General features: G+C 42.4%; 1 protein-coding gene across 9 annotated transcripts; it reads left to right on the forward strand.

Moving 5' to 3' along the window:
* Positions 1-1,333: 1,333 nt before the first annotated feature.
* Positions 1,334-111,740, forward strand: FAM120B (family with sequence similarity 120 member B). 9 transcript variants are annotated; one of them, XR_012902777.1, is made up of 12 exons: positions 6,529-9,079; positions 9,859-10,905; positions 14,095-14,275; positions 18,593-18,694; positions 26,334-26,506; positions 32,703-32,795; positions 65,650-65,856; positions 73,670-73,778; positions 75,122-75,262; positions 83,062-83,266; positions 88,374-88,431; positions 98,078-100,318. XR_012902777.1 is itself a non-coding variant. In XM_075924696.1 (11 exons), the coding sequence occupies exons 2-11, from the start codon at positions 9,895-9,897 to the stop codon at positions 88,900-88,902; spliced, it is 2,469 nt and encodes an 822-aa protein (XP_075780811.1). In that variant the 5' UTR covers positions 1,334-1,385; positions 9,859-9,894; the 3' UTR covers positions 88,903-98,055. The 9 variants fall into 9 exon arrangements, 8 of the variants coding, with proteins under 8 accessions (XP_075780811.1, XP_075780809.1, XP_075780810.1 ...); XM_075924696.1 differs by lacking the exons at positions 6,529-9,079; positions 83,062-83,266; positions 98,078-100,318 and adding exons at positions 1,334-1,385; positions 88,509-98,055; XM_075924694.1 differs by lacking the exons at positions 6,529-9,079; positions 83,062-83,266; positions 98,078-100,318 and adding exons at positions 1,392-1,546; positions 88,509-98,055.
* Positions 111,741-144,179: the final 32,439 nt, after the last annotated feature.

Raw genomic sequence — 144,179 nt, forward strand, 5'->3', positions numbered from 1 at the left:
CTTGTTACCCCTGGAAAATATGTGAAGTTATTTAAGCTTCCACCTGTTGCCTATGGGTTGGAGTAGGTTATGTGAGCATCTTGTGGGTTGAGAGAGGAGAGTGTCAGTGTTAGTATGCTGTTTGCACATACAAAGAGGGCCACAGCATTTTTATAATGGTGATATAATGTGCCACTGCAAGAATAATCTGATAGAAACAAATGATATGTGGAATGTGTATGTACAATGTATGCAAGCACTAAACAACTATTCAATAAAACCAACACTCCCCCCCCCCCGACCATTTTTAATCAGTGCCTTTAAAAATGGCATGTGAAGTTCCCATGTATCGCTTTGTTTATTAAACTCTAGTGGTTATTATAAACATCGGTCAATAGGCCATGCAGCCAAAAGGTAACATAAATCTCAGATCCAAGACTTCGATTTTTTGAACAATTTTGTTGCATGACTCTTTTATCCTATCATCTCTTATTCTATTTTGATTTGTTTGCGACCACAATGAGTCCTTTAGTTCCATTGTTGCCAGCACAATATACATGGACATCAGGCTGTGAATGAAGACAGAAGCAGTTTAAACAAACCAGGCTCTTTCTTTCCTCTCTGCCTATTGTAATATGAATGAACCTTCTGCATTCTGCTGCTAGGAAACGCTTCTTTTAAAGCCCAGGTCCAATAAATGGACATAGAGAAAGTGACCAAATACAAACCTAAAAGTATTAGAAAAGTGGGGAGACATGTGTAAGCAATTTCTTTTCACATTAGCCAACTGTGGAATCCTAAAATGTCCAAGAAAACAAATCACTCTTTTATAATGTTACTCCCCCCCCCCCCCCATGTGCAGAGTACAGCCAGCAAACAGGATCACTAGTAAGAACTGCTTTGAAACACAGCGCTGCCTTTCAAAAGAGAGGCGTGCGCACTGAGGTGTCATCACTCGGGGATGACACCAGCAAGGCATATTTTAATGGGGGTGGGGGGGAGGCAACAGCAGGACAATAAAAATAAGACAGCTTGACGCTAGCGTTGCCACGGAAGGTGGGGTACCGACCTGGGCACTAGATATGCTGTCAGCAGCGGGGCGCAGTGCACTACACTGGGGATACGGGGAGATGTAATGGGGGGGGGCTAAGAGGCAGGACATTGCCTTGGAATAGCACGTGCCTATGAACTAGCCGGGCGCTCTGCTCCGAACGGCTCCAGGTGCACTGATGCGCTACGGGCACAAACAGTGATGTCACGCGGGATTGACGCAGGACGAGGAGGAGGCGGTGCCTCGTAGTTTACAGTGCGCATGCCTGGCTGTTTCTCCTGGCCCCTCCCCCGGCCGCAAAGGCAAAGCGCTGAGGTCCCGCGCGGCTCTGGGCAGGCGGGGGGCCGAGCACCTGGTGAGAGGGTCACGTGCTTCCCCCGCAGAACTTTCTTCTGTCAATCAGCGACAGCGGCGCGCAGCGGGGCGCGTAGTCCCGCCTTCCTTCTCCCCTCCCTCCCAGTGGCCGGAAGCGGAAGCTCGAGTTACGGCGCGCGGCGGGGGTGCCGGTGTTGCTAGGTAGGGCCCTGGCTGCTGCTGGGTTGGCGCCGGGCGCAGCAGGTGTCGCCCCCGTTCTGCACGGGCTGCGAGTCCCTCTTGCCGCCCAGGGAGCAGGCACCCAACCGTTGGCGGGGGGAGGGGTGGTCTCTCCTCTCGGCGAGCCAGAAACTCCTCCCCTTCCCCCCCCCCCCCACACACCCTTGTGGCCTGGGCGGCGCCGTAACTAGGTATTTTTTGCGCTGGGGCCAAATGTTAAAGATGCGCCCCCTCTCCTTAAGTTAGCACGCGTCCCGCTCTTCTCTTGTGCAGCTTTTTACCTCCTGTGTCTTTCGCCCCTGACTATGGTGCGAGCGCCCCGCTTGCCCTGCCCTTGTTACGGCCCTGGGCCTGTGCCCCAGCCGCCCCTCGCCGCAGGGAGGGCAGGCAGCCTTTCCGCTGCCGCATCGTTACCCGCCTGCAGGGAGCGGCCCAGGAGAGGGAGGGGACAGAGAAACGCTCCCTGCGTATGTCCCCTGGCAGCTGTGCCAGGAAGAGGGCTTCACGGGGCCGTGCGACAGAGATGCGTTTCTGCACGTAGGCGCTCTCATTTCAGGGGTTCATTGTCGTTTGGCTTTAGCTGGAACAAGACTGTCTACATGTCATACAGAATAGTGATAGAAATGTAGCCGTGTTAGTCTGGGGTAGTTGAAGCAAAATGCAGGACAATGTAGCACTTTAAAGACTAAGAAGATGGTTTATTAGATGATGAGCTTTCGTGGGCCAGACCCACTTCCTCAGTTTCTTGCCACTTTAACCAGAAAGGACACTCTCTAAATGACTTAGCCACCTGCATTCTGCTACAAAGACCTTTTACATCTGCACTTGAAAGGGTATCCTCTGAACTGTCATTCATGTTAAAATTCGACACTTGCCAACAAGGACTTAACAAGTCTTTGAACTTTCTCACCCATTACCAAGACAGTTTCCCCAATTATCACCTGTAATACCATTAACTCACAAACATCCCACTCTCCCTACCTTTAATATCAGCAATTCAGACACTTACCTTCCTTCCTCCCCCTTCCCACCCCCCCCCCCCCCCGCATCCCCCTTCTGTTCTGCAATGTGATTTGTCCTTTTCATATTTGTTCATTTTTTTAAATTGTATCCTTTGGTATATATGGTTGTGACTACTTTCTTCCACTATTTGATCTGAGGAAGTGGGTCTGGCCCACGAAAGCTCATCATCTAATAAACCATCTTGTTAGTCTTTAAAGTGCTACATTGTCCTGCATTTTGCTTCTACATGTCATACAGACTTACCTGGCTCAGCTAAACTGGTATAAACCCCATACTTTTAGTGATGTCAGTGCCAGGATGAGCACTGTTGAGACCACTGAGTTTATGGAACAAAAAGAAACACTTGGGGCCTGATTTTATGTTACAGCACCCTATGGCCATGATTTATATCTAACTTTTGCTAGGATAAATGACCACACAAAGTGCAGGACAGTGTAGACTCTGGCTGTCTGTTCCCTCAGGCTTGGTGTGCACTTGACATTTAGATATGCCTAGGTATGTTATTCTTGGGGTAGGAAAGATTCATGCCCTTGAGTGCTGTAGCTATCCAAACTGTTGATGAAAGAATGCTGCTTCTATCAGTTTAGCTGCTGTCACTCAGAGCCATGTCTACGGGAGTGGTTCTTAACTTTTCCAAATGACTTTACCCCTTTCAGGAGTCTGATTTGTCCTGCATACTCTAAGCTTCACCTCATTTGAAAACTTGAGCTTTGGCTTCAGCCCTGGGCAGCAGGACTTGAGATTTGGCTTTCTGTCTTGGGCTCCAGTGAGGCTAATGCTGGCATTGGCAACCCCTTTAAAATGAACTTGCCTATGCTATTGTTGTGAGAACTGCTGATATACTATATACAATATTATAAATAAATCATTTTCTGCATGAAATTTTAGTTGACCTGAGTTTTCTAGTGGTTTTTATGTAGCCTGTTGTAAAACTAGACAAATATCTAGATGAGATGTTGTACCCCCAGAAGTTGAAAACTACTGGCCTATAGTAGTCGGAAAGCCTCTTTACTATAAGAAGAGTCTATATTATGGCTACTATGGTAGCTAAGTCATTCTGTGTGCCTTGGATGAAGTCTGTCGGGGGCTTGAAATATTTATTGTAAATATTTTTGCCACCTAGCAGCATAGTGTCTAGTTGTTGAATGGCAGGCTTTCTCAGCTACTGATAGATTCATAGCTAAAGTGAAGTCTAACAAAATTTGCATAATAGGATGGCTCTTTGTTGCTGATATACAGGTAGGCTGCATCTGACCACTGTTTTGCCACCATGTCAAAATAAGGGGGTGAACCATGTATACTTGTATCTATATACCAAATTTGTAGCAAACAATAGTTCTGATTATGTATTTCCATAGAGAATACACCATGCAGGTATACGCACTAGAGACTTTAGTAATCAGGCCACCATGGTAAGTTGAAAATTTGTTAGCAGTTATTTTGTTAGTTACGTGAGGGAATAATGATACAAAATAAAGCTAAATGTTTATTTTTATTAGGTGTAAACCAATAATATCTGTGTATATTTAAGCATGAAAGGGTTGTTGGAAATTTTGCCAGAATTTTAAAACAAAGCATTTTCAGTGCTGATTCTGCTATCCTTATTCAGGTTAAGTGGTCTGGAAATCAGCGAGTCTGCTTGTGTAAAAATTTACTGCTGAACCTGAATAACTGTCAAATTTGGGATCTGTTTTCTTTTTCTTTTTCTTTTTTTTAAGCTAGCAAGTATTGGGAATAGAATATGGAAGCCTTAATCTCTTAGTTGTGAATTCCAGTTAGCTTAAGTCCTTAATGATCAAAAATGATTTAAAAATAAGAGCTAGCTGACCAGCATAAAGTAACTTAGTGGTCTCAGCCCACGTCCCACAATCCATAGGGGAAAAAAGTCATATTTGGCACTCAGTTTTTGTCTGCATTGAAAAATATTATATTTAAACGTGATTGAGTTGGATTTTAACTATAATTTAGTTTTTAGCCCAGGACAAAATGTATTGCGTATCCTGTTGTTTGATGTAAAGCGGAACAAGATTTTATTCTGGTCTATACTGGTGACTAAGTCATGGTCATAATAAGGTAATCTTGTTTTATTGTTCAGTCGTGTTCTAACATGATCATATTTTGTTATGTAGATCAGTAGTTCTCAACCAGGGATCTGAGAGGCTACAGAACTGAATCCTGGAGTCTAGTGCCCTGTTGTACTCTCCCCCTCCACCTACTGAGTCTGAAGCCTGGAGCCATGGGACTGAAACCCAGAGTCCCAAGCCTAGAATTTCCACTCCCCTCCCTGCCATCTGGGGCTGAAAGCTGGGAGCTCTGAGCCTCACTCACCGCACAGGGCTGATGCTTAGAACTGCAGTGCTGAAACCCAGAGGCAGAAGCTCTGAATCCCCATCCAATGGGGTTAAATCCAGGAGTCTGTCTGAGTCACAAGCTGCAGTGTCCTACAGGGTAGAAGCCCTGAGCCTTTGTGGCTGGAGGCCCCAACCCCCGCATCGTTCAAGCCCCAAGTTTTCCCACACCTGGTGTCTAGAGTCCTGAGGTCATCCCACTCTCTGTGGTTAAAGCCCTGGCCTTACAGAGCTAAAGCTGAAGCGGGGAGACATAAGCTACCTGTTTTGGTGACTGAAGCCCAGAAGGGCCCTCCACTGAGCCCTGGAGTTTTAGCATGTTGTGTGCGTAAGGGGGACTCAGGAAAAAAAGAAAGGTTGAGATTCTCTGATGCAGACAATCCCAAATTGGTACCCTTGTGAGTCTCAGCAGGAAGTCTGAGGACTAAATGCACCTAGAAACTGAATTGTATCTCCTAGAAGTGATCTGTTAAGTCATGGTTAAGGCCTGTTGGAGAGGAGGGCCAGTATAGGAAGCTTGTACTGCTGCTATTGCTCTGCCTGTAGTTGTGTGGTTAAAAAGAAATTAGTGCACAAAAAGTAGCATTGTGTTGATTACATCTGATTTTCATATGGATAAAGGATAGTGATGAAAATGCTGATCGCAGCCAGCAGTTTGCCTATGCTGGGTTCCCCAGTGTTGCTGTTATTCATAGAATACTAGCCCTGGAAGGGACATTGAGAGGTCATCCAGTCCATTCCCCTGCCCTCACAGCAGACCAAATACCAGCTAGATCATCCTGGATATATTTCGAGATTAACCACATTTTTACCATCTCTAATGCATCCCAGAATGACTGTTGCACCAAAAATAAAAAAGCGAATGCGTCGTACTGTTGACTCATATTTAGCTTGTGGTCCGCTACGACCGTTAGATCCTTTTCTTCAGTACTCTTTCCTGGACCGTCATTTCTTCTTTTAGATATGTGCAACTGATTGTTCCTTCCTAAGTGGAGTACTTTGCATTTGTCCTTATCGAACTTCATTCTGTTTACTTCAGACCATTTCTCCAGTTTGTCCAGATCATTTTGATTTATAATCCTATCCTCCAAAGCACTTGCAACCCCACCGAGCTTGGTATCATCCACAAACTTTATAAGTGTATTCTCTATGGGTATGTCTACACTGCCACCCTAGTTCGAACTAGGGTGGCTAATGTAGGCATTCAAACTTGCAAATGAAGCCCGGGATTTAAATATCCTGGGCTTCATTTGCATGTTCCCGGGCGGGTGCCATTTTTAAATGCCCGTAGTTCGAACTACCTGCCCACGGCTACATGTGGCACAGACTGGGTAGTTTGAATTAAAGCTCCTAATTCGAACTACCGTTAAACCTCTTTGCAGGAGGAATAACGGTAGTTCGAATTAGGAGCTTTAATTCGAACTACCTAGTCTGTGTCGCGTGTAGCCGCGGGCAGGTAGGTCGAACTGTGGGCATTTAAAAATGGCGCCCACCTGGAAACATGCAAATGCAGCCCGGGATATTTAAATCCCGGGCTTCATATGCAAGTTCGAATGCCTACATTAGCCAATCTAGTTTGAACTAGGGTGGCAGTGTAGACATACCCTATGCGATTATCTACATTGTTGAACAGAACTAGTCCCAAAACTGATCCCTGCAGAACCCCACTTGTTATGCCCTTCCAGCATGACTGTGAACCATTGAGAATTACTTTCCGTTACTGTTGTTGATGTTTCTGATGTTACTAGTACTGGCAATATTGGGAAGTTTTTTGAAAATGTTCCTAGCGTAGATTGGCCGTAGTTGTTGGTTGAGTGAATGTTTCAGATATTGACATAGCTATGAATGCAGGAGAATGTTTGCTACTTTTCAGTAGCTCTGCTTCTAAATTATTTAATGCAGTAGTTTCTTCCTTCAGAACCTGGAAGAGTGTCTCCTTTTCCTGTTGCTTGAACCCAGTTCATTTCTGCAGAAATAATATGGACTTCTTTCAAAAACCCAGAAGCAGTGTACTTACTACATGTGCAAAGACCTTACTACATCACTTGGTGTGATTGCATACACCGCTAATGGGTGGTGGAGGGATTCCCTTTGGTCACAGGTCTAGTTCTTGCCAATACTCCATGGAAATGTGCTAACTTCCTTTTAAGGAACTCTTTATGGTGTGATTGCATACACCAGTAATCAAACTAAAGAAATGTGTGACTCCTCTCATGATCACAGATGCAGCTGCTAGTGAAAACTTCTGTTTGACACAAACAGCTGGAATTTGAAGGATACTCATGTGGCCCTAGTGCTTGGGAAATCAATACTGTATTTTGTACATCTGTGCAGTAGTGATGAGGATAAATATTTCTGTTTTTACAAAAGGTAATATTAACAGTGCAGTTCTAGATTGCTTTAAACATTTTATCTCACTTCATACCGAAGAGGGTGTTTGAAAACTGAATGTGAAGGGTGTTACAACTCTGAGGAAGAAAGACTTATAGGCACCTTTCACAGTTGTAAATTCATGATACTTTTCGTATTCAGTTTCTTTTTTTATATGCTCCTGAGGTAGTTTGTAATTCAAAATGTGAGAGATCAGCAGTGTGAAAGACAGGAATGCTTGTACCTGCTTAATTAAAACATGTAGTTAATTTCCTTAGTGTGAGAGAAAAGAGAAAACAATTTTCGAATAAAGTCAAAGGAAAAGGAAAAATGAACTTGTCTTGCTGCATAACAATTCTGTATTGTCACCAACAGTATTTGGTAGAAAGTCCGTTTGAAATAAAAAGCGTTTGCATTAGTAGAAAAAGGCTGCTATCATTAAAGCTATGTATATAATTTAATATGAGCAAGAATTTCTATAAACAAAAATGAGTTGGTTGAAAGTTTTTAAGTTTAACCCTGTTCCCATATTTGTTTGTGCAATATATAAACCGGGTTTCTTTGCATGTTTTTAACACAGAAAATTATGGGGGGAAAGCCATATTTCTGTTTGGCAATTTTTTTTAATACAGAAAAATCTGATTTCGTCCTTTCCTTGTATTAAGATTGTAGTCCATATGTATAATTTTTTTCCATTCAGATTAGTTGATTCAAAATTAACATGCATTATAGTGACCACTTTAAAGTGTTAATCCTTTTAATGGTCAAGTTGTTATAAATTTACCGCATATAGAGACTTAATTATTTAAAAGTTCTGAATTTTTAGCTTTTGAGTCTTTAAACTACATTATATAGGTTGGACCTCCCTGGTCTGGCACCCTCGGGAGCTGAGCCATCTCGGACTAGGGAGTTCGCTGGACCAGGGGAGAGGTCATTGCTCCCCTGTTGGCTGCTCCGCTGCTGGCTCCTCTCCCTGGGGCTCCCTGCTCTTCTGTGCTCCTCCTCCCCCACCCCCTGGCTGCTGTAGTGCTGGTAGTTCCCAGGGGGTCCCCAGCCAGGGCCACCTGGCCACTGCCAGCCCTGCTACCTAAGAGGGTTCCTTGGGGTTTCCCAGCCCCAGGCCACCCAGCCACCACTGTCCCTACTGTAACCAGGAGTTCCTGGGGTTTTTTGCTTAGGGCTGCCAAGCCATCCCCGTTGCTACTGGAGATTCCCCTGCTAGGGCCTAGACTCCCCAGCCTCTGCCTGGTCCTGCCATCGGGGTTCCTCAGCCAGATCTCCTGAGACACTGCATGGCCCCACTGTCACCAGGGGTTTCCCTGGTCAGGGCGGCCTGGCCATATGAACCCCACTGCCGCAGGGCAGTTCCCGGGGTTCCCTAGCCCCGCTGCCAGGGGCTCTCCAGACACCAGACCCCATTGACATTGGGGGTTTTTCACCTAGAGCGGGAGCTCCCTGATGATGTCTGGCCCCGCTGGCACTGGGGTTCCCCTGCCTAGCCACTGCTGACCCAGCTGGGACCCTGCAGACCCTGTGTTCTCCCGGCTGGCTCCCGCTCCTGGGGCTCTTTGGTCCAGCAACATCTGTGGCCTTATCGGACCATGGATGTTGCCGGACCAGAAAGTCCCGGTTTAGGGAGGTTCAACCTGTAGTAAAATGCATAAGATTGTAAAATCAAAATACAATTGAAACAGCTAATAGTATGCAGAAATATGAATCTCGGAATTGCAGTCGGATTCGTGAGGATGGACCATTGATGATACTGAAGCTTCAGGTAGGCATGGAGGTCTGCCTGCATGGATCCAGTTGCAAGGTCAAATAGGGATGTGAATGGTTAACCAGTAAGCATCACCCTTTCCAGGCGATACTTACCAGTTATGTTTAACTGGCAGGGGCTGCTGCAGCCTGGCAGGGCCCACCATAATGAGGAGGAGGAAAGGAGCAGCTCCCCACCCACTCATTTTAAGTGGTTAACCAGTTCAGTATAACATTTAACCAGTTAACTGATTAAACAGGATTTTACATTTCTAAGATCAAAGCTCTGGGCTGATTCTATAGTTTTTAGCCCCTGTTTCCACTGACTTCAGTTGAAATTGTGGGAGCTAAGAGCCTCTGAAAGTCAAGCTAGTATTCTGTATGTTGTAAAACCCCTTGGAAAAGGAAAAGCTGCATACTTTTTAATCATGATATCTGCATGAATCCTAATAAATAAGCACTGAATTTTTAAATTAAACTTCATGATTTTGTATTCAAAGGAATCTGTTTATTTGAGCTTTGTTCATCTTGATTTTTTTCAGTAATATTTTTAGCATAATTATAGTGAGAACTAGAGATGGAAGGCAAAGTGCATCACAAAGGTAGGTTTGGTTGCCCAGTTTAGAGATGGGAAAAACAAGTTTAGAGCATTAAAACCTAAAATAGAAAAGGACTCATTAGCAAAACTAGAAACAGAATCCTGTTCTTTCTTTGGACTCTTGGTATCCTTGCCTAACAGTTGAACATTGCTTCTGTTAATACTGTGATTTAGAATTTGTTTTCCTTTTCCTTTTTCAGATTGCTGAGAAAATTTGTCTTAAAAAGAGATCAACTATGGGCGTGAAAGGTTTGCAGTGGTTTGTGGCAAATGCATGTCCTAATGCATGTACGATGGTAAATCTTAAAGAAATGGCAGAAAAACATCACATCGATCATCCTGACTCTCCTCCTGTAATTGTGGTAGATGCTATGGGTTGTATTCGACAGTGGTACACCTCAGAATCCTGGGTCTGTGGTGGCCAGTGGCAAGAGTACCTCGCTAACTTGCAGCATTTTATTAAAACTTTTATGGCAGCTGGTATCAAGCTGGTGTTCTATTTTGATGGTGTGGTAGAGCAGAAAAAGAGAAATGAGTGGGTCAAACGAAGATTGAAGAACAACAAAGAAATAACCAGAATCTTTCAGTTCCTCAAATCTAATAGACAACAACCAGGGAGAGGGATGTTCTTTATTCCTTCAGGATTGGCAACTTTTACACGCTTTGCCTTAAAGTCACTTGGTCAAGAAACGATATGTTCATTGCAAGAAGCAGATTATGAAGTGGCTTCTTTTGGACTGCAGAATAATTGCATGGGAATTCTTGGACAAGATACTGACTACCTAATCTATAACACTTCTCCCTATTTTTCCATTAGTAAGCTCTGCTTGGATAGGATGGTTACTGTTATGTACTCCAGAGAGATCCTCTGCCACACATTAGGCCTCAACATAATGGACCTTCCTCTTTTTGCTTGCCTTCTTGGGAATGATATACTTCCAGAAGACATTTTGGAGGGTTTCTGGCAGAAATGTGTAGCTTCATGTCCTCCAAAGAGCCAGAACTATGATAAAAAGACAAACATAATTCTAGCTGTAGCAAATTACATATCAAAACTTCCATGCTCATATGATAGCCTGAAAGACTTGAAAGAAATGCTTCCTTTGGCATCAGACAAATTACTTTACAGGGGAGTGGAATCCTATCTCTTGCCTGGCCAACAGTCTCCATGGCTTCCTCCCAATGATTCTCAAATGCATCTGGTCAAGCAAGAAATAGCCACATGTGCAGATCAGGACATCTTTCAGGTATCTCACCTCTTATAGCTTTGCCATCACTTTATTCCTATAAACATTTACTGACAATTGATAAGTGAATATGTGCGTGATATATATTTTAGTTTTTTTTTTTCCTGAGCAAAATATTCTTTTCCTAAGCTAATGCTATGGCTGATCCTGAAAGGGTTGGGAGTTTTACTGATATGGGTACTTAGAATCAAGCTAAGAATAGTCATTTTCCTTGAATGAACTAAGTTTTGATAACTAGAAACACAGAAATTTGTTAATTCTCTAATATATTTTGAGAGACTTTTAGTTTATGTGACGGTGTTAAATCCATGAGTTTATTAAGAGAAACTTTGAGAATTCAAGAAAATGCCCTTATAAAATTGTGTGTAATTAAGAGCCATATTTTGTTAGATATCCAGAAGCTTTGAACATAGGAGCTTTCTTTCCTCCTCTTAGTTATCTTGATCATTTTGTAAAAATAATCATCAACTCTGTATTGAGTATAATTTGAAAGTTTATTTTATATTTGTTATTTCTGTTCCAAAAGCTTCCAGCTTAAAACTTACAATAAAAACTATACAGTGTGCACTTAGTCCATCTCTAAAATGTAACCATCACTATGATAAAATATAGCAACTGTTTAAACATCCATATCCACGCATAACTGATTGTTAGAGTTGTGAGGCCAAAATGAAGAAGAATATTGTTTCTGATTGAATATGCGAGGGAAATGTAGATAGGAAAAATGTACTTATCTAGAGCTATATCTGCACTACAGCCTATGACAACACATTCCTCATGAGTGTGATTTTCACCCCCTTAAGCAACATAGCTTACACCGACATAAACATTTGTGTGGGTGAGAGACGCGCTTTCCCACTTGCAAAGGTGTTTTTTTATGCCAAGGGGAGAGTTTCCGTCAGCATTTCTTCACCAGATGCATACAGCAACACAGCTGCATTGATACAGTTGTGCCTCTGTTGCACTGTACACGTAAACATACTCTTTGGAATATGCCCAGGACTAGAGCTCTGCAAATCTGCAGATATCTGCTTTATGTCTGTAGGTATCTGCATCCGTGGATACGGATACAGAGCCGACACAAGGCTCTACCCAGGACATCAAGGTTACTATCCCTTCTCTTCTGGAATGTAGGATAGGAAGGGACCTTGAGGTCGTCATGATCATTAGCTTGGTTTGATCTTTAATCTGAAAGAATGCAGTTTTCTAAGATGACGTATTCGTGTAATAAAATCAGTCAATTAATGAAAGCTATCCGGAAGGTCCAATTAAGATTTTGGCCCTGTTCTACTTTTTTCTTTATAAACCCTAAGTAAAGATTTCCCTGACCCAAAAAACTTAGTCTAATTAGTAGATGTACAATTTCTTTTACGCATTGACAAAGCAAACAACAGTTCACATTTTGGAAGACATATACAGCTCTCTAACTTAAATGCAAACAAGTCCACATACATACTTGACCTCTGTTTCAGCCTTGGATATGCTGGCTTGCAGTACTGCTTGTCTTGAAAAGTCTGCATCTCTAGTTGCCTGCCTGTTTGTTTACAGTAGAAATGTTTTTCAAGATTCACGGCTCATCTAGACTACAGGGAAGATTTGAAAGAGGATATGCAAATTCCATGGGAAAGCAAAGCTTTCGAAAGTGAAAGTAGTCTAGATGTGTGTTGTTGTTTTTTTCCCAGCAACCCCCCCTTTTTCGAAAAGCTGCTTTTCCTCTAAAAAATGAGGTTTACTTGGCTTTTCGAAGAAGGGGTTGCCGGAAAAAAACACGTCTAGACTACTTTCACTTTTAAAAGTGAGATCAGAAGAAGATATGCAAATTCACCAGGAATTTGCCTATACTTTTTCGAACCTTCCCCATAGTCTCGACATAGCTTTCATGTCAATCATACTTGTATGTGTGGTCAGTATGGGCTCAGCTTGTGATTTTACATTTCAAGTTACTGTAAATCATGGATTTGTGGTACATTTGTGGCAACCAAATCTGTAATTTCACAAAGTTTGTGAATTCATGCCTTTGTAAGCTATATGTCTAAAATAAAATGAAGCATTATAGTGTGGTGTATCTTGCTACAAAATTAGATTAGAATTTGATGCATCTAAAATGGGCTATTGGAATAACATTTATTATTTCATTGAGGCTCTAAGTTTGGTAAAATAGCTATAAGTACCTCATCTGCAGCAGCCATCAACACTGCTAAAGCAATGAGTACTATAGAAAGCCTAAGATACAAGTCTCCTTCATTTATTGATTCATTGAGTTGATTTTATAAACTGAAGTCCTGCTTACTTTGTTTTGAAAATAAAGATTTTGATGTCCTTTCATGTTTATCTACAAATTTCCCTCCCCACTCCCTGTAGTCGTGCAGTGTGCTGTGCACTAATTGGTTGCCAGTGTGTGTCCTTTTCAGTCTTTGTATGTGGATCCTTCAGGATGAAAGATGCTGTATAAAAAGTTTCACTATAGTGTCTATGGCCTTGTAATATACATAGCTATTTTCTTAGTGTACCTATCGGAGGAAAATCGCGAATGATTTTTTGGACAGAAAAAAAAAAAGCCGTGCTGGTCACCTCGTCTAGCATTGCTTGCTTCCAAGCGCGGGCTCCTGAGCTCCTAGGCTTGTAGACTGTAAGTGTTGGAGAAATAAGTTTGGCCCTTGAAATACGTTGCTTTCCAGTGACCATCTTTAGGCCTTGTCATCTTTGCTAAAAATGGTTAGGTCAGCACTTTACCCTTGCCTGTGCCTGCCCTCACTCAGTTTACTGCATTGTACAGTAAAACTAAAGGGCTTTGTCTCCAGCCACTATATTTTTTTATCTTGAAATAGCTAACATGCACGAGCTACACCAAGTTAAAAAACACACCATTTTTTAAGCAATTAAGACAAGGCCTCAGCTGACAGAAGCACTGCTTTTTCTCTTCTGGGAGTTATTGGTAGCAAAAGAGAATGGTGGAATGATAATAGGAAGAGAATGACAGGGTTCCCAGGGACTCTTCCTCTCCACAAAAATGACATGCCAGTGAGATTTTATTAAATCACTAGTCTTTGAAGCAGAACTGGATTCTGATCATTTAAAAATCAGTTGTTTCATTGGCATTTTTTCACTTAGATCAGAGGAAATATTTACTTTGCCCCTTTTTGTTAATTTTAAAATAGAAAATCAATTATTTTTATCCCATTTGAACAGCTAGCTAAAGAACAGCACATCAGGGCTGAAAATTATATGGTGTACAATGTCCTAAGTAAAGGAGAAGTGGAATGCAGCAATACATTGGAAGATGAATTTGATACAGAACTTCCTGGACAGGCTCTTATTTACCGTCTGGTTCGGCAACACATTTATTCTGTTTTACTGGAGTCCAGAAAAGGTAAGTGTCCCTGAATTCACTGTGCATGCAGTGTTAGAGACAAGTAGTCTTAGCACATACAAATTGGATTATATATTTTAATTATTTAAGAGACAAAGTGGGTGAGGTTATTTTTTAATTGGAGTAACTTCTGTTGGTGAGAGGGAAAAGCTTTTGAACCATACATTTTTCTTCAGCCTGGGAATGGTGTTTCCAATAGGGCTCTTAAGAAGTGTATAATTCGTTAATCATGTAGCTGACAAATTTTGTTGACTACACAATTGATAAGCATTTGCTACCACTCAATCCTGGCTCCTGCCAGGTCCGGCAATGACTCCCGCTGCTGCTCTGCACTACAAGCACTAAGAGCCATCATGGGGGTTGATGCCGCAGCTTGCCTGTGCGCTGGCTCTTAGTGCAGAGCCAGAGCCGGGGTTGATGCCAGGTCCCAGCACTACGAGCCGGTGTGTGGATGGGCTGGCTCAGTCCTGGCTTGTGCTGGGACCCTGCATCAACCCCTGCTGTGGCTCTGCACTACAAGCACTAAGAGCCAGCGCTGAGTTGATGCGGGGTCCCGGCACAAGCTGGGACTGGATCAGCCTGTCAGCCAGCCTGCTAAAAAATTTACGGGAGGGAGAGGGGAGTGTTGCCTGAAGTCGATAATGTCGATAAGCAATAAACACCTGCATATGGGTTGATTGTTTAGTTGACTATACTATTACAGTCTCTCAAAAATGCAAGGTGGAACAGATTGTTTAGCATAAGCAGTAATCACACATTGTAAGGGACCATTCAAGGTAGAGTGACCCGTTCATACCTCTGCAGTCATAGGACAAAAAGAGGAAGCTGGAGGGTTGAAAATTATTGTAATAAGTCATAAATAGTACTACAATTATGTCACCTCTCTGATTCCTTGACTTCCACTGACCTTGACACATTTTGTGCCCTGGCGCTGGAGCTTCCACTTGCAGGGGGGAATGTGGGGGTCAGAGGAGGGCCCCGGAGCCCTTAGTGAAAATCACGGACAGGCTTCTGTGAATTTATTTTATTGCCCATGACCTGTCCATTGTTGCCATCTCCACTTTGTTATTGTGGCAGTCTGCAAGCTATGCACCACATTGTTGTGGAATGTCCAACACAAAAATTTACAATCTAAATTTAAAATCCACAATCTATCCACCGACACTGCTCGCTAGCTGCAGAGTTTAGACGTCCAACTTTGACAAAGAAATACAGTGTTGAATACAACATTCGAAAGAAGAAAACCTGTCCATGACGTTTACTAAAAATATCCTTGACAAAAATTTAGCCTTAGTCATAAATCCAGTAGCTTCAGAGGGGTAACTGAGTTAGTTCTTAACAGGAAAAACTTAAAAAACAACAAATAGTCTAGGAGCACCTTAAAGACTAACAAAATATGTAGATGGTGGTATGAGCTTTCGTGGGCACAGCCCACTTCTTCAGATGGCACTTCATAATCCATTGTCACAGTTCAACTATGATTGTTGGTGCATAGCAAAGGGATGAAGTAAATGCCTGCCATACTGACCCGCACTTTGTCACTGCCAAAAAAATCCCATTTGGAGGATTCTATACTAGTTGTCACCATTGTGCATTCAGTAGGGCGGAAGTGTTTACAGATGTGGAGTATACCTTACATAATTTTTTTTATGTTGCACATAGGGTTCCTGTTCAGTTTGGAACTTCCTTTATACTAATAGGCAACAGTAATTCACAGATCATTTAGAAAAAATATAGCTGCCCTTTTCCACTCCAGATGTGTCTGGATCAGGTGGTGATTTTGTACATACAGTACAGAAGTGCTTTGAAAATTTAGCTAGGGATTATCAGAAGTTTCTAAGGGAGTTAGCAATGTAATGGGATCCTTCAGGATTGAAGGTACAGGCATTTAAGATTATGGTGTAAGATTTTGAGGTGAATGTGAGGTCATTCAGTCTTCACATTGAGATCTTCCATGAAAATCTCTTTATTAATTCTTAACTTGGTATATTTTGGAATCATATAGCACACTTTAAGGGATGTTTTACTTGATCAAGGAGAAATCAGTAGGGTGTCTTTCTCCCTTTCCTTTCAAATGTCACTAAGGTGTTACATTTTGATCTTTGAATAGTAAATAATTTAAAATATATTTCTTTGAATGAGACACTTCCTGGCACCATGGGATTTGTCATCAATGTTTTGCTAGGATATGTAATAGAGGTGAATAAAGGTAATAGAAATGTCTTGTTGGTGGGCAGAGGCAAATTTCAGTCTAATTTGTACAACCTGAGCAGTTGACAATCTGGATCCTTGTTTCCAGTATTGGGGCTGGGGGGAGGAGAAATGAATTTGGCATTTACATCATTGTCCAGCTTTTGTTTCATTTATATGTTGTCAGTTGTGTAGAATCATAGTTTTAAGAGTGGTTTGTCTGTGTTTGGCTACTTCATTTGAATAGTGTATTTATATTATTAATGGATTGTCATCACCAAGATGTTAAGTTTTTGTAAAAATATATGTAATATTTAATGAAAGGTTTACTATGATTACCCTCTCCCTTTTGGTATGTTAATGTTCTAGTAGCGTGAATATAAGAAAAATGATCAATGTAAAAGTACTTTATTTCACCAAAACTTAGAACCTGATGGCACATCATAGTCTCAATTGTAACTTTTTTAACCCAGCACCTCAGTTTTTAAGTTTCCTGACTTGCCTTTTTTTTTTTTTTTTTTTTTTTTAAGGAAATACAAATTTCAGAACTTTTTTTCCAAAAGTGACAATAGAATAATTGAACATTCCAGTAAATGAAGGATTATCACTCAAACATTATTATTCCAAAACAGGATGTTAGACTGTTTAGCAATTCAGTTGCTATACAATTTCAAGGTACTTTTTCATATAGATTTTTTTTTTCCTGTCCCCTAGTATCTACTTGGAGATTGACAAATCTGTTTTCTTCATATTGCATATTGGAACACAGAAGTGAAAATTCAGGGCATGCTCCACAAAACTGTGAGAGAGAAATGTTATTTAAGCAAATTTTGGACCAAAAAGGAGAGCACCATGTATGGGGAATAATGATGATTACAGTATTTTTGCAGTGATAGGGAGGTGATCTGGAAAAGTTTCTATAAATCAACTTACAACATGAAGATGATGTGCTGAATACTCCAGATAGAATTAGGATACATTTCAGAATACTTAATTATTGTATTTTTTTAAAAAAATTAAGTAGTTAGAACATGAAAATAGCAAATTAAAATATTTAAATAAATTTAGGGCAAACATGGTTACAAGTATTTTCATATGGGGGGGGGGGGTAGTAACCAGTAAATCTAGTTAAATATGTAAGATTGTGTGTTACAAAGAAGCTTCTGGGACCTCTAACAACATCAGGAAAGCACAGACATTCCCAATACTGTACTAAGGTACAAATAAGCAGTAAAAAAACCTTTATTTTTGGGAGGCCAGGATAATTTTCACTCCTTTATGCAGCATCATTTGAAGATGTCAAATGGCCATTTCCCCCTTCTCCTCACAAATAATTTGCCTTTAAACTAGGATTTTTCAAAGGATCCTGAGGGAATTAAGTACCCAGCATGCCCATAAGATTTCAATATGAGTTGGATAATAGTGGCCACTCTGGCTGGATGCGTCCGAGGCTAGGATCCCTCCTGTGGGCTGGTGTGGGGCTCCCAGGGTTGGGGTCCCACCAGTGCTCGGGGGCCAAGGCTGGAGTGCTGCTGGCCTAGCCCACCGACAAAACCAGGACTGGGGTGCTGCTGGCCTGGTGCGGTTGGCCAGGGTTAATGATTAAGGATTGGTTAACATTATGCCTAATGCTTTCCTGTTAACTGTTGATCCTTTTACATTTCTAGTATGGGCTGCCCTGTAATGATCCCTTTCAAGCCCTGACATAGCATGTCTGCCAGGGTCAAAGCTGGGAGCAGGCAGTGAAATTTTAGGGGCACAGCTGGAGTTTGTGGCTCTGTTCAGCCCAATCAGGTAGCCTCAAGAGGCTGGCATAACATAGGTTCCCAGGCTGGCTAAGTTATACCAAAGGGCAATCCAGGATGAGAAGGACACAAAAAGCTAACAGCTGAGACTCTTCCCCTGAAACATCAGTTGCAGTTCCAACTCTAAACTCTTGTCATAGTGTATAACTAAACCCGATCACTTGTGAAAAGATGCTCTGTTTCTTCTATTTACAATTGATCAGATATTGTAAAATGTTGTGATTACTAATGCTTTAGCAATCCTCTCCCACCACTCTTCTCAACTCTTATGTGAGCATCAACATTTGTACTTGATTTATTGATCAAATTGTTTGTTCTTTAGACAGCTGTGGAGCTTATCCTGTAGTAAAGGAATGGTTTGTGTACTTCGGGAATCCAATGCAGCAACCAGACCTCGTACAGCCTGTACAGCTTGACATCCCAGGTAGAATAAAATCTCATCTTAATATTTTACTCTGAACTGATTGATTAATATTTGGTTACTAATCGGTTTAGAAAATCTTTTATTAGATATTTGGTTGTGCAGTCAAAGAGGACTGTGAAAGACCAGTTGTTAAAATGTTAGTGCTGTTTGTCCATAATTGCTTGGGCTTGTCCTATGTGTTTAATGGTTTTAATTTCAGAACTTCATATTAATACTATATTAAATTAAAATCTCACACAATACTTGAGAAATTCACATTTAAAGCAGATAAGAACAATTATTTAATATTTGAAAGGTATATTGTATTTGAGGACAAGGAAGTCAAACGTGGCTGTTATACCAAACCATGTGTAAATTTAAAAACTAGTTCATTTTAAAAAAGTAATTGGACCTCCTATGGGGTGCCTCTGAGTTCTTTTCTACTATTTGTGGCCAATGCACTGTCTGTTTTCAATGTTTGCACTGCATTGTTCTTCTTTGTCTTTATTTTACTTTAAGGAACACACGCACTAATGCTATTTCAGCTATCTCACTGTGATTGTAATACTAAGAGGACTGTTTTACATTTATAGAACATTTTTCATTCAAATGTTTTTTATACATTTTTAACTACATGATTGGTCACAGTGTATATGAATTGCCTGTCTTCCACCACACTGCAATCACCCCTTTTTAATAGCACACAGCTGTGCTATAGTAGTTTAGGAGCAAACAATACCATATCCTGTTGCACTTTCAGAGGGAATTCAGATAGGTAACTGCTTTTGGTCTATCTGAAATATGTCCAGCATATTTTGCGTAACACGTTTACCTTTTATAAAAAGCATTGTGGGCATTTTTCAGTAACAAATATTAGTTCAGTTTTATCTGTCACTCAAAATGTGGTATCTTAGCACAGCAACCCCTAATAAAATATCATACTTTGGTTTTAGCCTCCATGTACAAAGGGACCCCTGCAGAGCTCATTACCTGACTGGGGCTTATGTTGTAACAATAAAGCTGAGACAAAAAAAGACTCTTATGCTAGTAGGTTGGCCCTTTGGTCCAATTTCAGACCTGGAATGAGCAGGTGCAATTCCCATTGGCTTTAATGGGAGTTTACCTGCTTACCTCAGATAATTTGGTCCTTCATTCTTAATTCACATAATGAAAGGAAAATGCACATCCATCATGAAGAGGGGTTCTGAGTCACTGACTAACCTGTGATTGTTTTTCTATTTGTGCTATTTTAAAACATAGCTATTTATTATAGCTATTCTGCCAGCCTTTCTGGAATTAGCAAGTAGTCCCATGACTTGATTGGCACAACATATTGCTGTTACTTTTTCTGTTGCTTTTATGTAATTGTCTGTGTTTGTCTTTCTACTTTTGGTTCTTTTTAAAATAGGATATAGAAATGTGCCTTTGTATTTACTTAACTAGCACACAGTTTGTAAAGGAAATAACAGCTAAGACTACCTTCTCCCCTGATCCCTTAAGTCCTTTAAGATGATATAAGAAAATGCCCATTAAATCTGGTGACCTTTCTATTTGTTCCAAAACCTATACTCCCAAATTAATTTTCCCTGCTGTCAGTGCACTCCTAAACATGCAGGTTTTGTGCTACTTACACATGTGCTGCGTACATGTCCTTCTGCTTCACAGTATTATAAGCAGCTCAAAATCATGAATGTATTTTACTCTTACAACACATCTGTGAGATGGCAAAGTATACCTGTTTTCCTGGAGAGTAACTGAGGCAAACATAAAATTACTTTCCCCAATACACTAAAAGTCTGTAGCTGAACTATGAACCCAAACCCAGGTTTCCTGAGTCCAATCCAGTATTTTGTCCTGGAGACTGCCCTTCCTGCTCTAGGAATCTAGTGAAGTAATGATTGCATATTCAGACACAGATGATAGGGTAATCCAGGAGAAGGACAGAAGGCTGAGGTGTGTAATGGATCCAGAGCTACTTATGATCATTTGAAGCCATAATTTGAAACCCAGATGTTCTGTCTTATACAGGCTTTCAGTTTATTCCATTGTGCAATTCTTCAGCTAAATAGGAGTATGCATTTACACAGCACCACACCTTTGCATGTTGTTGTTGTTGTTGTTGTTGTTGTTTTTTAAGGGAGTAAAATCTGTCCTGAATGCTCAGGCTGAGAACTGTGTTGAAATCTCCTCTTCCAGGTGGTAGAGTGGTCTCTTCCTTTGTGGGGGAAGGACCTACATAAAATGGCAGATGTTCTGGCTCCACTGTTCCAAACTCACCAGAAAAAATCACCTTCATGTTTATTCCCAACATGAAGAACTTAAATCCAAAATACAGTCTTAAAAGTATATGTAACTTAAAAATGGGACTTGATTATAAAAGTGCATTTCACCCTAATAATTACCACCTCAGTAATAAAAAGCAGACTGTTACAGAAAAGGAAGCTGACTTCTGCTGTTTATTTTTAGTGCTCTGTTTTCATTCCTTCAGAGAATAAATATTTTTCTAAATTTTTTGCAGTCCATATTTGTATGACTTACATTCTCTCATGCAGCTTTTTTCCCCCTCCACTGTATGACTTTAATTCACCAAATAAGGATATCAGCAGCACAACCCAGTTTTCAAATGAGATTTTTATTTGCAGTTACATTTAAAAATCTTATTATAATAAGTTAGAATTCAAATGTCAGTCGAAGTCAGACCAACAAAAAAAGAGGATAGAATCTATTATTTGAACCACAGGCATGTATAGTATGTGAGGGGTTTTGTTTTTGTTTGGCCTTGGTTCTGTTAAAATATGTATGTATCTTTTTGGAAATTGTTATATTATATAAACATTTCACTTCCCTTTCTCTGAAATAATAAGAAATTATGGATGAAATCCTGGGCCTGTTGAAGTCAGTTTGAATTTTGCTATTGACTTCGCAAGGGCTCAGTTTTCATCTATGCCTTTTCAAGTTTCTTAATTTGTTGAAGTGGCTGAAAGAAAAAGCTTCCATTTTGATATATATTTTAAACATTAATTTGAATCATTTCAGATATCAGAACTCTTAAAAAACCAGGAAAACACTACTGAAATATACTTGTTATGGGGCATAAAGCTGCCTTAAAAATCTGGAAATCTTACAGCTGATGGAATATGGAATATTAGGTTATACAAGAACTAATGTTAAGGTTCCAAGGACAATAATTTAAGATAGTGTTTGTGTGCATGTATACAAACATATCCTTATATACCCAGGCCTCTGAAAGAGTCCCATCTGACATTTGAGTGTCCCCTTCCATTTGAATGACTAGGTGATGGATTTTTCCCTTCTCTTTCAGTCATCTTAAAAGACCAAAATTAAATGTTAAGCTTAGATGACTGTTTTGTTTTCTTTAAATGAATGGTTGATCAAAGATGGCAATTAGCTTAATAAGTATTAATTCTATCTTGTGCATTTCATATGCTATTGATGATGATCTATATAAGGGAATACATATATGTTTCATTTTATATGTTCTGGCTTCTAGAAGTAATCTAGCAAACAAGAAGCTGATGAAGCTTTTCTAAAGGAGATTAATGGTCTGTAGTTTGCTACTGATTTTAAAAGATACTTTGCAGTCTCAGCTGTCACAAATATTCTGATGCTGCTTTTCACTTTGTTGACAAAAGTGTTTCAGATACTGTTGGTGAATTTAAATCAAAGGCACTTCATATTGGAGGAGTCTGGTTGTACTTTCAAAAATTAGTTAATACAAATGTATGTAATGGATATACTTGGCTTTAGAAGAAGGCAACTCACTTATTCTGAAGAGTCAAATTTAACCACTATTCTGGCTTGCAGTAGTAAACCTTTTAAAAGTAGCCAAAATGATTGATATGTTAATGTTAAACATTCTTGATAAGCTGAGTCTTCTAAAACCCTTTTTGTCGTTTTTTTCATATACATGCAAAATAGTTACAAGCATTTGTTTTATCATTTGCTCATTCACACATTTCAACTCATTATTTATTGCTTCTGGTTGAGAGGCTGTATGTTTTTTTATTGTAAACTGTGCTGCTTTTATGTCACACAAGCAGTGCATGTACCATGTGGTGACGTGACTTAGGTTGGTGCAAATTTATACAACACCTTTGTGTAAACCTAAAGCTTAATGACACTGAGGTGTTAATACATTCCACCAGTTTGTATCTGAATGCATTGCTTGCTTGTTATAAATCAATTATTGAAACTCAGCCAACCAAAATAAAGACTTGCCATGTATGTGATGTTTTCTTGGTTTTTAGGAATACTGTACTTCATACACCGTCAAATTTTAGAGAGAACATTTATTCTAGCACGTAAATTTGATTAGTGACCTTTTCACTTGTTGACTAGAAAGTATCTTTGTTAGAAAAGTATCAATTTGTATACCTGTGGTGACCAGGCCGCTCATCTTGGTCATATTCTCACTCTAAGAATGCATAAAGATTATAAGCATGAGTACTCCTGAAGTCAGTCCTTCACACATATATTGCATAATAGAGGAAAACTGAAAGCGACAAAAGTAATATAAAATTATAGGGCACCATTCTTGGATTCACATACATTTGTAGTAGTTAAATTTCAGGACAGTTAATTTTCCCTTGAATAATCCTTCTAGTATCAACTGGGCAGGCAGCAATTATGAATTTTATTCCATTTTGTTTTTTTAACTTTTTGAAAAGTGAATCAAAGGATTTTTCTACATAGCACTGCAGTCTAAATGACAGGAGTATGAATTGTAGAGCTTCTAATATGTTGAACTCTAATTATCCAATTTGGATCCTGTTGATGCAAACTAAAAGTTACGAAGCTTGTATTGATGTAGTCCTATTTCTAATATGTTGTGCTCTAAGGGTATGTCTACATTGCAATACTATTTTGGGATACTGGAGGTATCCCGAAATAACTACTCTGCGTCTTTTGAATGCATCCGCTATTCTACGAGGAATAAGGGATAGCTCAAAACAGTGCTTTATTTCAAAATTTGGCGCTGTGTAGACAGCACCAAATTTTGAAATAGCCTATTTAAAAATAGACTTGAAATAAACGATGCAATTTGCGTAGCACAAATTTTATATCTTATTTTGAATTTCAGGTACTGTGTAGACGCACCGTAAGTGCTCTGGGTAGATCCTGGTGGGTCAGACTAAAAGGTACCTCATGCACATTAATGTAGTCTTTTTTGAAACAAGACTACATCACAACAAATTAGGTACCTTTTAGTTCTCACTAGCACAGTCTACATGGGGCAGTTGGATTACAGTATATAATAGTGCACTTCAGTTAATACTTGTAGTTCAGACTATGGCACTGTGTAGATAAGCCTTAAGAACATACAGAAGCATTAGAAGAAATATTTTTTTCCATATACAAGTAAATCTCTCCTCTCAATGTATAATAATTACTGTAAAATCTAGCAGAGGCGCAATATAATCCAGTGGTTAGAACAAAGAACTGGAAATCATGACTTCTTCTAATCTTGGATTTGCCATAAACTGTTGGATAGTTTATTAAGTTAAACTCTTAGGCAAGTCATTAAATTTTGCTTCATTTCAGTTTACCTGTGTATCAGATGAGGGTTATATAATTAACTACTTTGAGTGTTTAATTGCTTGTAAAATGTTTGGATATCCTTGAATGGAAGTATTGTTGGTTGGTAAGTTCAATTAAGAGATATAATTGTTTCCTTTACAAGTACAGATAACTTAACTCACAAGTCCCTCTTCTTCCCACTGCGCAAGTGCATTTTGTTAGTGAAAGACTGCTGATTTTTCTGCTGAGATTTTCAGTATATTTGCACACTGTACTTGTTCAAGGGGTGAATTGTGGAGGAGTCAGTCCTTGAATCTTCATTTCAGTCTCACATGATTTCCATTATTACTTCAGTTATTAAGCAATATTGTTTTGAATATAGAGAAATTATCTACACTCTTGAAATAAAATTTACTTATAAAATCTTAGAAATTAAAGATGAAAGAAATTACTTTCTATTAACTGACTCTTGGAGTTTAGTGTATCTGCCTATCTAGAGGGCAGGTGCATAACTATTTCATCTTAATCCCCCCCCCCCCCACCTGTCAGTTTCTCTGGTTGCTCTTCTGAATTCTCTCCAATTTGTCATTTTTTTCTAATGTAGCAATTCCCAGAATTTAAGTCAATATTCTAGGTCCCAGCAGTAGTGTATAGAGTGACACTATCACTTTTGTTGTCTGCAGTAGTATTAGTCTGTAATTTTAGCATAAATAAGTGATGTCAAACTATTAATATTTTCCTGAAGAATATACATAATTTTTTTTCTATAAAGTGATAGATTGAAAATCACTATTTATTTGGTGCAGTAAAAGCAAAGAGCTTTGTCAGGATTGTATGAACAATTCTTGTTCCTGTGATTGACCCCTGTTGAGAACCATAGTTTTGAGAATATTAAAATAAACATTCTAAAGGGTGAGAAAGGAAAATATTTAAGAATTTGCTTTTTAGCTTCTTTCTCTTCTCTCCCCTCTCTGTCCCCCAACCCCTAGGCACAGTACCATTTGGTTAATGGCTTTCTTTTCTAAATAAACATGTCAGCCATCTAGATCTCAGCACCTTGACACTTTAATCACTTATTGTTGCCAAGTGGCCCTAATTGTAGAATGCAGCTGCTGCTCATCATAAAGGAAGATGAGTTACCAAATGTAGCTTTATCTGTCCAGTCTTAAAACTAGCACCTCTCTGTTGATGAATAAACAAAAGCAAAATTGCTTTACAGTAGGTGTGTATCTTTAATTGGGATTCTTTGGTGCAGCTGTCTACATATCCACCTGGTATTTTGCTTCCAAGATTATTTATTTGGACAGCGGGTTAAATGTAATGTAAGTGCGGAGCTCCAAAGTTCTATTTAAAATAATAGGAGTTAGGTCCCTAACTAACTTTGTGAATCTCCCAAGTTACCATACTGAAGAGTCCACTAAAAATACTGACATTAGTATAACATGATATATAATTGGTCTCATAACACATGTTTTATTAATAGTGACATTATCATACAGTAGTCTAGGAATAAATAAACAAACCTCGGTGGATTTGATTTAGCTCTGGACTATGCCACTGGACCTAATACAGGGGGCTGATGATAGTGGAATGCTCAAGAGTAGTTGCCATGGCAGAAGTTACCTGCAACCAGGGGAATCCCAGTGTCATTCCTAAAAGTAGGTACTGACCCAGGGAGGGGTATATTCATGATTCCTAAGGATGCACTGATTTACCTCCTGGGGGATATGTGATTCCTATCATACACATGTTCAAAGCAAGGTCAGCATTAACTTGAAACATGGGTTTGATAGGAATCACATTTGTGTACAAATGTGAATTAAGCTATTTTTCACATTTTTGTCCTTGCAAACTTAAAGAGCAAGAACAGGTGTTTCCTTTTAAAGTTTAATTCAGTGGTTCTCAGCCCATGGGCTGCTTTGTGTTCCAATCAGCAAACAGCTGCAGCCTATGTGACATTTTCAGGACCATATGGGTAGTATGTATATTGTGTGAATGTGGCCCACATAACATAGAGATGTATAATGTGTCTAAATAGATTGACAACCACTGGTATGGTTTAATAGACAAAGCTTGTCTTATATCCCTATTGCAAAGATAAAATAATAGATTTCTTTTGTAGGTGGAACACCTAGTTTGAGAACATTGTGGCTCACGAAAGGATCAGAGGTGAAAACATTACAGTATAACACGTTTCTGGCATGCTTTCATCTTCAGGACATGGTGGAGGAGTTCCAGTTGCTGGATGCACCTGTTGCAGCTGTCTGCTGCCTACTGATTTACCTTACCCTGCAGGTAAAGTGAATGGTTGCTCTGTAGCCAGCTCTTGCAGCTCACACCTGGAATTGATTTTCAGTGGCTCTTTACTAAAAATCAGTCATGGTTTATCTCTTGATCTTTAGCACAAGTATAATTGATAACATCAACAGTACTATATTAAACTATTTTTTATTATTCCAGTTAACTCCTATCTGAGGAAATATTAAGTTTCCTAAATTTTTCATCTGAGTTTTTGAACACCTCTGGCAAAAGACCTTTGCTCATCCTAACGAAAAATAACGAACTAAAATGGTAATCTTGCGATTTTTTTTTTTCCTCCTATGCCTGACGCTACTGGTACTGGCCACTGTTGGAAGACAGGATACTGGGCTCGATGAACCTTTGGTTTCACCTAGTATGTCTGTTCTAATGTAACAGGACTGTTTGACCAGGCTCCTAGGGGAAACACATGGGCTTATTTCTCAGATGGTGTGTCTGCCATTACCTTGCCTAATTCAGTTTTTCAACTATTCATATAATTAACAAACTAGTATACATTCATAAATCTATAAACTCATTTAACAGTCTTAACATCTACTGACTTTCTTTGGAAGCTAGGAGGCGGTTGTGTAGGTGGAACTCACACACCTTTTTACCTCTGTTACCCCAAAACCTTTGGGTGTGGTCACGAGACCTGGTCCTCTCACTGCCACCTCCTCTCTGGTTTCTAGCGAGTGCATGTGATGACCCTTTGTCCCTCTAAGGGTAGAACAAAAGTGGCTGACCTGGTGGTGGATGGAAGTTCTCCTTCCCCCTTTGTAGTATTCCAGGACACAGCTCGTTGGATAAATGGGAGAAATAAAACAGGACTGGCTCCCAGTGAAGCAGCTCTCAACTAAGCACTGTTTTTAACAGCTGAGAGTTCACTCAGGCAAGTGAGATTTTTCAGACATTCCCCCTTTCCATGCTTCACCTCCTCGGAGGACAAGACCTGGGAATTCCTTTGGCCTAATCTCAGCTGCTAGGAGAAGAAAGAAATAATATTGATGTCCCACCTAGTTGCATTGACCTTTAGATCCTCACACACTGAGTCAAGATGGACAGCGGTTTCCCCCTACCCCTTCCAGCCCCACACCAGATTCTGTATTCTTTACATTTTCACATACCATCAGGCAGTCATAGATTGCACACTTCTCCTGGCTGTAGTTAGTTTTACCATTTCCTAAGTTCACTTTACGTGGGTATTTTACACCACTGGATGGGTATAATAGATTTTGCAGTGCACTGCATTTGCCTCTGTGGTCTCACTTTTAGCCAGAGACCTTCTGCATGCTGCGTGTTGCCTTTAGTTCATTGATAAGGGTGAGCAGAGAGTACAGGATCTTTTGAAAAAGGCTTTTCTTTTTGAAAGAACTGCGTCTACACCGCGGTTTCACTTTTGAAATAGCATTTTTTGAAAAAAGCCGTGACGTGATTATGCAAATGAAGCGTAGGAAATTCAAATCCCAGCTTCATTTGCAATTTTGATATGTCTAATTTACATCTCTCTTTCGAAAGAGGGATGTAGTCTATGCATAGCCATAGTGCAGAGTTTTCCTTCAAGTCCAGGATTCCTTGCTCCTCTGGAGGAAGAGGTTTTCTAAATTCCTCCCTTCCTTCCTACACCTCCAGGTATATGGTGGCATATGCTGGAGAGGTATCTGCATCTTCAGTGTTTCCTCTGATACTAGGTGGAGGATACAAACCCCTTCTCCCTGCCAGCTATTCCATTTGCATTTTGGCTAACACCAGCGGTGATACAACTAACATCATTTCTTATAGGCAGTGCCAGATTCGGTGATGGGCTAGCCGGGCAGCTGCCCAGGGCACCAACCTATGGGGGGTGCCTGGCTCCCGTCGGGCTGCAGCGGCCGCCCAGGGTGGGAGCCGTGTTAACCCCCGCAACACCAGTCAGCAGCGCCCTTCCCCCCACGGTCGCAGGGCCCTGCATGGCCAGGCGCAGCCTTCCCCGGGCGGCCCCGGGCTGCGTGCCATCGGCGGTGTCCGGGCCGACTGGGCAGTGCATGCGCCGTGCGTCTGCCCATGCACCCCGGGGGCGGGCATGCGCCATGCGCCCAGAGGTGGGGCCGTGTGCCCCGGAGGCGGGCCCGTGCATGCGCCGTGTGCCCGGAGGCAGGGCCGTGCGCCCTTGGAGAGGCGCTGCGTGCTTGGGGCCTGGGGCACCAAAATGGCTCGGGCCGGCCTTGCTTACAGGTACTGTCCTATTTCAGCCTGATTCCCTGCCATATTTTAAACAGCTCCCTGCTGGCTTTTGCCACAGTTCAGCTAGCTCTTGCCAGAGCTACACACCAGGGCGCAGCTGCTTACTTTCACCTCTAACGCAGTCCCTTGGATGTTTGGAGCTAAGTGAGTCTGATTCACTCCTGCTTTTAAATCTAAAATATCCTTCCCAAAATCAAAGAAGTGGAATGTCTGCTAAAACATGTACAACCAACATTTGTGATTCTTCCAGGTCTGTTCAGCAATCTGTGCTGCAGGTAGCATGACTTTTATACTGGGAACTTTCACCCAAATTTGGCACCCTGTAAGCCTTTGATGGAGTTTCACAATGTGGAATTTAGCTATAGTGTTAACGGCCCTGGTATCTCTCCATCCAGTGAAAGTTTTGCCATTATCTATCGCCTTCTGCTCTCACTGGGATAACATGGATCTGCATCTAGAAGGTTTCAGCCTAATACCCTGACCTATATGTTCTATATGATTTAAAGCATACACTGCTTAGCAGTTTTTTAAGTTTATATTTGAAAGTTAATTTTAATGAGACAAAGACACCGGTTTCCCAACTATATTTCTCCAGTACTTGCAGCAAGAAAGGCAACAGAAGGAAATTGTTAATGGTCACGTGTGCTTTTGTGCTTGTAACTAACTTTTCTAAGAACCAGCATATAAATTGGCTGGCTGGCTTTCTTAATAAATATTTGTCATATATTTAATGAAAACTTTAAGAAGGCTGTTTTAAAGAATGATAAATTCTTTTTCTTAAAATTGAAGCTTCTCTACGTAAATCAACAGTTTAATGGTTCAGTCAAATACCACAAGAGAGCTTTCTTCAGTATAGGAAGGGAGCCCTCTGACTGAATGCCCCTTGTTGTCCCTTATCTCCTCACATTGGAACTTATATGGAGTATCATTAAATGGTTAATACCCATGCTCTGTGGGAACCACATACTGAATTTTTTTTCTCAAATCTCCTCCTTTAGCTTTCAAACAGCCCCTGACCTTTCCATATTCATCAGAAAAAAAGCTCTCCACAGACCAAACCACATCAACCCAAGGTTCTTATGTTCTAGCATATGGTGAACCTTATCCAGTGCATTTAATGCCCCAGTGACAATTGTGAGGGTGAAATGAGATGACCATTATGGTCTCAAATGAAGTCACTCCCATAGAAACATGAGAAGACAAAAATACTAATACCATATAACTTGTGGGAAAATCCAGTTTTCAGAGTATTATCAGAGTATTATCAGCTTTTAGCAGCCAATCAATAACTTAAGCTTGTAAAGAGTTAATGAATGGCAGGAATATTTTTCAGTGTTACACTAGGCTGGTATCTATTAAACTGTCCTGTTTCCTCGTGCAAGGTTTAAAAGGCCTTCCAATCAATGGGGGTTTTTCACTGGGGGAAGGAGGGTTCAGCAGAAATTCCTAGCACTGTTTCAGATGTATCGTGGTGTCATTTTTATCTAGTGTGGGTGGATGAAATGTTTTTTATCCTCTGGGAATAGTAAAGGAAGTTACAGTAGATGGCTTCTCTCTGTGTTTCTCCTGCTTTCTGGTTCTTTCCTATTGACCTACTCTACCTTTTTTCCCCTCTTCCACTTTTCTCTGAAATTTAATAAAAGTGTTAATTCCATAAACAAACTCTGTATAAAAGGATCATTGTATAAAAGGGATCATTGTTGGATAAGTGTAATATCCCCCACTTCCACAAAAGAAAACTCCTAAAAGCAAGGACATGCTAAATTATGGCACAGCTCTTAACTGTACCTGATTGTTACTTCTACAAAGCACATTTTCACTGACAGTGCAGATTCCATATGTTCATAAAAAAACTTCCTTCTATGTCCAGCTGGTAAGCACATATACTCTGAAGGAAAATCATGTGCTATGTACGGTGTAACTCAAAACATTAATACAACCTGAGCTATATGAGTAAATATTAACATTGTCATATATGCACAGATTAAGTGTGCAGTCTTTTGAGGGGGGAAGTAGGAGATCATAAGTTAGTTGGCTCCATGCTACAGAAAAAGCAAAGGGAGAGCACTTGCTGGCCCTTTGTCTCTCTCAGATCCCAGAGACCCATGGATTTCAGGGAGTCAGACCATCTCCTTCCTCTCCTCTGCTTATAGAAATATCTTAAGACGACAACTTGACAAAACTCAGTTTTCCTCTGTCACTTGGGTTGCTCTTTACTCCTCAATCGTTCTCACCCATGAACCCACCCCTGCAATAAACTCAGGTGCCAATTCTGTCTAGACATCTACACAAGTGACGACATTTCAGGACCAAACCACATAACCTCATACAACTGCACATCCACTAATGTGATATATGACATCCAGTTCCAGCCATGCCCCTCTACCATGTATATTAGCCAAACTGGACCAATACAAAGTCTCTACTACAAAGGATGAATGGACATAAATCAGATACTCAAAATGGTATCACATTAAAAACCTGTTGGGAAACATTTTAACTTGCCCAGGCACTTATTAATGGTTTTAAAAGGGCTACTCTCTTACAAAGTAATTTCAGGAATCATCTATAGAAAGTCTGGAATTGGCCTTCATATGCAAATTTGACACATTCACCCAAGGATTGAACAAAGACATCAAAAGCTAAGTATTGGGCACTTATTAGCCTCATTCAGCATGGGCACTTTGATTAACAGGGTTTCTCCTCCCCCCCCCATCTCCTCTTTTCTGTGATATTTGTACCCCTGAACCTCTTACTCCATTCATCTGAAGAAGTGGGCAAGGCCCACGAAAGCTCATGATGCCATCTATATTTTTTGGTTAGTCTCTAAGGTTCATTGTTTTTTGTCTTCATAAAAGAGTGTGATTTTTTTTTCCTCCCAATTTTCTTCAAGTTTAAATTCCTTCCTCAAAATAAGTAAATACATTAAAAAAATCCAACCCTGCCCTCCCTTCCCCACATAAAACAACAAACAAAATCCAACCAACCAAGAATTAATCCAATCTGAAAAATTACTTTAAGAAATTTGTGTTCTCATTTGTACTGATGCACCCCTTTTTTGATTGTGTAGCTACAATTGTATATCTTTCTACTGAGGTTCAGTAGGGATGTTAAGCGTGTAATTCGCTAATTGTGTAGTTGACAAATTTTGTAGTTTGATTAATCGTTAAGGGGAATCATTGCTACCACTCAGTCCTGGCTCCTGATGGGTTTAGCAACTACCCCCACTGTGGCTCTGCACTACATGTACTTGTACTGCAGAGCTGCAGCAAGGGTTGATGCTTGGTCCTGGCACTAAGAATCAGTGCGTGGGTGGGCTGGCCAACAACTATCCCCACTGCGACTCTGCACTACAAACAGTAAGAGCCAATACAGGGGTTGATGCTGGGTCCTGGCGCGTGTCGGGACTGACCCAGCCTGTCAGCCAGCCCACTAACATGCATGGAGGGTGGAGGAGTGTTACATATAGTTGATAACGTTAATGGATAAGCACCCGTGTATCAGCTAATCATTTAGTTGACTACACTGTTACATCCCTAATGGTTAGTAGAGCATTTGTACTAGAGATAAATCATAGTATCCATCAACTATGGCTAGCTTAATTAGTCTTCATTTTGGGATCCTAGTGGTAGAGTGATTTTTTTTTTTTAAATGTAAAAATATTTTATACTTCTGGTAAGTGTCCTGTCCTATTAGTTACAAAGGTCCTAAAAGAAAAAGAAGAGCAATAATGTAAATGCTAACTGTTGGGTAAAGTTGGTAAAAATGGAATTAATACAAAGCTACACACATGGAGTTGTGAATTTAACTGTATATTCTTTTTCATTATCTACATTCATAGTTTACTACTTTACTTTACTACTACCCTACTCATTTTGCTTGTGTGTGTTTACACTGCTGATAAAGGCAAATTTGCAGAAAGGTTTTTGTTCCATAGCTCAGATTTTTTTTTTTTTTAAATCTGTTTCAGGTGGACAGTCTCTCTCTGGAGGACTTGAATGCGTTTGTGGCTCATACTCTGTGCCTTCAGGGGAAGTCTGTTGCTCAGCTAGCAGGTTTTCAGGTACAGACATGACTGAGTTCCTAACATGATAATGCTGATAACTAGGGTAAACGAAGTGCAGCTTTCTTTTTGAATATTCTTTTCTATTTTATAATTATTGAGGAGTTGGGAATGAAGCATCAGTATACGTTTACAGGCATTTCATTTTCTATGATTTGGTTCATTTGTCTGCATTAATGACATACAATATTAAATGTTAAAGAGGGTATTTTTCTAAAGATTTGAAATCAGACTTGGTATCTGAAGAACTAAATTTTGTGCCTGCCTTTGCTTCTGTTTTGCCATGTGACCTTAGATAACTGACTTAACCTCTTTTAGGCTGTTGTATACACTGAGGTTTGGTGACAAAGGTGCTGTTGACATGCAAAAATCGCCAAAAATGAAAACCGGTCAAACAAATTTTTTTTTTTGCCTGCTATTGTTGACGTTTCATGGCTGCATTGCTAGAACCCTGATAACAGATAAACGCAAAGCAATATGTGTAAGCATCCCACAGTGCAGTTTTATGAGAAGTCAAGAGGGGTTTTCTGTGCTTCTTGGGATTCCTTCCTAGCTCCGTGAGCTTTCCATGTTGAGGAATGTCAAAGCAGCAGCACAGCAGTCTCTCCAGCTCTCTCCCTGTAGCAGCGGTCTGCCTGCCACTATGTTTCTAGTGCAGGGCAGAACAGAAGCATTCTAATGATTTGTTCTTTTCCCCCCCCCAAACCAAGCAGCTCACTCAGCTGTTAGACACTTCCTGGAGCTTTGAAAGGGGAGGGGAACATTCCTGCATGGCAACAGAAATCACAAAACACTGAACAGAGCCATAGGGGCAGACATAGTGGGATACTGGTGGAAGCCATTTCTCTCGACCAAACAAACAAGAGTCCAGAGTGGCTCTTTGTCGACAATAAAGGGAGAGAAAAAGAGGTGGAAGTTTTTTGTTGCCAAAACTGGGTGTTTTTCTTGACAAAAGTTTCATGTAGTGTGTAAGCTGTCTCTATTTTGACAACAAAAGGCAGTTTTTGGTGACAAATTGTGCCAGTGTAGGCAAGGCTTTTTTTTACCCATCTAAAAGATAGCACTAATAGGGTATGCCTACACTACAGCATTATTTCGAATTAACTTATTTCGAATTAGTTAATTTGTAATAAATTAATTCGAAATAACGTATCTAGACCCAAAAACTAATTTGAATTAGCATTTCGCTAATTCGAATTAGCGCGTCCACACTGATTGGATGCTGGGTTGCATTTAAGGCCAGCTGAAACCGGTTCCCGCAGGGCATCAGGTCAGTAGTTGCTTTGTGTGGATGCTATCTGAGGCTCGTGCTTAAAGGGACCCCCCTGAAAGCTTTTCTGCTTGCTTGCCTACCTCGCTGAGGGACAGCAAAGCGTTTTCCTCTCTGCCTGCCTGTTTGGTTGTTTTCATTGGGGATACCGCAGCAGGTGGCACCATGGAGCCAGAGCTGCCCCTGGGCATTCTGGAGCAGTTTTTGGATTTGTTGCTGCAAGCCTGGCAGCAATGGCTGGAGGCTGCCTGGCACCATCTGGTGCACATCAGCCCCCTGCCCTTCCCCCTGGCCTCCCTGGGGGCCATGGAGGTGCCGCAGCAGTGCCCGGATACCAGCGTGCCCCGCCGCATCTGGACACCAGCAGCGACTGGTGGGACCGCATCGTCCTGGAGCTCTGGGGAGAACAACAGTGGACCCAGAACTTCAGGATGAAGGACACCTTCCTGGAGCTCTGTGAGTGGCTCGCCCCTGCTCTGTGGCAACGGGACACTTGCATGAGGCCCACCATTCCCCTCCACAAGCAGGTGGCCATCACCCTATGAAAGCTCTCTACACCGGACAGCTACCAATTCGTCGGGAACCAGTTCAGCGTGGGGAAATCCACCGTCGGAGCCGTGCTCAGGCAGGTATGGCACTCACCGGCCACTGGGCCGGTGGTGGAAAGGGGGGCTGCAAGGAGGGAATGGGCTGCCCCAGGGAAAACGGGGGAGGAGGCAAAAGTGCCCTGCATGGGAGGGTTTGGTCTGTTCCGGCTGTACTACACACTGCCCGCAGTGGCCAGGATTGCAGCGGGGGTTGCTTCTGGGAGTGGGGCGTAGGGCAGTGCCAGGGAATGAACACTCCCAGCCACCCAAGCACCCCAGTGATTCTTGGTTTTGTGTCTCTCCCTGCAGGTAGTCAAGGCCATCAACAGAGTGCTGCTCCACAGGGTTGTCCGCCTCACTGACCTGGACGTGGTTATCCAGGGGTTCAGCGCCCTCGGCTTCCCCAGCTGAGGGGGAGGAGCGATCGAAGGGACGCACATCCCCATCCATGCCCCGGAACACCAAGCCTCTCTGTATATCAACAGGAAGGGCTACTTCTCTGAGCTCCTGCAGGCTGTGTCTGACCGCCGAGTCCAGTTCACGGACATCAATGTGGGTTGGTCCGGCAAGGCACACGACGCACGGGTGTTCTGTAACTCCTCCGTGTGCCAGAGGCTGCACGCCGGGACCTTCTTCCTCAACTGCCACATCAGGGTTGGGGACGTGGACATGCCAGTGTGCCTGGTGGGGGACGCGCCTACCCCCTGGCTGATGAAGCCATACACAGGACACCACAACCCTTCCCAGTAGGCCTTCAATGCCAGGCTCACCAGGGCCTGCATTGTGGTGGAGGGGGCCTTCGGATGCCTGAAAGCCCGCTTCAGATGCCTCCTCACCCGCCTCGACCTTGCCGAGCACAATATTCCTCCTGTGGTGGCAGCATGTTGTGTGCTGCACAATTTATGTGAGAGGAAGGGGGAGGTTTCCTGCCAGCCTGGATGTCTGAGGCGGAACACTTGGCTAGCCTGTACACGCAGCACCGCACCGATGCTGACTAGGAGGCCCAGCGAGTGGCCATCCAGATCTGGGAAGCCCTGCAGGAGAGCTTCCAGGTGGATGAGGACTGAACTCTCCCTGGCAAGCCCCACTGGGGCCTTCTTACACCTTCACCTCCTTCCCCTTTCCCCTCCTTAACCCCCTTCCTAATGTAAAATAAAAACACCTGTTTTGCCAACAAATATGTCTGTTTATTTCACAGAATTGAGGTGGAGGGAGGGGGGAATGAGGGTGGGAGAGGGGAGGGGGAAAACCTGGGAGGAGGGAGCTGGAAGGGAGAGGCAAGGGGGGGGGAAGGGAAAGCTCAGGGTTCAGGGTCTTGTTGGCTCTCCCGTCTTGCAGCACTCCGGGTGTGGGGGCGTTGGGGGGGAGTAGGTGTGGAGGGTGGGACAGGAGGGGAGGGGGAGTAAGAGTGGGAGGGAGAGTGAGAGCTGGGGCAGCTGCAGGGGCTGGAGCAGGATGAGGCAGGAACCTTTCCGCCAGGGTCTGGAGGTGGCCTCAGAGGGCACGGCCTTGCTCCTCCAGCGCCTGCAAGCTCTGCTGCCGCAGGTCCTCACAGACCCAGTGCTCCTGGTTGTGGAGCTGCTTCCCTAGTAGCCACAGGTGCCGCCATTGGTGGTACTCCTAGTTCCGGGTGCACCTGCTGGCCCGGGTGTGGGTGGCTGGTCCAGGCGAGGTGGTGTGCCCTGCACTCGCAGGTGGTACGCCCTGCACTCACAGGTGCTGCATCTGTGGTGAAACGAGCAGTGGTCAGTTCTCCCTGGGGACACGGTGGGTGAAACCCAGCCCCCCTCTGCAAGGCGAAGGGAGATTGGCGTGTGGGGAACGAGCCAGGGCCCCTGCATGACACCCAGCTGCTGCTCTATAGTGGGCAAGACCCAGGTGCATGGTCCCTGGGCTCCCTTTCCTCCCCTCTCCCCCCAAAAGGGGACCATGATGGCACTCACATGTGGAGCCTTCCTCGGCCTCAGATGACACAGCTGATGGGCTCTGAGGGATGACTTGGGGGTCCTGGGTGCTGGGCAGGCTCCCTGCAGGCTCCTGTGGCTCCTGGCTGTCGTGATCCTCGTCTTCCTCCTCTTCCCCTGTTTCAGGGGCTGGGCCCTCTGCTCCGGGGTCGATCACCACCCGGGGAGCATGGACTGTGTGAGCCCCCAGGATGCGGTCCAGGGCCTCATAATGAGGGCAGGTGTCTGGGTCAGCCCCTGGTTGGGAGCCCTTGGCAGAGGCTTTAATTTTGCAGTGCACCTGCTCTTGGCTGCGCAGGTGGCCTCTGGTGGCCAGGCTCGCAGCCATGCGGCTGTAGACGGCTGCATTCCTGTGCCTAGTGCGGAGATCGTGGACATTAGAGGCCTCCCCCCAAACCTCAATGAGGTCCATGATCTCTGCACTAGACCAGGCGGGCGCCCGTCTTTTTCGGCCCCTGGCAGGCTCCTGAGAGCCACCAGCCTGGTCCTGAGAAGAGGTGGAAGGCTGGGTGGCAGCTGGTGGCTGGCTCATGGTTTGCCAGGTGCAGGGACTGCTGGCTGGATGCTGGCAGGCTGGCAACTGGTACAGGCACTGTGGCCAGAATCTGCCCCTTTAAGGGCTCCGGGGCTGGGAGCGGGGCAGAAGAGTTTTCCTGGGTTGGCCCAGAGTGGTCACCAGGGGAACCTGGGAAGGGCTAGCCTCCAGCTAGTTCGAATTAAGTGGCTACACAGTACTTAATTCAAACTACTTAATTTGAATTAGGCGTTACTCCTTGTAGAAGGAGGTTTACCAAGTTCGAATTAAGTGCTCCACTAGTTTGATTTATATTCGAACAAGCGGTTTGTATGTGTAGCTGCTATTAAAGTTAATTCAAACTAACAGCTGTTAGTTCGAATTAACTTTGTAGTGTAGACATACCCATATATATGTTTCACGTGGATGTTGCAAGCGTGCTGTAATTAAATAACATTGGTAAAATAGTTGGAGATTATCGGATTACAGGTACTAGAAAGTGCCAACTATCATCATAGCTACTGTTTCAGTTAAGATTGAATTTTATCCATAATAGGCCCACTTTTCTACTTGCTCATAACTTTCTCAAAAAAGTTTTCAGGATGAAAGTTTCCAGGCCTGATCTCAGTATAAACATAAATTTGGTTGTCTGGGAGGAGGGATGAACACATGGGCTATGTCTACACTACAGGCTGTTTGCGCAAGAACAGCTGTTCTTGTGCAAAAACTTTCCGGTGTCTACACTGCACGCGCGTTCTTGCACAAGTAAATGTACAGTACAGTGCTGGAAAACAGGGCTTCTTCCAGAAGAGTTATTCCTCTCCCCACGAGGAATAAGCCTTCTTGCGCAAGAGCTCTTTCACAAAAAGGCAGTGTAGACAGGCAACATGATTTTCTTGCGCAAGAAACCCCTACGTTTAAAATGGCCATCAGAGCTTTCTTGCACAAGGGAGTGTCCAAACTGCCATGGACGCTTTTGCACAAAAACACGTCTCTTGAGCAAAAGCACATGGCAGTGTGGACGCGCTCTTGTGGAAGACCTTTTGCATAAGAACTCTTGCGCAAAACAGTTCTTGCACAAGAAGCCTGCAGTGTAGATGTAGCCTTGCAGTCAGTTGCAGGATTGGGGACCTTAGTAATGGAATTTTGAAAAAAAAATCAGTGAAACCTTTATGAGATACTTGAGATGAAAAATAAAATCTTCCTTCCCATAAATTCAAGTCAGAAATAGGTGAGTTCCCTTTGTTTACTTTAAATTACTGCAATATCCTTGGGGCAAAGGACAGAGTTATGGAATCTTTTAGATACAAGTTCTGTTTTTGTGATTTGTGGACAAGACCTTTCTGTAATCAGAGCCACAGAAGTGATTTTCAGTACTTGTTTGACTTTATTAATTAAGATTTGGAAGAGAGAATGAAAGTATGAACTATATAACTCGGAAAATGTTCTGCACTGATGTAATTAGGCTGAGATGTGGAAAGTGTCTATATGGTATGGAACCAATGTTAGATGAAGATACTGATGTAATTAGGCTGAGATGTGGAAAGTGTCTATATGGTATGGAACCAATGTTAGATGAAGATACTGATGTAATTAGGCTATGTGGAAAGTGTCTATATGGTATGGAACCAATGTTAGATGAAGGTACCGAGTCTACTATAGCAGAGCAATTCCTATAGTTAAGATTTCCTAATATTTGTAGAGGTGATAGAATCAGATCCCTGTTACGCTAGGCACTCACTCTCTCTCTAAATATAAAAAAAGTTTTTCCTGCCGTGTGACAGAATGATGTCATCAGGCGTAGTGAGCAGGGGGGTTTTGCAGCCAGAGAGTGGGGAGTGGTGAGTGTAGCAAGCAGGGGGCAGTCCCCTAGTAAACATATATGAACATTTTGGGTTGAAAAAATGGTTTGGTATCCTGTGGTAGGGTGAACACAGGAAAAATAACCAGTCATACACAGTATATATTGCAAAAGATTGAGTGGTAAATGTATGCATTTTCAGGTTTCTTTCTCAACTATTCAACTGATTATTTGCGCCATTTAAGTACCGTATCAATCATGACTTGTCTTCACTTTCTAGGCCCGTGATAGCCTGTCCCCACGCCACCTATTATCTCTCATTTAATAGTGAAAGGTTGATATCTACAAAAAAATTGACAGCAGTTAGGCTGCTGCTCTGCTAAGACCACAGCTTATTTTACTGACCAACACTATCTCATTTCCTTGTACTCCCCTGTCAATCTGTCTGTCCAATCATCTGTTGTTTCTTATACTTTACATTAATTGTAAGCTTTTTGGTGCTGGGACCATCATTTTGTTCTATGTTTGAAAAGCATGCATGAGGCCCTATGGGAACAGAAATAGTGAATAATAATTTTGCACAAGTCATTTAATCTCTTCATGCCTCTGCTTCCGTGCAAAATGATTGTCATAATATTTAATTAACTCACATGAGTATTGTTGGATATAATTCATAAATGTGTGTAAAGTGCTTTGAGATCGTTGGGTAAAAGGTATATGGTAGTGCAAAGCATATGGCACAAGAACTTTGTGAATAACTGAGGCTTGATTATTCTAATAAGTTAAGAATCAGATCGATAACATTTTTTAAACCCGTAACTTGGCTTCACTATGATATTCTATATAAAAGCAAATATGTAACTTTTAGTCTTTCTCATTTTTGGAACAACATCTATAAAACCAGTTTACCAGAAGTTAACCTTTGATATATTGTAATACAGTAGCATGAATTATGCCTCTTTCATGTATGATACAAGGTGGGTGAGGTAAAATCTTTTGTGGGACCAGTTTCTGTTAGTGAGCTGAGATATATGCTTGAGCTGCTTACAACTCTTCTTCAGGTCTCTTCCAAATGTGATGATAATGTAAGAACTTGCTTTAAAGCTAATTACAAAGAATTTAAAAGGTACTTGATTTTGTAACGTGCCCTGTGGCATATAGAGTATTTGTGTTTTAGTAATTTTCTAATTACTCTGGATTTTGGTTTTATTTAGAGGTAAACAGGGTGTGTCTTGGGTCTGCCTATTTAAGAGATTTGGACACACATAAAATGCAAGGTGAGGAGGCAAGGGAGTGGGTGGAGTCTTGGTCCAGGCCCTGGCAATCTGTTCATACACCTGTGGAATGCTTTGTTACTTTGAACAGGCTAGGACACACTTTTGAAAATGCCTTTTCTTGATAACAAAGTAAATGAGCCACTTGTCTGTCTTGTGCCTTGTCACCGCCCCATTGTTCACTGGTATATTTGAGCTGGAATTCCAAAAATGTTCAGTTTGCCCTCTTATCATGTCATTTCTTGTTTTGTCCTAATTGCTGAAATCCAAACTTTACAAATGTATTTCTGCTGAAGTCACCAAGGAATTGTTGTCTTGTAGGGTAAACATTAAATATTCATAAGAGAGGAAGTGTACATTGCGTTGAAGGCAGTGTGTTTGTCCCCTAGCAAAAATAAATATTTATTCCCATGCTGAAATCCTGTTATATACAATGTAGTACTTAACATTCGGAATTTTGTTGTGCTCTGAAGCCTGATATTATCTATCAAAGTAATTAAATAAAACTATAAAGTAAATGAAGCATGAACATAAAGTGTTGACTTTTATATGTTTATAGACATGCTTAGGAGAACTTTTAGGAACTTCTGTTGTAAACTGCTCTCACATTACTTCTGTTTGAACTAGATGTTGCTTTGTGTGAGCAGTTTAATCTCTTGGGACAAATACTGCTCTTGGATGCTAGATATGACTCCCATTGTAGTCAGGATATAGGGAATAATTTTGTCTTTTTGCTATGAAACCATATGGTGCAGCTGCACAGTTCTACCCTGATGTTTGAGTCACGACTGACACAATTTAATTACTACAGAGATTGACCATTGGGTGAGCTTATAAATATATTTTCTTGTGCTTCTACAAGTGTAATTAAAAATATATACCTTATCAGTAACAAGTTAACACTTTGTCCCAATTCCTTTTTTCTTTCCCTTTCCCCATCTTCATATAGGAGAATGGTGTATTGTTACAGACATTGATTGCTCCAACTGTGTGAAGCAACCTCTGCTCAAAATAATAGGAACCTGGAATTTTCATTGAAACTTGATTATGGAAGAGTTTTGGAAGTGGTTTTTTTTCTGTTTGAAACTGCAGAGCTGAACAGAATTCTGCAAATTCTGAGGTCTGCTCTACACTAGGAAATTAGATTAGTATAACTACAACACTCAAGGTATGAAAAATCCAATTACACTGAAGTAACTCCCAGTGTAAACAAAGCTAGGTGGATACCTACTGCCCCTCCCTCAGCACTCTTCCTCTTCACTGAAGCACTGAGTAGAGCAGCACAGATACAGTGTTGTTGCTGTTCCAATGCTTTTTGTAGGTCGGCCCTGAGCAATTCTCATTGTAACCTTGACATTAAATTTTTCTTCTACATATGAATCTTCTGCCAGTTGTATTACCACAAGGCTATTGGTTAAACAAATGGCAGAAGTCATGAACACTAATGGTATACAGTCCTCCTTTATTAGCAGCTACCAAGTACTGATATGTTGCTTTACATGTTTAAATTCTTGCCAGATGGCCAACCAATTAATAAAGCTCATGTAGCATTTAAAAACAATGTTATTGGGTCCTAGACTTGTGCTGGACTTTTCCTAAAGAGGAAGCTGCTGGAGTGTTCCATTTTTTTTCTAGCATCCTTAGGTTCTGCATATTCTTGCTTTTGGGATCCCCCAACCAGTGTGGCTCAAATGATTTGACTTTCTCATAGCAGTGCCTGTTAGAGTGTTTAGTTATTCTTCCTATCCCTGCCATCTGTATTCCTGAGTGTTCTGAGGGTCAGATTATAAAGGGAGGCAGGGTGCCACTGCTGTTCCTTCCAATCATAGCAGCAGCTGGGTCTAAATCTCTTTGAGTCTCTGGTACTTCCCTTTTTCATTTAATACTATCTTCCCCTTACAGGCTGTAACTCTCTTCATCAATCACAAACCTCTAACAAGAAAAATAACTCATGTTATGAATAATTGTCACATTTTACTAGATGAGTGTGGTCTTTGTGGTTAGAGCTGTAGTGGCTATTGCTATAGCAAACTAGGCAAAGTCAATTGGCTAAATAGCCACGTTGTTCAATCCACCTACCCACACTCAACTGGCCAAATAGCCACATGAGGCTAGCATGTTGGACACCATGGTTTTAGAGGCCAGAACTGCTTAGCCTTGCATCAGTACATTTTCTATTTAAAATGCTTATGAGGTAACATTTTTTACTCATGTGGACTACAGCTATAGGAGCTAAATAGCACAAAGTATTTAATGAGAGCAGTAATGCCACGTAGACTAGGGATGTTAAATATCGGTTAATTGAATAGTCGATTAACATCATGAATTCTTATCGGTTAGTTAACTATTCTATAGTCCTTGGCAATCCCTGTCTCGGGAGGAGGGGTGTGAGCTCCCAGACTTGGCATGAGCTGGAATTGAGCCAGGTTGCCTGCCTGCCTGCCCACCTGGCTCCTTAAATGCAGAGCTACAGCGGGGGTAGTTCCAGGACTCAGTGCAAGCCTGGTCTGAGCTGGACTGCTGGCCAGCCTGCTAAAAAATGTACTGGCAAGTGGTGGGGAGAAAATGCGTATAGTCTCTAGCATTAACCTATAAGCTTTTGCTTATCGGTTAATCGACTATAGTGTTACATCCCTACTGTAGACCAGGGGTGGACAAAAGGGCCTCCGCCATGGATCCAGCCTGCCAAGTGAATTGATCTGGCCTGTGGAGGCCCTGCTGCTCCGTCCACCCCTAGGCCAGTCAGAGCCTGGGGGTGGGAGAAAGCATGAGAAATCTCCTCCCACCCTGCCCTTGCCCTGCAAGGAGTATGTGGTGCTTAGAAGCACTCTACGCTCCTAGGAGGGTTAGAGGAGACTTCACGTGCTCCCCTACCCCAGGCCCTGATTGACCTGGGGGCAGCGGGGGAGCACGTGGAATCTCCTCCCACTGCCAGGGGCACGGTACCCAAGGCCTCTAGGGTGAGGGACAAAGACTTTGAATCCACCCCCACTCCCAGGCCAATCAGGGTTTGTGGATGGGGAAGCACAGAAGTGTCCTGGCCCCATTACTTTCGCCTGAGGCTCTACCCCTTTCAGGGTGGCTCGGGGCCACTTCAAAAAATCCTGAAGTGGCCCGCAGTCAAAAATTATTGCCCACTCCTGCTGTAGACTGTAATAGTTAAAAGTGGTACTTTCTGACATAAAATCATAATCTGTGGAGTGACATGTGAGAGAAGACAGGTGGTCTTAAGCACTGTTTTGGGATTTAGGTGGTCTGGGTTCAGTTTCTGGCTGTCATAAATTTCATGTGTGAACTTGAGAATTCACTTAGAAAATTGAGGCACATAATTATCTGTAATAGGAAGTTACTAATACAAAATTGTCTTGATAAACTCAATGTTGTGAATTGTTCAAATATTGTGTTGATGTGGAGGCCATATTAGTACATAGATATAATTACTTTGAAAATATTCATCATTGTCAGTAACATGAGTATTCTGGGAGCTGTAGTTCAAGTGACTTCCATGTTAAAGCACTTTACTTTGCGAGTAATTGCAGTTAATTTTCTCGTATATTAATGTAATAGCAGCAAAACATTTTAATACAGTTTTTAATGCACTAATAAATGTTACATTTATATATCTTACAAATTAAAATCAGATGATGGCTTCAAAAGCAACAAATACATCACACTATCTAACATGAAAGTAATTTGAATGTAAGGTTTTGGTAACAAGATACTGCATGAGAGCAGAGCTCAAGTGAATTACCATAGTGACATAGTTTCAGTTAAATATGGACTCTAGAACATAAGGAAGAGCTTTCAAAGAACTGAAGCCAAACTTCTTCTTTCAGCTCATAGGAAATGAGAATGCTGTAGAATAATTTAGCATGTCAACAATTTCTATCTATAATGCCAATAAATTAAATACATGTCAGATTTTATATTACAAATATTAAAATCATTTACTTGGGGACTAGTTTGAGCAGTCTCTATCCTCTGGACTGAACAGAATTGTTTGACCCAATTCTGAAGACAATAATCATGGTTCATTGTTTTTAGTCGAAGAAAATGCTTTGCTAAGCACAGGGGTAAGTAATCTTTGATATGGTAAAGAGAGGTTCTCAACTCTCATCCTGAATTTATTTACTTATGCTAATAGGTTATCTATTTTAATATTTAATCAGTGTTATAGCATTGAATTTATGTAAGATATCTGTAGTTTGAATAAAATAAGTTAAATCCAGTCAAAATATAACGTGTCTGAAGTTGAGAGAAAGCAGGCTGTGGACACAGAACTAAAACACACTTTAAACTATTACTTTCTGAGAACTAATGGAATATTTATAAGTGTTGATTTGATTGTTTTTCATGATTGATGGCTTCAGAATACTAAAAAGTGCACTTCATATGAATGACTCTTTGATACATTCTTTTTCCATAAGATTGTTCCAGCTTTCCCGTTTCCCCTTATATGGTATATAGACGTTATGTTTTGCACAGGCCTCCCATGGAGTTGTACATAAGGTCAGAATTAAGATTTTGGACCCTGGGTTGCCTATTTCTCTTCTTTTTATTTTAATCTGGTGTGTGGTTTTGGCAAAGAGCCTATAGAGCCAACATTATGAGTTTGCAGGCATTGCAGAGAGAGAGGCACCAGCAGTTAGTCTGCAGTGTCCTTTCTAACACTGTGCCATTCACAGATCTTTTGTAGTAAGAAACTAGGGGTGCATCTACACAGCACCCTAAACTCAAAATAAGATACACAATTTGCGTAGCGCAAATTGCGTATCTTATTTCGAATCTATTTCAAAATAGCTTATTTCAAAATAATGTGCTATTTTGAGACATCCCTTAACCCTCATGGAATGAGGGTTACCAAGATGCTGAAATAGCATGCTTGTTATTTCAAAAAATATTTCGAAATAACGGGCGGCTTGTGTAGATGCGGGGTAGCTATGAAGTGTAGATGTACCCTAGTAGTAATAAGTTGTGGAAAAGGGCATCCTATAATACTATCCCTTCAAGCTGAAAGGCAGTTTGTGTAAAATTTCTTTTAAGGTATAGGAGAGGAGGAATTCACACAAGAGACAAAACGCTTCTTAAAGTTGGGGTTAAAAATCAGAGGAAAGTTGGTACTGCGTTCAATGTGAATATACTTGGGCTGACATTTGAGTCCTATGCAATGTGCAGAGTGCAGAATGTGTCTTAAAGTTACCTGCATGCAAGCAAATATGTATCAGATTTGACAGTCTCTCAGCACTCTTCTGGGGTTTTTTTCCTTCTTGATTTTAGGGGAAGTTTGTTTTAGTGAAATGCCTCTGACTTCATGCAGAAATATATTGGGATGAATTTAAGTTTTATAAAAGAAGCAGATGGCATATGTAGAAATACACAATACTTATAGTAGCACAATTTCCAGCATTAACTCTGTTTTCCAGAGCTTTATAACTTTGTTCTTAAACAAAAAGGCCTATCAGATTATCTGCTTTTGAACAATATGCCTTTTTTGACCAATATTAAAAGGATATTTGGCTATTTAGAATGTACAGGAAAGTCAAACACTGAAATGTACTTCCTTGAGTGTACTTTTGTTTTCTGTGGTCTTGTTGAAAACAGTTACATATTGACATGAAATAATTCAACTTGGTACAAATATTTTTGAATATTATGCTAAAAAGCTTTAACATAAATACAACAAATGGAACTTTCAGCTCAGCTCAGTAGGTATTCACATACAAACTCTTTTTTAGTAAATATTGATTTATCACCTCTTGGAAGAGAGTATTTTCTTACCATGTAAGGAAATGTAATTGCAACACAGTTGCAATGGATGCTGCTAACTGAATTTGCATATTTGCGATAGGTTAGTAATACCATAAAATCAACATACTACAAGGCATTTTTTCTGTTAATATATTTCTACAATATTCCTTGTCTAGCCTACCAGTATTGACATAAAAAGTGATATGTCTTAAAATAGTTTGTCATGTATATTTGTAGATGGGGAAGAATAGCCCGAGTTAAATGATTGTCTTCAAATATCAAAGATGAGGCAAAATACCGTAGAATACAGAATACTTGGTCCTTTGAGCTTGACTAGTCTCTCCTCCACCCACACATACATTCAACTAGAAAAGAAAGGAAAAAATGGCTAATTCTGAACATAATAGAAATGCAAAGTCCTTTGGCCCATTTGGCAAGTCAAAACTTCATCTGTCAGCACTCTTAGATGTAATGTTTTTCTGACAGATTCCAAACAGCCTCTGTGAACTAGTTATATTATTCAAAATAAAATTAATTGCTGTTCAGAAATTCATCCCCCACCCATGGAAAATAAACAGAGGTCTTTGTTTGTTGATTGTGTCTGTGTGACTTTTCTTGTTACTAATAAAATTTTGCCTGAAGCCTGAACAAAATAAGAAAAAAAAAACCAAAATGCAAATAAAAATGTAAGATTTCCTAGTTAAGCTTTTATTGTTCCCTTAGGACCTGATTCAGTAAAGCACTTAAACATTGACTGCAATGTGATTTAAGCATATTCTGATGCTCCAGATAGGTCTGGTTCTGCCAAAAGCCTTCTAAACCCTCTGGGCAAGATTGCAAATACGAGGGACTAGGACTGATTTAGTGGTCTTGTCATCCTTGCCCCTCAGCCCGTTCTCTCATCTGTGGTCTTTAGTCTTTCTCAAGGCTTTGGGCTAGCTGTACCAGAAGTGGTGATAAAACCTTATGGGGTGAGATACCTTCAAGCCCATCTGTACTGGCAGAAGCTTAGCTCTATCTTTAACCTTTTCTTTAGATGGCCCAAAGTGAATTATCCCCAAATTAGTTCAAGTCCTAATGAATCTAAAGTAAAAATAAAAAAATTAATCATATTAAACCAATGATAATTATTTATGAAGAATAAATTATATCAAACATTTCAGGGGGTAGCTGTGTTAGTCTATAACTGAAAATCTTTTTAAAAAAACAACAAATAGTTGTGCAGCACCTTAAAGACTAACAAAAAATGTAGATAATATTGTGCTTTTGTGGGCACAACCCATTTCATATGAAGCTCATGATACCAGCTACTCTTTTGTTGGTCTCTAAGGTGCTGCAAGACTATTTGTTGTTTTTTAAAAAATTGTTTCATTTATATCAGACATTTAGTTCTGAGAGCATTTGGTCTTGTCAAAGTGCGTCAAAACTGTTGGAGTTATACTACAGAAAACCAGAGACTAACAATCTTCTCTTTAGGTATTCTGATTAATAGCTTGGTAGATCTAATATGAATTCTGTCCTTTTCTGTTTCTGTAGTCAGCATGCCCACTTCCATGTATGTTTTTGGTACTGCGGGCCTGTTTGTTTATATTCTTTTAAGTGATCAAGTATGATGTCCTTATGTCATTATTAGCCATGGAATTCTGTGTTGTACTCAGCTAGGTAAAATGATGTTTGCACAGGTGTCATACTTTAGGAACTGAAACTACCCATTGTTTACTATATTTAGTAAAATCTCCTTCTTCTAGAACTGTAGCTATTTTTCTGATTTTTATCTTTTGCCTCCCAGTATTTAAAAATCTTCTTTGATCCTGTTGCACAATCACTTGCCTTCCCCAAACAGAACCTTCCCATCTGACAATGGCCCATTAAGATGTAAATATTCCTTAGCCTAATCTGAGACCATTAATCTTTAAAGATAAATTACCATTCTTTCTCTCCATCTTGTTGCCTTTTCTCAGATGCCTTTGCATCTTCTGATGTAATTATTAGGCTTTGTCTACACTTAAGTTTAAAGCACAGCTGCAGCAGCACTTATCTAAAAGTGTGGCCCTAGCACTTTGCTGAGAGAGTGCTCTGTGTAAACCACCTCCACCAGGGGAGTAGTTACTCCTAGTGCTGTAGCCTAGTTCACACTGCTGGCCTTTACAGTGCTAAACTTTCTCACTCAGGGGTGTGAAAAAACACATGCACAGCGAAGCAAGTTATAGTACTTTAAGTGCCAATGTAGACTTGATCTTAGTGTCATCAGAGTATGATATTCTTCTATCATTTTTATATAGTTATAATTTCTTGATGGACAGTATCCCATCTGTCATAGGTACAGACATCACCACTGAAGTATTTATACCCCCTGAAAGCACTGGTACAAATCTTAGCAGGAAGAACTCAGCTGTTAAGCATTTTGAGGTAGATGCATTTAGTTCAGTGCAGTGAGCTTGTCCCAGTGCCCTGAGGTGCATCACTTCATATCCCAGCCAGCACTGCACTTCCATCTGCATTTGGCGCCATCTTTCAATGGCTTCTGTGCTGTGCGCTCTGCCTCTTCTATGTGCAGGAATGGCTCCACCACTGTTGACAAAAAAGCTTATGGGTCTCACTAACATGTCCCATATGGCAGTCAAGTTGTTCCTGAAACTGCACAGTGATGATGAGGAGTCCATGCAGCACTCGTATGACACAAGTTTTCTTGTGGCATTCACAGAGGTGCTGATGACAATGGATTGCCCGTTTTGGGCTCAGGAAACAAGCACTAAATGGTGGGACCACAATGAAATGCAAGCCTGGGATGGCGAGTAGTGGCTGCTGAACTTTTGGATGAGGAAAACCACTTTCCTGGGACTCTGTTGAACTCTTCCCCACCTTGCAGCACAAGGACACATGAATGAGAGCTGCCCTGCCAGTGAAGAAGCATGCGGTGATTGCGCTGTGGAAGCTGGCTACTCCAGACAGATTTTGCTCAGTCATCAATCAGTCTGGAATAGGAAAGTCAACCATTGGAATCATGCTGAAGGAAGTGTGCAGGACCATCAATTGTATCCTGCTCTGAAATACCATGGCTCTAGGCACCATGCATAAAATAGTGGATGGCTTTTGATGGGCTTCCCAAACTGCGGTGGGGTGATAAATGGCATATACATTCCAGTTCTGGCACCAGACCACATTGCCTATGCATACATTATCCACAAGGTTTTTTTTTTTCCATGGTTCTGCAGGTTCTTGGAGATCACTGTGGGCATTGCTGGGGTAACACTTAGCATTAGAACCTCCTGAGACTGGCATTCTGAGGCACATAGTCTTTTGTCTTCTGAGGACATAGTCTTTTATCCCCACGAAGTTCCTAAGGAGCCAAACACTGGCTCAAAGTTCCATTCATTGCAATGTGGTTTTGCTTTAGAAGAGCTACACAAGTCCATGTTAAGGTAAGTCTTGAAAACTGTGAATGAGGAAGAAATCCAACTTAACCTCTTTCTTTTTTCCTCTTGTATTTCCAGCTCCTACTAATGCATGCTAGGTGATGCTGCAGAACATAGAAAAAATGCCATATTGATATCGCAGCATTAATTTCCTTGCATTTTCTGTTTATGGGCACTCCTCTGATAGTTGATATGGCTTTCCTTATGCTATACAGCTGCTGTGTGCTTTTTTTTCTCTTGTTCCTTGCCCCAAACAGATGAGGATTCTCCAATATGACTGTTTTAGATGTTTAATTGAAATATATACATTAATAAACACACAAAGAGAACACTATACATTCCTAAACTATTTTTCCAATCTGTATCAGTCTGTATGTAACATACGTTTCATACATTCAATATAGTTCATTTTTATAGAATGTGTGCATGACTCCTTTTACACTGAGGGTAAACTAGAGAGTTGAACTCTTTATTGAGTAAAGTATAGCAATGTATACATGCACAAAAGGACAATGTATAGACACAGAGGGGAAAAAAGAGGCTTTTCTAAATGGCCGTATTATAAGTAAGCAATAGTACATGTTACTTCCAGGAAGAAATGGAAGCAGTAAATATTTACTACTTGATTTGTATAGAGTGATTCATGGAGTAGTAGTGAGTTCTTCAACATGGACCAACACAAGTGAGGCAACAACTTCTAGCAATAAAAAATGTGAGGAGACCAAGGTTAAAGAAGTGGGGGAGTAGAAGAGAAAGTGGTATATGAAGTCAGCAATGTAGGTAGCAGCCGGACTGGAGAAGTGTAAAAAAAAAAAAAAACACCAACCCAAAACTAAGGTGCAGTTTTGAATTGGAAAAAGGGCAGGGGGGATCCATAACATACAGGACATGGGGCAAGTGAGGTTATAATGAAAGCCCCAGTAATATATTAATTGTAGTTTTTGTTAGCAAGCAGGTGCAATGAAGTGTGTATAGTGGGCCAGGGTGTTCCATGAAACAGAAAACTGCTAATTGAGAGAGCAAAAATCATTAACTGAGAGGAGAGTGAATCTGCTCTTCTTTATGGGTTGAGTATGGCTGCTAAACAACTTATAGCTATATAAATTGTCCGTGAACGTTTATGCAAATGTTATATAGATATGTTTTGTACTGTCACCCAATACAAATTCTGGGTCAGAGCTGAGCAAGATTCCACAAGTGGAAGAGGAAAAGAACCCATACTTACATCTTTTGTGATATAAGCTCTGAAAGCTCTGATACAGTCCATTACATAATTATATTATCACTTAGTTTCAAATATCTACCTCAAAATGCTTAACAGCTGAGTTTACCATTTAGTGGTAGCAAACATCTACTTTTCAACTGCAGTAAATCCTATGTATAATAAGTATGGTGGCATCTCAGAGTAAACTCTCTGAGGAAGATGTGCATTTTTGAGCATGAAATCACAAACTAAAATAAAGCCTTTTATGAACTCTAAAAGTAAATTTACCTGGTTGTTGTTTAATAAACAGTGCCATATTTGTAGTGTTTCTTGCTTTGTTTTGATTTCCATTTTTTGATAGCACACCCAAAGGCAAAACAGTATTTGAAGCTTTGTTTAGGCTTACTTCAGTGTTTTTGGGCTTAATGTAAATAGCAGTTTTGTTCAACAAGTATCCATTTACACCAACCTGCCAATAAAGCCTAGTAAATAAACCTTTCTTAGCATATAAACACCAAACAGTTGAGCTGTTTACTGTTAAATATTTACTGGGAAGCATTAAGAACATTTAATAACTGGTTTTTCTAGTTGTCTGTCCTACTGGATGCCTGCACAAGGGCCTTCTTTTTTCAGTCAGACTTGCCTTTGCACCCACCTTGTCTAAGCAGGAAGAGCTTAGCTTAAGCTGTAGCCTTTTATCAGAATACACCCGAAGCATGTTTTCAAAATACTGGCTTTTTTTTCTCTGACAGGTCAAGGAGGCAGGTGAATATAACTCTTTCAACAATCTGTTGCATAAAGCTGATTGATTGCCAACTAAAGTTACCACCTTGACTAGGCTGTCTCTACACTAAAATTTCCCACCACTGTACCCCTGTTCAACTTTATCAAGGCTCCCCCCTGGAATAGACAAGGCAGCCATTGGTGCACTGTTGTTGTGCCTTGGGCTAGATCCTTAGATGGTGTAAAATGGCATCATTCCATTGACTTTGGAGTTGTATCTGTTTTCATCAGTTGAAGACCTGGCCTTGGGTCATCAAGATTCTGCTCATCTCAGCTTTACATGCCATACAGTACTTTGAGTTTTGATGGTCACCAGAATCTTATTTGTGCCTAGTGCTCCTACTGTGAAGTTGACCCAATGGAAATAACTGTGGGATATCTTAATAAAATAAACAACCTTGTGTAGATAAAGCCTTAGATACTCAGATCCAAAGTTCCCTTGTGCCAGTTTTCCCTACATTACCAAGTGATTTTCAGAAGATTTTTTTTCAGGTGGAGGGTGGCTACTTGACATTCTCCTATCTGTCTCTGTGTAGTTTCAGCAGTGGGTGGCCGGCCAGCAGTGTAACAGCACTGATGCAAACCCCCAGGCTACGTCTATATTGGCAAGATTTTGTGCAAATACTCTTTAACGCAAGAGTTTTTGCGCTAGAGTATTTGAGTAAGAGAGTGTCTACACTGGTATGTGCCTTTGCACAAAAGATGTGCTTTTGCGCAAGAGCATCCGTGCCAGTGTAGACGCTCTCTTGCGCAAAAAAGCTCCGATGGCCATGTTAGCCATTGGGCTTTCTTGTGCAAGAAATTAACGTTGCCTGTCTACACTGGCCTCTTGCACAAGAACAGTTGCACAAGAGGGCTTATCCCTGAGCGGGAGCATCAGAGTATTTACGCAAGAAGCACTGATTTCATACATTAGAATGTCAGTGTTCTTGCGCAAGTACTCACAGCCGGTGTAGACAGGTGGCAAGATTTTGCGCAAAATCTTTCCAATGTAGACACAGTCCCAGTGTAGCTAGGATAAACTGCCATGCCATGCACATCATTGTAGTTTTATCTGTGCTTGAAAAGAAGATAAGTTGCCCCATCATAGGTGATGGTTATTTCATCCTTGCCAGTTGATATTAGGAATTTGCACTGATGGAAACAAGGATGAATTCCAAGTACAAATAAAACCTCTGTCAGGGAAAGATTAACTTCATATTGAAGGTCATAAAATTTGTTCACTGTGGTGTTTTCTGGTGTTGAGATTTTAACTGTTATAAGGTTGTCTCTTTCTTTGTATCAGTTGATAGAGTTTATGCATCTGTATTTCAAACACAATTTATATTTACCCCTTCTAGCAGTTTCCATGAGGAGCAAAACTAAGCTTTGCTTTTTATAATGCAGGTTTTAAGATATGATCTACTTTATTGTATTTGTTGCCTAAGCCTAGTTTGAGTACAATTAAATATATAATTACTTATATATTAGAGATGGGCTGGAAATATAGGATATGAGGTAATCTTTCATGAGTGACAAAAAATCAAAACAGAAATTCTACTACAGTGGTTTTTGGATTTTTTTCATTTTGGACCGTAAGAAAGTTTGAATTGCAGTTCAGACTCCTTTGGAAATCTTAGATATAGTTTGTGGACCCCCAGAGATCTGCAGACCCCATGTTGGAAACCATTGCTGTACTACAGTGGTTCCCAACACGGTGCCAGCTGGCGCCATGGGGCCCACGGGGGCATTTGTGTGCACCCACCAAGTGCACGTGCACGTGGCTCATGCGCGGCGCTGGACCCAGCCCCGGGCGCGCGGTGCTTGCGGGGGGACCCAGCCCCGGGCGCGCGGCTATGGGGGGGGCCCGTTCCCAGGAATGCGGCTATGGGGGGGCCCGCCCCCGGGCGCGCAAGGGGGGGGCCCGCCCTCTGGCGTCCAGCGGGCGAACGGCCACACCCCCTGGTGCCCGGCAACCTCAAATGGTTGGGGACTACTGCTCTACTAGTATGCTAGTCCAGCTCAGATTAATTTAAAATAACCAGTTTGTTTAGAAAATTAATAGCTTTAGATTCTGTTCACCATTGCTTGGTTTGAGTTCTAGCTCTTTAAGTTACTTTGATTAGATTTCATTTGTTTTAATTACATCTCTTACATTGATTGATTTTAATCAGGAATTAGCAAGTACTAACCTGTCCAAGAATCTGTTTGAATAATGTCTGTTGTTGAATTTTTCTTTTGTATATAGACAAAAGCATGCTGCTTTGTGGGCAAAGCTTTCATGTCCATAAAAAATATGAATAAAAGCTACAGACTATTTGAGTAATTTTGTAATTTCTTTATGTAAGGGTTTGTTTAATTTTTATGGCCTATATCCTACCAGGCCAAGAGGAAGAAAACACAAGATAAGGAAAAAATAAATGCAAAAGATAAAATACTAAAACTGTGCTTGTTTCAGTGTAGAAAGTAAACCACAATTATTTTTCTATCACCTTGATGGGAACAGTATAAATCTGAATAGAATAGAATGTTAAACCCCCATTAAAGTAGCCAATCATATTAACACCATGTTAATATGCATGCAATGAAATTCTGTTAAACAGTTTATTGAGTCAGATAAATGAGCATCAAATCATTAAATATTCCTATCCAATCTTCTTAGTCTCATCTAGGACTCTTTCAAGCCTCCACTTGCGTGATCATACGTGCATCCACATTGTGCATGTTCAAACACATGCCCTTGCACTTTAAAAATGCTAAAATCTGTGCATACACACACACACACATTAGAATTTGCATCTAGAGAACCTATTAAAGACATTTTGTGAGTTCATATTTTAGTACTTGTATGTACACATATTGTACATTTTTGAAGCACAGAGCATAGGCAAGAATTTGCATCTGCAGAATATGGTTGTGTATGTCCATGTAAGAAGAGGCATAATATCTGACCTAAAAAAATCTAAAGATGATGTTTGCATCCTCAAAATCTGAGCAAGAAAATATTGATTACCATCTAAAACTACTTTTATCTTGGCCGGCTGAAAATATTGCTACACCTGTAGTCAATTTAATAAACTTAATTTTGTTTGTTTCTTTAAATTGAGTTGATCTAGACAGGTCAATCATGTCTGAATGAATTTCCCTGCACATGTGACTATTTTTTTAAAGCTAGAACTGGAAAGTAATGAATTCCACATTGATCAACAGATTTCTATCCTCTCCCAAACATTATCATTATTGGTAGTTAACCTTGTTATATTAGCTGTTGCTTCAGGAATTCAGTGGGCTGATACAGTTTGGTATTGGAATTATACATTTTGAATCCAAAACTTACCTTTCCACCCCAACTGGTTGGGCAAAACGGCCAAAAAATCTTTATACTAATTTAAGAAAAATCTATAATCTAGCGCTCCCACAAACTGTTCAATGTGAGGAGAGATGTAAAATCTCATTTAAAAAGTTAACCGGTTAAACGTTATGTTTAACTGGTTAACCGGGATCCCACAGATGGGGGGCTGCTTGGGCCAGGCCAGACCGAGCCCACCATGCCACAGGCAGGGGCTGCTTGGGTCAGGCCAGCTAAGCCCACCACACTGTGTTGTGGGTGGGGTCTGCTCCAGCCAGCCCAGGCAGGGGGCCCACTGCACCATGCCATGGGTGAGGGCTTCTCTAGCCAGGTCATCAGTAAACATGTTACCCTGGTAAGCATGCTGATAAGACTGTTGCTTACTGGTTAACCCTTTAATACCCAATGTGAGTGTCCCTGCTCTTATGCAGATCCCAGTTCTGAAGTCAGTGGTGCTTCAAACAGACAGAGGTATTTGCCCACACCACCAATTTGCAGGATCAAGGATTGTGTTTGAAGAGCAGAAACAGATCTGAGATGGCAACAGAAGTCAGATTTCTCAAGTTGATCAAATGAGTGTTTATCTTACAGGGCACCATAATATTTTCATATTGCTTTTCAAAGTTAGATTATATATACAGCATGACTCAGGAGTAGGCCCACCAGGAGCTGTTTCAGCAACCTCAATTACAGTGCTAACAAAAGTGAATGAACTCTAAATGCACTTTTAAATCTTTAGTTAATATTGATAAATTGGGAACTCAGTCTTTTTTCCCCAAAATGTTAGTGTGTGGGACGCTTCTGTTGGTAAGAGCAACAGCAGGAGCACAGCACAAGTAGCTGGGGCAAGAGGATCAGTTCTCTCACATTGCCCCCTCCCCTTCCTACAAATGTCGTTGGTAGGTGCAGACACAGAATTCTAGTATTCAATCTTGTATCGCTTTGTCTCACATCATGCATGGAAGTCCTCTGTTTATAAAAATAATTAAAAGGTCAAATGCTGTTTCCAATAAGTAGTATTCTGTAGGGTTCAATGCCCTCGAAGGCAAGCCTCTTTTTTCTTTTAGAATTTTCTACTTATCCTCATTGTGATATCTTTGCATTGCTGACAGGAAGCAGTTGTGAACATTCCCACGGCAAAGACAGCCTATGGCTAGCCATGTGTGTTGACTCATTGTAGGTTCACTGTGCTTTTCGTATTATTTGTCAGTTTCCAGACGGGAGAGAGAGGCAGGGCGAACCTCTTCTTAGTGACTGTATTTATTACCTACTAAAATAAAGGACTCACTGTGCTAACTGTAGTCCTCATTCTTGTCAATATTGATTTCCGTTTGTAATTTTAAACAACCCCAAACTATTTTTAACCTACAAGAAGATGTTGGATTGGTGTTCCTTGAGAATAAAGCCCTCTATCTTCAAAACAGTTCCACTAGGAACTACAGCAGCATGAACTTCCTTTAACCTTTCCAACAGTGTGTGACCGTCGTGAGGATAAGTTAAGCTAGGGTTGCAAGTTAGTTCTATCTATCAAACAGCACAGCAATGCAGGGGCAAGATTAGAAAGGCAAAGGCACAGAATGAGTTCAAACTAGCTATGGGAATAAAGGGAAACAAGAAGACTTTTTATAAATACATTAGAAGCAAGAGGAAGACCAAGGAGAGGGTAGGCCCACTGGTCAGTGAGGAGGGAGAAACAGTAACAAGACACTTGGAAATGGCAGAGATGCTCAATGACTTTTTTGTTTCAGTCTTCACCGAGAAGTCTGAAGGAACACCTAACATAGCGAATGCTAGTGGGAAGGGGGTAGTTTTAGAAGGTAAAATAAAAAAAGAACAAGTTAAAAATCACCTAGAAAAGTTAGATGCCTACAAGTCACCAGGGCCTGATGAAATGCATCCTAGAATACTCAAGGAGCTTATAGAGGAGGTATCTGAGCCTCTAGCTATCATCTTTGGAAAATCATGGGAGACGGGAGAGATTCCAGAGGACTGGAAAAGGGCAAATTTAGTGCCCATCTATAAAAAGGGAAACAAGAACAACCCAGGTAACTACAGACCAGTTAGTTTAAATTCTGTGCCAGGGAAGATAATGGAGAAAGTAATTAAGGAATCATCTGTAAACACTTGGAAATTGGCAAAGTGATAGGGAACAGACAGCATGGACTTGTAAAGAACAAATCATGTCACACCAATCTGATAGCTTTCTTTGATAGGATAACTAGCCTTGTGGATAAGGGAGAAGCAGTGGATGTGGTATACCTAGTCTTTAGTAAGGCGTTTGATACGGTCTCACATGATATTCTTATCAATAAACTAGGTAAGTACAACTTAGATGGGGCTACTATAAAGTGGGTGCAAAACTGGCTGGATAACTGTACTCAGAGAGTAGTTATTAATGGTTCACAATCCTGCTGGAAAGGCATAACAAGTGGGGTTCTGCAGGGGTCTGTTTTGGGACCGGCCCTGTTCAATATCTTTATCAACGATTTAGATATTGGCATAGAAAGTACGCTTATTAAGTTTGCAGATACCACCAAGCTGGGAGGGGTTGCGACTAATCTGGAGGATAGGGTCATAATTCAAAATGACGTGGACAAATTGGAGAAATGGTCTGAGGTAAATAGGATGAAGTTTAATAAAGACAAATGCCAAGTGCTCCACTTAGGAAGTCATTCTTCCGCTCTACTCTGCGCTGGTTAGGCCTCAATTGGAGTATTGTGTTCAGTTCTGGGCACTACATTTCAAGAAAGCTGTGGAGAAATTGGAGAGGGTCCAGAGAAGAGCAATGAGAATGATTAAAGATCTAGAGAACATGACCTATGAGGGAAGGCTGAAGGAATTGGGTTTGTTTAGTTTAGAAAAGAAAAGATTGAGGGGGGACATGATAGCAGTTTTCAGATATCTAAAAGGATGTCATAAGGCGATAGAACAAGAAGCAATGGGCTTAAACTGCAGCAAGGGAGGTTTAGGTGGGACATTAGGAAAAAGTTCCTAACTGTCAGGGTAGTCAAACACTGGAATAAATTGCACAGGGAGGTTGTGGAATCTCCATCTGTGGAGATATTTAAGAGTAGGTTAGATAAATGTCTATCAGGGATGGTCTAGACAGTATTTGGTCCTGCCACGAGGGCAGGGGACTGGACTCGATGACCTTTCGAGGTCCCTTCCAGTCCTAGTATTCTATGATTCTATGAACTTCCTTTAACCTTTCCAACAGTGTGTCTGACCATTGTGAGGATGAGTTAAGCAAGGGTTGTAAGTTAGTTCTATCATTCATAAATTCCAAGGCCAGACGGGACTATTGTGATGATCAAGTCTTGATGTTTGGTGTAACATAAACAATAGAACTTCCCTGAAATAATTTCTAGAACAAATCTTTTAGAAAAAGCATCCTATCTTGATTTTGAAGTTGCTGGTGATGTAGTATTCACCAATACCTTTGGTAAATTGTTCCAGTAATTAATTACTCTCACTGTTAAAAATGTATGATTATTTCCAGTCTAAATTTGTCTACCTTCATTATCCAGCCATTGGATGATGCTATTGCTAGACTGAAGAACGCATTATTAAATATTTGTTCCACCTATAGCAGGTTCTTATATAGACTGTAATCAAATCACCCTTTAACTTTCTCTTCATTAACCTAAATAGATTGAGCTATTTAAGTCTATTGTTATATGAGACATGTTTTTTAATTCTTTAATCTTTTTCTTATCAGAGGGGTAGCCGTGTTAGTCTGAATCTGCAAAAGTGTTGTACCAAATAAAAGCAAGCAGGATCTTATGAGGGGCATAAGGCAAAAAGCCACATTTATTGTAAAGATAATAATAAAAAAATAAAGAAAAGATAGAAGCAAACAACGTTGTTAACTACTTAACCCTTATACATATAAACATTCATTCATCCATTCATTCAGGTTCTGTGTATTTGTTATAGTTAACAGCCTGGAAGTTGCTTGTGACAGAATACTGGCCATGTATTCTGTACACAAGTGATGGTAGTGGGGAGCGAAGTCCTGATCAGATGCGCATCTGAAGCTCCTGGTAGGCTGGCAGCAGAACCTTGGACTCTGATTCCATAGTTTTTTAGTCCAGTTCTTATAGGAATTTCTTCCTATGCCAGTCTATGGAAATTGCTGCATCATGCTGATGTCTCCAGGGTGGCTGCCAGGTGCTCGTCAGTGATCTCATCGGGTGGACCTCCAGTACTTGGTTTTCTCCACTTGACACCTTTTGGTTGCACTGGCACCTGACGCCTTCTTCAGCCCTTTGTTGCTGTATTCTCAGGCTGGCACCTCTCAGAACCATTCATTCATCATCCAAGCACTCTCTCATACATTCATACAGTATTTTGTATAATAATAAAAGTTGTAGTTACAAAAGTTTCTGGGTGGTATTGCTTAAAACATTCTCTGAGTGCTGAGTAAAGTTACAGTGTTTTAAAGAGAACAGGCGTCAATTATGTAACAATGCCCTTAGTCAATTACAGGGCTTGGCTCCCATAGCAGAGTTAGTGGCTTGACAATGCATTGTTACAATGTATCTCTGCAATGTCAATTTCAAGCAGCCCCTTGCACAAGCTTGAGCATGCCCTGGAGCACAGAGGGGGGGCTGTTTCTGGCTACATAGGATTATATTCTTAACAGTTCTAAGTTACATGACCTAATACATTATAGTCTAAAGGGGCAATAATAATAATAAATCTAAACATTTAACAATCTTAATAAATAATAGTAATAATAAGAAGAAGAATTAATAATAAATCTAAAACACTTTAAGTTGTGGGGAACAAATTATGGGGGGGGTCACTTCCATTTGGAGGAATCATTTTCAATACATTAATATGTTATCCCTACAAAAGCGGCGAGTAGTCCTGTGGCACCTTATAGACTAACTGAAGTGTTGGAGCATAAGCTTTCGTGGGCAAAGACCCACTTCGTCAGAATCTTTTCCTTGACTCTCTTCTAGAACCTCTCGAATTCATCAACATCCTTGTTGAATTTTGGACACCCAGAAGAAGTGGGGTGTGCCCACGAAATCTCATGCTACTATATATATATATATATATAATATATATATATATATATATATAATATATATATATATATAATTTGTTAGTCTCTAAAGTGCTATAGGGCCACTTGTTTTTTTTAACTTACAGACTAACATGGCTACCCCTCTGAGGCTTTTGGACACATTATTTCCACAGCAGTCACACCAGTGCCAAATACAAAGGTAAACTTGTCTGCTCCTACTTGAGATTCATCTGTTTGTACATCCAAGGATTGCATTCACCCTTTTGGCCACAGCATCACACTGGGAGGTAATGTTCATCTGATTATCCTGCAGGACCCACCAAAATTTTTTATTCTTTACCTCCGAGAATAGACTCCCCCATCATGTGAGTATGGCACATGTACATTCTTTGTTCCTGCATACATACATTTACTTTTATCCATATTTAGATGTGTATGATTTGCTCAAACCTATCTTGTGCAGCAGTCTGGATTGCCTTAGATCAGTGATCTGTCCTCTTTGTTGTTAATCACTCCTCCAATTTTGTGTCAGCTGCAAACTTTATCACTCTCCCAATTTTTGTTAGCTATAAACTTGATACTTGTGCAGCCCCTGATATCTCTGAGACTGTCAACACTGCTATCAGTAATGATGATGATTCTCTATGCCCAAACTGCTGGCACAATTAGTTTATTTACTTGTTCTCTCTATACAGTGACATGCCAGATGTATAATATTGAAAAATCGTTTTAAAACTGAAGGGTTTTTCCTGACATAAGGTAAAAGCAGACCTACAGTTTGACTGAGATCCAAAATCATGGTTATTAGTTATTAATCTTCTAAATATTGAAAACCAATCTGTAGTTCTATCAAGTAATTAATATTGAAACACCATTAATTCAGGGATCTCAAAGCATTTTACAGACACTGATTCTCACATGAGCCAAGCTTACACACTGTATTAATAATATTCCTTAATAGCTAGTTGTTTTAGCTCTTCAGGGTTAATCGGTATAAAAATTAATAATATATTTTGATATGTAAATTAAGCAGATGTGAATCAAAATCCACACAGGAGCAGGTCTTTTGAGTAAGAAGAAAAAAGATTGCCCCTCACATATGACAGCATTTACTATTATTTTCACTTCAAGTTATAACTGTACTGCTTGGGTCTAAACAAGAAGTTTTCTTCTTTAAACTATTTAGTTTATTCAAGGCTATTTTCGTTGTGCTTTGTGAAATTTTTGTCTTTTACAGTTAAATTCCTGAACATCAGTATTAGGAAGTACTCTCAGGAAGATGGCATTACAGAATTCTCAGTCTCAATATAATGTATCTATTTTTTTGCATTAATCTAAAATTAATAGGACAACAAAAGTTAAGAGTATGTGTCATTATGCATTTTGGTAATGCTGATGTAGTTGGTTATAGTATAGTGTATTACAATATTAGCCTTTCGGATTCTGCTTATTTGGTATAATATTCTCATTCTGTTATAACTCAGGTGCTAAGAACTTGATTTATGCTCACAATTAGCACAGCGTAGTACAAAATCATTGTATTTAGGTGTTTAAAAGCTTGTTGAAGAATGATAGAATTATGGGAGATTCCCCCACTTGGAAGTCCTGAAGATTACTATCAGAGTTTCTCCTCTGTCTGTACTCCCGCTTACTAAATCTTATATCATAATTAAAAAAACTAAACAAGTTTCATTTGGAAAATAAGATGCATCCTGTTAAGTACAATTATATATCATTTAAAAAAATTATAAGAAGCTGTCCTCATTTCTTTGGCATGTCATTGAGACAACTTTAGTTCTAAATGATTCCTGTTTGTTTTTTCTTCCTCTTGCATATGGTATTAGAATAGAATAGCCTATTTCATCTAATTGAATTGCACAACATCCTTTAGTTTAGTGTGTAATAATAGGGTTTACTTAAAAACTCTTTGCCCTAGGGAGCTAGGTACATGATGTTCCTTATATTTTACTATGTTGATCCTTTGGATTGAGCCCAAATCTCTGAGGCCTGGTTTGTTCCTGGAAAAGAATCCACGTATCTTTGGCTTTGCTGTGCTGTCTCTTGGCAAAAATTCTCAGCAGTTCAATATACTCTATGCTGTCATCTTCATTCTCTAGTTGTTTTTCAGAGGTGCTGTATGTATGTATTTCCTGAATCACTTTGGGCCCCTTCAGGGCTGGCAATCAAAATAGGCCCAGGAAATGGGTTGAGAACAGTCCTCCCCATGACATCACCCCTGCATGCCCCTCCCCCTTTCCCTGCATCCAGGGCCGGCTCTAGGTTTTTTGCGGCCCCAAGCCAAAAATTTTTTGGCTGCCCCTTCCCTCTTCTTTGTCCGTGGAGGGTGCGCACGCAAATTCAGCTTGAGTAGCTTACGGGAGGTGCGTGCACAAATGAAGCTTGTGCAGCTTCCTGGGGGGTGGGGCATGCGCTCTGGGGGGAGTCCAAACCCCCGGGCATTTTCATCTCCTAGGAGAGCGCCAGGGACTCGCCAGGGACTCCCCACGTGAGGACAATGGGAGGGCAGGTTCATCCACAGCAAGTCAGTTAAAGACTTCCAAAGCATGCAGCTGTCCACATCACCTAGTGCTGGAGTCCCGGTCCCACTCCTCACTCTGCAAAGGGATTTTATTATTAGAAGCCTTATAATCATTCAGACTCCAACCTCAACACATAAGCTGTCCAACTCTTGGTGTCCATGGACAACAATACTATACAATGAGACAGCTCAAGGGGATTAAGAGAACTTTGGTTTCAACTCCCCAGCTCAACTGTCCAGAACAAGATAGGCACCAGACAACAAAATCCCACTAGCCTAGGACCTAATCTATGAGCGCAGCCCTGTGCTTTCTCGTTCAGGGACGGACCAAACAGCCTCTGAAGCAGGGTGGATTGATTTAAATAGCTGTGATTTAAATCTCTAATTTTAATCATGATTTAAACCGGCAAGCAGAAAACCTTGGTTTAAATGAGCAATTAATCATTTAAATTATACTTTTAAAATATTTTCCTAAAGGATGGTTGAGTCTTATTGATTAGCAACCTTTAAAACATGTTGATTTACAACTAAATATAAATTTTATGCCAAACTCCATCACTACCTTCCTCATGCCCACCCCTTCTTTCAAGCCTTTTCCCAGCACTTCTCCCTTCCCCCTCTAGCCCTCACTGCCCTTACTCTCTCCTCTCCCAGCATCACCCTATCCCCCCTCCCACTGACACCTCCCCTCCTGCTCTTTTCCTCATTGTCTCCACTTGTTCCCGTGGCATTTGTCTCTTCTCCACCCTGTCCCTTGGTGCCTTCCCCTTTCTTCTCCTGACCTGCCTCCCTCCCCTCAGCACAAGCCCTTCCTGTCCCACTCCTTCCCCCTATTTTTCCTCCTTCCCTTCCCCCACCTTCTGCCTTCCAGTTTGTGGGGCTGGAGTCTGTGATCGGGCCCGAGAAGTCCCCGCAGCCTTGGCCCCAGCTGCTTCTGGGGCTCTAGACCACATGCCGGGCCTGGAGCTGAGCCGCGCAGTGCTAATTTTACTGAAGGCCCCGCACCAGCTTTGGGTCCCGTTAGCAGGAACATGAGTGTGCGGGAGGAAGTCCCCACCTCCCCAGATCTGCCATACAGAGCACAGCTGTGTAAGCGGGTCCGTACCAGAGGCATAGCGAGGGTGTTTTGTGCCCAGGAGCAAAGGCCTAATTTGTTACTCTGGATCGTAGTATGTCCTTTTATAGAAACTTTGTATACTTTTACAGAACATAGAAACTTTGTATTAAGCCTTTTTACATAAAAACCTTGTATCTTGTAGACTTTGTACCCCCCCCCCCCTTTGCTAAACTGATTGTCCTATTGAGTGAATAAGGTGTGAATAGATAAGGCATGAAGGAAAAGTATCTCTGGGCACTTGCAATGGTTGGAGAAAGGTGGAAGACAGATTCAAGAACAATAAGAACAACGGAACCTATGAAGTGGGCTCATTGAAAGAAGGCTGGACTTATGGATGCCTTGGGACTAAGCAGCAAGCGCCTGCTTTTGGAAGGTCCCTCTTTGAAGGTGAATGGGGGAGCATTGCCCCCCATGCACTCATCCCTCCTCCCCCAGAGCAAGGCACCCCCAGTGCCTGGGGGAGCACAAATGCTCCCCTACCCTCTCAGCCAAGCACCGGAGGAACATACCTTGAAAACCACTGCTCCGCCCACCTAGCTGGCTGCTTCAGCTGCAGTTTGGAGAGAGCCGCTCAGCCGCAGCAGCACTTAGCCAGCCGACAGCTCCTGGACCCAAGAGCAGTGTGCATTCTCTGGTCCCACCCCAGCCAGACACCCCCCCCCCCAGAGTAGCACCCGGAGGGCGGGGGCAACTGCCTCCCCGTCCCACTTCGCTACGCCTCTAGAGTGGGGAGGGGCGGGGGGGGGGGGGAGAAAGGGCCATGCAGAGCTAGAACTCCGGCAGCTGTTCCCAGGAGTGGTTTTCCGGGTTTATTCCCCTCCTCCTCCAGCAGCCACCAGCCGGCCCTTTGGCCAACGGCCCACCGGGAAATTCCCAGTATCCTGTCCCTAGGCCCCTTCAAACTATAAGATGTTGTCATTGTTGAGATAATGATTATGGTTCTCTGTTGCACCTTAAGCAGAGAACTCTCAGGCCGTGGAAGGGATGATAGACAAAGATATTTTTAAGCCACCTTTCTGCCTTCTCTAATCTGAGCTACTCTCGGTACCAGTGCAGCCCCTGGTATAACTTGCAGCTGGGGCAGTAGCTTTAAGTTATGGTAACCTCTATGGGCTGTTCTATCCATGGTGACATTGCCAAGAATGGAGCCCTCCTGCTCCAGCAGATTCCTCTGCCAAACCCTGTGAAAATGACATTATTCAGAAGACAGCTTCGACCTTCCCATGCAGTGCCTACATCAGAGGAATTGTCCCTTTGTTGGCTTCAGAGCTCTTACGGTATGGGTTCCCAAACTGGCAGGGGGCGTGAAGAAATTCAAGGGGAGGCACAAGGTGTCCCAGCCCCCTCTCCCCAATCAAGTTTTGTTGCCCTGATCAGTTCGTGGTGATGTGTGGGTGGTTTTTTTTTTTTTTGTTTGGTTGGTTTTTTTTGGCTGCTATTTTGGGGAAGAGGGCGTGAGGGTTTCTCAAAAATCAAAAAGGGGGAGTGACGCTGAAAAGTTTGGGAACCATTTTCTTAAGGCATTTTTACTCTATCATGACAGCAGGTTAAATCCCTTGCCACAAATGTATCCTGGCTGCAAGGTTTTTTAAGATTCATTTTGTATTTCTTAAATGGTGTGTCTACCATTCCAGTGTTTCTTCTGAAGAAATTTGTATTAAAAGAAATTGACTTTTGGACTGCATGCAAAGAAATCTTAGTGTTTAAAATATTTCTATAGTTTGAACTCAATTAACCCTGCTCCTTCAAATGTTATAGCTTGTATGGTCTCCATCAAGTGTGGTAACATTTCTCATTTGACCCAGTTAAGAAAAGTCTTCTGAATCAATTAAACTTTTCAGTTAAAGTTTTAAATTACACTAAAAGAATCTCTGTTGGGAACTGCTAATGTTTAAGAAACAGTATAAAGATTATAATTAACTCTACTTATTTATTTGGTCTTTCACTGAATCAATTTTTAGTTTTAAGTATATCAAATTTTAAAATTTGTGTGTGGTATTGGACTCCTAATTTCTTGTAAACAAATTGCACAAATTCCTTTACTTTAAGTGAATTAAAACCTCAATATGCAAATAAACATGATGATGCTGCAAAGCTCTTTAGCCCCTATCGGGGCAGAGGACAGCAATATCAGAGTTCCCCTGGCCTAGAGCCAGCAACAAGAACCATTGTTTGGTGCAGAGGAGGTGCCTGTATAGTTTGTGCCATGGTGTAATAATCACTCAGAAGTTCACTTTTAGATCCTCTGGTGTTTGTGTTTTTTAATTTTTACAGCTTGCCCAGGTTGATTCCAGAGCTGTACACCTTGGTTCTCTCTTCATTCGTGGACTTACAACTTTGATTATGGCCAATGGTGCCTGTGGTTTTCCATTGAATATGGATGATTTGATGCCCTGGAAGGTGTTTGATGGAAAACTTTTTCAAAAGAAATATCAGCAGTCACACAGAGGGTGTTCTTTGGACGAACTTTTGGAGGGCAATGTGAGTATATATGTATACCTTTCAAAAGTTATACATTCTTTCTTGAAAAGCCGTAGCCATCATCTACAAACATTTTTTTATTTTGAAAAGGAGGTTTTCACTGGTCTCATTTCATCACTTTCTGCTCCCCTCCCTTCCCCAGCCAACCTCCTCTGCCTGTGGCCCCATGCAAGTAAAATTCATGTTGAGGCTATTGAGGCCGTTCCAATTTTACTTTTATTATAGCTTTTTGCCACTTTAAAAATAAGAAGAAAATACAAAATTGGTCATCTGTTTAAAAAAATATGTTTCAATTTCTGATCTAACTGTAAAATTTTGAAAAGTACCTTAGGATTAGATTTTTTAAAGGTATTTAGATGCCTACAGATACAGATATTACATGCTTTTGTGAATCCCAATAGGTGCCTACCTGCATCTTTAGGCACTCAATTATCTTTGTAAACCTGACCCTAAGAGCCTAAATCACATTTTCAGAACTGATTTAGGCACTTGGGAGGCGAAGTTCCCACTGAAATTGTAAATTAGATTCTTCATTGCCTATGTCACTTTTGAATGTGGAAATTAAATTCCTAAATCACTTAGCTTTTGAAAATGTTACCTATTATCATGGGTGTCCACTAGCCTAAGTGGCATAAGTGTCTGGTGGTTTAGGCGAGGGAAGGCTATGCCTTCCCAAACCGCCAGCCTGGCCCTGCCCACAGTCCACCCTCAGAACACCTGCTGGAGGCGTACTGGGGGTGAAATGCTGCCCCAGTGCCTGCCCTCCCCTGTTCTCCTGGCCAGGGAGGCTGGAACCACGCGACTGCATCCCCTCTCCCAGTGCTCTGGGAGCTGTACTGTGTGCACACTCCCCTCACCTCTCTGCCCCTCGCCAGTGCTCCAGGGGAGTTGGGGAGCCCTCATTATGCTGTCCTGCCTCCTCCCCTCCCTGGTGTTCCTGGAGCTTGCTGCCCACATGCTCCTTTCACATCTCTGCTCCTCCCCAGTGCTCCAGGGAGGTGGGGGAGCATTTGGTGTGCTGCCCCACTTCTCTGCCTCTTCCTGGTGCTCCAGGTTGCTGGGATGTGCTTGGGCTCTGCCCCGCCTCCTCCCTCAGCAGAGGGGGCAAGGCTGTAGGTGGGGCTGGAGGCCACCTCCCCAGCCCCAGTTGTACCAGCTGCCCATGCTAGGCAGAGGAAAGCTTTGCCCTTTCCAAACTGCCAGGCATGGCCTCACCCACACTCCACCCCCAGAATGCCTACTATAGGCATTCTGGGGGTGGAGTGTTGCTGCCCCTAGTGCCCACCCTCCCTGCTGCTCCAGGCCGGAGAAGCTGGGGACGTGTGTTACCCGCCCTCCCTGTGCTCTGGGGGCCAGGGAGGCTCGGGCTGGCTCAGGCTGCGCAGCTTCCTCTCTCCTTAGTGCTCCAGGGGCTAAGGAGGCTTGGGCTGCGCAACCTCCTCTCTCCCCATTGCTCCGGAGGCTCAGGCTTTATGGCCTCCTCCCTCCCCGGTGCTCTGGGGACTGCGGAGGCTTGGGCCATGCAGCCTCCTCCCTTGCTGGTGCTACCATGGTGGTGGTGGGGGGCACACGCTCAGCATGCTGCCCCATCTCCTCCCCTCCCCATGGTGTGGGAGGGGCCTCTGCGGAAGGAGCAGGGTTGTAGGTGGGGTTGGGAGTCAGTCTTCCTCCCCCAGCTGCACTGACCTATCAGATTTCTCTTTGAAACCTTTTATATGATGTTCTTGCAAGTATCATATAGGATCATAATAAATTAGAGATTATTTGACTGCTTTTTCCATTTGCTTACTTAGTCCATTTGACAGCATTTTGCGTGTTGTCAGTTTTACTGGGGGTTTTTTTCTTTGTAGCCATTTAGGCCCCAATCCTGGAACTGATTATGTGGGATAGGTGGACTCCACCTATGTTAAACATGTTCCCAAACAGATACAGAGGTTTTCCCAAGCTGAGTCATTTGCAAGGTTGGATCTATAGAGCCAGGCCTCGACGATCGTGGCGAAAATCCACTCGCCAGCCCTGCACTGCACATGCGCGCACCGCCAGTGAACAGTGCGACTGGCTGAAATCTACTTGCCATGGGCGAGTAGATAAGTGGATTTGTCGAGCCCTGTATATAGCCTTATCCAAATCCCAATAAAGTCAATGAAATCTTTTTATTTCAGTGGGTTTTGGATTAGGCTGATAATTCCTCCTCTGGTTTGTTTGCTTCTTTCCCACAATAAATATATTAAATAGGAAAATATGAATTTAAATCTAAAAAAATTGTCAGGAGGTCCCATACAGGTGGTAGAACAGTTAACTTATGGTTTTTCTTTTGGGAAACTTAGTAGATTCCAAGTTAATGATGACTCATGCAAAGACTATCTAGGCAGTGATAAAAGATTGGTTTTTGTTTTGTTTTTAAAACTTGTCAGCTAATGTATTTTAACTAATATTTTAAACCCCTAGTGTAGTCAGGGCAAGTTGTATTTTAAACAAGTTTTAACTATTTGAGTAAACCCCATAAGGGAGCGGAAGGTTTGCCTTGACCAAAACACACATAAGGTGTGTTTTCTTTTAAAACCTCCTTTTAATGTAGTGTAAACATTCCCTGAGTGGAACAGTTCTGTTGTGGAAAAATAGTCTAGACTCTTGAATTTTTAGAGTAGTTTGAATATCTTTTTCTTTTTTTAGCTACGATTTCATGTTACATATATGGCAGAGAGAGCTCCCAGACTAATAAAATAGTTTTCCATATTTTCAGTTTTGAAAGGCCAGGATCTGTTTTTGAATGCATTCCCTAGAGTTTGGCTGTGGACATTGGCATTGCAACAAATTTACATGATTGGTTGTTGCTGCTATTATAAAGTTAGCTTTATAGTTACAATTGGTTCTTATTCCTGGCACAGCCTGATGTAGTGTGGGGAGCCAAGATCTTTCAGTACTTATTTCTTAGCAGTCTTCCCATGAGCATCATAAATGTGATCTACTGAGAGCTACAGCATTATATTCAGAAAAGTTATTCTATGGGTGATGTTCTGTGATTGAAAAGTGAAAAAGTTGTTCCTTTCACTGTTGCTCGCTACCTGTAAACTCCAGGTGCCACTTCTCTACCGGTGCTTTGAAATGGGTCCATGTAACTTGCAGGTTAGGAGATGCTGTCTGAAGCTACGTCTACACTGCACACTTATTTTGGAATAAACTATTCTGGAAGAAATCATCCAAAATAGCTTATTTCGAAATAGTGTGTCTACTCTACAGGGAAGCCTGAAAATTAGTAATTACTTTGAAAGGCTGGGGAGAAGAGCTATTTCGAAATAGCAAGAGTGGAGCATCCACACTACTGCTATTCCAAAATAGCTATTCTGGAAGAGGCATTATTCCTCGTGGAATGCAGTTTCCAAACACCGAAATAAGCCGCCTGTTATTTCGAAATTATTTTGAAATAACGGGCTAGCTGTGTAGATGGTCACATAGCTAGTTCAGAATAACGCTACTGTGTAGACGTACCCTGAGTTATTTTGATCATAAAAATATAATTAAGTATAAGAACGGCTTTAAATAAACTACACTAGAAGTCCTTTATCTGGTTCATTCATAGCACAGCTTAGCAACTTCCTGAGCACTCTTAAGGGCCAATTCACACAGACTTGCACCAAAAGAGTAAAAGGTAGGAATTAAAATCAATTTAATTATTTTGTGCAGTTTTGTGTAAACTAGTCTTAAATGGTATCAGCAGCCATAATGGATAGCAATGGAAGGATAAGACTTGGGCTTCTGTTACAGATAAAAACAATGTTTATTGATTAAAAAATAAATAAATTAAACTTATATTGGGCCTCTCTTTTCTTTAGCAGTTATCCAATTAGTTTGTTTATCCATACAGAAATTGGATATAATAACTTCATAAAAAATAGAGAAGCAATGATGATGATATTTAATTAGACTTTTTCTTGTGTGTCGCACTAATAAAGTATGTTCATTATTTATTTTTTAAAATTCACAAGGAGTTAACTGACAGATTCAGTATGCATTATGTTTTGTCCTTTTTCATTATTTTGTTGCTGCTTTTCAATCTGTCTTTATAAGCACTTTCTGAGCTTCTTCTCCCAAGGATGTAGGGGGATATTTTTAGCATTACCAGTGTCAATCCACAGAAAGTTGTCAAATAAAGCTACAAATTGTGAATAAAACTGTATTGATAAGTAGATTTGTCAACTTTGAAACTTTGTTAGGAAAATTCACTAAAGCTTAGGGTGAGTTGTATTCCACCAGGACAGAGATTGTCAACCTTTTTAAACCAAAGAGCCAATCTAAATTCAGAACAAGTAGTCAACAAAGAGCCTTATAAGAATGCCCTTTTGTATGACTGAAAATATATAACTTAATATGATTGATAATTGACATAATGATTAATAATAGCATAAATGAAACATTGTACTCACAGACTTTATTTAATGGGACTTCTGCTACTGCATCTTTTTGCACATATTTTTGAAGTTTACATCATAACTGATCAAATCCAACTTCATGCACGCATTCATGCTGTCTTCTGTCAATCTTATGGAAAGGAGCTGGGAATGTGGGGAGGGGCAGGAGTCGGGGTTGGAGTGTATAAGGGGCTCAGGGCAGGGGATTTGGGTGTCTGATGGACTCAGGACACAAGCTTGGGGTGTGGCAAGGGCAGGGGACTGGGGATGTACTGGTGCAGGAGCCTGGGGATGTGGGTATGCAGGAGTTTGGGACTGTGGGTTTGATGGGCTCAGGGCAGGGGGTTCAGGTGTATGATGAGCTCAGGATTGGTGGGGGGATGGAGATTGCAGGAGTGTTACGATGCTGAGGCCAGATGGGGGCTGGGCCCCAATTGAGGGCTTGTTGGCCAGGCTTCATTTTTAAATAAAGTAAAATCTTATGTCCAACACAGAAGGTTTCAGCATTGTCTTTATTTATGGCAAGAGTGGGGAACCTTTTTTGGGTCAGGAGCCACTGACCCACAGAAAAATCAGTCTGGGTCCACACAAGTGAGAAACAACAAAAAACCTCCTAAAACCCCCGTCCTCACTGATGTGGCCCCCAACTGGAAACACCTCTAGCCCCATGGTGGGGAGAGGGCAGGGAGGACTGACATTCGAGGCCCCAGGCCAGATTTACTGTTTTGGGGTTCCAGGGTTAGTGAATTTTGTGGGCCCCCCAGGCTCTGGGGTAGGGCCAAAAATGCAGGGTTAAGTGTGTGGGACAGGGCTGCCAGTGAATGGGATAGGGATGGGGGTGTGAGGTCTGGATGGGAGGTAGGGTGCAGGCACAGGATGGGAGTAGGGTGTCTGGATGGGGAGAAGGGACAAGAGCAAGGATGGGGGCAGGCTGTCTGGCCATGGGGTAGGAAGCAGGCTGAGGGCAAGGTGTCTGGCCAGGGGGACGAGTGAAGGGGTGGGGGTGTAGGGTCTGGGCATGAGGAGGTGGGGGGACACTTGTTTTTGCACCATGTAGCAGGCACTGTGTAACATGGCCTCTTGCTGTTCCCATTCGCCAGAAGGATGCCTCCAGGAAGTGTGTCCCGAGGAAACAAAAAAGACAGCACATGGAGCCATTTTTCACTCCACATGTTCCCCGTATGCTGGATCTGGCGGGGAGGCTCGGGACTTTCTTCCCCTGCATCTTCCCCCAGGAAGCTGGCACTGGTGTTCCAATCTTGCGGGGACAGGGGAGGGGATTAGACTGTAGTGCCAGTGCTGGCTCCCTGCTACAGTAGGAAATGGAGGGGCTGTGATGAGGCTCCAGAAGAGCAGTATCTGGCTCCCTAGTGAGCCATATTTTGCTTGTGAGCCATAGGTTGCCACCCCATGCACTAGAAACTAATTAAACCCCTCTAGTTAGCAGACATCTTGTCAACCTTTCAACCTTGTCAAGTACTAGCAATTTTTGATCTCATTTTAGGCTACTTTTGTCATTCAGAAGTGTTAAAATGACCCCTTCAAATTTTTGCCAGCAAGTACAGCTGTGAACAGGGCTTTGGCAGAAGGAGCATTCCCTTACCGACAAAGCTAAAGCTGCTTATTGGGGGTGGAAGTATTTTGTTGGCAAAAGAGCCAACAAACAGTGGCTATGTTGCCAACATTTTAGGAGCATGGCTGTAGCACAGCAGTTTCACTAAAAGCTGTAATGTGTAGACATATTCTTAGTTCAGGGGAAGGGAGCCTATGGCCGGGAGCCGCACATGGCCCCTGACTTGCCTGGATTAAGCCCCCAAGGCTCAGGGCTCCCCCCAAGCATCAGGGAAATGGCTTTGACCCTCAAGCTATGCGTCCCGTACTTCTCGCCCAGACTCCCACCCTACTTCTTGCCCAGATTCCCACCCCAAGCCTGTTCCTGCACCCTACCACTCTGCCAGACACACCAACCCCTAGCACATTGCTGCACCCTCACTCCCACTCAGACACCACACCCCAAGCCTGCTTTCCAGCAGCCCCTTCCCTCATTTTTTGCCCTGCCCTAGAGCAAGGTTTCCTCTAAGCTGCATGGCAGCACAGTCCAGTAGCTCTTTAATGAGCCCTGCCTAGGAACTCAAGGTTACCGTGCATGGAGCTGCCTGGCTCATGGAAGGGCACATCTCCCTCAGCTACAGTAGCAGCTCCCTTCTGAGGACAGAGCAGTGAGTCTCTCCCAGCTGGTAGGGACACATCCCCTCCTTACCTGTTGGGAGAGACTTACTGCTCTGTCTTCAACAAGGAGCTTCTGCTGTAGCTGAGGGAATGTGGGAAGTGTCTTTCTGCTTCTCTTTAAGGGGCCATGTCAGTGGGTTTTTTTGTTTGTTTTGGGGGGGGGGGGGTTTGCTTCTCCTTTTGTGCAGTCCCTGACTAATTTTTTTTCTGTGGGTCAGTGGGTATATGCAACCACACTTAAGCTGCGGCCCTTGGCATGTGCTGTGCTGTGAGTAACATTGTGGCCCCTGGGGCTTCCAAAGTTGAGTCGCCCAGGCCTAAGTTATTGAAGCAATTGTTATCCCAGTGCAAATCAGTTCAACTTTGTGAGAATCAGCAGATTAGCTTATAGGCAGAGACTCCCCAGCCTAGCACTCCTACCAGCATTCCAAAAATAAAAATTAATAGGAGTAAGTTATTAGGACCTGATCATGTCAAGGTGTCTGCAAATCCCTTTTGAATCAGTGGAAGTTCAGGAAATGCAGCACCTTGCTGTATAGGTGCTGTAGTTAAATAACTTATTTGCCCTGTGGACAATTGGACTTCTCCATCAAAGGATCCATTGGATCAGAACAAATCAAAGCTTTTGGCTTATGTCCCTTCTTCTATGCTTAGTCTAGGTAGATTATATTCTGTCAATCAACAAATATCTAAAATATGGCTGACGTTATTCTGCCAATGTTTCTTGGGTTATATGAAGTAAAATGTGCAGACTTGATTCTCACTGATTCTGTTTCTTTCACTGTAATGAACACATGCATCTATTCATCAGGCCTTATCAAGTCGTTTTAGCCATGGTTCCTTAAGGTAAGGCCTAGTCAGGTGTGTCTGTAGAGGCAAGTCAGTGTGATAGAAAGCAAGGGCTGCAAAGTAATTTACAGAGATGAGTAGAGCAAGAAAATTGAACTTCATTAAAAAAGGAAGGAAACAAATATCCCCTTTCTTCCCTGTACCCCAAGAACCCTCTTTCATTATGGAATATTCTGAGCTTGGTTCTTAAAAAAATGACAAACCAAAAGAATATTGCAAGGCAGGACAAGCCAAATTCTTTTGTTTTTTGGTGTTATAGTGTTGCTATTCTTGAAAAAAGAAAAAGAATCCTACCATAGTAATTGATTTAATTCCATTGTCTGCAGGGATCTTTGCACATGCAGTTCCAGAATCTGAAGTCACTCATTTGCAAGGCTTGCACAGTAAAGAAGAGAACAATTCAGAGCAGACAACGAGGGAATGAATTTATCACAGGTTGGAATCATGTTAATTTTACCAGTAAACCCACCATATTGATTATATCTATTACTTTTCAACAATCCCTTAGGCAATTTGTCAAATAAGTCCAGGGAGAACTTGCTGATGCTAACTGAAGGAAGAATTTGAGTCAAAGCTTCTGATTTTAGAAAATGTGATTATTTCCTAGATTTAGGGGAAATAATATTTCCATCCAGTTACACGGCTAATAAAATGTATGTATGTAATAAATACAATAATGATTACTGTCAGAATAATGACTATTCTTGTTCTTACAAACAAAAGCTATTTTGTTCTGTAGTAATTAGATGACTCAAGATTTCCCATTCTGCTTTCAGGAAGTGTTCTTCAGGGTAACAATATTGAAGCGTTTTGAACACACATTGGTATTTTTTTCACAGTTCAGTCTGTGCATGCTGATGTTTCAAAATGCTTTGTAATTATTCTCAATTTAAAGCTTATAAGTTGGCATCAGTTTTAATAACAATTGATGCATTTCAAAGTGCTGTTGCTGCACAATTACTTAGCCTTTGTTGATGAAATGCAGATAATACAAATGGGCATGAGTCCTTTGATCTTATTTGTTATCACCCAACAAGAGAAAAGATTTAATCAAGTCTCAAGCTTTTGATCATATTTATTCACAAATGTAAGAAGAATCCTTTCTTTTCCTCCCTACCCTTTGTTTCATGTTGTCTTTGTAAGTGGATGGAAGCTTTTTGATAACCTTTAAGTGTATGGGATTGTTAGATTTCTGTCATTCCTCAGTGCTGGCTGCATTGGATTTTTTTTTTTAATTGGTACATCTCTTACCTCCATTGCCACATTGGCATTTGGAGGTACATGGTTTTCAAAGACCTGATACTGTTTATAGAATAAAGGGTATATGAAATGTATTAAGATATCCATATTAGAGCCTTTCATCAATGGAGCATTAAACTGGATTAGCATCCATCATGACTTGTGGATTCATGTTGAACTGTTTTCAGTTTTATTTAAGGCTCCAGCATGGACAAAGTTGTTTGTGTGTTTTGTTTTTAATATATCTATCTTAAACCACCATAGAGTTTCAGTGTGGTTTCTGAAGACTCTTACACAGTTTGTAACCAGGATCAGTGTGTATAGAAACTGAGCTGTGCGTGCATGCACAGAACTGTAGGTAGTTATGTTAAGTATGAAAGGGAGAGTGCTAACTATTTATTTGGAAGAATCAAAATTCCGCATGAATATTGTGGCATATACCTATAAAATATTATTTCCAAAAAATGCAGAATATGGTTTATATGTTGTTCATGAAATTGTATATAGTCAATATCAAACTGTTAAATATTGTTCCTTAGAAATGCAAGGAGGAGGAAGGGGTCGTGATTTCCAGCAAGCGCACGCAACTTATTTCATTCCACCACATCATACTCAGAACAGGGGATTCCAGAGGAGAGGCGCTCAACCTTACTTTCATGGGTCTGAGGCCCAACCTTCTGGTAAAAAATCAATATTAAATAAAATAGATTTGACGCTGCAAAAGGTATATGACTGTCTGTGCCTAAACATATATCATGTATATTGTACATTATAGGTATGATCCTGCACCCATAGTAAACAATGACAAAACTCCACTGTATCAATGAGATTTGTGAAATAGTATTAGTTGAAGCTAAACCTACAAACTGCATATAGAGTTCTATTATGACCCAGTGTGTTCACTCATTTGTAACTTTTGGAAAAATTCTTCTGCAGGGCTGAAAATTCTCGTTTGGTCTCAGAATTGTTTTAGAAAGTTTGTGGTTTTTAATTACCACAGTAGCATAGAAATGCCCAGCTAACAATCAAGTAAAGCACATGAGTACATGTTTAATGTTAAGATCTAAAGGCAAGCTGAGTTCTTTCTTGGTAAGAGTTGACCATAAATCACTCACCAGCAACACCTGTTGGTTTAACACAGGAGACATTTAAAAGAAGCTAAGGTCAGTGTCCCAGATGAGAAACAAGAAGGTGGGAAAATGTGAAGGTCAGAACGAGGCATCTGTGTGGAGTTTGGAGAAACTAAGCATAGGAAGAGGAAAAATAATCCAAAGCAGATTACTTATTTTCTGTTTTCTTGGGGTTGCAGAACATCAGTGTAACCTTGAGTTATTTTCTACATTTTTAGTTTTGCTTTCTAAAGACATTTGGTGAAGTGACTTGTAAAAACAAAACAAAAATCTAAACATTTAAATGCAGTTGGTCTCCTTGTGGGCCCAGAATAGACAATATAATACCTATTATTAGACTGACAAACTGGTTTGGCATAGTCTGTGTAGGTGAGGCCAAAATATATGACTTTGCTGAGTAACTTGATTATAAACAGAATCAAAACTGAACATCTGTCGTAATGATTCTGGTCTAGGAAACCTGTAAGGCAGGATCCAGCTACACAAGGAACTTACTGCAAAATGTATTCCACAATAACAGTATTGGATCATGTAAGAACATGATTCAGTAGCATTATTAAAACCCAGTTTGGCCTTTTCTACAGAGCTGAAATCAAACTATGTTATAACATACTCAGGAGACTATTACAACATGATTCTTCAGTGTAGTCAGATTTCCTGTGTATGTGTAAAATAGGTTAACTAGAAAAGTGAGTGAAGGGTCTGGTGGAAAAAATAGTATGAGATTGTGTAAATAATGACTCAAAGCGAATGTTCAAAAGTGGGGATTGGGAGCAGAATTGAGGTCATATATTTCCTAACTTTTCAGTGCTTGTCTTTGCAATTTTATTGTGTGTGTGTGCGTGTAAAAAATCACAAACAACAAATTTCATCATGTGGTCTCATAATGACACCCACATGGGCCATAAGCAGAGTTGGAACCTTTGGTTCCACCACTCTCGTCTCTGCCTCTTGAGCTAATGGCACATCAATAACAATAGCAGGTTGTCATTCTCTGTCTGGAACATCATGAGAGGGATAAGATATACATTTTATCAGATAGATTTGGTGGCAGCAGAGAAATAGTGAGACTCAAGAATGGTGGGTGCCATTCTAGTATCTGGGGGACTGAAGGAAATGCTCCTGTTCCTTTCCCTATCCAGGCTTCTATTTCCAGTCCCAGTCCCATTCCCATTCTCCTTACCTACCCAGTCCCAGTCCTCAGGCTTCTTTTCCCTGTCTTTTTCCCTAGCCAGCTCTGGTCTTCCTTTCCAAACTCATTGGCCATGTCTACACTGCAGGCTTCTTGCGCAAGACCTGTTTTGTGCAAGAGGTCTTGTGCAAGAGCGTGTCCTCACTGCCATGTGCTTTTGCACGAGAGTATCCATGGCAATGTAGACGCTCTCTTGCACAAGAAAGCTGTGATGGCCATCTTAGCCATAGGGGTTTCTTGCGCAAGAAACCCCTCTTTCTTCTTCGAGCAGTGTCCCGTGGGTGCTCCACTATAGGTGTCGGGCTCGTCCCGGCGCCGCAGATCGGAGAATTTTCGTAGTCATAGTCCGTCGGACTGCACATGCACGAAGCGCGGCTCGTGCTCTTTCGCACCGTTTGTGTTCGCACTGTCCAGCTCCCGCCAGTTCCTCCTGACCGTCCTCAGCCGCGGACGGAATACTGGTTTCTCCTCAGACTCTGAGAGAGAGAAAGAACCTTTAGGATTTAGTTAGATTCGTTCATAGTTAGTTCTTCAGTTATATAGTTACATTAGTATTAGTCGTAGTCGTTTAGTTAAAAAAAAAAATTATTTTTCTTCAGAAGCTACCTGTAAATAGTTCCTACTGTAAATAGTTTTCTTCTTGACTCCCATCAGAAGAAGGCAGAGGTGACCATGCCGGGTTCTCCCGGTTTTAAAAAGTGCAGCTCATGCCGTGAAGCAATGCCTGCCTCCGACGGTCACGCTCTCTGCATCTGTTTGGGTGAGGGGCACATACCCCAGAAGTGCCCTCACTGCTCCAAACTCACCGCGAGAGCGAGGAAGGACAGGGACATGAGGCCCAAAATTGCTCCTCTTCGATAGGGTATTACAGCCACAAGATGGAGCAACTCCCGGATCCCTCCCTGCTCCCTCAGCTGAGCCGTCCCCAAAGAAGGCGAAGAAAAGACCATCGCCTTCTCGTTCCCTTCCCCCGACACGTGTTAGGGTGGGGGACAAACCTGGTACCTCGGGCGTGCATGGCCCTTCTAAGACGAAGCTCGGCCGCAGTACCTCGGCGCCGCAGCCCACGACTATCCAGGCACCTAAGTCATCGTTGGCACTGAAGCCGTTCCCGACACCAGCGTCACATGCGGCACCGAGAACACCCTCCACACCGCCCACAACTGCGGCACCACAAGCGACCCCGACGCGGACCACTCCTACGGCACCGACTTCCATCTCGGCACCGAAAGAACCTCTGGCACCGAATGTGTCACCAGCACCGCGTTGCCCCCCGGCACTGTCAGATGTTCGGGCAGCAAGCCCTTCCCTGGCACCGAGTAATTCACCGGTGCCGAGCGACTCTTTGGTGCGGGAACTCACTCCGGCTCGGGAGTCTGTTCTCCCACAATGTTCTCCGCCTCCTGACATGGCAACATCGGCACCGATTGAAGGAAATGCGCAACCTGAACAACCTTCTTCAGGGCGAACTGCTTTATCCACGCACCGAACATTGAGGAGAATCATTACACCTTCTCCATCACCAGAAAACATCCAATTTTCACCTGAACCGCCTTCCCCTTCATCAGGACTCTCTCCCCAATCTGAGACACTCGCAGAGGGTTTACCACTCTCCACGTGTCTCGCCAAGACGCCGTTATCACCGGTCACCTCCACCGACCCTTATGATCCAGAGAACGATCTCGATCTCCCGGGTCTCCATCACACTCCCGGCGCTATGGGTATTATACCTCTCACAGATCCCGTTACTATTCCAGTTCTCCGCACCGCTCCTCATATTATCATAGGTCACCGGAACACCGTTATTATAGGCACTACTCTAATTTTCAACATTCCTCGGTGTCCTACTCTCCTCGTCGGTCACACACACCACCCAGCAGGGAGTGTCAATCCTTACCAGCAACAGCCAGACCACCAATTCCATCAGGTGTCCTGCCCCCCCAACCACCCGAGCCACAGGAGCTCCTACAACATACCACTGAGGATGAGTCTCAACATCAATCTCCTACCAACCAATCCTCTTCCTCGCCTGATGATGCTGTATTTCAGGAATACACATCTCTGTCGGACGACCTCCGACAGTTTCAAGACCTTTTCAGAAAAGTGGCAGTATCACAAAAAGTACAGATTGTGGAAGTTCAGCAGAAATCCCACCATTTGCTTAGGAACCTTCATCCTTCACAGCAGGTGAAGGTGGCTCTCCCATTGGACGATGGCATTCTGGAGATTGTTGATGACATATGGCAGTTGCCGGCTTCTTCACCGGCCACCAACAAAAAAGCAGACAAAAAAATATTACGTTCCAGCGAAAGGGATGGAGTTTCTTTTCTCTCATTCTCAACCGAATTCTCTGGTTCTCTTTCAACAAAGAACGAAGGGCCCGAGTGTCCCGGACAGGGACATGAAACACCTAGACCTCTTCGGACGAAAGGTCTACTCGTCTGCTACCCTTACACTCCGGATGGCAAATTATGCGGCGCTATTAGCTAATCATAGCTTTGATAACTATGCCAAACTAGCGCCCCTACTGGAACATCTACCTGAGGGCAAAAGGGAGGTCCTTAAAGCGGTGGTCCAAGAGGGCTATACAGCTTCCAGAACAGCTCTCCACATAGCTCTGGAAATGGCTGACACCACAGCGCGTACCACAGCTACATCCGTGGTCATGCGCAGGGCCTCGTTGCTGCACCAGGCGGCAGTTCCTAAAGACCTTCTTGCCAAAGTCCAGGACCTACCCTTGGACAGACAGAATCTCTTCTCTGACAAAACTGATCAGGTGCTCCACTCTGGTAAAGATTCTAGAACCACACTCAAGACTCTGGGCATGTATACTCCTCCCTTCCATCGGAAAAGGTATACTCCCTATCAGAGACAGAGATCGTTCGCCTTCCAGCCATCCCAATACAGGCAGCAGGACTAGCAACGCAACTGGCAGCGCCAGCAGAAGAGAAGACCTCAGCCAAAAACATCTGGCCGTCTAAATGCCAAGCAACAAGTTTGACATCCCAGTCGAGGGACTGTGCACCATTCCGCTGAACACCCATCCCAAACTTCCACAGGCATTATTCCATCACCACCTGAAACCTTTCGAACACCGATGGTCTCACATCACCACCAACAGATGGGTGTTGCAAACAATCACACTAGGGCATACCATTCCATTCACCACTCTACCCCCACCCAATCCCTTTTCAGGGACCCATCTCACGAGCCTCTCTTACAACAAGAGGTCGATCGCCTCCTCGCCATTGGAGCAATAGAAATAGTACCCAAAACAGTTCTGGGGACGGGGGTTCTATTCCCGATATTTCCTAACAGAGAAAAAATCAGGGGGATGGAGACCAATTCTCGACCTCAGAGGATTAAATCGGTATCTGCGGAGGCACCGCTTCAGAATGGTTACCCTAGCCACCATCATTCCAGCCCTTCACAGCGGAGATTGGTTCACATCCCTGGATTTACAGGACGCCTACTTTCATGTAGTAATACACCCGGCTCACAGACGATTTCTACGTTTTCAATTAGGAGCAGGCCATTTCCAATACAGGGTCCTGTCCTTCGGTCTCTCGTTGGCTCCCAGGGTTTTCTCCAAGATGCTGGCAGTAGTAACAGCGTACCTACGACGTCTAGGTGTAATAATATTCCCCTACCTAGACGACTGCCTAATCAGGGCACCTTCAGCGGTGGAGGCTCTGCGTGTGACATGCCTCTCAAAAATAGTTTTCGAAACCTTGGGCCTGATCATCAACATTCCAAAGTCGGCCATGACGCTGCACCAATCGATACAATTCATAGGCGCACAGCTCGATTCAACCACTGCTCGTGCTCTATTGCCAATAACCAGATTTCAAGCAATGCAAGACCTTATACAGGCCATCACCACCAGTCCCAGACCCTCGGTCCTACAATATCTCCAGCTTATGGGACACATGGCAGCCACGACATACGTCGTCGAGCATGCAAGACTACACTTCCGTTGCCTTCAGCACTGGATAGCTACGGTTTACACTCCAAATGTTCGAGATGTCCACAAACGAGTATCAGTCCCCATGCATGTAACAAATTCTTTAACTTGGTGGACAGTCCCCAAAAATCTGATGTCGGGTGTACCATTTCATCACCAACAACTGACAATACAACTGACCACCGACGCATCCCTAATAGGCTGGGGCGCACACCTGGAACACAATCAGGCACAAGGGCTTTGGTCCCCGACGGAGTCGATGATGCATATCAATCTCCTAGAACTACGAGTGGTGCGCAATGCCTGTCGTCACTTTCTCCCAAGGATTCGTGCCCAAACTATCCGAATTCTTACCGACAACATGACGACGGTATACTATATAAACAGGCAGGGCAGGGCCCGATCCCAGTCACTTTGCGCCGAGGCAATTGCCTTATGAAATTGGTGCATCCACCATAAAATCTCACTAATTGCAGAATACTTACCCGGTCTGCAGAACTCTATAGCTGATGCACTGAGCAGACATTTTTCCCTGAAGCACGAATGGGAGCTTCACCCAGAAGTCCTCTTAACCATATTCCGCTCCTGGGAATTTCCAACAGTGGACCTATTTGCGACCTGCATGAACGCCAAATCCCCCCACTACTGTTTAAGGGTAGGAATAGGTCGGAACTCCCAGGGAGACGCCTTCCTATACGATTGGAGTCATCAACTGCTGTATGCGTTTCCTCCCACACCTCTAATCCCCAGAGTACTAGAAAAGATACTAATGGACAAAGCCACTGTAATCCTGATAGCTCCTTTTTGGCCAAGACAAACGTGGTTTCCTTACTTCCATCATATGTCAGCGCATCGTCCATTCCCTCTGACCAAGAGGCACGACCTTCTTGTCCAGAACAGTCAGCGTCTGTTCCATCCTCAGATCGATCTTCTGGCACTGATAGCATGGTTCCTAGTTGGTTCCAACAAACAGAAATGATCTGCTCGCAAGAGGTCAAACACATTCTTTTACATAGCAGAAAATTATCCACGAGATCCACCTACCTTCACAAATGGGCACGGTTTTCTGCATGGTGCGCATCAGCATCCCTAGATCCCTACTCCATGCCGATCCACCGTATCCTGGACTACCTCGTGCACCTCAAGAGCTCTTCTCTCAGCTGCGCCTCTATTACAGTGCACGTCGCCACAATCACTGCGTTACACCACACTGTGGATGGTTACTCAGTTTTCTCTCACTCGACGATGCGGCGCTTCATGAAAGGTTTAGCTAATCTTTTTCTACACCGAACACAGCCAGCGCAACCATGGGACCTAGAGCTAGTTCTTAATACATTAACTCAAAAACCCTTTGAGCCCTTGGCCACATGCCACTTGCGCACTCTCACAATGAAAGTTATCTTTCTCACTGCAATAACCTCTGCAAGACAGGTTGGTGAGCTGGCTGCCTTATCGGCCTTGCCCCCATACACTCTGTTTACCGATCAAGGAGTCATTTTACGTCCTCAACCCACTTTCCTTCCGAAAGTGAATTCAAAATTTCACATCAATGAGCCGATAGTGCTTCCCACTTTCTACCCAAAGCCCCACATCTCGGCAGAACAAGCTTGGCTACATACTTTGGATGCCAGACGTGCCCTGGCTTTCTACATAGACAGGACTAGGTCCATCAGGAAGACAAACAATCTATTCGTGTCTACAGCCGATCGTTCTAAGGGTCAACCGTTGTCAGCACAGCGCATTTCGTCAATCATAGTGATCTGCATAAAGGAATGCTATACCCTACGTAGTAGACCACTGTTGCAGAATCCGACAGCACATTCCACGCGTGCAGTCGCTACATCAACTGCATTCCTGAAGGGCGTACCTCTAAAAGACATTTGTAGGGCGACTACATGGTCGTCAAATTTCACCTTTGACAAGCACTATGCCATTCCCAACCTTCACCTTCCAGAAGGTGCAGTGACAACAGCAGTGCTGTCCACAGCCGCAACACGATAGCTCTGAACCCCCCTCCTTTTAGGGGCTACTGCTGCAAATTCACCTATAGTGGAGCACCCACGGGGCACTGCTCGAAGAAGAAGAGGAATTTACTTACCCTGTGCAGTAACGATGGTTCTTTGAGATGCGTGTCCCGTGGGTGCTGCACGACCCGCCCTCCTTCCCTCTTTGGAATTTCTATTTGTCTTTCAGACCAAGAGGATCAGGAGGAACTGGCGGGAGCCGGACCGCGTGAACACAAACGGCACGAAAGAGCATGAGCCGCGCTTCGCGCATGCGCAGTCCGGCGGACTACGGCTACGAAAATTCTCCGATCTGCGGTGCCGGGACGAGCCTGACACCTATAGTGGAGCACCCACAGGACACGCATCTCGAAGAACCATCGTTACTGCACAGGGTGAGTAACTTCCTCTTCCTGTTTACACTGCCTTCTTGTGGAAGAGCTCTTGCGCAAGAGGGCTTATTCCTCGTGGGGAGAGGAATAACTCTTGTGCAAGATGCTCTCTGTTCTGACATCTTACTGTGAATTTACTTGTGCAAGAATGCACGTGCAGTGTAGACGTGCTGCAAGTTTTTGAAAAAGAACAGCCATTCTTGCGCAAAAAGCCTGCAGTGTAGATGTAGTCATAGAGTCCAAATCTCTCCTTTGCTTTCAGATATTCATAGCCTTTCCCCATACTCTAGATCAGTGGTCTCCAACCTTTTTAACCCCAAGATCACTTTTTCAATTTAAGTACAATGTAAGATCTACCTCAAACCCAAATACCCTTGCCCCCACTTCCTTTTCGAGGCCCTGCCCTTCTCTGAGGCTCCACTCCTTCTCTGAGGCCTCAGCCCGCTCACTCCATTCCCTGTCCTCCCTGAATCTCATTCGCTTTCACCAGGCTGGGGTAGGGGGTTGCAGTGCAGGCTCTGGTCCATGGAGTGTGGGTGGGGCTCCAGGCTTAGCCCAGTGCAGGGGATTGGGGTCTGGGAGGAGTTTCAGGGTGCAAGCTCTAGGAAGGCATTTGGGTGCAGGGGGACTCATGTCTGGGGCAGGAAGGTTGGGTGCAGGAAGAAGTTCAGGGCTGGGACAAGGGTTCAGGAAGCAGGCTCTGGCGAGGCATTGTTTAACTGAGATGGCTTCCTGGTGGTGGAGCAGTGGGGTTAAGGCAGGCTTACTCCTGTCCTGGCCCTGCATCACTCCTGAAAGCAGCTGGCTTGTACAGCAGTGGCTCCATGTGATGCCCTCATCTACAGGCACTGAGCCCATAGCTTCTACAGGCCAGTTAGTTTCCCCATTACTGATCAATGGGAGCTGCAAGAGTGGTGTCTGCAGGCAAGGACAGCACATGGAGACCCACTGCTCTGCCTTCTCAAGGGCTGCAGGGACATGCCAGCCATGTCCAGGAGCAGTAATTGCCACAGGGATAATTACTCCAGCCATGACAGGTTAGGTATTGTAGAACTCACTGCTCAAAGAATTAAATGTAAGTGTAAGAGCCAAATGAAAATTCTGAAATGTACAGACCAGTCAAAAACCTAAAATAACCCACTTTGCAAGCAGTAAAAGAAGTAACAACCCCTCATGTATGTACTGGGTCGGGAGATGAGAGGGAAGGACAGTGTGTGTTTGTGAGAATGACAGAGGCACACACATTGTGTGAAAGTGACAGAGATTTGCATTGCCAAGCTCCCTCCATCCCCTTCTCTCTGCATGGAGACAGGGTACAGAAATGGGGAGAGGAGGGACACGCTGACATCAGCATCTCCCCTCTTCTTTCTCCCACAACCTGCACTGAAAGCAGGAGGTTCCCATGGGGGCAGTTCCAAGGCAAAGGGCTGGTGGAGCAGCATGACAGGATGGAGGGGCAACTGAAGTACCAGCGCATGGCCAGGAAGCTATCAAACCAGTCAGGATGACCTGTCAGAGGCTCCAAGATCTACTGTTAGATCCCTATCTACTGGTTGGTGACCACTGCCCTAGATCATAGTCCCAGTCTTCTGCCTAAGCCAGTCATACTTCTCACCCTTTCATGCCCCCCCGAGTCTCGCTCACCACACTTTTTGTTCCAATCTGTTCCTGTCCATCCACCAGTCTGGCTTCTACTCTGTGTTTGAATAATCACCTGCATTCCCACTCCATACTGTCTGGGTGCCAGCGGGGGAGAGGGAGGGTCACTGTTAGAACAGGAGAGAGAGGCTTCCTGCTCTCAGTTCTACTGCCCCACCCCTGGCCCAGGACAGCTCTTACAGGGAAACTTTAGCTTTGTTCCTGTAGCCCTAGGCTGGAGGAAGTATGCTCAGTTACTGTGTGGGGATGGTGCATGCACAGTCTAGTCAACCATAATTCATCTCCTATGTGTATATGCATAATGACACAATCTTTAATTACATAATCACATTAGAAATGGAGGGAGTAGTTTTTCTATACAGCTCTTAAACATGAAGCACCCATTTTTAGCTAATACAGTATTATTGTCTCTTCGTCCAGACCCTCCTGATTATTTATTTTTGCTTACAGTGAGTCAATAAAGTCATTAAGCATAACATAGAAGTGCTTCATAGTTTCAAAGTCTTTAATCTCAAAACACCCCTGTATTATGCCATCTGCAAAATGAAGCAAGGCACAGACAGGTGATGTGGCTTAACCAAGGTCACACAGAGAGTAATTGATAAAGCATGGATTTTAACTGAGAGCGCACCCAAACCACTGCACCATCTTTTCTCTAATGCCTGTTGAATCATTCAATATCTCTTCCTGCACATATATGGGTTTTCCCTGCAGTATATTTTCTGTTGTGTTGTCCATTCTCATTTTAAATCCCATATTTGTAGATTTATGTTGGCCTTGCAATTATACAATATGTATATTTCAGGTGCTAAAATTGTAGCTCACAGGATATGTTTACACTGCAATACATGCAAATACTATCACTAACGTAGTACTCACATTATTAAACAGAATAATTCTCATTGATTGGTATGCAAACACTCTTCAAACCTTAATTTTATCTTTGTGAAAAATACAACTGCAACATCTAGATCAAGCTTATCCTTTGTGGTAGAGCTCTGGTAGTGCCCCCTGTGTCTTATGTTTTCTGGCGTATTTTAAGATGCCTCAGAGGCTCACAATGACCCTCCTACTGCCTCTCGGTTCTTTCAGAGGTGAGGGTTCCCTGCTTAATGAGCCCCTTTCATCATTGGCTAGTCACTAGCTTGGAGGGAAAACCCCTTCCACAGTCCAAAAGTCCCCTTTTCCCTGGTGGCAGCCCACCGGACATGGGAAGGGTTGGGGGAAACCTGGTTCTGGGCCAGGGACTGTAGGTAGCGGCTACTAGTGGGGCTCTTGCTCTTATCCCCACCACATAGCAGTCTTTCCCTAGGCCTCTCCCACAATATCTTCTCCCTGGCTTCTTGGGAGAAACCTCTTTAGTTTGTCACTTGCAGTTTTTCTTTCTCTCTCTCCTTCTCTTTCTCTTTTCTTCCTCCTCTTCTGCAGTCCATCCCTCTTTTCCTTCCCCTACTTTGCCTGAAGGGAAGCCTTTTATAGTGTATCAGCAGGCCTTAACTGGTGGCAGGTGTTCCTTTAGGCTGCACTGCAGATTGGCTCCTAGTGGGTTTCAGGTGCCCACTTGACCTAATGGCTGAGCAATAGTCTATGGCAGCCTGTTCAGGGAACATGAACCCGGACACCCAACTACCCATGTACCTGCCCTTTACCAAACTCCTGCAAGCAACTGCCATCTGTCTGCCACGCCTTCCATTATCAAACTCTTTCAAAACAGCATATAAAATCTTCAGTAGCTTCCTTTTATTCATACAAAGGTTATACACAGTCTGACCTTTTATGTATTTACAATAGTTTTCTGTACTATTTGTGTCTGGCCCCAACTATGCAATTTTATTTATAGTGACTCTTGTGCTTCATTTTGGGGATCTTGTGTAAAGGAATATTTAAGGCCATTGCCTCAGTGAGCCAAAGATGTGGGAAAGGGAACTGAATATAGAGCTGGGCTGCATTTTTCACTTCAATAATTTATTCACTAATGCAGTTTTAGGTCACTCAAAATAATTCTTTGCAAATTCATATCAAGTTTTTCAAACAGTTTTGGCCTAGCCAAAAACATCAAAACTTTTTGTTAATGCTGAAATATTTTGCCATGACTATCAGGTGTTTAAACAAAAGGAAACATCACCAAATAAGAAAGTGCCACCTCCGCATAAGCTTTAGCCCAGTGATGATTAAGCAGCACTCATCAGGGATAGAAGACCAAAGTACAGTTTCCACCCCCCTCCTTCTGCCTGCTGTGGAGAAGGAATTTGAACTTGGGTCTTTTCCCATTGTATGAGAAAAGTCACTTAGACTATAGGATAGTTTGGCATGAACCCTTCTCATTCTCTTCTTGAAGCTGTTCCACTCTATAAATAATTAAGTAGTCTTTGGAGCAGGGACTTGAATTTGGATCTGCCTCATCTTTGTTGAATGACCACTGTTAACAGTAGATCATCATTGGGGAAGTAAAAAGACAGTAAGACCTTTAGCCTATGCAACTTCAAGAAATTCCAGAATATGAAACAGCTGTACTGCTGGGCCTTAGTTTATAGCATGACATTGTAAAATGTTTTATGACATAATTAAATCATGTCAACACTAGCCAAACCTACTACCATGGTAACGTCCTGCTCACAAGAATTGTGTTTAAACATTGTTCTAACACAGTTTGAAATGTAATGACAACCAGATCTGATTGTACTTCATTACTGAAGTAAGGGCTGGTCTTTGCACAGTTTTTATACTGTTTTGCCTATAGAAACCTATATAGTTAATTCAGTACAGTCCTCTAGAGTGGATGCAGTAGTACTGATGTTAAGGTGCTTATTATGTCAGTATCACTCAAATTTAGGATAAAATTAAGATGTAGATTCAAGGAATAAAAAATGGTGTTTGGTAAGTCCTAAGAATCATATGGTTCTGGACCTTTCCCTACTGGTATAACCTGACCATGCTGTACGCCCACCGGCAGTTCCAAGTAATTGGCTGTACTAGGGATATGAAAGGTTAACCCCTGTCCATTAGCTTCCATCTGCAGTGGGCCCAGGAGGCCCTCTCCCACCGGTCCGTGCCCCCTTTAATTGATTAACCAATTAAACAGTGATAGAAATGTAGCCGTGTTAGTCTGGGGTAGCTGAAGCAATTAAACAGGATTTTGTATCCCCTGCTTGTACTAGTATTAAAAATGCAGATGTTTTGCAGATAGCTGGCATAGCGTCTTTAAAAAGAGGTTGTCCACCATTAACTTTAGTCACCTACGTTTAAAAATGTTGGCCTTCATTGAATACCAGTTGAATTGAAAGAGGTGTAGAATAACGATTGGTGAAGGGCTGTGGCAATAAGAAAGGAAAAACAATTTATTTTACAAAATACACTTCAAAGGGTTGTTTCTTAAATACTGTCATTAGTAAGTTGTTTTCCTGCTTGAACGTTAACAGACAAATATTTTATTTCCCCTACCACACTCCAGGTAGAGGATACAGATCAGGACATCGAGACCAGAGGAGGAGGTTCCAGCTTGCGCCCCGGTAAGTAATGAAAATACAAAGATTGCAAAGAAGGCCTATAATAGGTTTGAATGAGAGATTTATAGTTTTCCCAACAGGCGAGGGCAAACAGGACAACTGCTACAGAGCCTGGTGATTCAAAAGGGCCTGCAACTCCTAGCTGCTTCTGCAGCAACTGCATCAGTGGCCAGAGTGTGGTGTGCTGTAGGCAGCACTGAAGGCTGCCTGGGGGAGCCACGGCATGCTCCAAGCATCGTTGAGGGCTGCCTGGGGAGGCCAGCTCTGCCCCTTCTGCCCAAAGGCTGTGGAATCAACCTACCCCTCTGCCTTCCACAGGGACCTAGTTGTCAGCCCCACTGCCTCCCACAGATTTCATCTTTACCTACAAAATCCAGGACTCAAGGGCTTTACCGAATGTCTGAACACCTTCAGTTTCCAGTGATTTCACCCAGGGCAGTGGGTGCTCAGCCCATTATGTCCTTTCCACACTAAGATTGAGCTAATGATATTTGGGGAATGGCCTCACTAGCTACTGTAAAATAAGTGTCAGGGGATCTGGTTACTACTTGGCACTGTCCAGTCATGGTTAAAATCCCCACATATTCCCATTTATACAGGAAAGTCCAAACTAAGTTTTAGTGGTGCTAGAGCAATCATCTAATGTAATTAGATCTTCCCAATGTAGTTTTACGTTGCGGATGAGACCTTAGTGTGCCCATCAAGAACAGTACAATACCTACGCTCTGTCAGTAGGAGGCTGCTGTTGGTTACTCCACACTCTTCTTAATGTAGCCCGCTGACAAAGTTGGAACATGAAGGTAGGTGTTAGCATTGGGGTTAAATTTCACCTACAAGTGAAACACTGGTACTTCCCTGTTGGAAAGCAGTGCTGATTTATAAGTGCTGACACCACTTCATTGCAACTTAGGAGAGGAACAACTCTGCACATCCAAGCTGTTTGTAAATCTTATCACCTCTGCCTCCTAAATAATTTCTGAGATCATCCTTTTCTGTCTAAACAACCAAAACTCTCATTCAGACCCTTTATTACCTTTAGATTTAGAGCTCTTCTTGAAGTGATGGTGCCTGTTGTATTTAACCTTCTGGTTACACACATGCACCCTGTTCCCAGAACCGGAGAATTTGAAAGCAGTGTCTCTTGGTCAGTGTGTGCACTCTGGTTCACCTGTTGCCTCTATCCAAAGGGATAAAGGTTGGGGCACACAAACCATCTCGCCATTTCCTTCTCACAGCTGCATGCTCCAAGTCAGAATCTCCAGTGTCCATAGGTTTGGCTTCAATCTACAAAATAAGAATTAGATTTAGCATTATAAATAGTTTTAACAGTTTTTAGCTTACAATTTAATGTTTTATAGATCTCTTACGGTATGTCTACACTAGCTCGTTAGTTCGAGCTAGGTAGGCAAATGAGGGCAACCGGAGTTGCAAATGAAGCCCGGGATTTAAATTTAAATGGAGTAGGTAGTTCGAATTAGAGACCCTCGTGGAACGAGAAGTAACGGTAGTTCGAATTAGGATCTCTAATTCGAACTACCTACTCCGTGTCGCATGTAGCCACAGGCACGGAGTTCGGACTAAGGGGGATTTAAAAATGGCGGCGCCTGGGAACATGCAAATGAAGCCCGGGATATTTAAATCCCAGGCTTCATTTGCAACTCCGGTTGCCCTCATTTACCAACCTAGCTCAAACTAACGAGCTAGTGTAGACATACCCTTATTGTTTAGATTTAGTCTCTTTGGGGAAACCCATCCCTCAGCTGACCGTGCTCAAGAATCCAGGCTTCAAACCCTGTGTGTTTCTGCCTGAAATCCTTCTCCGTGAACAATGGCTACCAGTGTTGTCTTTAATGTCTTGGGGAATCCCACATTGCAACAAGATGCAGTATCTGTCAATCATTTCCCAGCCATAATATATTTCATTGTAATTTACCACACAGTTTCAGTGATGGAAATGTAAGCCACATGCACTCAGTGTAGCACTCTGTCCTTCTTTGGTGTTGGCCCTGGGCAACTACATTCAGGATGCCAAATCATCACATTAGGCAGCACCAAATCCTGTTGCTCTGTTTTTTGCTTGACTACTGTTACTGTTGTTGTTGTTGTTGTTGTTTGTTTTATTTGTGCTTGTCTCTCTGGGGCAAGGAGGGAGCACTAAAAGTATTTTACATCTGAGATGATAAAACACATACAACCAGCTGTGGTTAAAAGAGCTGAGTCTTTTAGACCAAGCAGTAGAGGCTGATGCATGAAGATCCAGTGGCCCACCCAAGCACATCAGTATTACTTAAATTTTATTTTTTTATCACCAAATGAATTCATTTTGGCCAGAGCAATTACAGTCATTGCTAAGTAAATATGTAATGATGGTGCACACAACAGTGTAACCAACATTATAAAGATGTATACTGGTTAAGTGATATTACAAGTACTGTCCTGAAGCATTGTGGGTTTTTAAAAATTTATTTATGTGAGAAAATGGTTGTTTCAAAGTTCACATAAACATTTTTTTTAAACTTTTCACTTGTATATCCATGCAGTGTAGAACGATCAGAGGTATTTTACCTAATTGCTGCCTTTAGGCAAAAACATTAGGCCATAACAATAAAAATTCATTAAAAATAAAGCATACAAATTTGTATCCAGAAGCAAAAATGCTGTGTGTCAACAGCACTGTGGTCACATAGGAAATGGGTGAAAAGTTTAAAAACAGGTTATCTCATTGCTGGTCTGTAGCCTGATAATCTAATTGAAACTTGACTTCATCAATGTCTTCAGCTGCTTGATATTGTCCTTAGCTTTCATGTAATCTTTGGACTGAATTGGCTCAAGAGGATGTTTATGAAACTGATAATCACTCTTTTCCATTTATATATTTTGGAGCCACTATGTCTTTATTTTGTATTGAAACATTTTCAGTACATTAAAATGATAATCTCCCTTTGCCTTAATGAAGAAGCTCTTGTAGCTATTTGAATATTCCTTAATTATCCATATCACAAGTCTGGTTGAAAAGTTTTCCACCCGTCAGGCAAAGGAGTTCCCTTTCTAAATTTTAGGTCTTATAAGAATTAATAATTCAGCCACTGACCATATTAAATACAGCAATCCTTGACCTGACTCTTGGTAAACATCCATTCAATCAGAGCCTTTTTCAGTCTCTTATCTAGCATAGAAATGAAGTATATTTTCTTCAAATTGTTTAACTGCAGTATCTTCCTCTGCAAATATCTTGCTTACAGTTATTTTTGTCATATTTTGTCAGAATGCTTCCATTGACCTTGCTAACATTGCTTGGGGAGGTGGTTTTCCAGTCATGAGTGAATTGTTTCTGTTGCTGTAGGCTGCCTCTACACTACAGCATTATGCCAACAGAGTTATGACATTGTAGTCCCCGTAGTGTTGGCATGGCCTGACTAATCTATCATTCCCCATGTTTTCTTTGTTTCCCTTTTTAAAGATAGATACTATGTTTGTCCTTCTCTAGTCCTCTGGGACCTCCTCCTTCTTCCATGAGGTCTTGAGGATTATTGATTCTCAGATTGCTTCAGCTAGTTCCTTATGTATTCTAAGGTAAATTTGGCTAGGCCTTGACGATTTGAATACATCTAACTTGTTAAAATAGTCTCTAACCCAGTCGTCTTCTTCGAGGAGTGTCCCTGTGGGTGCTCCACCTTAAGTGTCTTGGGTGTCCCTGCGCGCCTAGTTGGAGATTTTTGGTAGCCGTGTTCTCCGCTGTGCTGTGCACGTGACGCAGATGGCACACGCGGTGCCTCTAACACACATGCAGCAACCATCCCTTCAGTTCCTTCTCTGCCACCACCGGCATCCGTCGAAACTGCTCTGCTCTCCAACTTAGTCTTTCCCTTGTTAGCTTAGGATAGTTAGTTACTTGTTTGTTCTTCAGTTAAATTGTTTCAAGTTTATTGTTAGTGATAGTTGTAGTTTAAAAAAAATTATTGGTTCTTTGATTATTTAGGGTTAGTTCTTTCTAGCAATCCTAAATTTTTTTTTACCTGGAATGCCAGGTTCCCCGGATTTTAAACAGTGCCTATCCTGCAGGCTTTCAGTTCCTGTCTCCGACGGGCAGTCTCAGTGTGTTCGGTGCCTAGGTCAGACACATGCCACAGCGCACTGTGAGCATTGCAAACCGTTAACAGCCCGCATGCAGAAGGCCAGGGAGCTACAATTGAAGTTAATCTCCCTGGAAAGCACTATAAGACCAGCCTCCAACCCAGAGTACTATACACGACCACAGCAGCCCTCACCAGTGGCCATGTCGGAGAAGGCAGCCCCATCTGCCATGTCTTCTCAAGACTCTTCTTAGGAAGAGATCTCACATGATGGGAAGAGATGACTCCCCATCAAAAAAGCAGGGGACAGCACCTAAAATAACCCCTGCACTGACCCATTCAAGAGTTCAGGACAGGGACATACCGGGACCATTGTTGGTACATGGCTCCCAAGGGTCTAAGGACCTGGCAGTGCTGTCAGATAGGACACTGAGTAAGCCTAAGTCAAAATCAGCACCAGCTGCACTAACATCTACTGACTCAGCGCCCAAGAAGGCCAAGTCAAAGAGGTACCACGAACAGGCACTGTCAGCACCGAAGCACATCAGGGTACACACCACACCTTTGGTATCAATGCCTCCCCCAGTACCGAAAATACAAAAGCATGCTTCATTTTCAGCGCCACCAACACCACAGATTGCCCCAGTACCACCATCCTCTGCACCGCCAGTGCCACCTGCATCACTTTCCCCTCCGCTAACGATGATGGAAGAGCTTAGGGTCATGTCAGAACCGACTATGCTGCTAGTCAGCACGAATGGTACACCTGCATACAGCAGATTCATGTTATCCACTCCAACCTGCTCGGCACCACCTCTGTCCACAGATGAGGACGAACCAATCAGTGGAAGCCATAATCCAAGGCATACTCTGAAGGACTCCCATACTACCTTGAAAATGCTGGGCATCCACGTTCCTGCAATAAAGCATAAGCAGGGCAGGAATTTCACTCAAAGGTATAGACCAACACCATTCTCCCAGCCTCAGAGACAGTTCAACAATAGAAGAAGGTGACAGAATACCTCGAGGCAAACCTTTTGAACCTTATGTCGAGAGTCCGGAGACACCACCTTGTTCAAGGCAGCTACATCCTTTCTACTTATTCTGGCAACATCTAGCACCCTTCTTTCAACAGTGGTCGACCATCACAACCAACAGATGGGTCCTGGACATTATAAAGAATGGTTACTCTATCCCTTTCTCCTCTCCCCCTCCGCCCCATCCACCTTCCTTGTCCCTCTTCAGAGACTCGTCTCACGAGGCCATCCTCCTACAAGAGGTCGAACACCTACTCCATCTCGAGGTAGTGGAATAGGTACCACGACGATACGAGGGAAATGGATCTACTCCCACTATTTCCTGACCAAAAGGAAGTCAGGGGGATGGAGATCTATTCTTGATCTCAGGAGACTAAACAAACACATTTGATTGCAACATTCAAAATGGACACCCTATCCACAATAATCCCTGCCCTGGACACAGACAATTGGTTATCGACTCTTGACCTTTAGGATGCTTATTTTCACATTTCCATCCATCCTGCACATTGCAAATACCTCAGGTTTACAGTCGCCAGAAAGCATTACCAGTACATTGTCCTCCCCTTTGGTCTTTCTACAAGGCTGTTCTCAAAGGTACTAGCAGTCGTTGCTGCTCAACTACACAGACAAGGAGTCTCCATATTCCCATACCTGGATGACTGCCTCATAAGAGCAACTACAAGCTCAGATACACAGAAGGCAGTCTCCTCACCAGATCCCTTTTTCACACTCTGGGAGTACAGACAAACCTTGCCAAATGCAAACTCCAACCATCACAAATCATGGAATTCATTGGAGCCCACTTGGACTGAGTGAGGACCATAGCCTCTTTACCTCTCAACAGATTTCATGCTATCAGGGACCTCATAATGATAATACAGAACACTCCAAACACTATGGTGAGAACTTGATTACAACTATGGGATCAGGATCATGTGGCTGCAGCCACGTCAGTGGTGTTGCATGCCAGGTTGCACATGTGATCAATACAGCATTGGCTGTGGACAGTATACAACCCACATTACAACCCAGTCACCAAACAGGTGTCCATCCCAACCAGGGTCAAGCGTTCCCTCCACTGGTGGACAGATGAAAGAAACGTGTGTGCTAGTGTCCCTTTTTGCAAACGTACCCCATCCATGACAGTTACAACGGATGCATCCCTCCTTGGGTGAGGAGCTCATCTAGGCTTCCTCGCTACCCAAGGCCAATGGTCGAGCCAGGAATCCAGCCTACACATAAATGTTCTGGAGCTCAGGGCAGTATTTTACGCATGTCAACACTTCCTACATCAAATACAGAATTTCACAATTGAGATTTTCACGAACGATCAAGCAAAGACTTTTTACATCAACAGACAAGGGGGCGCTAGATCTTTCCTGTTATGCAACATGTCCAAAGGCGGACAGCTTCTCTGCATACCACATGACATATACTTACAGGCCTTAGACCTCCCGGGCAAAGACAATCTTACAGCCGACAGCCTCAGCAGGAACGTCAAATCCGACCAGGAATGGGAAATGGACCCATTTATCATACATCGCCTCTTCACGCGCTGGGAGTTTCCTAATGTGGATATGTTTGCAACCAATGCCAACAAGAAGTGTCCACTGTTAACAGTAACAAGAGTGTTACTGTTCTCATGCAGGCATTGGCAGGCACTCCCTGGGGGACGCATTTGCAATACGATGGAACATATTTATGAAACCTCTTCTTATTCCCTTTGTCCCTTGCCAGTGTGGCCAGGTGCAGCTCATTTTATACCTTATCCTTTCTGATTTTGTCCCTACGGGCATGTCTACACAACAGGGCTAAAGCTATAATAAGCTATGAAATTTGAGCTGTGTCAGCTGTGTAGCTTAAGTCAAAATAGCTTATTTTGGCTTTTGGCGCTGTCTACACAGCAGGAAGTCTGAGAGAGAGCACTCTTCCTCCGACTTCCCTTACTCCTTGTAAAATGAGGGTTAGTGGAGTTGAAGTAAGAAGTCATCCCACTCAACATTATTTTGACATTATATTGAAATAACTGCTTGTAGTGTACACGCGGACTATGTCATGAAATAACACTGTTGTGTAGATGTACCCTACATGAATTTATACTCATCTTTAGCAATGTGCTCATGTCTCCAATTTTATAGGATTCCTTTTTTGTTTTAGATCATTAAAGAGCTCTTGATAGAGCTATATTGGCATCTTCTTCCCATAGAATCATAGAATCATAGAATAATAGGACTGGAAGGGACCTCGAGAGGTCATCGAGTCCAGCCCCCCGCCCTCAAGGCAGGACCAAGCTCCGTCTACACCATCCCTGACAGATGTCTATCTAACCTGTTCTTAAATACCTCCAGAGAGGGAGATTCCACCACCTCCCTTGGCAATTTATTCCAATATTTGACCACCCTGACAGTTAGGAATTTTTTCCTAATGTCCAATCTAAACCTCCCCTGCTGCACTTTAAGCCCATTACTCCTTGTCCTGTCCTCAGAAACCAAGAGGAACAAATTTTGTCCTTCCTCCTTGTGACACCCTTTTAGATATTTGAAAACCGCTATCATGTCCCCCCTTAATCTTCTTTTTTCCAAACTAAACAAGCCCAGTTCATGAAGCCTGGCTTCATAGGTCATGTTCTCTAAACCTTTAATCATTCTTGTCGCTCTTCTCTGTACCCTTTCCAATTTCTCCACATCTTTCTTGAAATGTGGCGCCCAGAACTGGACACAGTACTCCAGCTGAGGCCTAACTAGTGCAGAGTAGAGCGGCAGAATGACTTCACGAGTTTTGCTTACAACACACCTGTTGATACAACCTATAATCATATTTGCTTTTTTTGCAACAGCATCACACTGTTGACTCATATTCAACTTGTGGTCCACTATGACCCCTAGATCCCTTTCCGCCATGCTCCTTCCTAGACAGTCGCTTCCCATCTTGTATGTATGGAACTGATTGTTCCTTCCTAAGTGGAGCACTTTGCATTTCTCTTTATTAAACCTCATCCTGTTTACCTCTGACCATTTCTCTAACTTGCTAAGGTCATTTTGAATTATGTCCCTATCCTCCAAAGAAGTCGCAACCCCACCCAGTTTGGTATCATCTGCAAACTTAATAAGCGTACTCTCTATCCCAATATCTACGTCATTGATGAAGATATTGAACAGTACGGGTCCCAAAACAGACCCTTGAGGAACTCCTCTTGTTATCCCTTTCCAGCAGGATTTAGAACCGTTAACAACAACTCATCTTTCCTTTGCTTAGGGATTTTTGCTATTGTGTCTTTAACAGTACTTCTAGAGAATCTGCCTTGAACTCCTTTCCTCTTAGATTTTCTTCCCATGGGACCTTACCTACCAATTCTCCGAATTTAAGACTGTTTTTTTATATTCATTTCCCTTATTCTATTGCTCTCATTTCCTTCATTTCTTTAGAACAATAAAATGATCACTTTCTGCCAAATGGCCTTCAACTATCAGTTTCTCAGTCAATTCCTCTCTTAGTCAAAAATAAGTCTAAAATGGCTATACCCATTCCCAGTAAAAAAAATTGTCCACAAGGAACCTTACATTCATCCGTTCTTGCCTATGTATATTGCAGATGGTATTTCTAGGAAACCATAGGGTAGGAAAAGCAGAAGAGAACCAGATGGGGAGTAAAATTTTCAAAAGGGCAGAAGTTCAATTTTCAAAAGGAATATAGGGTCATATTTCATTTAATTGGACATGAAGCATCTTGGATACTTCTGAAAATGTCATTAGGATCCTTTAAATACCTAAATAACTTCTCAAAATATGGTCCTAACAACCTAGGTCAATGAAAGTCAGGGCTTGTAAGTATTTAAGAACCAGATTTTCAAATATATTTAGGTGTCTAAAAATTTAATTAGGCACTAGCACAGGGGCAGGAAACCTTTTCTGGGTCAGGGGCTGGTGGCCCTTAGAAGAGTCAGTTGTGGGCTGCATCTGGCCTCCCGGGGCCTTAGGTTCCCCACCCCTGCACCAGTGGAATTTTAAAATCCTATTTGCTTCTTTAAGCATCTAAGTACATGTGGAAATCTAGACCCAAAACCCTTTTGAAAAAGATACTAAGGACTTGTCTGTATTTAAAACACCTCAATAGTACATCAGTGCCATTGTAGCACTTCAGTGTAGATACTTAGCTATGGCAACACGAAAGATTCTCCTATTGTCAGAGATAATCCACATTTATGAAAGAGAGTAGCTAGGTTGATGAAGTTCAGTTAACCTAACACTGTCAACACAGGTATATAGGTCAGTTTCACGACGCATCTTAGTGTGGTGGATTTTTAATATCGCTGAGTAACATAGCTAAACCAAACTAATTTTCTTGTGTAAACCTGGGCCTTAAGTATTTATCCTAAATACTCTTTGGAAATTTTAAATAGGCTTTTCGTCATTTTGTATGGTCACAGGAGCAGTTTGTCTGCTGTATCTCTTCACATGGACTTTTATTATTTGAAGTTGTTTAAATATTGATATGTGTATGTCTTGCTTAGCCCATCACAGACTGTTTGTATTTTAGATGGCCCAGATGACTTTGTCCATGATTGGAGCCGAATGAAAAGTGATAAGACGACAAAATGTTTTTTATAAAGTACTCTAAATTGAATATAATAAAATAATTTCTGTATTTTTATTGTACTGTCAATAATATGATAAATCCAATACACATTTTAAGATTGGTCGTGAGAAGTATTTAATTACATTACCCTGATTTCACTCAGTATTTCCAATTCCATTTCATTTTGACTTTTCATACTTCTTTTCATTAAATTAGCAATGTTTGTAAGAGTATGTGTTATGCTCTGAGGCAAACTTTGAAATGTTTGATTCCCAATTCCACAGTGATAGCTGCTTTATAAAAGTCTCAGACAATTATGATTTCTGACTGTAAAGGAAATATGTACAGAAATGGAGGCTACTTTTATGTGGTGAAGAAGTTAGAATAAGTCTAAAGTGGTAAAGCCATGAGTGAGTTTAAGAGTAAGCTTCAGAGAGGTAGCTGAGTTAGTCTGTAATAGGAAAAACTTTAAAAAATAGAATAGTCTAGTAGCACCGTAAAGACTAACAAAACATGTAAATGGTATCATGCACTTTCATGGGCACAGCCCACTTCTTCAGATGACAGAAGTGGGTTGTACCCATGAAAGCTCATGATACCATCTACATGTTTTGTTAGCCTTTAAGGTGCTACTAGACTATACATTGTTTTTTAAGTTTTTTCTTAAGGGAAATGATATATCTATATCTGTGGCTGTCCTATGCCAGCTAATTTAACTTGGATTAAGATTAGGGCTGCAGCCCAAATTCTGGGACCCTTGCATTTTACAAGGTCCAGAGCTTAAACTCCAGCCTGAGGCCAAATGTCTAAACTGCAGTTTAAGAGCCCTTGCCCTGAGCCTTGCTAGCTCAAATCAACTGGTGCAGGCAGCTGTGGATTTTTATTTGCAGTGTAGACATACTCTACACGTGCAGTCATCCCAGCCACATATACATATATTCCATGTATGCCACATCTTTTACAGAAAAAAGTTTTAGAAGTATTTCAGATAACTTTACCTTAAAAATACGTTTTTGTATCTGCCTGTAAAGCCAGGTGGCTTAATTATTACATGAGGGGCTCAAAGGAAGAGGGAAATTATAGCTAATAGGTTTTAGAACTCTCTAAAGATACCTTTTCTAGACACAAAATTATTCACAGCATTAAAGGCTCATTATTTTAAAGTCTCCCAGAGCAAAAATGAGTGCTGCCTCCCCCCATTGGGAAACCTAGAGGTTCCCTTTTCAGTTGTATAATGGTCCCATATCTAGCCTTTTGCAGTGTTTATACATCAAACCTTAAGCGTGTCAATTAGCAAGAAGAATATTGCTCATCTTGGGTCTTGGACTTCTGCAGTTTTGGAGGACACTTGAAATGAGGGAGATGGGAACAAAACAAAAAGTTTGTCAGCTATTTGAAGCACAGTGGTTAAAATTCTGTCTCCATTGAAATCAATAGCAAAACTCTCATTGATTACAGTGTAGATGCTCAGAATGGTCTCACCAGTTATAGATTAGTGATAGAAATGTAGCCGTGTTAGTCTGGGGTAGCTGAAGCAAAATGCAGGACAATGTAGCACTTTAAAGACTAACAAGATGGTTTATTAGATGATGAGCTTTCGTGGGCCAGACCCACGAAATCTATAATAGACAGTTATAGATTAGTGAACGGTGTTCAGGAGTGGAACCAGACATGTACCATAAATCATTTTCTCACAGGCGTACAATTTGTCACATGGATTTCCCCTTACGTGTGGGGTAGTGCATACAAAATAGTGGGGGGGGGGGAGGAGGGAGTATATTGTAGATTAAATTTGTGTGTTCAAATATTTGGCTTGATGAATATATACACATTCTTATCTCTGAAATAATAGGCTTATTTCTAATGTTAAGGATTAACAACAGATGGATTCCAAAGTCACTACAGAAGGTTGATTTATCTGTGTGGAACAGTTAATAGTAGCTAGTTTTTAATTCATTCTATTGCTAGTTAGCTCTGGTACTCCTTAGGTCTTATGCAGATGTTTGCTTTTGAGCCAACTATCCATTGAGTTTTTCCCATCTCATCTGTGAGTTCTGTAAATATAAAGGTTTTGTCATTTGTACACAATATAGTATTATTTTCTTGTATGTATTTGACTAAAATACAATAAATGTATTGTGACATTAATACAAAGCTAAATAAATAAACAATAGCCCAGCATTTTTAATTCTATAAAAACAAGTGATTCTGATTTCACTCTTTTTAAAACATGACACTAGTTTTGCCTGATCTGCTTTCTGAGGATCATATGATTATGTTTAGGGCAGTCCTACCCTATTCTCCTACCAGCTATTTACTTTATTTTTAAATGTACTACCTGCTAGTCAAAGCTTTTTAGGAGAATTTACTGAAAGCCTTTGCGTTGCTAGGTTTTGGCACTTTAAAAATTACCAGTGAGATTTAAAGGCACCCTCTGCTGACATTTTTTCTTATGCTTGACTATAGCCAGAAGTTGCTAATTATCCAGACTTCTGAGCAAAAGATTATTTCTCCTTAGAAATCATTGGCTTGGACCAGGAGATCCATGCAGGTGCTGTACTCCCAAGGAATATTAGCTTATATCAGAGGGCTTTGGTTCTGCTCTCATAGCCAAGGCTAGTCAGAACTACATGAGGCTGTAAGCGAGAAAAGGAAATCACACAAGGAAAAAAAGGCCTTCCTGAAAATGCAGATTTGACGGAGTCCCTCAATGCCTGACTGACACGTTTTCTAACCTAACATTGTTGCCCCACTTGGGATGCCTGGAGTTTTAGGAGGAAGAAGGAGCTACAGGGGACAGACAGAGTTACACAAATATGAAACAGTCTCCTGCACTGAGGCAAGACTAAGGGTATGTCTACACTACCAACTTTTGTCACATAAACTAATGTTGATACACAGAAGTCACCAAAAAAAAGTTGCCAAAGTGTGTTTACACTTGCTCTGTTGTCAGATTGTACCCACATTTTTAGCTCCCCTGTTGACAACGGGAGCAATGTACTGTGGGTATGTATCCCACAGCGCCTGGCGACACCATCTGTTGCTATGTGTCAAGGGACTGCAGAACAAAGTGTGGGGCATCTAGGGACTGTGCATAATATCCCATCCAGCACTGCTTTGTTCAGGGGCTCCTGGCATCCTTTTGCGCTTTTTTTTTTCCAACTGCTGTTTTCTGCCTTGCACTCTGAGATCTGCAGTGAGAAAGAATGGATCCCACATTTCTCTCTCATACTCTATTAACTGTGGTGAGAACCTCATGCATGGCAGCAGAGATCATCTGACAGAGGAAGAAGACTCAGAGGAGTCTCACTGTGCATGATATGAACAGTGGCAACCTATCATTGCATTTGCCAGGCACAGAGTAGCTGTACAGAGTAGATCAGTGTTTCTGGACTTGGGAAACCAGCACAGATTGTCATGCAGGTGTGAGATGAAGACTAGTAATTACATAACTTTAAGATGCATAAAGCAACTTTTGTGGAGCTGTGTGCTGAGCTGATCCCCACCCTGCGGTGCAAGGACATCCGAATGAGAACTGCCTTCTTGGTTGAGAAGCATGTTGCAATTGCTGTGTGGAAACTGGCAACTCCTTATTGATGTCCGTCATGATACCATCTACATTTTTTGTTAGTCTCGAAAGTGCTGCAAGACTATTTGTTTTTCTAGTTGCAAATCAGTTTGGAGTAGGGAAGTCGACCGTTGGAACTGTGCTGCTGCAAGTGTGCAGGGCAATAAATCTCATTCTCCTACGGAGAACTGTGACTGGGAAATGTGCATGACAGGGCAGAGGTGGGGAACTTTTTCTGGGTCGGGGACCAGTGCCCCACAGAAAAATTAGTCGGGACATGCACAAGAAGCAAATAATAATAATTAATAAAAAAATCCCTCACTGATGTGGCCCTCAAGTAAGAAGCAGAAACACACACCCCACGTCTCCCTCCCACACCAGAGCCTAGGGGTGCCCCGGCTAGTAGATTTTGAGTGCTCCAGCCCCACAGTAGAGCAGTGGCGGGGGGGGGGTGTGAGTCTGGAGTGTCAGTGCAGGCTCCCCAATGCATAGGTGGGGGCCCTGAGTCTTGGGGGGCTGGATTCACACAAGCCTGCATCTGGCCCGTGGGCCTGAGGTTCCTCACTCCTGACATAGGGACTGGCTTTATAGACATGGGATTTCCCAGCTGGGGTGCGGGAGGCAATAGGTGACGCACACATTCCAATTTTAATGCCAGCCCACCTTGCCATCAGGTACATAGGAAGGGGCACTTCTTGATGGTGTCACAGGCACTTGTGGATCACCATGGGCATTTCACAGACATCAGTGCGGGGTGGTCTGGAAAGATGCATGATGCACATGTATTCAGGAACACAGGCCTGTATAGAAAGCTAGCTGCAGGCAGGGATTCTCTTTACAGATCACAAGTTTACAGTGGGGAATGTGGAAGTCCTGAGAGACCCTGCTGAAACTCCTTGCAGTCCTGGCTCATGAAACCATACACGGGGTACCTGGACAGCAGTAATAAGTGTTTTAACAACAGGCTTAGCAGGTCAACTGCATAGTGGTTGAATGCGCCTTTGGGAGATTGAAAACAAGATGACGGTGTCTGTATGGCAGGCTAGACCTCACTAAAGTCCCATGGCTATTGTGGCTTATTGCATCTTGCATTTTGTGTAAAAGTAAGTAAGGGAGAATTGTCTGCTTAGGTTTGGCTGCAGAATATGAACAGTGAGACACTAGAGCTCTCAGAGGAGCTCAAAGGGCTTCTGTTAACATCAGAGAGGCTTTGAGGGTGTATTTTGAAAATGAGGGGCCCTGAAATAAAGTTCTGTTACAGTTGCTTCAACACAACACAACCTGTCCCTCCCATCGACAGGAACATGCCTTTATGCCTGCACCTGGGCTCACATCGACTGGTCTGTGACATTAAACAGTAAATAAAAAAGTGGGATCAATATAAAAGTGTGTCTTTATTCATCAGAGAACAGTGTGCTGAAATGTAATAAAATACCCCCAAGAGGTGAAGAGGAAGGTGCAGCAAAGAGTAACACATCACAAATGTCCAAGTATCATAATCAAAGTTGGGAGAGGCATAGTGCATGGGAGAATGAGGACTCCGAGAGAGGGAAAAGGAATGTGAGGATGGAGAGAGAGGTGGGGTAGGGTGACACAGAATTTTGAATCTGCTGCAGGGCAGGGGGTGGGTGAACCTGTGTTGGCTCACTCTACTGCTTCGCTAAACACTTGAAGATCACTGTCCATCACCGATCGTGCATTCTGTGGCTTGTCTGCTGAAGGTCTGGTGGTTCTTGTGGTTCCACAGCTCCCTTTCAACATGGTGTTCTTGACATCTGCACTCACTTGCTGATTGATTTAATTCTTCACAAACCAAATTCTCCTTGTTTTTCCTAAGGTGCTTCCTTATCTGTTTCAGTCTCTCCAATGAAGTACATAGCAGGGCCTTCAAGGTCTCTGCTCTTCAGCACAATGCACAAAAAGGAGTCTGTTAACGTCGAGTTCTATGTTGTAACATTTCACTTACAAACCCCTTTCCCAACATTTCCGCTCACTTTCTCTATGATCCTTGCAAGGAATGCACCTCTGCAAGCATCATAATCGCAGTGAGGGGATTGAGGGGGAGGGGCAGTGCATATGGGCAAAAGAAATTCCAGCCAGGGCTAGAAAATTCCCTTCGTAGGAATATGGTTCGATTTATGCCACATTTCTCTACAGGCAGGTAACATGCTGGCAGACATCTCTCTGCTCAGAGTAAGCAAGGAAACCAGGGCACAACTTCTCCAGGCTTGTAGCTTTCACCCTGCTCCATATGCAGCCCATGTATGTGCTGCTTTGGTTCCTGCATAAGTGATTGATGAATGGTACGGGCTAGTGTCCTGTAATGGGGGAGGGGACAAAGCTGCATTGCCATGGAATCTGAGGCAGAAATGTACAAATACCTCAACAAAAGTTTCAACAACCCCTCTCTCCATTGAGATCACAGTGAACATCAACACCCTGCTCAGCCCATCGATTAGCTACACAGGAATATGTGCAGCTCACTGAAATAAAGCCAGCCTTCCACTTTTCCATGCCCTCAGCCCTGCACCCCACGGCCACTTGCCCGGCATCTCATCCCCTGCCTCCTGGTCCCTCAGGCTGGCTATGTCTGTCAGCAGTGAAGAACAGTTCCTGGCTGCCGGACACGCTTGCAACCGTGGGGGGAGCCCCGGGTTCTCGTTTACCTCAACCTCTTCATCTACAATTTCATCCTTTGGCTTAGGTACTCCACACCCTCTGAAGTATCCATGTGGCTCTTGGCGGTGGAGGTGGGGTGTCCGCCAAGGATAGCATCCAGCTCCTTATAGAAACGAAAGGTCTTTGGTGAAGCACTGGAGCATCCCACTCATACCCCTTTTCACACAGGGTTTGAGAAATGTGCCTGTATGTGTCTCAGTTCCTACAGGTCACTCACAGCTGGGACTGAACAGACTCCTCCCCCCATACACTGATCACATCCAGCAGCTCCGTGGCAGTCCAGGTGAGTGTTTGGTGCCATGATGATTAGTCATTGGCAGGCATAGGCACTTGGGAAGACACCACGAGACGACTGCATGCTGAGCCAGCCCATGGGAAGGATCCAGGTGATCAGGCAGCAGGAAATGGGATTTCAATTTCATAGGGCTTGCAAAGGGGACAGAGCTGGTAGCTGATCACCTGGCTGCAGGGCAGCAGAGTTCAAACTGCTGACTAGAATAGCTGCTTGGGAATTGTGGGCCACGTTTTAGAGGCCAGAATCTGTGACAAAACACCCCATGGTGTCCACACTGCATGTTTGTCAAGAACACAGGGAGGAGCAAAGACACAAGTCCCTCATGGAACTGGAAATGTTTTGTCAACAAAAATGGTTGCTTTTCTTGACAAATGTCACGTTTCAGTATGCACACTCATACAATTTTGTCAACAAACCCTCAGTATTATATCTAGATACAGAGCAGTTTGGAATTAGAATTGAGTAGGGTTATTTCTGGAGAAGGAGAAAAATACAGGAAAATAATCTTATTCCATAAACTTTAAATTGCTATTTACTTCAACGAATCTAAAATATGCGGCTGTATTTTAAGAAATAAATAATTTACTGGGAGGCTACGTCTACATTGTGCTCTCTTGCGCAAGAACATATGTAAATGAGGTGCCATTTTTACGTAAAGGGCTTTTGCGCAAGAGCTGTTCTGCCACTTATTTTCAGGCAGAACGGCTCTTGCGCAAGAGGGAAGATTTACACAAGCATGAGCAGTGTAGACTGCTCAAAAAAGCAAAAGCCCCTTGTGCAAAATGGCGGCTCATTAGGTATGCAAATGAGGTGCGGCGATATTCCTTGCCGCACCTCATTTGCATATGTTCTTGTGCAAGAGAGCGCAGTATAGACATAGCCATAACGTTTATTGTCAAGTGGCCTTTTAGTGGTGAATGGGAGAAGAATATACCACTGGTCATCAGTGATTGAGTCACCTGTGCCAGTGTAATAGAGGAGATCTCGTCATTGATAGAGACAGACACAGAGACTGGCATGAATCCATTGGCCTTCGCTTGCTTTAACTAGGTGATTCCTGTTTTATTGCATTGTTTTGCAGTGTGTAGCACCTTCAAACCAGGAATCTGAGTGTTGTAAAACAGTGAGTTAGCCCTCACCCCATCAGTGGGGTAGATGTTGATTATTTTCATTTTACAAATTGTGAAACTTCACTCAGGGATGTGCAGCACCTTGCCTGCAGTCACACTGCGGAAACTAAGAACAGATCCAGATCTGATTCCCAACCATGCAATTCAGTACCAAACTCATCTTAACTCCAAGTTGCTCAACTTATTAACATTGCATTTGTTAAGGAGAAAAATAATTGAACAGTTTCCATAATTTACTTCACACTCAAAATACAGCTATTTTAAAAGCTTTTGTTTGTTAGTGGCCCATCATAAACTATGTGGCATTTGAACACTCATAAGTACTAGCCAATTTATATGTTGGGTTCTCAAACTTCACTGTGGTGTACCACAACCCCCTTCTGACAAACAAAATCACTACACAACCTCAGAAGGGAGGATTGAAGCCTGAGCCTCACTGCCCCAGGATCAGGGGACAAAGCTGAAGTCCAAGGGCTTAAGCATTTAACCTGATTCCTGTCACCCCAGGCTGAAGACTTTGGACTTTGGCTCTGGTTGGTGGGGCTCAGGTTTTGGCCTCGGGTGCCAGGAAGTCTAATGCCAGCCATGGCAACATGTTGTTGAGAAGGATCCATTTTTTATTAATTTTCAATCTTGACTTTATGCAATTGAAGAATGGGTCTTCCTCTTAATGGCGATTGTGTGATTTTTCAGGCTTCTTACTCCTCTCTTTCACTTCTCTGTGCAGCAAATTAGATAGGGTGCATTTCCTCTAGAATGGTTCGTGCATGAAGGGATGGATGGGTGAATTTTTAGAGCATCTAGCATTATAAATATCTTGCAATGCTGCTTACAACAGTGCCATGCAAACACTTATTCTCACTTTTAGGTGACTTTGTGAACAAGAAGCAGGCAGCATTGTCTCTCACAAATGCAAACAAACTTGTTTGTCTGAGCAATTGGCTGAACAAGAAGTAGGACTGAGTGGAATTGTAGGCTCTCAATTTTTACATTGTTTCATTTTTGAATGCAGTCTTTTGTACATAATTCTACATTTGTAAGTTCAGCTATCATGATAAAGAGATTGCACTACAGTACTTGTATTAGGTGAGTTAGCATTACTTTTGTGTTTTAAACTGCAAACATTTGTAACTTAAAAGTAAACATAAAGTAAGTGTTGTAATTGAAATCAGTAGATTTGAAAATGTTGAGAACGTCCAAAATATTTAAAATAAATTGTATTCTGTTGTTAAGAGTGTGATTAATCTCATAATTAATTGTGACTAATTTTTAATTGCTTGACATCCCTACTAATACATATAGTTTTGTCTAGTTTACACAGGAAAAACCAAACACTGATCCTGCAGTGAGCTCCACATGAGTTCAGGGATCTGGCTGCACAGAACTCAGTGCGAGAGCAGAGTCTCTGTTATAACACGGTGAGGGCACAACAGTGTTGTAACTAGGTATGCTACCAGGATTGCTGTTGTACTGTGGACAGGTGAATTGTAGTGATTTAATTTTATGCTGTGTTTATCTCAATATGCAGCAAACATTGCAGGAAATGGGAAGATAGAGTGCTCCCCACTACAGGATTGAGTATCTCTGATGATAAAGCTAGAAACAAAACTGAGTGTTTAGGTTTGGCATTAGTCATGATTCATTAGTGGGTAAGATGTGTTTTGTATAAACATCATGAATAAAATCTCATCTCTTATTATATGATAACAAGAAACTTGTTTTGCAGTAGTACCTAGCGGTGCCACAATCAAACCTGAGGATTGTGCTAGGCTTGTGTACATATAGAAGGATGTGGTCCCCGAGGAGTGTACAATTTAAAGAGGAATTCAGAAGGGATGAGGGTAGGAATACATACAATTTTATGCACATTTCCTCTTTTGTATTGTCAGTTATTCCCGTCTGTCCCTAATTAGCCATTAGGCCATTAATTGGCTCATTTTGTATTAAAGCTATTATTATTAGTGTTCACGAAGGGTAGAGCAAATAAAATAAATTTTAAGGGAGTCTTATTCAGTATGTCAGTACTGAATAGGTGTGAATCCTCATAAAATATATTTGGTTTCATTTCCAGGCCAGTCATGTGCACTTCAAAGTTTCTATTTAAAATGTATTGCTCTCCATTTCTCTGCTGGGCTGCACAGGAAATGCTCCTCTGGCTTGTGAAAAATGTAAAACACAAAAAGAAAAAGCAGCTTGGATTCATGCCATTTGGCAATGCCCAGTGATTAAATGCTTTTGGATGCCTGGAAGGCTATGGAGGCAGCACCCAGCATCCAACTGCTGACTGACCTTTTGACTCTTTTACTAGGAGATCAAAACTGGAATATAAAAGCAGTGCTGCCCCCAGTTGTGATTTTCAAATATTATATTACTAGAAGGTTTACCCGGCATTGTTCAGGTCCTTAACTCTATCAATTTTTGGTTTTCTTCATTTAAATCATTGCTGTGGTGTGGGGCTGGGGATGAAGAGAGACTACTCCAGCCTTCTCTCACCGCAGCAGCTTGGGGCCAGGTGAAATGTGCCTCTTCATGGCTGCTGGAGCTCCAGTGGGCACAGCTAGGGGAGGTGTGCTTGACCCTCAGCTGGGGCAGGCCCAGGTTCATTAGCCCCCTACATTCCCCAGCCAGAGGGAAGAAGAGAGCAAACTGTGCACTATTTCCCGGCTCCTGATGAAGGGGAACAGCCAGCAATGTTCCAGTATGAATGGGAGGAGAGAAGCTGCAGCCCTCCCCCCTCAAGAGTGCCTGGGGGTGGGAGGCTCAGGGCCAGGTCAGTCCTGGGGAGGGAAGCACACTCTTAGCCAGCCCCTTTCACCTGCCTGGTGATTGTCTCTCTTCTATATGCCCTGGTCTACACGAGGTCTTTATTTTGAAATAACTCCCACAAGGTCGATATCATAAGCATCCACATTACCAAGCCCATTATTTCAAAATAATGGGCCATGGAATTAAAAAGTAGTCGATGGAATTTCCTTTGAGAACTCGCTTAGTCAATCGGGAGGTACTAGCTACCCCTGCTTCTGTTCTGCAATTTAAATGTAGTACTAATAGAGCCACAGCAGGGGTAGCTTCCGGGGGAGACTAAGCAGTCCTAGCCCGCCCCAGCTCTGGAACCGCTGCGACTCTGCCTCCCCTTTTCCCCACACCACAGAGATGATGCTGGGGAGATCTAGCTTTTAAGCCAGCTCTCGCCTGCACCAGCTCCTGCTCCTCCCCCTTGTTGCCTCTGACATGGGCAGCAAGCGGGGGGGGGGGGGATTGAGTAGTCAACTCTACTACGTGATAAGCATAAGCTTATCAGGTAATTGACTACTCCCTTACATCCCTACCTCAGAGTAATTCAAATTAATTACTCCCCAGTGTTCCTGGACTAATTTAATGGAGCCTGCCTCAAACTAATTTTGAGGCTTCCCTGTAGTGTGGACGTGCTAGTTTGAATTTGTTAAAGTGGGAGTTAAGTCACATTTAGTAATTTCAAAACACTTTCCTAATGGAGACATGGACTGTGATTTTATGCATCCATGTACACATGGCAGGAGGGAGCTTCAGGCCTCTCTCCCCATGTGACCAAGCACTGACCTTGCTTTAAGTTGTGATAAATAGAAGCTGCATACCAAATTTGGTGGTCCTAGCTCTTACTGTTTAGGAGGATAGTGATAGAAATGTAGCCGTGTTAGTCTGGGGTAGCTGAAGCAAAATGCAGGACAATGTAGCACTTTAAAGACTAACAAGATGGTTTAATAGATGATGAGCTTTCGTGGGCCAGACCCACTTCCTCAGATCAAGTGGGTCTGGCCCACGAAAGCTCATCATCTATTAAACCATCTTGTTAGTCTTTAAAGTGCTACATTGTCCTGCATTTTGTTTAGGAGGAGTTCTCCAAAACAGATGGACAGAGACAGACTTGCTCACTCACTCTCAAATATATAATAAATGGGTAGCTCAACACTGCATAATATTTTAAAGTTTGCATAAAAGCATCTCTAATTTTTAAAACTCTGCTATGAAATGCTGCTTTTTATCTCCTTTTGAACACTGGTGGTTGAATTCAAAGTAACCATAGAGGAGTTAAGTTTATCAGAACCAAACTCCTTGCATTCAAGAGTCCCAGCTGGCTCTGTATTTACATTGAGGACATTTAATTTTCATTTGTGTTTTAAGATGCAGCTCATCTAGTAGGATTTAAATGTAGATGATGCTGCCTTTTGATATTCATTGTTGCCTTCTGGTTTAATTGCCCATTGATCCCTTTCTTTATTATCTGATCTACATTCCACTCTGGGGAGGGGTGTATATGTTGGTTTTGTACAGTTTATTGAGGGTATGAGGTGTGCCTGTATTAAAACTACACCTACATTGTGTATTTACACAGGAAAAAAACCCACATGTAATTATACTGATTGTTGAGCACAGTAATAAGTCTGACCATCTTGAGAAAATGTAGCACAGTCTTTCCACCTCAGTCCTATTCCTAACCTGTTCTCCCAGAAAAAAACCCCTATGCTATACAGAGTTTTCAACCCATAAATCAATTCCAAAGACTCTTTGAGATCCACTAAGAACTTTTTTATTTGTATTATTTTACATCAATACTTATTAGCCAGGATGGGTAGGAATGGTGTCCCTAGCCCAGGGGTATCCAACCTTTTTAAGCACGAGATCACTTTTGTTAATTTAAGTGCAATCCAGAATCTACCTCACACCCAAATACCCTTACTCTGCCTTCTTTGTGCCCCTTCTCCAAGGCCCCACCCCTGCTCACTCCATTCTCCCCTCCCCCCCCCCCCCATCCTTCCTCTCTTTCATCCGGCTGGGGCAGAGGGTTGAGGTGCAGGCTCTGGTCTTGGGCTAAGGGATTTGGAGTGTGAGGGACTCTGAGCTGAGCTTGGGGCAGGGAGATGGGGTGCAGGGGAGGGTTCAGGGTCCAGGCTCTGTAAGGGAATTTGGGTCTGGGGGGGCTCAGGGCTAGGGGTACAGGAGGGAGTTTGAGTGGGGCAGGGGTTCAGGATGCTGGCTTCAGCTGGACATTAGTGGGGCTAAGGCAGGGTCTGCACCACTCTCAAAAACAGCCAGCAAACTCCCTCTATCCCAAACCCTGCTATGCCCCCCACCTTTCTGGGGAGACAGACTACAGGGTGGGAGAGAGGGCACCCTGACATCAGCAGCCCCTCCTCTTCCTTCCCTGCCTTGTCCAGCAAATGGGGTGTGGGGAGGGGCACACAGCTTCAAGGCAAAGGGCAGGAGTTGCACAGCAGTGAAGGGAAGCTGAAGTGCTGGCACTTGATAGCCTCTTGGCCAAACCTGTCAGGATCCCCTGTCAGAGGCTCCAAGATCTACCGGTAGATCCCAAGCTATTGGTGACCACTGCCCTAGCCTCTGTTTGTCAAAGGCTGGAAATGGGTGACAGGATAGGGATTATCTGATGATTGCCTATTCTGTTCACTCCCTCTGGGGCATCTGGCATTGCATTGGCCACTGTCGGAAGACAGAATACTGGACTAAATTGACCTTTGGTCTGACCCAGTATGGCTGTTCTTATGACATAAATGAGTTTAGACCAAGGTTTACATATTTAAGAAATAATTCAGGAAGCTTTCAAGATCTACTTAATATCAGAAGTTTTGCAATATATTTGCTCAGTTCATTCATTCTGTATTGACTTTTAGAGTTTACTGAACATTTCAAAAATAAAACTGGCAAATTAAATGACATTATATGTTTAATTCCTTTGCTGAGTTTTGCTTGCTTTCCAAAAAGTGTCTGCTTTAGTACTTTTCACTGAAGTTACATTTTGATTATTTCTACAGATGGCCAAACAAACAAACAAAAGAAACCTACTGGAACATTTTTAGAACACGAGGGAAATAAAATCCTCCAAATTCACCAAGTTTAGCAAGACTCAGGCAGGCTTCTCTTGCTTTGTTCTATTAAGTGATGCATTAGTTCCTGGCATTGGATATGATGGTGCGAAACTATTGCTTCTGGTAAGTAACAAAGAAAAAAATCAAAGATAAAAATACTAAGTTCTTATAAGAGTTGGCATAGGTCTTTTATAATTGTCTAAGTAAGAAAAAAAAAGTCACCTATTTGTGATGATAGGTTTATAGATATGAATATTTTATTGCTCTATCAATATACCTTTCTCTCCCTGTCTGGTGATCATCTCCATTTCTATCTTCTCTGTTTTTTTACGGTCGCACCCAAAGCCCAAATAAGCGTTTCCATTGATTTCAGTGGCCTTTAGGAAAGGGAAAAAAGGCAGAATGAGCATCAGCAAATTCATGCTGAAGAAAAATCAGTTGGAGAGATTTCAACTGTTATGCAAGAAAATAAATGAGAGAACATAGGGCCGTGGTCATACAGAAAATAGAAATTAGGAGCTGTATGTTTTGCATGGTGATAGTTATCTGCAAAACTCTGATGTAATATAAACTGCTTCCTTCATACTAGCAATTAAGAGTTGGAAAACAAACCCAAGCCCCTGACTTCCAGTCAGTTCCTTGCATGCTGAACCACAGATGTCCTGACACTTTGTATCTAGAAATGTCTTGCTAGACCTCTGATGTTCACCTCCGAAGGTCTGCTCCAGTGCTTCCTGCACAGGTCAAGCACTTACGATTTCCATATAGGGTTGCCACTTCCTGCACAGGTCAGACACTTACGATTTCCATATAGGGTTGCCAACAGTCCCTTAGTATTATAGGAAGGATGTCCCTTATTTTTTCATTTCTGTATATAGATGTTGTAACTAAGGGTGCTGCTGTACCCCTTAGCTTGATGCAAATCACTTCATATACAGAATTTACAGTTTGGTTCAATGGCTTTCAGCATCCACACAATAAAAATTCTTCAGCACCCTTGTGCTCTATACAACAAGATTAGGAGTTGTTGCATGCTGCAAAAAGCAGCAAGAAATACCCCCGGCAAATGTAGGTCATGACGTACTGGGTAAGAAAATTAACAATTGTGATGATAATGGCAGGTGGGGCGGGAGTTGTAAGAAAAAAAACCCCTATATTTTAAATACAGTTTTGTCAATCCTATTAGAAGTTTCTCTTCCTAAAGGCTTTTTTAAGAGTACTATGTTTCTACACTTGTTTTCTAAAACATATGTTGCTTCATTCCTACATGTAGTATAAATATCTTTGAAATGACACCTAAAGCAAATTTTTGGAAGTGAGCTGTGATTTTGGGGTACCTAAACTGAGATGCTTTGAAAGGGGGACATATTCCTTAGAAAGTGTTGAGCATCTGCTATCTGAAAATCAGGCACCTTTAAAGCATTTCAAGTTGGGCACCCAAAAATTGAGCAACCCAGAATCACTAGTGCCTTTTGAAAAGCTCAGTCCCAGTGTTCAGGGAGGTGCTAGCAGGCTTTTTCAGTGTAAAAAAAAAATCAGCACATACAGTAACACAATCAGCTGTGATTAGAAATCTCAACAATGAGCTGTTAATTTCTGACTGCTTAAAAGCAGGGCTGGGGAAATGCTCTGCTTAGAAATTCTGAAATCCCTTTTGCAACCCTGGAAAGTGCAGCTGGCCCATGGCCTTTATTTTGAAAAGCAAAGGATCATTCCCATTTTGCAGTAACACTACCATTTACTGGGCCCTACCAGTAGCAATTTGCAACAATGGGAGGAGGGGCTACCATTTGACCTAGAATGCAATTTTCAACTAATTAATAAAGTGACCATTAGTGCCTGAGGAGATAATAACAGGAATAAGAACAAATTACTGTGGGGTGCAAAGGAGACACAGGCATTGTATTGCAAATTTCTTATGCCACTATTCTTTTTTCAACTAATACTTTAAAGTACCCCCACTCTACACTTGCTCCTTCTAGGGTCCTTGCAAACCACATAAGAATTAGCCCTTCAAAGATCAATCAGGCTGTGATTGTTGTTAACAAAGTGCCACCTGGAGAGAAATGTTACAATATACCTTCATTACAAAGCATTCAATCTCTCTCATGCTCACAAGTCCTGCCTTCAGTAAGGAGAAAAAGCAGTTGTCAGCACTGGGCCAGGCACCTGCAATTGCTTGTAAAACTCCCCATGCCCATGCACATGCTCCTAATAATTTCAGGGGAAAACAAGTGAAAAACAGGAATCGGGAGTGAAGGTCATAGGTATAAAGGCAAGAGATCCAGAGTGGGACACTGAGCAGATAATCACAGATTATCCAGGGAAGCAATGGTTGTGGTCCAGAAGAACACATCCAGAGACACAACTTGGGGGAGGATTGGAAATACGCCCTTCAGTTGCAGAGCATGCACCTGGTCCAGCACCCTCCTCCTGGTATGTTGCATGACCACCTTGTACTCCTAATGTTGCATGAGCATCATTAGTACAGTTATGTGCTGTCTCCAAGTACATGCCCTCGCTCACTGGAGTTTGATTAACGCCACTGCAGCTCAACCAGTGATAGGGACTGTGGGCAAGGCATCTACCCCAATGCAGGGACCCCTCTCAGCTCAGTCCTGCCAGGCTTCAGGAACTGCTCTGAACAAGGATCCCACTCTGTTGTCTACCCCTTGCCCTGAGCATCCCATAGGGCAAATTCTCAAGAAGTACCTTATTTGTCTGTGCTATCTATGACTGTATCTGTGCTGGGATTTTAGGGTGTACCTAGCCTACAGGGTTTTGTCGACAAAAGTGGACTTTTGTCAACAAAACTATACCTGCGTCCACACTGCCTTTGAGTTATGTCGACATAATGTCGACAAAACTCAGTAGTTTTGTCGACGTATGTAAACCTCATTCTACGAGGAATAACGCCTTTTATCGACAGAGTTCTGTCGATAGAAGGCATTATTGCATCTACACTGTCCTTTGCGTCCACATTGTTATGTCGACAAAGCGGCTTGCTTTGTCGACAGAACTGGATGTTGTCTAGCTGCTCTTTGTCGACAGAAGCTTTGTCGACAGTATCTGTCGACAAAACTTCTGTCGACAAAACCCTGTAGTCTAGACATATCCTTATTGTCTGGTATAAGTGTGCTAGTATGAATCATTCTGCCTGATGTATATAATGCTTACACAAGGGTTGTGCATCAGTTCAGCTGCATTGGATACAATTGTTTTGCAAACGAGCATATGAGTTGCCATGCTGGGTCAGACCAAAGGTCCATCTAGCCCAGTATTTTGTCTGCCTACAGTGACGAATGCCAGATGCCCCAGAAGGAGTAAAAAGAACAGGTAATCATCGAGTGATCCATCCTCTGTCGCCCATTCCCAGCTTCTAACAAACAGAAGTTAGGGTCACCATTCCTGCCCATCCTGGCTAATAGCCTGGCTAATCCTCTATGAACATGTCTAGATCTTTTTTTAACTTGCCTTCACAACATCCTCTGGCAAAGAGTTCCACAGGTTGACTGTATCAGAGGGGTAGCCATGTTAGTCTGGATCTGCAAAAGTGACAAGGAGTCCTGTGGCACCTTATAGACTAACAGATGTATTGGAGCATAAGGTTTCCTTGGTTAAGACCCTCTTCGTCAGATGCAGGTTGACTGTGTGTTGTGTGAAAAAATACTTCCTTCTTTTGTTTTAAACCTGCTACTTATTAATTTCATTTGGTGGTCCCTGGATCTTGTGTTATGAGAAGGCATAAATAATACATTATCTACTTTCTCTACACCATTCATGATTTTATTGTCCTCTATCATATTCCCCAGTCATCTCTTTCCAAGCTGAAAAGTCCCAGTCTTATTATTTTGTCCTCATATGGAAGCTGTTCCATATCCCTAATCATTTTTCTTGCCTGTTTCTGAACCTTTTTCAATTCCAATATATCTTTTTTTTGAGGTGGGGTGACCATATCTGTATACCGCATTCAAGATCTGGGCATGCAATGTATTTGTATAGCAGTAATATATTTTCTTCCTTATTATCTATCCCTTTCTTAATGATACCCTACATGCTGTAATTTTTTTTGACTGCCACTGCACATTGAGTAGATGTTTGCAGAAAACTATCCACAGTGACAGCAAGATCTCTCTCTTGAGTGGTAACAGCTAATTTAGACCTCATCATTTTATCTAAATACACATACAAGGCCTGTGTCTCCAGTCATCAGCATCCATTCCCATGAGATAAAGTCAGGGCCGACTCTAGAGAGCGCGAAGCCCGATTCCGGGGGCGGGGCTGCACATGCGCGGGGCCTCGGGCGGCACGGCGCATACACTCTGCGCCCACACATGCGCAGTGCCCCAGGAGTGCTACGCATGCGTGGCCCCCCGGGTGCACGGCACATGCGTCGCTTCCCTGGGCTCGGAGCCCCCTCAGGTGCGGGGCCACATGCCAAAGAATCGGCTGAATCAACCTAAGGCCATCCCTGGATCTAGTAGTGGCTGCAGCTCAAATATACTGGACCCTGGGGCTTCTGGTTGCTAATGTGTCCTTTACTCACTCTGCCTACTGTGAAGCACTTCCACTTTGCTTGTGCAAATGTGCAGAATGCAGCATGCCAAAATAATATAGAGCAGTATTTCTTAAATTGTGTTCCATGGAAGACTGGTATGCCGCGAGGCAGTCAGAGGTGTGCCAAGGAGAACAACAGAATTCAAAATGGCTGCCCTTAAAGGGGCAGGTGACCTTTTTAGTAGTAGTAGTAGTAGTATTTTTTTTTCTGCTTAATATCTTTTCCCCCAACCCTTTTTCCCTCCCCTCGACCCCCCCCCCCTTTTTTTTTCGTTGCTCAACAAAAAAAAAATCCCTGGTGTTCCTCATAAAAAAACATTATTGTTTGGTGTTCTTGGTCTTAAAAAGTTTAAGAAACACTGATATAGAGGATAGAAACCATAGCAGGATCATTCCCCTTCAGAAGGCATCTCTATCTTGCTTCAAGGCACATTCTACCACCAGTCTGCTCTAGCTTAGGTGATCATTGAAGTGATGTTCATTACTGCTGGTGTATAGACATAGCCTCTGGAGTAGATAGGGGAGGTGTTTCCCACTCAATTAGGGTATGTCTACACTACCCTCCTATTTCGAAATAGGAGGGTAATGTAGGCATACCGCAATTGCAAATGAAGCCCGGGATTTGAATTTCCCGGGCTTCATTTGCATAAGCCGGGCGCCGCCATCTTTAAATCCCGGCTGGTTCGAACCCCGTGCCGCGCGGCTACACGCGGCACGAACTAGGTAATTCGAACTAGGCTTCCTAGTTCGAACTACCGTTACTCCTCGTGGAATGAGGAGTAACGGTAGCTCGAACTAGGAAGCCTAGTTCGAACTACCTAGTTCGTGCCGCGTGTAGCCGCGCGGCACGGGGTTCGAACCCGCCGGGATTTAAAGATGGCGGCGCCCGGCTTATGCAAATGAAGCCCGGGAAATTCAAATCCCGGGCTTCATTTGCAATTGCGGTATGCCTACATTACCCCGCTAGTTCGAACTAGCGGAGTAGTGTAGACATACCCTCTCTTCCAGAGCCTCAGTGGGGACAAATGCTTCTTTAATACAGGAAGACTGTTTGTTTGCCCATTCCCATTAGTGATTCTGTGAGGCTAAGATTCAGTCAGATATTTGATTTCATTACAAGATTTCAGAGTGCTTTACAAAGGAAGTCAGAATCATTGTCCACATTTTACAGATGGGGAAACTGAGGGACAGCAGTGAAGTGAAGGTTATGTAAAATGGCAGCAATTCCTGAAGGATTCTAAGCTATTCACAGCTGCCTCACAGAACACTCTTCAAATCCCACAGTACTGTGCAGAATTTCCTTTAAGTGCCCCACTGAATAGATGTGCTGGGAAATGTAGGAACAATATCTCAATCACATGTCCCACAACATGCTAGCACAGCAGTGGCTGGTGGGAGTGCATGAATATTGGTCAGATTTACAAAACTTGAATAGGTGCAGTGTCAGCTCTACTGGCTCATTTCAAACTTCGCTAGTATGAACAGTTGATATGTACTTAAGGGCCCAAGACAAAGATTTATGGGAACTATCATTTGAATTTCCAACATTTTTGTATTTCAAATGTCAGCTGTAACACATTGTGAAGTAGCTCATTGCATTTTGGGGGGAGGGGGGCAGATCTTAGTTTCTCAGTGATGCAGCATTAGGAAAGAGCCCCCCCTTCCAGTCTCTCAGACATTCTAGCTCGGATACTCCCACAGTGAGCAGATATGGAGCAAAGATACAAAATACAGTTCACATCTCTCTTCACAACCAGTCCAAGTTCAGGGGTACTTCAGGTTTTGGATTCAGCTTGCTTGCCTTGTGAAACAGAGAACAGGATCTAGGTCTGGATTCTGAAGGATTCTAACTTCCCTCATTTCAAGGTGGTGGTTGTTTTTTTGTTGGGCCTCTCTAGAACAGTCTAACATTTATTGGACAAACAGAAACACAGATTCAGAAGAATTGATGAGAAAGCAGATTCAGCAGGTTAGGAGGAGATGAAAAGTCAAGAGAGGGAAGGCAGAAAGAGAATGCCAATCAGTAAGATTGCAAGTCTGTCACAGAGGTCATGCCACACCACCACCACCCCAGCATGAGCCACAGGCCTGCACCACGCACCTCTGCCCTAACCCTCGTCACAGTCCTGGCAACAGTTGGCCAACCTTCCAGTATTGGCCTGGAGTCTCCCTGAATTGGCATTGATCTGCCAGCAACTATTGAAAGCACTTCAGGAGTTTTTAATAGGCTATTTTAAGAAAATGATGTCGTGTTGGGAAAAAACATTTCCCAGAATAGCTACAGTCAGAATTGGCAATCTTCCTCCTGGGCCATGCACCACCACCCTCCTTCCCCCAGCAGTGGCTACAGGCCTGAGCCGTGTGCTACACCCTGCCCTTCCCAGCACCAGCCACAGTCCCGGGCCACACACTGCTGCCCCAATACGAGTCACAGTCCTGGGCCTAACAACAGCTGTGATCCTGAGCCATGTGTTGCTTTCCCCTCCCCCACCACAAACACTAGCTGCAGCTGCAGGTCATGCATACACATCCCACCAGCAGTGCCCCCAGACTACCCCTCCCCAGCATACCCAGAGTGCCCTCCAATCTCTTCCTAAGTACCCACAGTGGCCCTGGAGTACCCCTACAGAGCACCCAAGAAATAGTCAGGGGTACATACAGTACAAGTAATGGCAGATAACTGCCATGAATTTTTATTTACTGCCTATGACCTATCCATTAGTTTTACTAAAAATACTTGTTACTAAATCTGCTAAACAAGTGATTTTCAACCTTTTTTAGTTGTGGACCCCCAAATGGAAATGCACTAGAAATCTCGGTGTGTCTACACAGCACCCTAAATTCAAAATAAGATACACAATTTGCATAGTGCAAATTGTATATCTTATTTTGAAACTATTTCAATATATCTTGTTTTGAAATTTGGCACGTCTACACAGGGCCAGATTTCAAAATAACGCGCTATTTTGAGCCATCCCTTATCCCTTGTGCAATGAGGTTTACCAGGATAGCGAAATAATGCGCCTGTTATTTTGAAAAATATTTTGAACTAATGGGCAGTTTGTGTAGATGCAGGTTAACTATTTCAGAATACTGCTGGTATCCGGAAATAGCCATGCAATGTAGACGTACCTTCAGATGTAGTCTGTGGACCCCTAGAGATCTGCCAACCATAGGTTGAAAATTACTGCGCAAGAGCATGAAAGCAACATACATGTGTCTGAACATGAAGCTGAGGAGTGTGAGGAAGATGATTTTAAATGTTTTATTGGAACCTTCAAATTCCCTTGTGGTTTACACAAACCTTGGAAAATTGACGTGAAAATGTATCAGCCTGGGCACAAATCTCCTTTTCTGTTGTTTACTATGAGTGATAATAAAAATACTATTTGCAAGGCTGTTTATACTCTTAATCCCAAATCCATGTGTACCATAGGGCAAGAACATTAATTTTTGTTAATTGGGTGACTTGTGCTAAGAGGGATGACTGTAAAAAAACAACCAAAAAGCAAACCAGTGGTGATTAATATGAGGAAAGAATCAGGGAAATAATTTTGGCTTTTGACAAATATGCATGTCCTTGTTTTCTGCTTTTGCAGTGAGGAACTGGTAGTCAGTATTGGGGATAGGGAGGGAACAGAAGAAGGAAGATTGCTTGAATGGGTCATAGTATGAGGCTGAGCTTGGCAGGTAATAGGAGGAGAAAGGAAAGGAAGAATCATTTATCCCACCATCCAAGGAAATGAAAAGCATATTGAATGTAGGTCCAACTGAAGTAATTAGTACTGCACATTATGCTATTAGGTATGGGTATGTCTGGAGAAGATCATCGCACCAGGTTCAAGATACCTACTTTAGATCGCATTAAAGTTCATCTCTCTTCAGATTTCAGGTTCATTGCTTGTCCCATTGACTAGATTGTCTCCTCCTATGAAAATAAGTATTTGGTACACAAACTGTGCAAATACGCACACCAAAGTTGTTTTTCAGATACAGAGTATCTTATACAAAACCAATAGGTGAGACCAGTTCTCTTGGATGCTAAGGACTCTGGCTGGTAGACATTGTTATGCAATATGTTAGACTGAAAAAAGTCTAGTGCGTGTACCCAGCAGCCTGTTTCTAGACAATTCGGCTACGTCTACACTGGCCCCTTTTCCGGAAGGGGCATGTAAATTTCATGAGTCGTAGTAGGGAAATGCACGGGGGATTTAAATATCCCCCGCGGCATTTAAATAAAAATGTCCGCCGCTTTTTTCCGGCTTTTAAAAAAGCCGGAAAAGAGCGTCTACACTGGCCCCGATCCTCCGGAAAAAGCGCCCTATTCCTTTGAAGTAGGAATAAGAGCCTCCGGAAAAGGGCGCTTTTTCCGGAGGATCGGGGCCAGTGTAGACGCTCTTTTCCGGCTTTTTTAAAAGCCGGAAAAAAGCGGCGGACATTTTTATTTAAATGCCGCGGGGGATATTTAAATCCCCCGCGCATTTCCCTACTACGACTCATGAAATTTACAAGCCCCTTCCGGAAAAGGGGCCAGTGTAGACGAGCCCTTCATGTTATTCTAGGAATCCAGCCCTTCAGTTTTTAATTTCACATTGTTATAGCTGAGCTAAAAATGCCTGAAAATGAAAAGGGCCAGATCCTCTGCCAGCGTCTACCAACACAGCTGCCTTAATGGCAATGGAGCAACAGTGATTTACATCAGGTGATAATTTGACCCTGGGTAAAACCCTGAGCTTACTGTGATGCAGCTTTCTGCACATAGCAGTCAGCGTAATTGGTGCAGCTATGGTGCATATTCTAAGAGTATCTACACAGCATCTTTAGCATCTGGACTGTCCTGGGTAGAGGTCTAGTGAGTAAGGGCACTGGACTAGGCATCAGGAAACCTGAGTTTTTATTCCTAGCTCTGTCATTGACCTGCTGTGTGACCTTGGAAAAGTGACCTCACTTCCTTGAGCTTCAGCTTCCTCTCCCACACTTTGCCATTCTTGTCTGTTTAGAGTGTAAGTAGAGTCTTGTGCAGATACAAAACTGGTCCCTGCATCTGCAAAAATAATCTGTGGCAGGGCTCTAACTGTAAACTCTTGGGGGCAGGGATAGTCTCTCATGCAGGCTATGTCCACACTCGCGGCTTCTTATGCAAGAACATCTTGCGCAAGTGTTCTTGTGCAAGAAGTCTTACGCAAGAAAACGTCCACACTGCCATGTGCGAGCTGTGCTTTTGCGCAAGAGCGCCCATGGCAGTGTGGATGCTCTCTTGCGCAAGAAAGCTCTGATGGCCATTTTAGCTATAGGGCTTTCTTGCGCAAGAAATCCCTGCTGAGCATCCACACTACCTTCTTGCGCAAGAGCTCCTGCACAAGAGGGCTTACACCTGTCAAAAAAGAGCATAGCTCTTGCGCAAGGAGCCCCCTCTTACCACGCTGTACTGTAAATTTACTTGCGCAAGAGCAGGCGGGCAGTGTGGATGCTCTGCAGATTCTTACGCAAGAATGGACGTACTTGCGCAAGAAGCCACGAGTGTAGACATAGCCGTAGTGTTTGCACAGTGCTTAGCACAATAGGCTCCTGCTCCCAGCTTGGGCCTCTAGTTGCTACTGTACTATATAGAATAACAATAGTGGTCCAAAACTGAGAGTAAACTATTGAGACAACAGAATTAAAAGCAACTTGAAAACATGGGCCTTTGTCTCCCTGAGCCGCTCTTTCCTCATCTGTAAAATGAGGCTCAGCAATGTCTACCTCCCAGAGGTGTTGTGAGAATTAATGTTGAAAAAGGGGTTTGACAAGCATCACTTGAAAAGTGCTGTAGAAGTGCTAAGTATTTTGATTTACTCCCCTAAAACTTCAAAAGAGGGGCCACATGAATTTGGTGTTGGGGTTCAGGGGCTGTCTGGCACCTGAGGGGGACATTGCCAGTTTCTGAGCAAATCCACTTCAGCAAAAGAAAGGCAACTGGGAACAGGCTTAGGGGGGCACAATAGTCCTAAAACAGCGTGGTAGCCCCCTCGGGATTTGCAGTCCACAGGTGGAGATGGCTGCACTGAAGTGTCTATTCACCTGCTGACACAAGAGATGGATGTGTATATATAAGTCCTATTAGCATTAAAGAGAAACGCCTATGAAAACCTCCCACACATCAGTGGAAGAAAGGTGCCCTAAAGCTATTATGACATATCAGAAAGCTTTTGTGCATGGTCAATGTATGAATTTATTATTTGTACACATTGTAGCCATCTGTATACACAACTCTCCTCTTCATGAGGCACAATCTAGTCACTACCTTGCCATCTGTCATACAAAGGTGTTTGGGAGCTCAGGATGAAGGCAAAAGAGGGCATCCTCACACAACCTGCCAGCTGACCCACACATAAGTACATAAATATAAAATGGGATCCCTGCCTGTAACTTATTTACTTACTTATTCCTGAGTCTTTTTAGTCCCACTTGAAGCCCAGCTTTGCCTGAGCTCTCACCAGCAGGGATATGTGTCTGATTTTTCTCCTGTGGCTACAAGCTTTTTGTCTTTTGTAGCAATTTTAAACTTTATTTGTGTAGTGAGTAAAGTTGTAGCCCATCTCACAATGTGTTTGTGGGGCTTTGTTTAATCCTGTGGGGGTTTTGGTTGTATTCTGTTTATTTAAAAAAAAAAAAAAGCTGAAATAATCAGTGGAACTAGAGATCTAGACACCTAGAATGTGGCAATCCCCGTTAATTAGTGTTCTTGGAAAAACCTGCCTGTGATGAAAATGAAGCCCCTGTCGTTAAAATCCACTGCATTTTCCTTTGTGCCACTGAATGTTGTTAACAATGTTGCACTCTGGTTAAGTAAAAATCTAAAACTGCAGTGAAGTGTTAGTAATCGGTTCTTGAGCAGATTCCCTAATGCTATTCACTTTTCCCTGCTAATCTTCCTGTGTGAGCTATAACAATGCAGCACCAAATGAGAAGGAAATGTCAGGTTATGTTTCAGGGCCAGCCTCCTGCCCACCCTCCATCTGTGCTGATGTCAGTGCTTATTGGAACATATGCTGCCTGTTGCTCACTAGCCATCTGTTAGCTGAGCTGATGAAGTGTTCTGGTTACTGTGGCAACGGAAACCTTGATTGCCAGTGGCACCACAAACATTTTCTGCTCAGGTTTCACTTTTATCTGTGCTCTGGAATGGCAGCCCAGGGGTGGTGTGGGTTAGACTGCCAGAGCATTTCCTTGAGCTTTCAGGTCAAAGTGGTTATGGTGGGAATTCATGTTACAAATCTTAGGCCAAATGTAAAAGACTGTAGCTTTGTTAATGGGCGCGTGACACCCATGTTAAACTGTCCAAATTAAAAGGCTGGTTTCTAAGATCGAGGATGGGCACTCTTACTTGGAGGCAGGACTTCAGATAATCAACAGTGGCAGTGTTGAATGGAACATCTATCTTCAGCTGCTATTATAGTTTAGAAAGCTGGTTTGATGAGAATCGATATACCATCATTAGTTTTACGTGGAAACACATTGTCACTGTCATCTTGAGGAAGTACATGGGATTGCTAGGGGGATGTTTTTGAAGTTGGGGCAAGGATTAGAGAGGGCAGCCTTCGCCTTAGAAGAAATTATTTTTTTCTGTAGTCACTACATCTTGGGGAAGGAAGAAGTCTGGTCAGTCACAGGAATTTCAGAGACAGTTAAATTAGTTACGTAACTTAATTATTCCTCCACCTTTTTATATTCAGTTGCAGAATGAGGGAGATTTCAAGCAATAGTAATAATACTAATGTATCTCTGATGCAGAACTTTGTCTTCTTAAAACGCTCAACAGACATTAATCAACAAACTTTCCAGTATGGTTGGCAAGTGTTATTCCCACTTTACAGGCTGAGAAACGGAAGCAGTTACATCTGCCCCTGGCTGCAGAGAGAGTCAGTGTCAGAGCTTGGATTAGACCCCAGAAGTTTCTTGCTTCCCACTTGCAAATACCTGTGCTGAAATCACAAGAAAATATCTTCCTCTCCTCATGTACAGAGCCCTCACTGACACCAACAGGCGTTGCACACTCAGAATGAAGTAGACTAGACCAGTGTTTCTCAACCAGTGGTACGAGTCCCTCTTAGGAGTACTTGAGAGAAGTCTGGGGGGTATGTCAACACAACTGAAATTTGGAGAAAACTGAATTTTTGTTTGTTTTACAGTGTTTTATTATTTTTGTACTTTTTACACCCAAAAATTTCATCACCCACCTGGCTATGATTAAGTTGTTTAAATAAATGTGTTGCAGTGGTAGGAAATTTTTGTGTGTGTCTGAAAAATGTAGGTACTGAAAGTTGACACACACTAGATTAGACTATGTCCTGTGGTTACTTTATTACAGATTGAACCTTCCTGGTCTGGTACCCTTTGGACTTGACCCATCACAAACCAGGGAATTTTCCAGACCAGGGGAAGTCACAGTGGCCCAGAACTCCCCTTTCCTCTCGCCAACTGGGGCTATGTCTACACCGCAGGGAAAAGTCGGAAAAAGATACGCAAATTTGCATATCTTTTTCCACTTTTCTTCCAAAGATGGCTTTTCCAACATTTGGCCTGTCTACATGGGGCCAAATGTTGGAAAAACACCCACTTACAGAACATCCCATCTTCCTTGTAGAATGAGGTTTACGGGGATGCCAAAAAAAGCGTCTGCTTTTCCAAAAAAAATTTCGGAAAAGCATATGCGTTCCTTGGATGTGGCACAGCTTTTCTGGGATATCTCTGGTATCCCAGAAAAGCTCTGCAGTGTAGACATAGCCTGGGTCTTCGCTTTGCTCCAGCCACCAGAAGCTCTGCTTTTCCCCAGCTCCCAGAGGCTCCTCTTTCCCCCAGCAGTGGCCAGGTGCTCCACTTCCCCCTGGAACCACTGCTACAGCCAGTGGTTCTGCTTTCCTTAGACATCTCTGATGCTCTTCAGCTGCTGGGGGCTCCACTTTCCTCCAGCCCTGTAGTCTGGCAATGCTCTTGGCCCCAGCCCACTGGTTTCTCCCCATGAGTGCTCCCACAGGGTCAAATATCCCAGACCTGGGAAGTTGACAGTCTAGGAAATGAATATTAGGGAGGTTCAACCTGTATTATTATTTATTGCTTGTCTGTACTACTGTAATGCCTGGGAGTGACATTTAAGGGTTTGTGATATACAAATAGTCAGACTAGATAGTCTGATGGTCCCTTCTGGCTTTACGCTCCATGAATCTATTAACTATTCAGGGTCTTGTGCAAGAAAAAGATATGCAAAGTTCACCCTCAGTGATGGTGTTCCTCCAGGTCTTCAGCCCCTTCCCTTTCCACCCAGGTTCTCTTGCCCTTGGTTGACCTCATTTGCTTTCAGGATCTCATATCACCTTTATGAAGATTTTCCTCAATGTATCTCTCCCTGTAATCTTCCTACATCTCTTCCTGTTTTTCCATTATCTCCTCCTAGATGCCCCCTGACTTTCTCAATCTACGGATGGCTAAAGATGAACTTTTGTCCTTCCTGTTTCCTCCACCACTACTGACAGCTCCACTGTCCTCCTGTCAGTGATACTCACAATCTTGGGCTTAACTCTTCAGGTGCCTTTTCCTTGCTCCTCACTTCCAGGTTCCCACCAAATCTTGTCACTTCTCCCTGTAACACATTCTTCCATCTGCCACTAAAACTCTGGTTCAAGTGATAGTTCTCTCTTATTCTCTCTGACCATGATTTCAGCTTTTCCTGTGTTTATTTAATTTAGGGCTCTTGGATTGTAAATTCATCAGGATAGGGACTGTCCCTTTTCTACCCTGGGAAAGGGCCATAGAAATGTAAGGTGTTAAATAAATATTAAATAGTAATTCTGTGTGTTTACAAGCTGATAATGTGTGTGGTTGGATTAGATTAGATACGATGCATATTGGCATGATCATGATCCTAGGGAGTAATAATAATGAAAGACTTCAGCACATAGATATGGACTTTTATTCCTAGACTTTGATCCAATTAACCTGATTTTTCAGGTACACTAAGGCAAGGTGGGCAATAAAACAGTGGTGGTTCACCGGGGTTAGCCCCTGCCAGGTCACCGCTGCTATATTTACCTGTGCCTCTGCAGGTACGGGCGATTGCAGCTCCTATTGGCTGTGGATTGTCATTCCTGGTCAATGGGAGCTGCAGGAAGTGGAGCGGACAAGGACACCACTTCCCTCAGTTCCCATTAGCCAGGAATGGCTATCCACAGCCAATGGGAGCTGCAGTTGCCTGTACCTGCACAGGTGCAGGTAAATATAGGGGCGCCAGCCCACCGGGGCTAACCCTGGGGAATCAGATCTATTCATGGGCCAATATTTGCCTACCCATGCACTAAGGCCTTTTATGCCCACATTAAGGCCCCTTTATACTGCCAGAATGTTGTAAGGGGACTTAGCGCAAAATGAGAATCAGACCCAATGTCTATTTTTCCTCACATGTGTTGTGCGATTACACACCTTAAATGTGGCAGTTCTAGTCTGAATGTTTTCAAATCCACAATGCTCTTCTCTAAAGAATCCCATGGACAAGGATCCTCTGTCACCCCCCAGAATTTACTAATAAAGTCCATGCTTTTACATCCCATTCCATTCCAGATTCTTCTAAACAACTGAAACTTGTCACATAATGTGCTTTCATAATCAAGAATCTGCCACATTCTGCTCAGTGACTTAATCAGGGATTAATGATCAGATTTACTTTTCATCCATTATTTTTCTCCTTCAAGGTAAAACTTTGCCGTCTCTTCCACTTCCAGCTCTATAAGGCACAAAAGATAGGAAGTCAAAATTAGCACCAGCAAACAAGTACGGTTGAGTTATGCCTGCAGCACTGGGGTTGAATTTGGTGCATATTTCCTAACTGCGCTACTTGAAAATTTTGATAGTGAAACAAAGCAAGTTTACTACAAACTTTACATTCCGGGTTTACAGTCTGGGTTTACACAAGATTTTGCAAACTTGGGCCAGTTTCTGGTTTCAAGTTACAATTGTGCAAAACTCAACATTTTGCTTTGAGATTACGACTCAGCTGGAAGTAAAAATGTAGGCTACATCTACACTGGCATGATTTTCCGAAAATGCTTTTAACAGAAAAGTTTTCCGTTAAAAGCATTTTCGGAAAAGCGCATCTAGATTGGCAGGATGCTTTTCCGTAAAAGAACTTTTTGCGGAAAAGCGTCCGTGGCCAATCTAGACATGCTTTTCCGCAAAAGAGCCCCGATCGCCATTTTCGCGATTGGGGCTTTTTTGCGGAAAACAGTACTAGGCTGTCTACACTGGCCCTTCAGCGCAAAAGTCTTTCGGAAAAAGACTTTTGCCCGAACGGGAGCAGCATAGTATTTCCGGAAAAGCACTGATGATTTTACATGAGATCGTCAGTGCTTTTCCGGAAATTCAAGTGGCCAGTGTAGACAGCTGGCAAGCTTTTCCGGAAAAACTGCTGATTTTCCGGAAAAACTTGCCAGTCTAGACACAGCCATAGTGTGTGAATCAGCTTATATCCGAATGAAAGGAAAGATTTCCAGGACAGAACTGAAAACACAGTTTTGAACACAGGACTCCATGCCTTGCATGGAACTCAAATTAAACACGTTTGTTTGAAATGTTAAATTATTCAAAGTCATTGAAAGAAAACACAGAATGGAATTAACGAAAGGCATTTAAACTAAAGGAATTGTTGATTAGAAGTTTTGGTGGAGCTGCAAACTTTCTTAGAATGAAATGAAGCAGCTATATGTGAACTATCAAAAACTTGTTCTGATTGGATATTTCTGGGAGCATCTGGCAGTTTACGGAGGGTGGCATCAAAGCTTTGGGCAGCATTATCCTCCCTGCATTGATCAGCATCATTAGAACGGTTGTCACCACCACCATATGTTGATGTTGCTCTCTATCCATGTCCTCTAGGCATGGTGGCCCCTCTGAAGAACTGTAGGTTAAGCTGCACAGATTTTCTCACAACGTACTCAGACAAATGTGATGTGGGAGGTGTGGAAACAGACTTAGCTGATGGTTGTATAAAGCTGCTGGGTGGACGTAAATCAATGATGTTCATTGTTAACTGGATCAGATGAGAGTGCCACAACCTGGCTACAAAAATACACTTGTACTTGTGGAGCCAAATCCTTAGCTTTGTGATTCAGCATTGCTGTCTTAGTTTCATGGGCAGCACAGATTTACACTAGCTAAGGATTAGGTCCCTAGAGAAGGTGAGGCCTTTGAAGCTGGGTTAGTTGGAGCTGTATTTAAATGTAGTTTTAACACAATTACTGAACTGGCGTAGTTAGAGTCTTTAAAAACACATGGTTAATCCACAAGAAGCATCAGAACAAATAAGCAATGTTTATCAAGTATAATATAGTGTATGCTTTTGTAGAATAATTCTGGCCTCTCTGCAGCTAGTGGCTATACCACTAACTTCAAAGGAACCAGGGTTTGCCCCATATTGCCCTTATCCTGGAGAGCCCCCCCACTACACAAATTAATTAAAAGGTTCGTTGGGTAGGTGAGCAGGAGGCATAGAAAAAGAGCCCAGCTCTCTTTTACATTCTTCAGTCCCCAGTTTTCCAGCTGTCACCGATGTAATACAGTCTCCCTTCACGTAATTCCTTCCTATGTGCCGATAAAAGTCCCTTAAAAAAGAAAAAGAGGAGCAACAAGCAAGTAATCCTGTCATACGATCTGCGCCAGTAGTTTGGGGCCTGTTTCTCTTGCAGGGGCTGTGAGCATGCTTTGAGGTGCACAATAGAGATGCCTTCTCCATTGAAGATAGAGCTCATTGAGCTAGGCACAGGCAGCACCAGTCACAGCAGCAGTAGCAGCAGCAGCAGCACAGTAATGGGCCCAACTGTTAACTGATTTAACACTCTGCCAGCTGCAGTCCCTGAGTTCAGAGAGGAGCAGTAGGCCTATGTCTCTTTTGAATATTACCTTTCAGCCAATTAGACATATGTCACTTTCATAAAATGTTTCACATTCACTCACATCAGGGACAGGGTTCTCATGAGGTGCGGGGGGAGGGAGTTATGTTACCTTCCTTGAACCCTAAAAATAGTAAAGTTTAGTTTTGGTGGGCTTAGTAGTAGTAGTATCTGTTCACGTGAAACACAGAAAATATAGAGCACTCTCCAGGCTCCAGAGGGCTTTTAAGCATCATAACAAAAAGGGTGTAGTTTGGCATTCACAGTTTGGTTGGTTTTGCCTTTTTTTTTTAAACTAAAGATGGGACCAAAACAAAAGCACACATCGAAATGGACTCCCTCTCCTGAACTTTGGGCAGGTTTTGCTCCAGATCTGATTTGGCCACATTTAAACACCCCCAAACTCTTTGTTGCTGTTCAACTTAAAGAACATTAGAAATTCCACTTTGCACTTTGGTTGTCAATAATTCAAAATATTCTAGAAAAACAGTTTCTGTCCCATACTCTGGGTCTTGTTGGCTTGATCAGTGGTATGCTGCTAGTACCTAGCCTGTGGTAATCCCATTGTTCTAGAGGAGCATGTGCTTGCAAATGGGGAGAAGGGAGAAGTTGTACAGTAATTGTTTTCTCATTGGAACACCAATACCTTCTCATGACCTTAATGAAGGGAAGGAAGTGACAAACCTATATGAAGCCCTTTGCTCCTGAAATATATACTGATAGTAGTAGTAGTGTAGCACAGTAGTCAGTTTATGTAATCTGAAGAAGGGGGATGAAATGAAGACCCAGGAGAGAGGGATTGAAAAGATATTTTCTAGCTCGGGTAATTTTTGGAAAATATCTGCCATTCAGTGTAATCTGGCCAATTTGATAGGGAAAACAAGGCTCTTTTTGTAACTCATCTGAGATTCAGATGATTTCCTATTATTTGGATGAACATCATCAGAACTAGATGATCCCAACTTTCCCTTCCGCTGGGGGGGCAGATTTTTTTTATTAACTATTTATTTAGGAAATTTTAACAAGTTTACAAATCCTGGCCCTATAAATATCAGAAGCAAAACACACTTATTACAAGAGTTCTCTTTTTCTAAAAGGGACATTATTACAGAATTATAGTTATCAGACCTTTCTATTTCACAAGCTATTACTATGTTATAGATTGTGTATCATTAAAACATCTCTGTCATTTCTAATTGGGAAAAATCTCTATATACACAAATTTAACAGACCAGGCATGTCTATCATGTTATTTATTATTGAAAAATACTGGACAGGTGTGCTGGGTTTCTTGCAGGTGAAGTGAATGTATTTTGAGTATTGGAAAGGTAATCAAATATCTACATATCTATCTGTCCCATCTAATTTTCTGGGTAAGTAATTGGTTTCTTAATTTTTCCATAACACAACCTCCCATATTATTTTGAACCAATCCTCTATGGTTGATCTCTTTTCCTTTTTCTGAGTGGTTACCAATAGCCAAGCAGCAACCAGTGGATGAGAGATTGATTCTTCATTTCCTTTTAATGTGACCATATCCACTAGGAAACCCTGGGAGAATTACCAAAGGATGATTTGGTAATAAATATCTAACCCAGGAGTGGGCAATAATTTTTGATGGGGGGGGCCACTCCAAGATTTCAGAAAGTGGTCGATGGCTGCATTCTTCTCCAGGATATTAATGGAGGAATTCCAGGGTCTGGAATGGACATTGGGTGCAGAAGGGAGCTTGGGGTAAGAGATTGGGGTGCAGGAGGGAGAATGAGGTCTGGGAGGGAGTTTGGGTGAAGAAGGCAGTTGTGACTTAGGAAAGGGGACTGGAATGGAGGGGTTTGGAATGTGACCTAGGGTAGGAGGGGGTTGTGATCTGGGGCAGAAGATTGGGATGCCAGATCTGGGAGGGGGTATGAGTGCAGGACAGGGCAGAGGGTTGGGGGAGGGAGGAGCTGGGGTGCCAAAGGCAGGCTCTGTCTGGGAGGCACTTACCAGCAGAATCCAGAGGCAGATTGTCTGCTGTGGGCTGTTCCACGTGGCTCTGTTCTGGGCACGAGCGGGAGCGGGACAAAGGTGGCTGAGGAGGAAGGGAGAGGGCTTCCTACACTCTCCCTGCTCCCAGCAAAAATTCTCAGCTCCTATTGGCTGGAAACTGAGAGATTGGCCAATGGGAGCTAAGATTTTGCTGCGGGGTGGGAACAGCATGAGAAATCTCCCTCCTCCCGCCCCAGTGGTCTGGAACGAAGAATAGCTGGCTTTTTAAAGTGTGAGCTGTTCTCTGTCTAAGGGTTCTGGCGAGGCAGCTGCAAGCCAGATCCAGTGGCTTGGTGTGCTGTATTCGACCTGCTGGCAGCCTTTTTCCCACCCCTGATCTAACCACTTGTGATCGCCAGTTACAGACTGCATCTCAATATTTTCTAGTGTCCACCAGATGTGCATAAAATCTCTCACCCCAACTTTTATTGGAGGGACAGAGTTTTAACACAGGACTTCCGAAAGCCATTGCATTAAATCAGTGCATGTTGCATACCTTTAGTGAGCCTTCTCACCTATGCACATGGACTCAGGAGGATGCAGAGGAGGTCTGAACTTTTTCATTCCCATAACTGGATCACCCCTGATAACTATGGCTGTAAATTTAAGCTTAGGAATGATTCTTATTGATCTTCACCGGGCCTCTCTGACTAATTTTTCAGGTGAAATGGAAAGCAAAGGTCCAGACCATTTGGTGGTGTTATAAAAGCTGCATGGCACTTTCCACAACTGCCAAGGTGTTAGCTCTGACGTCATGGTCAAATTCCAACTTAAAGTCATTAGAATTTACTCCCAGCAATTAGAATTCCCCTCACACCCCAGCAGTTTGTTCCCCCTTCACTTCATGTTTTAAACTGTTGAGTAATATGCTATTGAATTGCTACCTTGTGTCATTCTGGCCAGAAATGGCCACATCTCAATGGTGAATCATGACAGATTGACTGTCAGTTTATGAACCAAATCCTGCAGTCCTTTGCAGGCCATAATTCTCCCTGAGTTCAATGGGAGTCTAGGAAGACTTGAGTTAAGCACTGCAGAATTAGGCCTGAGTGACTCGATCCTGAAACTTCAGGGGGTAGCCAAGTTAGTCTGTGCAGGATAAACTTAAACAACAACAAATGGTCTGGTAGTAGCACTTTATAGACTTACAAAATATGTAAATGGTATCATGAGCTTTCATGGACATAGCCCACTTCATCTAAAGAAGTAGGTTGTGTCCACGAAAGCTCATGATACCATTTACATGTTTTGTTAGTCTATAAAGTGCTACCAGACTATTTGTTGTTGTTGAAGTTGGTTCTGAAACTAGATCTTTGCGGTGGATGCTTGTGTCAGTCAGTACAGAACTTCACTGACTTTAGTTAGCCTCCATGTGGGTGAAAGTATAAGCTTGAGTTTCTAAGTGTTTCAGGATAAAAGGGAGTGCATACTTATGGGGCCCTTTTAAAGGATTTCATTTATTATTATCATTATCATATTCTGTCTGCAAAAGTGACCCTGTCACAGTTGTATACAACTTTAACACCAGGGGGATACAGTCTATTGATTATTAATGAACAATAAATCAATTTTTAAAATTCTTGTTTGTTTTGAGAGACGTCAGCAAAAATCCCAAAAGACACTGGAGACAGAGAAACTGCTGAGGATTCCTGGGGATGAAGCCCATAAAATCTTAATTTGCTGAAGAAGAATTGTACACACTTGAGAATTTGTCTCTTACAAAGCTATCTTGTAAATATAATTGCAAATGGAAAAAAACATCGAAGAAATCTAACAGGTCAGCATTGGGATTGTCTAGTTTTTTAGTTAATAACATACACTATATGCAGATTTTTCATTTACCTTGTGATAGACTCATATAATAAGAATGCATAGTACATATACAAGAGAGCTATTTGAAATGCAGAGGTCACTTGGCAGAGCTTAATTTAATAACAATCTTATTTTTTCCTACCATACATCTCCCAATTATTTTAGGGAATATAAAAAATATCTGCACAAATGAGGTCTGGTAATCAATGAAGTTACTAAGTAAATTGGTATTATGAGTCATGACAGAGGACACATCTGAGATTTAGGTAAGAAACAGTTTCCAGTGAAAAGTGATAGTTTGAATGAATATTTTAATCATTTAATTAGGAAATTTCTTTTTGGTTTTAAAAATCAAAACCATGTGTTAACTATATTCTGTCAGCTGTATTGTGCCAAAAGATGTTACATGGTGTACAACATTTATTAAACTAGTAATAGTTGTACATGATGTGCGTGACTTTACCTAGGCTAACAGGTATCTAAGGGGTTTTACTGCTACATCTGTCTCTCCAGATTTGGGTCCTTTTATGTTCTTAAAGAGGAAGGGGAAAAAAGAGCCTGCTTTTGTGAATCCCATTGTGAGACATCTGCCTCTCATCATTCATTGTGTAGAAAGCCTAAGCTCTGGCCTAACCCAGAATTTGTGAATTCCAATTATTTGTTTAGGCACCTAAAAGTTAAGCATGGTTTTATGGTGTCAGTATACCTACGTTTCTTTGTGAATCTGTCCTTTAGTCTTTTTCACTATATCAGTCCACCCCCAAATCCCATGCAAAGATTTTATGTGCAAAATTTCACTGCTGCGTATTATGTCTTCAAGTTTCAATTCTGAAGTGAGCTGGCAATTTCAGCCCTAAGCTGATATAAAGCCATTATTAGGCACATGCACTTTAATATTTATATGATGAAAACTTCTTTCTAGATGGCCTGAATAGGATCATGGTCCCATTATGCTAGGCACTATATAAACACAAAGGTAGACATTGTTATTAATCATTTATGTCATGGTAGCATCCAGGGCCCACTGTAAAGATCAAGGTTCATTGTGCTGGGTGCTGTAAAAAGGCAGATAAAGAAAAAGTATCTGCCCTGGAGAACTTAAGGTCAGATTTTTAAAGGTGCTTAGATGCCCAAAGATACAAAGAGCTGCCTAATGAGATTTCCAAAAGTGAGTAGGCACGTCACACCCTTTGAAATCAAGGATTTTGTGAAAATCTCACTAGGTTCCTTTCTGCATTTTGAGGCATCTGAATGATACCTTTGAAAATCTGGCCTTTACAATCTAAAAGATGCAGGGTTGTGGATGTGGATAATGTAAATGAACATGGGGATAATAAGTTCTCTGCATCAAAGAGTTAGGGAGCTAAGAAAATGATCCAATTGAGTGTCCTTGGGAGAAAAGGCACCTATCTGTGAGGAAGGGGAGGGGCATAGGCTATACCCCTTGCATTGGCATGTTCCATTGGCTAACTCAGGCCAGGTCTACACTACCACTTATTTCAGTACAACTTATGTTGCTTAAGAATGTGACTAAACCACTCACCTGAGCGGCATACATTACACAGAGCTGAACACCAGTGTGCACAGTGCTTTGTTGGTGAGAAAGCGTCTCCCACTGACAGAGCTACTGCCTCTCACATTGGTAGCACTTCTAGTGTAGACTAGCTCCTAGGCAGGAAGCCACCTAGAATGCTGGCTTTTATGCAGAGGGACCAGCAGACTTGCTGGGCCCCTGGGCAAGGTGGGGGAGGCCAGCTGCACACTGTTGGAAGCGGTGGGGCCCCAGGCTGGAGGGCAGGGGCGGGCAGCCCTCAGCACCGCCCAGAGCGCGCTATGTTAGACCCCCCTAGCTCTCAGAACCTCCCAGCACAGCACTCCGGCAGCAATTTAAAGGGCCCAAAGCTCTGTCCACTGCTGCAGTAGCAATGTGGCAACTGAAAGCTCCAGGCCTTTTTGAATTGCTGGGTCCTGGGACAGTTGCCTCTCTTGTCCCCTGTTGATGGGCCTACTTTTGTGAATCCCATTGTGAGATACCTACCTCTTGTCATTAATTGTGGATAATTAATTGTGGATACGCTAGACTGCAAGCTTCTTTCGAAAGAGAGCTTACACCTCAAAACCGGATTGAAAAAGCGTTCTGCTGTTTCGAAAAAGAGCGTCCAGACTGCATGGATGCTCTCTCAAAAGAAAGCTCTCGTTGATAGTCACAGAATGGCCACCAGGACACTTGTGCTTTTTTTGATTGCCTCTTCTTTAAAAAAATGTCCCCGTTCTGTGTCCACACACACCTTTTTTCAAAAGAGCTCTTTCAAAAAAGGCGTTCTTCCTCGTAATTTGAGGTTTACCAATGTTGAACCCCCACTCTCTGCATTCTTTCAATTTAATTTCAAAAGACCACAATTGCAGTGTGGACACAGGTGAAGTTTTTTTTTTTCCAAAAAAAGGGCAGTTTTTAAAAAAAAAAACAACAACAATGTAGTCTAGACATACCCTGTGAGAGCCTAAGTTCCTAAACCAGAATTTGTGAATTTGAATGATTTTCTAAGCACCTAGAAGTTGAGCATGGTTTTACAGTGTCACCACAACTAAGTTTCTTTGTGAATCTCTCCTTTGGTATATCAGCCCACTCCCAAGTCCCAATACTGAATGGAGCCTGAAAACCCCCAATGCACTGAAATCTCACAGTGCAACACAAAGAAGCAAACACTGCAGCATTGCCTTCCCTTACAACATCAATCAAATAAAACACAGAGCCGCTACTGCCTTCCCTCTTCTCTAATCTTTTAGCAGTGTGAGATACCTTTCCTTGGGGCAGTAGCTCAGATTGCAATGAGCCAATCATTTAATTATAGCCCCAGACTCTGGAGAATGTGGGCTCCATCATCACAGGGCTGCTTTTCAAGAAGGCATCTGTGCTTAGCATATGGCAACTATTTATTATAGCTGTTGCACTGCGAAACAACAATTCCCATGATAATTGTTTCTCATAGAGCAAGATGCTTCAATCTCTGTTTCCCACAACATTCTGCTTGTCTGGTATGCATGTGCCAATGTCACCACAGTCCTAGCAGACAGTTGTCTACATTTTGTCATTACTGAGGGTAAACAGACATGACTTGCATCGGGGGAGGGGAGCTGCTAATTTAGACTGTCTTTAATACTGAACCGTGAAAGGAGTATTGAATAATTTGTGGACAATATCTACAACTGTCCCTCCCCCCCATCCTTTTCTTTAAACAAACATTGTTTCAGACCATTAATGCCTATTATTTGCCAAACTGTGGGTACGGGCCATCTTCTGATTTGCTGGAGAGAACCTTGCATTCATATGATTTTGGCAATTCATTTTCCATTGATTTTTCCAAAGGGAAATATATATGTTTATTTACAGAATGATACTGGTTTTCTTTGGAAAGTATTTTGAAATGTATGGTTGAAAAGCACTATGTAAGAGCTAGTTAGATTTAGTCATGGATTCTAACAATAGTTTTATATTGCAAAACAAAACCTTAAATTACTCATATAGGGTTTCACAAAGTTTGAGAAATGTAAGGGCTGCCAGACTTTTGATAAAGAAAACCCCAATAGCAAGAACATTACTAAAGACAAAACAAATGAAGAACCAAATATTTAAAAAACCAACCCATTCCCCACGGCAGCTTCCCACTCCACTAATAAGAAACCCTACAAAATGAAATTAGCTTTGGCAGGAGACCAGTGTTACCTTGTTTTATTTGAGCAATGCTTGGTTCCAAATATTAGAGAATATTTTTTAATCTGTTTTTTACTGTAATAGTGTTTACAGCTATCAGACGGTTAGATTCCCAGCTGATGTAAATCAGTGTAGCCTCATCCACTTCAGTGGAACAATTTTGGTTTATACCGGCAGGGGAACAGGCTCGCAATGTCAAATGATGTATTTTCCCAAGCTGTTCCCATGAGAACCTGTATAGTCTTCTTTTTGGCCACCTTTAATATGATAAGTGGAGGCAGGTGTCATCTGAAAGTGAAAAGGCAAAACCATCCCAAAAGAGTGACACTCCGGACAGAGTGTAAAGAACACACTGTTTGATTCAAAAAGTAAAAGCTTCTCCTAAGAAGTCATTGGAATTAAAAATGAATAGGATTTAATCTAAATGCAGCACCCAAAGCTGATATAGGGAAGGTGTTAGCCTTTTACCGCCATCAGTATCATAGCTGAGGTTGTGCTACTAAAAATGTGCTTAAGCAAAAGGAAAATTTGCTTTTATTTAGACTCTCTTCCAGCTCATTCTGTATGCACTATGTGGGTTTTCACTTTCCAAGGCAGAGGGGAAAATCTACTACCCTTTGAAAATGTAGGTTCATGTTGAAATACAGAGCCAGATTCCAGATGAGGATCTGGCCGTTATGAACTTTTGTTTGCACATTGATTTGTGTGTGATGCATCTATAAACACACAGAACACCATAGTAGAAGTAAGTTAGACTGATCTAATCTTAGATATCTATGTAATATTGTGCCAATTTAATACTGCAAAGCGATGAAATTCAGCGCTGGAGCAAGCAGGCACAACTCCCATTGACTTCATGGGAAGCAACACCTCCTTTACCCCATGGCTGAATTTGGTCCCATATTTGCACTTAAAAGTTAGGTTTGATAACACTGCTTTTATATTTGGCTTTATGCAAACAATTTCCAGTTGAATCACTATAAAACTGCTCCTTAAGGCAGATGAATATGTAATTAGAAGAAATAATAGAGCAGTAGTCAGTCAGCTGCAAAGCTGATGCTTCATCTAAATGTGTGTGAGGCACTTTATTTAGCTGGCACATTGCTAAAGTCTATTAAGTTAAATTATGAGAAGTGTTTTGAGGCCTTTCACACAGAATGTGAAGCTTTTTATTCCTTATTTACATATGAGAATGTATATGCATGAAAGATTTTCAACCCATGAATTAACTCCAGAGGAAAACAAACCACCAGATAAACACAAAACCTGGGTTTGTGTTTATGTTTATGCTTTTTGAAAGCAAAGAAACATCCTTACAAAATTTTCTGATTAATTTATTCAAAGAACTTAATTGATGTATCACAACACAGTGGTATAATTTACATGGCATTAGACGAAGTGCTGAGTCCTTCACGCTGACAGGCAACCAGCTGAGAGAGCGTCAAACAAGTCAGCCCTGCTGGTCATTTTTGTGAAGTTGAAACGTGCTGTTATTTAAATTTCACCCCATACTGTTATTTTTAAGAGTGTAAGTAAACACAAAGCAGTGTTTGAATAGAATACAGTCTTTTACTATAGATTATATCGATATCTAAATATTATCTAGATATAATAGAGTTCTAGATATCTCCAAATTCTGTCATCAATCACAAAACACCCATTGGCATTTGCAAAACAACTGGTTGATGGAGCAAACTATTACTAATTAGAAACTGGTTTTGTTTTTAAATGCATTTCACTTCTGGGGTGGGAGGCAAGTGTGGAAAGAAGCACTTTATCCCAAGATTAAAAATCCTAACTGAATAAGTAGTGCCAAGTGTTGTCTGTATTAACAAACTGGACATTCTGTGTGGATGTTTCCAATACAAACCCAATTGGCCAGCAAGGTTTTTGAACAAGATAGAGGGATTTATAAATTCTTAGGGCTACTTGTTACATTGTCCATTCGCAACAAACCAGACAAGTACATTCTCAGCTTGGATATTTGACTTTTATTTTAGATTAAGGAAAACAACAAAACTAAAAAAGAATGAATGTAAAATCTCCATGAAAGAGAAGGCAGAGAATGCGCCTCTTACACTGTCGGAGCCTCCATCCTGAGTCCTCTCACAGCCTTGCCTTGTTAGGGTTGCCAACTGTCCCAACCAGATGGACCAGACACCATTTGTAGCAATGGTGTCCAGGCCAGGACAGTTAGCAACCCCACCTGCCCTCTGTTACAGAGGTACAAAGATTTCTCCTTTATCCAAAAAACAAGAGTCACACTAATGTTTCTGGGGGGTTATGATATTGATCCTCCAAGCAAAACCAACAGAGAAACCTGCACCAACTACAAGGCACTTAAAAAGGACTTTAAAGGCATTGACTGGCAATACCATGTAAGAACAGTGAAACCCATTTATAATAAACTCAGATGCACAGAAACTCCATTTAGATAATGAAAGAAAATAAAACCCCCAGATTGTTTCACTGCATTTCAAAGTGCAAATTGTAATTCCAGTTATAGTGAAATTCTATTTCGCCCCATCACCTTCACCCCATGCCCTTAACCCCACTATTTCTTGGGCAGGGCACTGATAGGGTACATCTACACAGTGGACTAAAGTCGAGTTAAGCTACGCAACTTCAGCTACGTTAATTGCGTAGTTTAAGTCGAAGTACCTTAACTCAGCTTTTGGCGCTGTCTACACAGCAAGAAGTCAAAGGAAGAACAGTCTTCCTTCTACTTCCCTTACTCCTCATGAAATGAGGGTTACAGAAGCCAAAGTAAAAAGCCCACTATTTCAAAATTATTTTGAAATAATGTGCTTGCTGTATAGATGCACACTCTGTTATTTCTAAATAAGTGTCAGTGTAGACATAGCCACATAGAACAATGTTCTGAAACACAAAGGAGTTGTGAAGTCACATTTCCCTTCCAATAGCAGATATCCCAGGTTGTACATCCTGAAGGCTTATATTGATGGGTAAACTTTTCTCACTGTGAAGTTGCTCTTTGAGGAGAAAAACTGTTCCTTTGCTTGTTAGCATAAAAATACAGTTTAATAGAGATTATAAACTACCTTGGTACTACAAATGTAAACTACCTTGTCATAGACTGTTATTAAGATTCAGTCACAATTTTTCATACTTGAAATCTTCTTTATACTTAAAAGAACAACAAGACTTGCAATGGGAATTCACTTGGCCAAGTATTTTAGAAAACCATAGGCTCTGAAATGAACAAGGGGGTTATGTGAATGTTCCCTGTAAGTATTTAGTTTTTTAACAGAAAGTAATTAAATAAAGCATTGTCTGGCCAGCAGACTTTTTACTTTATGTCCAGAATTCCTGGTTGTATTTTGATGAACATTATTTTGTGTTCTCCATTAACAGCAATTATTTAATACAATGTGTCAAAGTAGAGTCTGGTTTTGTGCTGGAGAATTAAATTGGAGTCCATTTGATTCATGCTTGGCATCAATTCCTTTGCAGTATTGCCTACGATGCTCATGAAATCTGGCTATGTGAAGCAAGCAGATTTTCACTTTTACAATTATGTATTAAAAATTGAGTTGATTGGGTGGTAGACCATTTAGAGCACTACCTCATGTTAGCATTTCCCAGTACCACCTGCGTAACGGTCTGATTTTGACCTTTTTCCAATTTTGACTTCTTTTTTATGATTATTTTAGGCTAAAATGAAACAGATGCCTCTCACTAAATGCCCGAGAGTCCTCCAGCCTATTGTAAATGATTATATGGCTAAACATGCTGCTGTAACAGAGAAAACAGATGCAGTGATAATTATCCCATTGCCTTGCATATCAAGCACTAACCAGTGGTGCTGAAAAAAGGGGATGAAATCAAGGCTAAGTAGGATTGGCTGTACAAGATCAGACCACCCGATAATAGAGTCTGATGTTTTGCCTTCAGCCATGGCCCATCCTTTGTGCTTCAGAGGAAGTAAAGAAACCTCCTTAAAAGTGTTGCAAGTAGAATGCTTTCCTGAGGCTCAGTTATCCTATTAGTTTTATACATATGATGATCACTGAGTATAGTGCGACTTACATGCATGTAACTGACGAGATAATCTGTGCCTTGAATGGTTTTTTAATCAGCTACCCGAGTTACTTGGATAATTTTACTCCCACTGAAATAAATAGCAAAATAACTTCTGATCTTTGGTGCTGTAGACCAGCTTGGGTTCTCAGCACTTTCATTAGGTCCCTTGTTTCCCATCTGTTTGTGCAGAAATGTGACTGTCATCATTGGTTCCACTCTATTAATATCATGGAACATTAGCTTACTTTCCCCATGCATAGAGCTCTGGATGGATACAAAATTGGTATCCACATCTGCAAAAAAGAGCTGGGGATGTCTTCAACCATATCCACAGATGTGGATCCCTGGAGATATAAAGGAGATATCTGCACATTTTCATGGTTCTAGATCCAAAATTTGTATCCACATCTCTTTGTGCAAAAATGAACTGCACATATCCACATCCACGGATGTGCATACCTGTGGCTATAAAATGGATATCTGAGGATTTGCAAGGCTCTATTTATGCATACACAAGCTGAGTAGTTGATATTCCAAGACACTCATAAGTTGTATCAGGTAGGATGGAGGGATTGATGTGCAAGATCTTACACCAGAGAGGGGGATGAATCCTTTGGCCAAAATCACTACAGCTGTTTCTGACTGCTCCTGTTTTACCCTTGTGTAACTCTGCAAATGATTCAATTTCAAAAATGCAATTTGGCCATATAATTAGTAATTATGCTCTAATCTCTTCTGCTGTTTTACTTTAATTTAAACAAGGTCAATATGCTGAAATTTTAAAAATCGTCTATGGATCTTACACAGAATGTTATCTAACAAACTGTTTTGGAGGGAAAAAAGGGTGTACCTTAGCCCCAAAAGACAGGCTATTGCACCCAAAAGCTCTCCACCTTCAAAATGCCCTCTCTTGTGCCAGCCACTCCTCTCACTGAAGAAGGCTGAAAGCTGTACCTTCTGCACAGGGCCAGCCCACAACATTTTGGCACCTGAGGCAGGGAGCTCAAATGATGCCCCTTTGCCCCCTTGCTTGGGCCAAAATTTTGAAAGGTCTCAATCCTCTGGTTCCTAGTGGCACCCCCCTCCCCCCCCCCCCAGTCTGGCACCTGTGGCGGCCACCTCAGTTCACCTCATGGTAAGGCCAGCCCTGTTTCTGCAACACCCAAACACTATTCCTGACTTGGCAAGATGGTTTCCTTATGGAGTTGCAGTAGATGCTTAACTGATGGGCCAGGCAGCCTGCTGTAAAAGTGACATCAAGGCAATGAATCAAAAAAGCAGGCATGTTTGTTTTGGAAATGAAACCCACATATATGGTACCCCTTTTGCCTGGCCCCACAACAGGGCTAGGTGCATTGAAGCTAATTAAAGTTCTACAGTATGGTTTTGTGCAAAGATGACCCAGAACCAAGGGGGAGTGGGTAGAGTGAGGGCAGCAGCTTCAGCAGATGTTTTAGACTAGATTTTCTCAAACATTTTCTTTCTGAGCCTCCCTCTCTCTTCCCCACCTGCCCCTCCCCCCCAACATGCTATAAATACTCCACAGCCCATCTATGTTACGAAAAACTGTTTTTCTGTGTATAAAACCCAGGGCTGGCATTTGTGGATAGCAACCAGGGCAATTGCCCTGGGCCCCATACCCAAGGCCGGATTGGGGGGGGGCTAGCCGGGCAGCTGCCCGGGGTGCCAACCTATAGGGGGTGCCTGATTGAAGTGGTAAGGGGCGCTGCATGCCCGGGGATGAGGCCACGCATACGCCACGTGCCTGGGCGCGCAGTGTCCCTTACCGCTTCAATCAGGCGCCCCTCATAGGTTGGTGCCCGGAGGTGCAGCCGGACATGTGCCGCTTGCCCGGGGGCGCGGTGCCCCTTACCATGTCAATCAGGCGCTGCGCGCCCAGGGGCAGGGCCACTCATGGGCTGCACGCCCAGCGCGGGGCCGCTGCCCGGGGTGCAAGTATGGCTCAGTCCAGCACTGCATACCACAGGACCTCTGGAAAGTTTCATTACTCAGGCTTGAGCTTCAGCCCCAGGTGGTGAGACTGTGGACCCTGGGTTTCAGCCCTATACAATAGGGCTTTGGCTTTCTACTCTGGGCCCCAAGTGAATCTAATGCTGACCGTGTTGCTGGGCCCCCTAAACTTGCTTGCAGCTTTCCGGGTTGAGAACCACGGGTTTAAAGCATTATCTGCATGAGCATGCTCAGTAAAGCCAAGCAACAACTCTAAGGGACATATGACTCCACGTTCCTCCTTCCTAACCCACCGTCCCATTGATTCTGGGTTTGTGGTTAAGGCACTGAACTGGCACTCAGAAAATCTGAGCTCAACTCCCAGCTCTCTTACAAGTTTCCCGTGTGATCTTGGACAAGTCATGTAGGCCCTCATCCTCAAAGTTAATTATCTAAATGCCTAAGTCCAACTGAAATCATTGTGCCTTCATTTCCCCTCTCCCCTCCCCCCACATTCCCCACCTGTAAAACAGAGATCCTAATCCTTCCTTTTACCCTTGTCTGTCGTATCTATTTAGAGTCTATGTCTACACAGCAAGGTTTTTGTGTAAAAATGGCCATTTTTGCACAAAAAGTTGTGGAGTGGCCACATCTTAAATGTGCTTTTGCACAAGTAAATCAGTAGTGTAACGGCAGAACAGAGAGCTTTTGCCCATGCTGGTAAACCTCCTTCTACGAGGCATAACTCCCTTTTGCGCTACAGCTATTGCGTAAAAAGGCAAGTGTGGATGCTCCAGAGAGGTTTCTTGCACAAGAAACCCCTATGGGGAAAAGCACAGGTGCTCTGATGGCCATTCTATGAATGGCCATCAGAGCTTTCTTGTGCAAAGGCATCCATGCAGTGTGACGCTCTCTTGTGCAAAAGTACATCACTTTCGCAATGCACTTTGAGGTGTGGATGTGCTCTTGTGCAAGAAGTTTTTGCGCAAAAACTCTTGCTCAAAAGGCTTCTTGCACAAGAAGCCTGCAGTGTACATGTAGCCAGACAGTATGAGGAGGGACTGCCTGTCTTTCTGTGTGTTTGTAGGGTGCCTGGCACAATGGGGCTTGAATTTCAATAGTGGTTTCTCAGTATTATCATAATACAAAAAGTAGTAATAGGGTAACTTATAAAGTTGAGGCTCCTGGAACAAAATTTTTGTCACCTCATCAGCCTGTTCTTCTCCTTTGTCTTCCTAAAACGCTGAATATTTACACTGAAATAGATAGTTAATTGAATTCAGGTTTACTTACTACAAAAGACATCCTACTTCTTCCACAAAATGATTCTTCATTAAATGTTTTCTCTTCAGTTGGATCAGAAACATACATTTATGGATTTGAGGTGCTAAAGTGTGAACATCTTAAAGAGATAGTCAGACAAAATTGGTTCGCTAACCATGACAACAATATGTGGCCTATTATCGTTATAAGCCCTAGAAAGTAGGTTTTAATCAAATACTAGTTATTG

Source organism: Pelodiscus sinensis, chromosome 3 (assembly GCF_049634645.1).
Source record: "Pelodiscus sinensis isolate JC-2024 chromosome 3, ASM4963464v1, whole genome shotgun sequence".
NCBI classification, from domain to species: domain Eukaryota; kingdom Metazoa; phylum Chordata; order Testudines; family Trionychidae; genus Pelodiscus; species Pelodiscus sinensis.

Excerpts from the sequence above, each read along its gene's own strand:
- FAM120B (XM_075924692.1), top strand. The coding sequence starts at position 9,008 with ATGCAGAAATATGAATCTCGGAATTGCAGTCGGATTCGTGAGGATGGA. Across the intron at positions 10,906-14,094 it reads CAGATCAGGACATCTTTCAG|CTAGCTAAAGAACAGCACAT; the intron begins GTATCTCACCTC and ends CCATTTGAACAG. Across the intron at positions 14,276-18,592 it reads TTTACTGGAGTCCAGAAAAG|ACAGCTGTGGAGCTTATCCT; the intron begins GTAAGTGTCCCT and ends TTTGTTCTTTAG.